The following is a 113,494-nucleotide window of genomic DNA, read 5'->3' as shown; positions in this document are numbered from 1 at the left end:
AGAGTATTGTCACAAGGTAGGCGATGGTGGGCCCTGGCCCCCTTGCTGAAATAGTCTTAGCCCACCTTTCTGCCCACCTACACAGGCGCAGGGGTGCCCTGATGGAGCTACAGCGCCCTCCGAAATTTTCAGAAAATTAGAATTTTCAAATGAAAGCAGACAAAAACACTGGAAAAACCGAAGTGGTAAATGCAACACTTCTTAAAATAACCCCTCGGTTTAGCACGTTCATATGATGGTGAGGGTAGCTACATTTGGCCTCCTCGTTTGTGTGTGGGGGGAGGTGGTAATGCGCGTGTTTGTAGGTAAGTGCAGTACACACACGTGCATATACTTGTGTGTATACATACATACATACCTAGGTATGAGATAATCACAATAATAAATCGTCACTCATTTATGAAAGCTATCGTGGTGGTGTAGTCATGAACGTCTGGCTGGCACATGGAATATCCGGGTTCGATTCCTAGGATAGTTGATCTCGGGTGAGAATCTCTCCCACACTGTCCCTGCAAAAAGCTGCTCTGGGGCTCACCCAGTCTCTAATCACTGCGTAATTTCAGGATAAAAGCGGCTGAAGGGTGGTGCTGATCACATCACTCATCCAGATCCGAGATCTCCAAACCGCAGTTCACGAGCTACCAGTAGCTGGCGAGAATATGTTCAGTGGTTTGTGCTTTGGTTGAATACACACTGAAGGTGCTGACAGAAATATTGAGAGAAACGTTGGCAACATAGAGTGTTCATGTTGTATCCTGGTATATTTCAAGACGTAATAATAACAATAATTATCCGAATCATTCTCAGTATTGTGTACCAATAAAAATAACAAAGAAAATATCCTAATGGGCCAATCGTGTCAGTCCCCAGTCAACAACGTTCAAAATTTTCAAAGGTAAGTTGAACTAAAGTTGTACTACAGTAGTGCGTGCGTTTACACACGGGACCAAGTATTACCCCACCCCAACCCCTCCCTTCCTCGCAGAAAGTAAAATAATTCTGCTTCTTTGGTTAGGATATGGTTCATCAAATCCTGCTACATTCTTGTGGCGTGTTACTTACGGAAAAATATTGTTTGACACGATTAATTTACCTGCCATTATCCTTCACAACTCCTTCCTGAAGTGGGGGACAACCAAAAGTTGTAATTGACTTCCTGATGAAGGCAAGACACGCAACGCTCCGTTCCAGTCGACAACAGGTACATCACGATTGCTGCCATTCAGAGTTTCTAGTCTGTGTTCAGTTGATTATTAATTCAATTTACTTTCAGGGAACAGCGTTGTAAGGATCGCAGAATTCGCTCCGTTCCCTGGAATAAGCCATAACCACAGCTCTGCATCTTCCGACCGTATTCACCGGACAACCGATGTCGGCAAATTGTTTTTCATGCAACAGTGACATAAAGCGTCGTAACTAAAACCAAGCGACTGTTTGTGTCACACTAGTAAACAGAAAACCAAAATGGAATGTTAAGTGGCCTAGATACGCCACTGATTCTATTAATAGGTGCCGAGTTGAGTTGAGCTTGTTTTTAAGTTCACTTTTTACACAGAAAAGATAATCGAGACTGGGCCTACAGTTTAAAGTGGAATCCGAACCACTATGTTCGTCCACCGTGTATCGAACCCGGGATCCCTTGTTTAGAAGGCGACGACGTTATACCACTGATACAACTACGCCATCGGAAAGGTCCTCATAGGTGCGGAATTCTGCGGAGGGGATGGGGCAAAGAACCTAATATTCACTCCCATTTAAAAAAAAAACGATAGAGAGAAATGCAGCATAAATGCTTTAAAAAAAGGGCAAGTTTTCTTTCTCTAGATCATCTATTCGTTTTGTAGATAATTTCAATGAGGATGAATAGAATAGAATAGGAGGCAGGCGATGTCACGTAAAGATATAACTAAACACAGCGGGCATTTTTAGAAATTTATTTTTACAATATTTTGTTGCTCGAAGCGGCCCCGGCGCCCACCCAGCGTCGAATAACATGGGTACCTGGGGGAAACCCTGGGGGGTAAAAGCGGTCAGGGGCGTGATGCTGATCACATCACCCCCACTCACGACCGGATCAAGAAAGTGTGGGGCGTTACCCCCACACCCCCTATACGCCTTCATGGCGTAGTGCTATGCACAGGGGAGCACTTTACCTTTTTTTTTTTTGTATTCCGCTCGTAGTGCTACGAAGAGGCGGGGCAAACGCTGATTGCTTAAATCTGTCAGAAGTTCTCATAGAATATTTCATGTATTTCTTGCTTTCCGCATGCTCTATGAAAAGATAATGTGTTTTCAAAATCTGAAGCCACGATTCCACTTAGAATGTTTTAGAGCTTCCTATTCGGTTGCGTTGAATCTCCGCCGAAGGGAGAGACAGGATTCTCTGTTCGCGTTTGCATCTCGTGTTTTTCTGTTTCACCTATATACAGGGTGCGTAAGGTATTTGAGGACATGTGCCTCCATTTCTTATTTTTTTGCAAACTAATTGCTGAACTCTTATCTTTTCTGAGCACTATGGTAGACTATCAGCTAACACAAGAGACGAAAAGGTACGTTGTGATCGTTGCGATATAACCGCAATAGCACAGCGTTGTTGCTGATTGGACGGTTTTTGAAAGTCGTCAGGTCATTCGTGCACAAAGTTCGGAAGGAGTTGGAAGCCCCGGCGGAGATGTGTCGCCTGGAGCCAAGTGGAAAAAGCACAGTGGCGATTCCTCCATGTAGGAAGTGAGGAACTTCCTACAGTTTCATTTATACTTATTTCAAGTTTTCTACTTTTTAAGAGTTTAATGAGCGTTATAAAATTTTGAGGGCAATCAAGGTTCGCTACTCGACTGTCAAGAGTCAATGTGCTAGCTTTCACCCGCTCGCTCCAGATCTGTTGCCCAAAGACGACCGTCTTTGACTTCCGCTGAGAAAGCTTTCTCGTCATCCTACAGGCAGATAGGTGAGGGGCAGTGCAAGGGAGGACGGGGGTACGCGGGGGGTTGCCAAGTTATATGGTCCGTGAGGAATCTCCCGTGGGGTCATCAACAGTGATGCCAACTCTAGCATAATGGTTCTAAACGTAGCAAAATTTGAACTTCATTGGCACCTAGCACTCTGTGTTTGGCATAACGGTAAAATCCAGCATCATCTCAAAAACGGGAAACAGAGAAATTGAATTCTAATGAAGATATTTTGAGGAAATATTTATTTTTTAAAAAAATCTCCAGATCTTGTTTGTATTTCTCCAGCGGACTTGTTTCAAACAAAAGGAAGTATGCCGACCAAGGGACTACCTTTTACAGACCCTGATCCATCCTCTTGTCTTCATCTTTTCTTTATCCTCCCCGATTTAACAAGCGAGGAACATTTCATAAAAGGAAATCGGTAGAAAGTTGGAGGTCACACGTAAAACAAACGGAAGCCGTTACCAGTCATGTAATTTTCTTCAACTTTTTTCAAGCACTATGCTAAACCCATTTGTTTTGAATGGTCGAAATTCCTAATATTGCTTAACTGTAATAAATAGTTATAACGCAGTTCACAACTCCAAAATAGCAAAATAAAATTGAACTTAAAACGACTACAGTCATCAGAAAATGATAATAATAAATTAATAATAATTGTATAATAATAATAATAATAACAATAATAAACCCTAGCATAATTTTATCACATTCTTGCGTAATTTAAGAGTTGAAACAGCACCTTTTCTTATCAGGAGGTTGGTATTGGCAAAGCTGTTCTCAACCCACACATGACAGCCAGGGAGGGCCTGCAGCTAACATTACAAATCCAATGGCTAATCCAAGGTACAAGCGATACATGTGACTATGTAATTGAACGCATTTTCGAAAACTTTCCTCGGTCTGTTTACCATAACTTCCTACACCCCAAAAAATCCACGAGTCTCCACTGAAAAAGCATTCAGAGATCTCTAAGTTTCCTATCGCACAATCCGCACTATGGTCATGAGGACAGTCGATATGAGTCGTGTGTGATGGAAAAAGGGCATTTCATGTCGCCACACACACACAACAACAACAACAGCTGCTCCGAGCAAAGCCATTACTGAACAAGGTGAAACATCCGGAAGAACCTGGCCTGTTCTGGTTTCTATCAGATGAAAAAAAATTCGCCTAGAATCAAAAGGTAAACAGGAGAAATGACAGGTGTATAGATTCTTCTGATGTCCCCTGTGTTATGCACACCAAGTTTCCCGCAACTGTACTGGTTTTAGGGGTGGTGAGTAGGAAAGAACATGTCATACCACCCCACTTCCTTCCACGGGGTTTTCGGATGGATGCTGCTGGCTAAACTGAGATGCTAGACCTGAACACAAAGCTGTGACGACCCAAGATTAAATGGTAACCAATCTTCACGACGACATCACACCAAACATGTGGCCACCTAATTCGTCAGACCTAAATCTCCTACGTGGGGCGTTGCTAAATGGGAGATTAATCGACATTCCCACGATACGACTAATTCACTAAAATCTGCCATTATCCGAGTAATGCCCAACATCAATAAGGACCATTTGATACGTGCATGTCAAGGCTTCCGGACCCGCATTGAAGCAATGGACATTTCCACTCAATTTTTTTTTCAACATTTTTAAAAACTACACCCTGGAAAAATGACCCCTGCAAGTTTTCGCGTTTCTCTGCGTCCAGTTTAAGGCAGAAACGAGACTTCCAAAGTTGCGAGGCTAGCGTTGCGCTGAAAACACGCCGCCGCCATGTTACTACGTCACTCCTTAGGGAGAGCTCGTTTGTCGTCTGCTTCGAGCGTCCAGTTCGTGATGGGTAGCCCACGGTGAGCGAACACGTGCAGCAGTTTTACAAATCTGTACCGATTTAAATAATGGAAGAAGGAGCGATAGGAGAAAGGAAAGCTATGCTCTGTAATGATCATTCTTCTATGAAATATCCGTGCTGCTCACGTGCAAGATAAATGAAAGGGTTCAGCTGCATGTGTGTTCTCAGGCCATGCGAAAAATATTGCTTATAAAATTGGTTGCTCACCAGACACTCAAAACTATTTTTTAAACTTATATTTATCGATATTTACCGTAACCTATGTAGTGCAAAATAGGAATTTTCACATTCTTCACTTTATTTATAAAGCCTATTTAACTTTCTTTTCCATAAAGCAATTTCAGTTTGTGTTCCATTTCTGTTGCGCAAATTATGATCAAATATTTTTGTGCAGATAAGAGAAAATACACTGAGAAGATTACATTAGTTGCACAGTACATATCTATACTTAGTTTATGTATAATTATTACAAGGAAATAATGAGTATAACCATGGGCTTATTTAAGTAGGATTCAACGGGTCCAACCCCCCTCTTTTTTTGGTTCACTAAAATTACCAGTTTCCTTGTTCTATCCGCTTGTTCATAAAAAATTCCTTCGGACTTATTTCATTCTCTTAAATTAGAGACGTATAGGACGGGATACGGATGGGGAGGAAATTTCGTAATTCCACACACCAGATGGGACTGCAGACCAATATCTGCAATTTCCTGATAGTTTCGGAATTTCTGCGATAAGAAACTGCATTGAGACTGTCAAATCAGTTATTTTTCCCCCTCGAATCATATTAAAGAAATTTGGTTCTTAAAAACGTAGTGACACAAGATGAACAGAAAAGTATCAATACTTCGTGACTACAAACACACAACTTTGTCGGGTCCAACATCCCCTCCCCCCATGCTCCCCAACTAGCTTCCGGCCAGCAGTGTCCTGGATTTTCACTTACGAAATAAAGCAACCCTAATCATACCAAAAGTTGATCCATCCCTCCCCCCCGTGAACTATATATACGCCCATGTGTATAACAATATCCCATACTGAAATGGTACAATATAATTATTTTGAATTTTGTACTGCGAAAAAAGCCGCCTCATCTCGTTACCCCGAACGCATTAATTGGTTGGTTCACAACTTCACCACTAAGGATCCTATCGAGACGAGACATGGCAGCCTTGGTCTCGTTCTCGTTGAGAGTTGTAAATGTCTGTCTCGTTTTTATTTGTAAATGTCTCATTGACAGTCTCGTCTCAATTTATAAACATCCGTCTCGGTTTGGGAGGGCAATTCTCGTTCTCGTCTCAAGTCTAGAAAAATATAGAATTAACAAAGTATGCAAAGGCTTATCATTATAAATACAAAAAAAAAAACCTTTCTTAATATATTTTTTTGACTCCTCGTTTCGACGGTACAGCCCTCGAAAACTAAATATTATCCTGCTTATATATGCAAACCAAACTGCAGATTCACAATTACCAGGAATGAACTTGCGTTGTAATTATTATACACAAAATTCATGATTTATCTGAGGAAGTCGCATGTTCCAGGTTTGACTCTCGACCTGGACATGACTGTTTCCTTGTGAGTGTCATTTCATTGAACTGGAAATTGTTACATGGGAGGATGTTTGCTCGAGACTTTGGGGACAGCTAGGGGGATGCTTCTATTGTTATTGTTAGTGTTGCTCACGAGACGAGGCATGTTCCGTCTCGTCTCATATAAGGAGATGGGACAAGTGAATGTTTTCGAAATGAGATGGGACAGAAGAAAAAGTTCGCCTCTTATCATGGCAGGTTGGGTGATACTTAGATTGTGCAGTTGGTGGTAGTGTGTGTGTGTTGGGGTGGGGGGTGTACTCCTGCACCCCGACTTCCAATACTGCTTGTAGTTCGCCAAGGGTCCCGGGTTCGAATCCCGGTCGGGCTTGGTTGTTTGTGAATGTCCATTCATCAATTTCATCATTTCATCACTCATCCCCATTTTCGCAAATTAGCCAAGAGGCACAAAACGCGAAGTAAAATAAACTAAATCAATCAATCAATACTGCTTGTAGTTATTGATCTTCATTGTAGCGATTAGCCAAAAGTGGGAAGAAATGTGATGTTAGAGATGATACATAATAAATTAACCATGCGTTCTCATCGTTGCGGTTAAGCAAAGTGAACGAAAAAGCGACGTAAAAGTAGGCTAAATACAAAAATTTGCAATATATATATTAACTGAAGAAAACTGTCATTTACTGCAGGAAATTTAAAAACTCACCGTACCCACACCCCCTATACGCCTTCATGGCGTGGTGCTAAGCACAGGGGAGCACTTTACCTTTTTTTTTTTTTTTTTTTACCTTTTACCTTTTTATACCGTATCACCTCTTATATTGCAGAAATTGGCGTGTAAACCAGTGTGTTCTAAAAGTATTATCTTAAAATTTGTGAAGAAAATATTATGACGAAAATAATTGTAATTCCAGAAAAGGCATTCCTATAACATTAAGTTCTTGCCAGTCAGAACAATGAACAAGGCTGTTCACGTGTTCAGCCATTGACTGTTACAAGGTTTGCTTTGTAACCCTAATGGGAAAACCCTCTACCGAGTGGCTGCATTATAGTAAATACTACTACAGTATACTGCTAGGGCATAATTCATCTCCAAGAAATGAAGCACAGATTTTTGCACTGGAAGTTACAAGATACTTGTTTTACACAGTAACAAGTGACTTTGCTGTCGCTTCCGCTGCTCATGCTAAGTTGAGGGGACGAGCAGAAGCCCCGCCTGCACGCATTTCTAAGTGATGACGTCAGAGGACCTCCTGTCTGTGGAGAGGACGTTTTCAAATCCGTGACGTAGTAGGTGAATTTCAGCGGTGTTCGAGAAGGCGTGTTTCTCGAGAACCGAAACAAATATCGCCGAGATATTTTGCACATCTCATGTTTGTGTCATTATCTGTAAAATGAATGGATTTAAAACGTTTTTCATGTCAAAGTGGAAATGTCCATTATTGCGGCTGTAGGCGGTTACATCGAAAAACAGTGTACTCCAACCATTACTGAAGCTGTGGATCAAGTTTTTCATCAATAAATTTCGTTGTTCGTCAGATATGGATGTTTTTCGTACTGCCTCTAATGTGTCCTCAAATACCTTGCGCAACCTGTATGTATAAACTTTTACAAAGTTCGACTGTTTCCGAAAAATTAGTCAATTGTTGTACATATATGAAGATTGTTACTGTATGTAGTCCGACAATCGTTAGCTGTTGCCTTGAAGAAGATGTAGTTTTGGCCAACCGTTGCAAAAATCATGAATTTGGCTTTGCTCACAGATCCCCGCCAGGTCCTGATCGAGAAGAAAGACGACGATGCGCGCGGGGGGTTTTCTCCAGAGCAGCTGTACAAGCCGCAGCACGTCCTCATAGGGAACTGGGTGGAGGAGAGGAGGAAGTATGTCCCCACGGTCTACAAGCACCAGTCCACGCACAAGGGGGAGTTTGCGCGATACCCGATTCCTCCAAAAGACGAAACGACAATCTGGAATTCCAACATTCTTAGCGAGGTAGAGTTGTAAAGGAGCTCCCGCGTAGCCAAATGGTGTCGACCTCTGTGGCGGAGTGGTTAGCACAGCCCGCTGCAATGCCAGAGGTCCCAGGTTCGAATCCCGGCTAGGGCTTGGATGTTTGTGTTCGTCTGTCCTGATAAGAATTGAGAATGTATGAATTGAATGTGTGGGGAAGGCTGCCGCGTAGGGGTGTTCTTTAAAAAAAAAAAAAAAAAATTGGGAAGGCGCTCTCGCCTTTGGTGCGAACGATCTCGGGTTCGATTCCTGGTGGGTGCCCCAAAAATGTCGGCGTTGGCCCAGCGTCGTGAGGGCAATTGGGAAGCTACTTCAAGAGGAGCCAGAAGAACAGTGGCGCCAATGAAACCGCTCTAGCAGGCCCTGCCCCTTCAAGGGCAGTTGCGCCACGGAGTTTAGTTTAGAGTTATAAGAGGGATACTGCAGTAATCTAACCGCATACCCAAAATTTCAACAACCCTAAAATTTTTCACAAAGGCACAATTTATGTTCATTTTGGCTCTAAATTTATGCTAACTCTCCCCCTCCAAATAAGAATTTACACTCCCCCGGGATAGAAAATTCTGGATAAACCCCTGGGCTACTGGACACTATAGAGGCAAAAGTGAATTTGCCTCCTGGGAGCCACCCAGTGATATCCTATACATCAATAACTATACCTTACATATGTACAGTGGTCAGAAGTAGCGACCTACTTGTAGCTTCGCTTCTGTAGCTATCTACAAAATTTGTAGCTGTAGCTGTAGCGACGCTACATTTTGAAAATTGTAGTTGTAGCGGTAGCGAAGCTACAAAATTCCTGTAGTTGTAGCGAAAATTTCGCTACAGCTACATTTTTTCTCGGCATTTTGAGGTGAATTTTGAACGTGGCAACAGCGTCAGAAAAAATCGACAATAACCCTTAATTTTGCAGGAGGTTCATAAAGACAGTCTATTAAATGGAGATACATATTATCTAGATTGTAGATTATAGATATCTGCGTAATTTATTAATTAGTATCTGAAGAATTCAGGTATCCAGATAACTAACTGACGTACATGAATATATTCCTGCTAACAGCTATGTTTTTTTAGCTGCATCGCTATTTTGCCTTGTTTGCTGGAAAAAAGTGCCTCGTTTGCATCACCCCCGGAACAAATCCTGTGGATATTTATGGTGTAAGAGACACCAAAATGTCATTAATTGCTGTGTAAGACACAACTTGCAGTGCAAAAACGAGCAATGGAATATCCACTGCACTGACAAGGGAATAGTGCCAGCAATAAATGGCTCGGTATGTTAACAGCATTGATCATCGTCAGTATATAGGACCTCACCAGCAATAAATTATTGTTACAAGAATGATAGAGTTTCCGGGATTACAATTATTTTTGCGATAGTATTTGTTCACAAATTTTAAAATTACAATACGTTTAGAACACTCAGGTTTATACGACAGTTTCCTCAATAATTTTATCATATTGCAAAAAGTATGTGAGTTATTGACTTTCCTGCAGAAATGACAATTTTCTTTAGTTAATATACATAGTTTTCAAATTTATGTATTTCTCCTACTTTTGCGTCACTTTTCTGTAACTTTTGCTAATCATAACATCATCATCCTTCGCTGTTTCCTGCCTCCGGCTGGGTCGGCATAGAAGTCAAGCCTCTCCATTTTTTCCTGGTCTTTCACAACTCCTCTCTTTTCAAGGTGTTCCAATCTTGTCCTCTTCTCCTAACACTCTCCACTATCTGCTCTTTCCACCGACATCTTGGTCTCCCCCTTGGCCTTATTCCCACTCCTTGTGCATTGTAAGCTCTTACTGGCAGTCTTTCTGCATCCATCCTCTTCATGTGTCCGAACCATCTCATCTGTGCCTGATCTATTCTGTCCTGAAGCTTCACTACACCCACTGTCTGTCGGATCTCCTAATTTCTTATCCTATCCCGTCTAGTCTTCCTCAAAAGACTCCTTAGAAATTTAATCTCCACTGCCTGCATCTTTTCTTTGTCTCTCTATGTCATTGTCCAAGTCTCTGCTCCATACGTAATTATTGGCACATAGTATGTTACATATTACCTTCTTGCATTTCATAGGTACATCCCTATTCCATATTATTCTTCGAACGCTTTGATATAGTCCACCACCATTCATTTGTCCTCTTCTGTTTACCTCCACATCTATTCTTCCACTTCTCTCAATCATGACAATGAGGATAAATGGTATATTTAATTATTCTCTTACCTATAGTCGCTTTCTACCACTTTCGGCTAATTGTGAGAACGAGGAAGAATGATGAATGATGAGCAGTGTGGGGAATGGAGGAGCAGGAGGACCTCATCCTCCCAACTTGGCATCTTTCCTAGTTTTTGTTTTGAGTCCATTTTATGCATAGATAAGCTGATCGAGACTGGATCCTAAGCACTATGTGCCTCCGCTGGGTATCAAACCTGGGGCCCTTTTGTAGTCAAAGGGCTCCAGGTACTTTTCATTCAAAATGCTGACTTCATATCAGTCTATAAAAAATTAAATATTTATTCTCAATAAAAATATATTGATGTGAACATAAATACGTAATCCTACCAAATTTTATTTGTGTATAGTTGTAATAATTAATTTGGGTAACACCCTAATTACAATATTCATATATCAAATTTCAATTGATATGCCACTTGCATAGGTATGGTATTCTCAAAAACTATTGTAAAAATAAGTAACTGAAGTAACATTGCTATCAAACTTATTGAATGACTGGAATCATGATAATAAATAACAGACTCTATTTACCAGTAGTAGGGGATTTTTTTAATACCCATATTGTTGTTTTCATTTTTTTTATGCAGAAGTAGCGCAAAAAGTAGCAAAGTAGCGAGTAGCGAACAGGAGTAGCGTAGCGAGCTACTTTTTGGTAAATGTAGCTGTAGCTGTAGCGAAGCTACATTTTGGGAGAGTAGCTGTAGCTGTAGCGAAGCTACTTTTAAAATGTAGCGTTCCGATCACTGCATATGTATTATCATTACTATGTACGTACTATTATAAGGACTCATCGCGTTTTGAAAAAAAAAAGCTCCATTTTCAATAAGTTGTTTAAGTACACTTTATGCAGAGAAGGCTAATCGGGACTGGACCTATAGTTTAAATTAGGATCTGAACCACTATGTGACTCCACCGGGTATCTAACCTGGGCTATTTTCAATAATATTAGTTTGTATGATTTCCAACAGGTGTGATTGATCAAATCTGAAAATATTTATTTGTTCATCATATGGATTATCCAAAAGTCAGAGATCTACCATCTGTATTTATTTACTGGGCATCCATAATTTTTCTACCAATTCTACGAATTACATTTTTGAATCAGAAATTGAACCAAGATGGCTTCCATGCATTCAGTACTTGCAAAATATTCACGCATTAATTGTAATTTATTTCTAGGGTTTAGGACACGAACTCCTCATTGAACATCATGGAAAGAGATATTACAACAATATGTCAACTATGTATGATTTACAATACCGCCTATTTCCAGAAATGATAAAAGCGAAAATGGCCAAAGATCCTGATTTTCCACCACAAAACTACTTCAGGGACATGAGTACAAATTTTGTAAGTACAATTATACTTAAATATATTCTATATTTACAACAACAAAGGTTGCTAATATATGAGAAAAACTGTAAACAATAAGTTACCATGCCGGCCCTTGTGGCAGAGTGGTTAGCACATCGTGCTATGATGCCAGTTGTTCCGGGTTCGAATCCTGGCCTGGGCATGTATGTTTGTGAGTGTCCATTCATCAATTTCATCATATCATCACTCATCCCCATCTTCGCATATTAGCCAAAAGTGGCACAAAAGGCGAAGTAAAATAAATCAAATCATTTTTTTTAAAAAAATAGTAATAAGTTACCACAGAAGTGGCCAACCCCCAGCCACTAGTGGCACATTGAAAGTTCCAATATATACGCTTTTAATCAGTATTTGGAAAGTTACTTTTTAAAAGTAAGTGAGTTACAGTTACTATCCTTGAGAAGTGGCCATATGTATAAGTAACTTTTCGAGTTTCTTTCTGTTGGAAATTTTCTTGTAAACAAATTACATGCAATCAATGATCCTTAATTTTAATAAAATAAATATATGAAGCTTGCATGTATTTAATTTGATTATGGTGCATTACACAGCATACACCTTTAGATATTTATATTATTACAAAAAAGTAATGATGAAACAAGGAGTCGACTTTGCTTGAATGACAATTCATTTTATTTTACTCACTCTGTATATGCATATACCTTAAACATTTTCTCTTCTTAAACAAGAAAGTTCATTCACTTATAAATTAATATTTTTTTAGTACAAAATTAAATAGTACATTCAATGCTTAAAGATAATTCAATTTCAAGCTCCATTCCTTGACCATGACTTCTTTCTAGCTCGACTACCACATTCGAAATGAATGCAGCAATCCACCCACAACACTGCAGTCTTCATGAGCAATTACAAATGACGAACAGCAATAAAGAATGTATATTCTAAATTTAGCATGCAAGAAGCCTAGCTTCCTTGCTTTAGGCAATTCCATGAAAATTATGTCACCTTAGCATTCAGAGAAGACACAGTTGGAAACAACAGTTGTCAAGTGTAGCTCTCCACCTCCCACCCCATTACATACATATTTTCAAGTTAATAATTTAAGTGTTGTAAACTAACTAAAATTTACTGTTAATAATGTTACTTTTATTGCAAAAAAAGTAACTGTTAAAGCTACTTACTTTTAAAAGTAACTAAGAATTTCTAAAAATAAAAAAACGTTACTTGTAATTGAATTACCTGTGCTACCTGTTATTTCCCATTGTGAAACACAGCTCTTCTTCAAACTATATATAGCACATGAGAGCATATGTCTCTATGCTATTGGAAACGGGGAGGATCCCAATGATCCTGAACAGAAATAAATAACTTACTCTTCTAACACATCTAAATGTATGTGATAGCAACTACATCTGAAACACCTTAGGAAAACTTCACTTTGTTATAAAGGTACAATAACCAAAAATCAAATGTCTGTTTGAAGTCAAAGATTCTTCCTTTCAGGGCAATCTGACTCACTATGGTCTCGTGGATAAAATACAGCACGAATGGAAGATGCAAAGAGACAATACTGTTCGGTCAATATATGAGAGCAGCTACAAGGATGACTCTCGTTTTTATGTGAAAGAGAGAATTGTCATTCCAAGGTAAGTACTTCTTGTACATAGGTATACATGCACTGCCATGTCATGTTAATGCCACATTGATTTATAATTTCAACAAGATAATTAATGCAACAAAAAATCAGTTTGTAACTTTCCCTTTGCTACGCATCTCTATGAATTTCTACATTACCTGTGGAATACACAAGTGAAGACTAATTTTAAAGACATTATTAGCAACTCATAAAAGATCTTACAGATCAGCTCCAGAAGATATAATGAGAAGCATATACAGTCGTCAAAAGGTATTTTGCAACAAAACCCAACTACTGAGAGAAGGTTCCGTTGCACTCAAGGCCCATAATACTCGCATCTAACAATTGATTGATTTCATTTATTTTACTTCGCATTTCTGCCAGTGGCGAAGCGTGCTGTCTCTGGAAGGGTAGGCACAGGACGGAGCAGGGTTTGGGGGGAGGGGAAGATGTGATTTTTTTTAACAGTAGTATGTTAAAATATAGCCCCTAGAAAATAAAAGATAACATATTGCCTGAATCTCATCTATTGCTGTTTGAAAAAGTCCAGATAGTGATCGTAAAGGATAATGTAGTGATTAACGCTCTCGCCTTATAATCAAGAAGTAGAAGGTTCGATTCCTCCTGGAGGCATTGGTTCAGATTCTACTTTAATCTAGTCTCGATTAGATATCTGAGAATAAAGGCGCTTCTGTCTCGAAGGTCAGAAAAAAGTGACAATGAGACTCGATGTTCTGACCATGCGTCACCCAATGAAAAAGCCGTTCTGTCAGGCCCTAGCCATCTTACATTTGTTAGATTAAAGCTGCTCGTAAAAATTATTTGCTACTTCAATAACAGTATTGTAAATGTTTCTCGCATTACAAAAATGGTTGGTTCACTTGATCGTCACTTAGCGTTTATTTCTTTTTAATGCTGACCTCCGCGGCAGATTGGTTATAACAGCGTGCTACAACAAGGGCCTCAGTTTCGAATTCCCACCTGGGCATAGGTGTTCTTCGTGAGTGTCCCATCGTCAATGTCATCATATTATCGCTCATTCTCATCTTCCCAATTAGCCAAAAATGGCAGAAAGCCAAGTAAAATAAACTAAATCTATCAATCAATTATTTCTTTTTAACTTTTTTATGCATACAATTCTTCTTCAACAGGCGACTTTTTCTTAAAAAAATATATAATATGATTTAGAAAATGATGAAATGCTAAATGAGAACACGGACTGTGTAACACACCGACCAGAAAATTTCAGTAACATGGATTTTCTCTATACGTTTGCATTGTACGTACTTTGCCCCATTTTAAAAGTAGCGCGTTTTCAGTTATGTCACTAATCATGAAAGGAAATTTCGTCTCAATATCCCTTTCCTCAAAGAAATAAAATACTTTCCCTCTCTGAATCGAGATTGGTGTGGGGCACATCCAGCAGCTAACACTTCGCGAAAAGCGGTTCCTCAAAAGAGCTGAAAGCACCAAACTTAACACTGGTAACCAACTTGCATGCATTATTTGCAGTTAGAATTCTAATAATGCCTACTTTGATAGGTTAGGAGGCCAGGCTTAGAGGTGTTAGCAACACATTTTCGCTACATGTTAGCAGCTGGGTGTGCTCCGCTCCCGGCACAGCTCTGAATCTTCCATGGAAACACTGCTTCAACAAGCTCTGTACGTCCACTGCCTGCTTCGTCACGCGCTCGTACACGATCGGCACACTTCGGAAGTCAGGGAGAGGGGGTGAGAGAGAGAAAAGAGGCCGGCCTCTCAGGTTACATTACAGGCGAACGCACCCCTGAAATTATGCTTTCCCTCACAAATTACATAGGTTGTTATGGGACCAGCTGAGGCACTCTCGGGCGGGCCTCGCTGAATACTGTTCCAGGCAGGGTTGCAAACTTGCAGTAATTATCGGAAGACCAAGAATTTCAGTTTTCTTTTATTAAGCGTCGTTTAATGAAATTTATAAGTAATAAAATAATCCGTTATAGACAAGTATATTAGGGTAGGCCCGGCCTCCGGGCCTCATAGGATGCTTCGCCACTGATTTCTGCCATTTTTGACTAATTGCGAAGATGAGGAAGACTAATGATATGATGAAGAGACACTCACAAAGAATACCCATGCCCAGATCTGGGATTCGAATCTCGGACCTCTGGTGTTATAGCAAGCTGTGATAACCACTCCACCATGGAGGCCAGCCCTCACCTAACAAAGGGAATGTTTCCGTTAAATTGCAGTTTGCAGATAACAAAATATTAGACCTTTCAGTGAACAATATATATACACCAAACACTATCCTGAGACTCAACAGCAGTATTACAAAGAAAGACCAAAACACACTGGGTAAATCTAAAACAAACTGACATCACATGAAAAACTTTTTCTGCTTACAATATATTGTCAGTTTGACTGGATGTTCAATACACAGACTTGCTAAATTACTGATGGCACACTTCCAAGCACTGACAGACAAATATAAAAAAGTTCATAGAATTTATCAATACTCTACAGCAGAGATTATCAAATTTTCCCACATTTACAAATGTATGGCAGGCTACCAAGGTAGATGGTTCATATATACTTTAAGCTTTACAGGATGAGTGGTGTAGCAGGTTCACCAGCATGTGTATTACATCAAGGCCAAGCGGTATACATTGCATACTAATTCCACATGGCAGCAATTAGCATGTCACTTCTTCAAATCTACACATAATATTTTAGCTTTCTTTATTGTTCATTTGTATATATATATATATATATATCTGAGGGTATGACCTACTCAAATCACAAAACGATATATTTATTGTTACTATTTTTAGCTAAAGCATTTTTTTTCAAATGTTGACTTTTCCCTCCAAAATTATGTTATGTAACGTATGAATGAGTATTTCATATCAATCATGTTTTACTTTTACATGTAATGATGAAAACAAAAATGCACATTGCTTTTCTGTCTCCTTAAGTTAACTTTGGTAACACGAATGGGTTGAAACTGAAGAAATTTGTGATAGATTCAACATGAAAAACTTTAATGTGTTGTTATAATTGGTTATGTAATGGCATTTCTGTAAAACTTTAGAAAGCTAATTCCGACAATCAAGATGAATAACATGATAGAAAATGCATATCCTGCAGGCAAAGTCATAAAATCCCAAAGACTCTAGCATCAAGTCATGCCATTGTAGTCAAAAATTAATTACCCGCAATTCCTAAAAATTCATCATGTTTGCCTACATCTCTGGTGGACCTTGATAAATCCACGAGTTTTCATTGACCAAATAATGAATGGAATTGCACTTGTAATGAAGTTATCAATGAAATAATGAATATGCAGATTGTCAAAAATTGATAGAAACACAAGAGCATGAGGTAAGCATCTCTGACAAGAAACAATGTGTTTAGGGTGGACAAAATCACCCTGGAAGAAATTAAAATTAACCCCTTTTCGATTATGCATATTTTGCTTAGCAATAGAAAATCACTGCCAACTCCCCGTTTATTGACACCTTGCATATAATGGAAGCTGAATCAATGATGAATTATGTATTCCAGTCAGTGGCAGATTCAGAAGTTACAGTCGGAAGGGTGAATTTCAGTAGTGTACCTCACTTCACCAAGAACCAATTCTAGCCTACTGAACTTTGATAATTTGCCTAGGGCTGTTGGGCACTCACACACACGTTTACTAAACTCCCATTGTCTCTGCCTTGTCCATCACCAAACTGTCTATCGCTAATATCACAAACTGTGTCTATGAAAGAACTGTTCATCGCAACTGTCTATCACAAACTCTCTCGCAACTGTCTATTAAAAAAGTCTCTCTTCCTCTCCCCCGACCGCACTATAGATTTCTTACCAATATCCTGTTGGTGGAAGTCGGGGGTCAGGCACCTTTAGTAAAATGCTGAGTTATCCCTAGACACGAAACGAACTCGACAGAACCGTGGCAGGCCATATACACCACACCACACTTGCACTCTTTTAAATAAACAATATACCATGCTGTAAACAGCAACCAAGTTGACTTCCATGTTCTAAAGATTTGAGTATTGTTTTGCAGAAATAGGGCGCCAGAGCTGGAAATGATTGTAATTATTGTACATTGTTATCACAATTGCTACCATTGCACAGTGATCCAGAATGCGAAAAAATTCGGCAAAAATAAAAATTTTGACTTTCCGGTAAAGGGATAAAGCATTACCACTTCTGAAAACAACTAAATGAGGTGTGAAACTGCCATAAATTTTTTCTCTAAATTTATTATTTGTTCTTGATTTTGGGCCTCAAAATGGTGGTTCGTGAAAAATGGAATTTTTGGACTATAGTTTGTACTTATTTTTAAAACTTGTTGTAGCAATTATTTTTTAACCGGACAAAATAATTGTGCTAGGTAGACTCATAACTTCTCAGTAATGCACAGAAAAAGAACACATATTTGAATTACAATAAAATATAATGTTTTTATTTTTGACTACAAAATTCAAAAGTTATCTTGAGTTAATATAGCTTTCGCCGCTATTTCCCACGACGATTTCTAAAGCAAAGGATACCTTAAAGTATTGTGAAAACGGCATGGGGAAAAAAGTTTTGCTTCTTTTTGCTATTTTTGACTAATTTAGCTTATTTGTGAACGTGTGCTCAGTTGTTAATGGGTCAACTGGCAACCCTGAATCAAACATGGTCATGTGTGCACACACTAGGGAAATAGGTCGTCTCTGATTTCGCTATCAGCTGATGCTTAATACATATAGAAGTAGTGTAGTGTAACATAAATTTATTCAAATGTCCCCAACAACCCCTAACACCTCCAAAAACCTTCATAAACATACTCCACAAAATTTTCCCCAAAGTCTCGGCTGTGTAAATATTACCCACAAGTAAAATAACTTCGTAAATCCAAGTTATAATTACATTAAAGCATTTGATTAACAATACCTTTATTGGTTATACTAATTGTATTAATTTTGAACATCTTTATTGTATTTCACAATTGATAAAAATGAGAGATAAGATTACGTTTAAATACCAAGCTGAAACGCATGAGTGCACGTGTGAGTGAAATTTACACACGCGATGTTTCTAAGGCCCTGTGAGGGGAACTAACAAAGCCTCATACCTGATTCAAAGTCATGACATTCGAAAGAGTTTACTGGAAAGGTACTGAGAAGGGTCGCCTCAGGCACACTCATTGGTAAAGATGAAAGATATATTTGAAAATCTTTTGGGTCATTTGTACCCTTTCACGTGTCCTTGCGGGTTAATGGTGATGGTGTGTCATACAAATCCACGAAACATTATTCCTGAAAAATCTGAAGAAGATACAAATTATCAGATTAATCATTTGTTTCATTCGTGTTAGATTCTATAAATTTAAAAATATCGCTTAAGATTGTGTTAAGACCTTTAGTGTTGATGTGTCGCGGTGCTGTAGCAAAGTATTTTAAGGATATGAAAACTGTTGCTGAAAAGAAGATAATTTTCTTAAAAATAATTTCAGTTGACTTTTTAAAAAATGTGGTGTTTGTATTTGCTTTTTCTTCACTCTATGCAATTTCAAAAGCATACTATCAGGTATGAAGAAAGTAGCGACATAAATAATAGGTAATAAACTGAAGAGCTTTGCCGGGAAAATACGTCTAAGGAACTCACATTCACCACCGAAGTACATTTAAAGGAAGAAGGAAAGATATCGGAACTAGTAAATAAATATTATTTAATGTCTTAAAAGATATTAGTTTATCTTTAAAGTGATTTGACAGGAAGTCTGGTTTCCTTGCTTTATTTATTTATTTATTGCACATAAATTCATTTTAACGATACTTCTCACATTTATTATTACTATTATTATTAACTAACTAACTAACTCCCTAGCCTTCTTAAACCCGAAGGTTCATGGCTGCAGCAACACAGGCCTTCCATCTTTCCCTATCTTGAGCAAGTTCTATATACTATTATTATTACTGTTATTATTTTAATACTATCATTATAATCCTTACTTTCATCATTTTTATTAAAAACACTAAGTTGCTGACCAAGGCAGTTTATTAAGATAAAAAAACACTTAACATGTAATGTTTCAACCCTGTATCAGGGTCTTCCTCAGACGAAGAACTTGGTGTTTTTAATATGGAAACAAGGGTTAATTATATTACTATTTTTATAATTATTTAATCTATTTCTGGAAATGTATTTCAGTTACCAAGTGTATTGTTTAGTTTTACTGTGGTTTCAAGTGTGTATTGAAATAGGTCAAAATTATACTTTTTATTTAAAAATCAAAATAATCAATCCCATGTAAATTCTGTAGACCCAAAGTGTGAATTATTCCTTAAAATTGCTAATCTTACATTTTTGTATTGATTTTGGGGTCAAATAGCGAGCTCCTGATTTTTGCCGATTTATTTCACATTCCGGATCACTGTTCATTGCCATGGTAAACTCTTATTCTCTCAAGGTGTCTCCAATTCGATTCCCTTTTGAGGCATATGCAGAGTGGTTCTGAACCAAATTTAAACTGTAGTTGCAGCTCCGATTTGTCTATCATGAGCATAAAGTGGACTTAAAAACGATTATAGAGCCTGTTAAACTTGGTGATAAAAGACAGAACATTTCAGTCTTCAAAATATTATGCATGATAATTTATCCAAAAGCTTGATTGCCCCTATCGCCCTCCCTGTGGACATGCATCTGATTCGAGTTTTGTTTTATAAAATGTATGAAAAAGTGATACTCTCTTTTCTTCCAGGACTATCACCAGGTTTCCCAAACCACTTATTAAACGATGAGAATGCTGCATTATGTAATACTATATACTCTGACAGGGCTTATCTCTAACAAAGTGTAAAGTTCTATGTAACTTATTCTAAATTTACATACAATAAAAAAATAACAAATCAAGTAAAATATTTAACAGATATTTTCAGCATATTGCAAATAAGAGTGATGTAAGAGTATATATTATAGTATTACATTATTGTTGATATCTTATTATTATTAGAGAATAAACATTGCATAGAACACACTAAAATGATTTTTCTTGTATGTACGCTATAGTGGAACCACAAGCAAAAAAACCTGCGCAGAAGCACATCGCGCTGGCGGGTGAGGGAAAGGGCAGGGGGAAACATCATTCGTGCTGGCTCACGTCAGCGTTGCCAGGCCTATTGATTTCTCGGGAGAATTCCTTAATAAACTATTGCTATGGAACCTCCAATGGCCAGCTTAAAAACACGTTTCTTGCTCATCTTACTTGAACATGGAGGGGAGATGTGGGGTGGAACCCCACTCAGCCGTGAAAAGTGCTGTTTGAACTGTGAAATTATGTCAAACGCTACTCAATTGTGCTAGGACATTATTTTATTACTTTTACTACATTACTATTTTTAGATGACTGTATTTTATCCCACCCTAAACTCTATTTCTATTTTAGTTATTTTACGTCGCTTTTGTGCCTCTACGGGTAAGTACGACAATATGGATGAATGAAAAACTGATGAAATGGTTGATGTGACACAAACACAGTGAAACGTCCTTGCCTTACGAGGTAGAAACACTGACTTCGTAGTGTGGGCAAATTATGTTATACATGTATGTGTTTGTGAGTGTATGTGTGTATTTCTAGCAGATGGGGAGGATGCGTGGCACCCTAGCATATGCGTTGCTACCTTGAATTATTAAGGAAGACATGCTGTCTAATTCACCAAATATATTTCACATAAGTAATGCATTAATATAGGTGAGGAAGCTGTTGACTTGCTGACTACTTTTAACTTGTCGGAAGAATCCAAGAGTAATTATGAACACGTTTTGCTGGCGTATGAAAACTACGCAAATCCGAGAAAAAATACTGTGGTGGAAAGGTATGTTTTCAACTCTCGTGTGCAGTGAAGGAGAGTGCTTCAATAATTGTGTAACTGATCTTAAAAACTGGTAAATTTTGGTGACCAAACAGATAGCGTTGTGCGAGATCGCATAGTGTTAGGTGTTAATGACAGAAGCCTACAAGAAAGAATGTTACGAGGGAGACTTTTCACTTGAAAAAGCCGTGGAAATGGGTCGTGCAGCCGAAAGAAGTATGCAACAAGAAACCACGATTCAAAATAAGAATCCAGTTATGAATGCTGTTATAGTCGTGAAAGCCCATAAGGAATGAGCTCATCCAGTAAGAGGTAAGGTGAATTCTAAAAAGTCGTACCAGAATAAGAGCAACAGGAATAAGAAAAATGAAGTAGTATATCAGTGCAAGAAGTGTGGTTATAAGCATAAAAAGGCATCATGCCCAGCATTGTAACAAATGTAGTGGGTATAATCATTTTGCAGTTGGATGTAAAGTGAAACAAGTAAAAAATGTGGAATTGCAAGATGATATGTCAGATAGTGGTGGTGAGGTGCTAAGTGTTACATCTGTGTTTGCAGCAAGTAGGAGTGCAAGTACCCACAATAAAGAAGAAAGTGGTAAGGAGTGGTTAGAAAAAATAAAGGTAAAAATGAGGAAATTCAATTCAAAGTATATACAGGTGCTGAAGTTAATCACTAAGAGTATTAAATAAAATCAAAAGTAAAAACAAACTAAGACCAACAAGGGTGGTCATAGAAAGCTAAGGAGGTGCAAAAATTCGTCCATTAGGTGTGGCAAAGTTAAACTGTGCAACACAATTGTTGGAAACAGAGTTAGAATTTGTAATAATTATGGACGAGTTCAGGCAACGTAAGCCAATATTAGGTGTAAATGCACGTGTCAGCCTAAATCTAGTAAAAAGGGTGAAGGTTAATCCAGTATCCGCAAGTGACAAAATTGAGTTCATTGAAAATAATAAAGATGTTTTTGGAGGAGTAAGTAAATGCTCAGATAAATTAATAATAGAAATAGATGAAAATGTAAAACCAGTCGCTAAGCCTCCACGAAGAGTACCTCATGAATTGAGACCTAAATTAAAACAAAACTTAGAAATTTTAAAAAAAAGGTATAATAATTAAAGAAGAGACTCATCAGGCTTGGGTTAGTAATTTAGTAATTATTGAAAACCCAAATGGCTCACTAAGGTTGTGCTTAGATCCCCAGGATTTGAATAAGGTAATTAAAAGGAACTTTGCGTTAATACCAACTGTGGAAGAGTTAAGTGCAAGACTAAGTAACAAATCAGTTTATCCTGTACTTAACTTAAAAGATGGATTTTACCATGTAGAGTTAGATGAAGATTCAAGTAAATTGTGTACGTTTAATACTCATTTTGGGTGCTACAGGTTTAGTAGATTGGCATTTGGTTTGTCAATAGCACCAGAAGTCTTTCAGAAAATCAATGAAAAGAATTTTGGTGATATTTCAGGTGTAAATGTATACTTTGGTGATTTATTAATTGCAGCAGAAAGTGAATCTGAACATGATAGAATATTGCAACAAGTGTTAGAAACAGCTAGAGAAATTGATTATAAAATTCAATCCAGTAAAAGTACAGTACAAGGTCAGTGAAGTGAAGTATTTGGGTCATGTGTTTTGTAAAGAAGGTATAAAAGCAGACCAAGAACAAGTGAAAGACATTATCAGCATTGATGAACCCAGAAGCAAGAAAGAATTACAAAGAATTCTAGGTATGGTGAAATATTTAAGTAAGTTTATATCAGATATGTCTACTGTAACAGCTCCATTAAGAGAACTTTTTAAAGATAAAGTTCATTGGCAATGGTTACCTCATCATAGTCAAGCATTACAGAGGTTAAAAGACAAAGTGTCCACAACTCGAGTGTTAGCTATGTTTGATGACAAAAAGAAAATTGCCATTCAGTGCGATGCCTCTAGTGAAGGGCTAGGTTGTTGCTTAATGCAAGAAGGTAGACCAGTAGTGTATGCTTCTCGTAGTCTAACAGAAACTGAAAAGTCATATGCTCAAATTGAAAAAGAAATGTTAGCAATTGTATTTGCAGTAGAAAAGTTTCATTGTTACGTTTATGGTAGGTACATTGAAATTCATTGAAATTCATAGTCAAATAGGTTACAAAGAATGAAAGTAAGATTATTAAAGTATATACTGAATGTGTACATTCCAGATGCAAATATGCACATTGCAGACTTGTTGACTAGATCTTTCATAAAGGACAACGTACAGAGTGATCCATTCTTAACAGAAGTTGTCCATAGTGTAACCAGGCCCGTAGCCAGGCAGGGGCCAGGGGGAGGGGGGCTGAGCATATGAACAGCACAGCAGCTATTACATTCGCTCATCTTGTTTATGAGCTGAAGTCTAAGTAGCTGCACGTATTTATAAGATTATGTAAACTTTGTAAGTTATTTCATAGGGGAGCTTCTTTATCTGTACCTTCACTCCCCCTGTTACAGCCTCCATTTATTCAGAAATCTGTGACTGTCATCATGCAAATTTCCTTCGCATCTGCATCGAAGGTTGAGCTCCCAAGTTTTGGGAATGAAGGGGTGTTTCATTGATTCAGCCGGGGATCGAATTTACTGTGATTGAATGTTGTACATTTCTTTGTGTGATATAAATATCTGAATCATCTAAAGCAGTATGGAGTGTGTAAGGGATGATTTTCAGTAATAGTCAATTAACACTTCAAGAGATATTTTAAAAGATGTAGAAAATGTAGTATTTGTGTGATATTTATAAATTTTATGTAACGTAATGACCCTTCCCCCACACACATAATTCACCTTCATTTAATACCTACATTTTTGAAAAATGAAATTGGTTTACAAAGCCCCCTGATAACCCATGAGCCCCCCCCCCCCCCCCCGATCAATTCTAGCTACGGGCCTGAGTGTAACTAAACATTTGCAAATAAGTGAGTCACAAAAACAAGAATTTTGTGAACATACCAAAAATGATCCAGTTCTTTGTAAAATAATGGAGTACCATAGAAGTGATTGGCCAGTGGAAAAGAAACATGTGCCAAATGATATAAAATTGTACTATAAATTACATAGTGATATTCATATAGAAAGTGGATTAGTATTTTTAGGACATAAATTAATTGTACCATTAAGCTTAAGAGAAAAGGTTCTAAAATTACTGCATGAAGGTCATTTTGGTATTGTTAAAACTAAATTGAAAGCAAGAAAAGTGGTATATTGGCCAGGGTTAGCAACAGATATTGAAAATTTAATCCTAAAATGTAGATTATGTGAAAAGTATCAGAGGTCAAATTGTAAACAACCATTAATCTCTCATACTATTCCAGAATTGCCATTTGAAAAGATAGGTGTAGATATTTTTGAGTATGGAGGTATATCTTATCTAGTAATTGTGGATTATTACTCTAAATGGTTGGAATTTATGTCACTAAAGTCTAAAACAGCTACAGAAGTAGTAACTAAACTGAAATCAGTATTTGTAACTCATGGGATTCCACAAATTGTAATTGGTAATAATATGCCATTTGGATCATTAGAGTGTAAAAAAAAATGCAAAGAAATGGGATTTTACTTTTGTAACCAGCAGTCCCAGGTATCCACAATCAAATGGACTTGCTGAAAAAGCTGTAGGAATTGCTAAGTCATTGATTAAAAAATGTAACGAAGAAAACAGTGATGTGTTGTTAGCTCTTTTAGATTATAGAAATTCTCCAGTATCAGGTTTGGATATAACACCAGCTCAGATTTTCATGAGTCGAAGAGTAAGAACTAAATTACCTATTCATAGAGAATTATTAAATCCTGAAGTACAGTTGAATGTAAAACAGGTACTAAAGAAAAAACAGGATAAATCTAGGAAATACTATAATAAGCAGCTTATGCAAGACCTAAGTTTAAGCCTGGTGAAAACTGTTTAATTCAGAGGGATAAGGTATGGGTACCAGGTTAAATAATTGCAAGTTATACATAGTTAGAGATGAAAGCAACCAATTGCTTAGAAGAAATAAGGTATATTTAAGAAAGTCTAACAATGTTCCAAATTTTAAATGTATATTAGAGGATGAGCCTTGTAATGTCAGAACATCTGTAGAATCTCCAAACTCTATAAAAAGTGAAACTGAGACTGAAACAAACAACAGTAAAAATATGTATGTAACAAGACCCCTGGTCGAACTGTAAAAAAGTCAGCCAAACTTCATGATTATGTTTCGTAACTTGTAATATAAGGGAATTATTGTAAAAGGGGAAGATGTAATATATGTGCACTGAACAATGCCTTCAGACAGAAGGAACTGGCATCACTGTCAATGGCAACATGGCCGACAGTGAACGGTCCTTGTAACCAAGATCGTTGCTTGTAACTTCTTGAGTTCTTGTTATACTTTGTGTTGTACAATAAAGTACGTTCTTAAGTAACGTTAGCCTTAATAATAATAGTAAGACGATGAGACAAGTTGTGCACTTTGAATAACACCATAAGGTATCCCTTCACATACTCCTCCCCCGTCAAGAGTTGTCATAGATCTATCCGTTACTACATTCAGTGATATGCCTTCAGCTCCCCAGTGCCCAACATCGACTCTGGAAGTAGTTCCAGGAACCACCAATCTTCTCACTGCCAGCTGTCTCCCATAAGGCAAACATTGCATACATTGCCACTTAACTTTTATCCTCATCCACAATGTATTTTCTACATTCTTGTGCATGGCAATTGCACAGCAATAACAAGTTTCAAAGAAAATTGAGAAGAGAACAAAAGGTCATATTTTGTCTTTGGCTGTTCCTTTATTCCATCTGAATGGAAAATGTCCAGTTTCAAAAGCAACTGACATGCCTTTGCAATGTCCACGGCAGCAATAAGCGTTTGCTATAAATAAACTCTGCTTTATATTGTTGCACAAATAAAGCTACTTATAAAAAATGCACATAAAAGCAAAGTTTGTCATATTGTATTATTAAAATATGAAGAGTTTCTGTTTAGTTTACAATTATTTTTGTTTCATTTGCGTAGAATAACTCACATCAGACACAAACATTCTGACACAAAAAATAAGGAAACACATGGCATTATGCACTTTCCAGATGAATTAAAGATCGACAGTGGACAGGCACGCCACACCTGGATCCCTTTATTACAGCATTTGGCACCCTAGGAACAGCAGATGACACCACATATGAGTAAGCAACAGCGCCCTAGCAGCATGCTGCAAAACAATAAACAAGTTCCTGAGAGGATAGTGGCAGTAGCCAGTGAAATTAATAGAACAGCATAAAAAACAGTTTCGTAGAGAAGTAAGTGCTTCATTTCAGTGTATAAAAAAATATTTGTTTGCGAAAACAACTATATTAGATTCCTGCCAATCACTGAACTTTTTACTTACAATTCAGACTCAATGAATATGAAGAATATTTTATTTACAAAATCATGATTATATCATATGCAACTTACATTATATCTCACTCTCATAAACACACAAAATGTACCACACACACACTATAATTACACTCCATTTGCTGCTACTGGAAGTCCTGACTGCACTTTCTGAATTTCACTTTTAAATTTGTTTATGGTTTCTTTTGCCAGTTTAAGTCTTTCTTTCAAGTCATTGATTTCTAACCGTATTTTGTTCTTAGAACTCATTATATTTTGAAGAGTCTTCTCTTTTTTCTCTTCAACTGAAAAGAAAGACAAAAATATTTCCAAATAAAAAAAATAAAAAGCAAGGAAAACAAAAAGTATACCGAAACTACAAAACCTGGGTACTTATAGTATGAAGTTCTATTATAAATATTAGAGAAAAGTACATTTGTGACAAATATTGAGCTGTATACATGTACAATACTTTACAATTAGGACTGGGCTGTTACCAATACTTGAGCACTGGTTTCAGTATTCGAAAGTATCACTCTTCCAGGCTCCGAGTATCTTGCAGTGTCAAAATTCCACCCAACCCCCTAAGGAAGTACCTGGAAATTATGCAAAAGGCATAAAAGTTAAGGTAACGTTATCTCCCCCGTGCATCCCCATTAAGGCCCATGGGGGTGGGGAGATATGGAAACCACACATTCTACATCTCAGGCATATTGGACGTGATAGGATCAGCATCAGGTTCTGGCCACATTTGCTATAGTTTGAAAAAAAAAGGGGGGGGCTTCTTTGGAAAGAACCCAACCCACATCAGTTTATAGGAGCTATATTGGATTTTTTTTGGGGGGGGAAGGGTGGGTGGAAAAAGGATACATATTTGTAGTAACCAAAAGGGCATTAAGAAATTTAACAACTTGAAGAAAAATACCTTGCTTTAAAAAAAATATCAATCAAATTTAACTACACTATGTTTTTGTCCACAAAATACAAATTTTAGACAATTTTTACAAATAATTCACAACTAGCTGTAACTACGTTAGCAAATCAGTGTCAAATCTAGATTTTCTTTTGAAAAAAAGATAAGGATAAACTTATCTGGACCTTTTAACTTTCATGAGCAACTTGTTTTCTAAAAAAAAAACTTACTAGAAATTTATAAAAAAAAGATAGATTGGATGACAAATCATTTTAGAGCATCTGAGAGAACATTTGTGTGAATAGCATGAGTGGTTAGAGGATTTTATTTGTAATACCCCAGAGATGGGTACCACAAAACGAAAATTTGTACCTTTCAAAAATGTCTTAGGTGCATGTTATAGTATGACATAACATTTTGTGTATATCTCAAAAGTGAAATATTACTTGCACATAAAAATTTGCATGTCATAGAAGGTAAAAACCAGAAAATAATAATTATGCCAACTTACAATCTGTTTCATGTTTCCACGGCCCAAGTGTCAGTTGGCGTGTTGTTGTCAACAAGTGCTGCATGAGAGCTGTTGGATCTTGAAACACTATTTCATCATAGAATTCTGAAACAATGGTCTTCTTCCCTAACATTACATCTGGACCAGTTTGGAATAGCTTCAGAACATGATACAAGGTCACCTAAACATAAAAGGAGCAATTGTAAATTTCAACTGCTTTGAAGCAAACAAAACTGCAGAACAATGGTTTTCCTGAAAAACCTATTAAAAATGTAATATTTCAAAAGGGAATCTCATCCAAGTTTAAACTTTTTGGCAAAAAAAATATAAGTACCAGCGGCGTGCATTCTGGGTACGCAAGGTACTCACTGCGTACCCACAACACCGTAAGAAAAAATAATAATTTTCCCCACCTTCTCGGAGCATGAAAATTCAACTATCGTCTCTCCGAAACCCCTTCCACTGCCAGAAATTCTATCTTCATTCCGAGAACGCTGCTGCCTTGCCCGAGTAGTCTGGCCCTCCAGGCAGTCCCGAACGTCTGCCCGAATGATCCCGATTGTGCCTTCGGTGTTGCCCGCACCCACCCCATCCACCGTGGCTTCTGCCGATTTCCACGAGCAAAAGCTGCTGCCTCTGTTGGGTACCCTAGGAATTCGGAGGGCAATCCCCATTGGCTCCGATCAACCCCCACCATATGTTTGGGTCTTCCCGCGCTCATCCCACGGTGCATTTTCCTGTTCAAAGCACATGGTTCTAAGAAGCCAGGGTACCCAAGATTTTGGAAGCGTCTGCAGTGTTGGTAGTAGTCAACATATATTTTTTCTCGAATGTTTAGTTTACTAACATTGGACAGACACGCTTAGATAAATTAATCCCTGTGATTTGGTTGCAATAAAAATGCGTTATAAAAATTGATTACTGACATACAAATCGGAGCGGAAGGCAAGAAAATGTTTATCGGGAGGTGAGGGAAATGGAGTGATCGACTGAGTATTGCGTTTAACCTGAAACACTTTTCGGCGTCATCATGTCAATGTGTCAGAGGGAAATTATGTGGACAATTTGCATGTTTCACACCATTCTCAGTATCTGTCTTTCTCATTCTAGAGATCAAAATTGTATCGTGTCACTTTGCATTTCAGCTTATGATAAGGATGGGTGTTGACTGTTGACCCGACGATATAAATGAACGAAAGAAAAAACATAAACACAATGCTTACTACGGGATTCGAATGTACCCCCGCTCCCTTACGTTGCAAAGTTATGTAAATGGACGTTACATTGTGCCCAACATAAGGGTGCAACATCATATTGGTGGTGGTGGGGTGGGGAGATATCTCAATCTACACACACGCGCGCATATATTACATATACACATAATATAATTATGATATACATATTTATAATGTCATTCCATATAAAAAAATAATGAATTTCTAAATATTTAAAAATGCATTATTAATGAATACATAGAAAGAAATCAATTTGTTACTTTTATATACATGAGATATTTATAAAGTAGCAAACAAATTCATTTACTAACGGGTTAAAGAATAAATTAATTATAATTAATTCAATAAATTACAAAAATAGTTGGAATCGTTTTATTATGCAATAGTTTTTCTATTAACATCATATTTATATTTGTCTTGCATTCTTGTTTTACTTCTACATATTTTGCTATTGGTGTAGATCTGTTAAATATCTCTTGAAGAGGTAGTGTATGTTTTCAATATTATCCTTCATCTTTCATTGTTATAACAAAAACTCTCCCCCCCCCCCCGGGGAAATTTTGGTGTGGGGATTTTTGTGGCCAATATTATTGGTGGGGGGAAATCCCTCCATTCCCCCTCAGGACTTCGAACCCTGCCCAACGTTTATTTGAGCTTTTGAAGTGTGTTGGGATTAATACCATTCTATTCTGATGCATTTTCTACGAGAGTCCGTAATTTCTTCATTCTACAAAATATCTCGTCGACTGACAACCCTGATCCATTCATCTACAAATGTGAGTGGCTATTTCGAGGAAGGAGACACTTGTTACCGCGAGAGATTGACGTTTTTTGTTTCTTCCGTCTTGCGTGTGAAATTTGCAGTGTTTCGTTCTTATTATTGTTTTGTCATTGCGGTGAAGAGGTGAAATAGAAATAATATGGAATCGGGAGTTGTCGATGACGTTCTGGAGAGGGGTTTTTCGTCATATAGTTATGAAAAGAAAGTGGAAATAATCCGAAATGGGAGGCCTGTTCCTGAATTGGAGGACTTGTCTCAGGCTGGAGTTACGAAGGATGGTAAGCAGTATGTTAGGCATTTTCAGGAAAAAACTTACTTATGTGTTTATTTCTTCCTCAACCCTTAATTAAGATATTACTTATTTAAACATTTGTCTGTTCTTTCGTTCCCGTTCAATGTGCATCGCGCTGCATGAAGAAACTAATCAAGGTTGAATTGTTGGGCTGCACGTTTCTTGAGAATATATTTGCGAAGCAAGAATATAAAATATCATACAAATGTTTTATCGTGTTACATCTGAATCTCTCCGGTAGCATTTTAAGGTTATGTCTTTATATTAAAAAATCCTGAATTAGATCCCATTTCAATTCAACTAACTTCAATCAGCTTTAGTGTGCATAAAGGAAGCTTAAATTCTGCTTCCTTTAACATAACAAAAAATGCGGCAGAAATATTTTTTTCTTTTTGTGTGCATATGAATGCATTTGATACAGCCACTAGTTTTGTTTTCAAAGTTTGGTAAATTATCCACTAAGGATTTCACTTACGTATTTCTCTTGCGTACCCTAGTCTAAACGTCACCGCACGCCACTGATAAGTACTGATATAATAATAGCTTCTATGTAGTATCTGTGAAGAACGAAATTGCTATTGTGGCAGTAGGAAAAAGTTGTTGTTACACTACAGTCCTGTTTAACCGAATTTGATGGGTTAAACTGGAATAGTTTCTTTTTGAATACAGTACGTACATTTTATTACGTACAGTATTTTGACATACAGTACATATGTATTTCAGCATGTAGGCATAAACAAAAAGCTTACAATAATAGTAGTCATTTAACTCAAGAACATGAATTACAGTAACATTAAGGTTTTGGTACAAAAAGCCGTACAACTAAAACAATAAAGTACAATTCAGCTTGTGAAAAAAAATTGATATTTTAATTTGCTTAAGATTAGATGAACGCTTCTTAGCAGCTTGATCTCTAAGATGTTTAATCAGACAAAAGTGCTTCGTCGGTGCTCCCACTTAAAACACGGTCGCGCACGAGTAACAGCCTTTTTAGCGATTCAGTTAACCTGGAAATTCAGTTAATCGGGATTCAGTTAAACAGGACTGTAGTGTAGTTGATTTAGGGTTTTAAGTGCACTTTATGCACAGTAAGGCTAATAGGGACTGGACCTACAGTTTAACCACTATGTGCCCTCACCAGATATCGAACCAGGGAGCCCTTGATTACAAGGTGATGACGCTACCACTACACCATCGGGGAGGCCCGCAGTAGGAAAAAGAAGTCAGTTAAAATACAATCAATTATATTATGCAATTCAACATTTCATATAATTCCAGAAATGAAGCCATTATTCAGTACTCTATGAATATCACTGAATAATTAAATATCAACATCTGGAGAATTGCTGGTAATAGCCTGCAACTGTGGGTGTGTAATTCAACTAATTTGTTACTTTTATGAATATAATAATGTCATTTATGTACCCTGCTCTTGTAAAATAAATTTCTGAATACACTGTTTTCCCGATCTTTTCTTCTTCTTCTTATTCCATCCAGAGGCTGGTTCAAGAAGAAAAGTCACATCTAGCAGCCACAGAAAAAGAAACACTCCACAAAATCTTTTTAATTATTGTTGAAAGTAATACTTACTGCTCTCTCATTTTGATCATGAAAGTAAATTTTGATTACAATCTCAAACTCTCCCCATCCAGTCTCAGTTACTTCATATGGAGGATTTGAAACTATTCTATTGGGATTTGCATAGCTCTCGTGTAGTTTGAAGTGAACCTTCTTGACATAGGCCGACATATCCTCATTGCGATATGGCTTCACATAAACAGTCCACTGATGAGTGTGGCCATCTTCTTCTCTTGTCTTCCCAAAATATCTTGCAATGTTTCCATAAACAATAGGTTTCACGATAGTCAAACCCTGTTTTAGAATAGAAAAAATAATCTTTTAAGGTAAAACTTTCCATGTATTCCGTTAAATATAAGTAGAGGCACATATTTTTGGTGAATAAAAAAGCAAAATTTCGGTATAAAAAGTGAGTCAATTTCAGGTTCAAAAGCAGTAAATAAAATAAAATATCGTTATAGCGGTGAATAATCGCATAAAAAATGCTACATAAAATGAAAATTTGGTTTTAAAATTGTGAATATAATCCTAAATTTGATTTAAAAACTACACTTATTCCACAGAATTAACATTTCACTTCTAATAGCCCATTTATGTAGTTATCCGAGTATTAAGTTTATTTCTGTGTAAAGGAGTCCATTTTTGTTTCTGCAATATTAACAGCAGAATTAATCAATTTTCCGGGAATTGCATAACTCTCAGGATAATTCAGACCTCAGAAGGTGCCACGTCGGTGAATAAACCCTAAATTTTGTGTTTAAGAGTTAATTTCGCTTTTTGCAGTTCATTTCGCATTATTTCGTGACAAAACATGGTTACAAAATGCATCTCACACCTTTCAAAAACATGAAAAATTAACACTACAATATGTTTTTTTCAAATTTCGTTTTTTCGTCAAAAACGAAATATGCATACCCCTAAATATTAGTCACACCTTTCCTTTTAGGTAATAATTTAATATACTTGACTGTTCATGTATTAGGTGACATGAATGTGGTACAGCATCATACTTCTTTAAATATTTTATCAAGTGTATCCGTTCATTCTTTAGGATTCTCCTTTTTTCAGTATCTTTTCTTGATGATTTCCTATCTATTCACACTGACTGTTACAGTTTTCTTTTAACTCAGAAGGTTGTATTTCTGGCCTAATCTGATAGCAGCTTTTTTGTCAACATTATTATGTGTTGAACCTATTCTCAAAGCAATGACTATTACTTTTGTTACACCCTGTATATAAACAGAATTGTTTCTCATATCCATGTTTAAAATATACAAAAAATAGCAAAGACAAAATTTCATTACAATGAATTATTGCTTTCAAATTAATCCTCATAAAAGAAAGAAATTTATGCTACATGCTTTATTCATAGTGCAAAATAAATTGTTTCATTAAGTAGGCATCACACAAGGAGCATATTATTAACCTGAAGTTGCTCATGTCTACAGTTGTCACACAGTGACTTAAGGGTTAGATAATTTTCTAACAAACTCATTTTTGTATTTATTAATTACATTTGCATAATAACCAATGGCGTAACAGCCCATGAGGTCCAGCAGCTGGCCTCACTCCCACCAAATGTGAGAGATCATCAAATCAGTTATGGGGGTTACATGTGGTCAGCAGGACGAGCCCCCAGTCGTTGTTGCAGGTTTTCTGTGACTGGGATATTTGCATAAACAGATATATTTAATATGCAGAGCACTTAAATCCAAACATGAAGTGGAATATCTTCGTGGTTTTTCATAAAGTAATATGATGATATGAACCAAATATAAAACAACATATGCTTTGAAAAAGCTTCTGAAAAAACTTTAGACACACTGATACAATGAAAATATCTTTATCACTGTGTCTTTTATCCTGAAGAACAAGCACAACTCTATGACAGCTGGAGACCTCGGCCAGCACAGCAGGATCTGTAATGCAAGAACTCGTGCAACTCAAACAATGAACACCACTTTGAATAACACCACTATAAACAGGCTTGTCTAAACTAGGAACACTTGTTTCAGTTATACATAACAAGGAGAGATGAGGTAGAAGGTATTGATTGCTACCATATCTCATCAAGAGATAACAATAACTTCAGGATTGTTAGATTTTATCTAACAGCAAGACTGGTATAAGTACTATACAATTACATTCTGGGATTAAAAAGAAGACAAGAAACCAACAGAATATTAGACTATTTATAAGACTTTTAATTGTTTCTGTGTTATATTCAGTGTATCATTTTTGAAAAGAAGAACTGGCATCCTATGATATCTAACACTTACTTTGACTCGTCCACCAGAATCTGGACCAAAATCAGCACTGCCTGCTCCTGCAGACATACTGAAGGTTATAAATGTTCTCTAGACCTAAAGTGAAAGGAAAATAGCATGCTCATTAACACATTACATTAAAAATGAATGTTAATAAAACAAACTATTGGAAAAGGAACATGTAATGGTTATTTTGGAGGTAACACTTTACTATACCAGAGACAGATTTCTTCAAATTTACAGGAGAAAGTACTTACGCAAATCATTTTCTGTAGTGTTGTTGATGTTCGGGAATGTAGTTTTGATCCATTTTAAAGCGAATGCATGTGGTTTTCTACGAAAATCTATATCCAACGTGCTATTGCTACTGCTACAAGCCGATGTTGTCCGTATATGCTAAATTGAACGAAAGGAGTGCTAATGGAACCTAACCTAACAGGCCTAACCTAGTAGACATACCTCATCCCAGTGATGGTTCGTGGGGCTATCGTGAATTTTTGGGCTAATGTCAGTGGTTTTTGGGGCTACCCGTGGATGGTTTGTGGGAAATAAGGAACAACAGTAAGTACTCGTTAATGTAAGAAATATACATTATTTTCGTTAGAAATTCATTATTTCACATAAAGAAATGTTCCGCCATGCAGAATAGTATGTTAGCAATGTAAAAAAGTACGAAATAAATCATTGATAGGTGTCTCCGATACAGTAAAGTAGTACCATTTTGGATTTGTGATGTTTCTATTAGTAAGGTATATATGTGCGAAACTATGTGCTCACTGAAATGTTCAACATTATACAGCCTGTAAGTTTTCATGAAACTTTCTCAAAAACTACACACACCTAACCTAAGCTAAAGTTTCACAATTTGTGAAAACTACTCAATGTCACAAGAAATTTATTTTCAACTAAGTAAATAGTATTGCACAGCTGTCACAACGCAAAAAGACCAATATCTTTATAGAATTTTCCGCTTGAAGAAGTGTTTGAGATGTTTCCATTAGCAGGAGTTAACTAGTCTTGACAAGATTGAATTCATTGGTGATAAGAACCACAATATGTATTCCACATGATTCTCATAAAGGTGGAAAAATAAACAGAAGTTAACTTGTTCATTTTGGTTATTTTATGTCACTTTTCTACATCTTGGGTTAACTGTGGTCATGAAGGATGAATTGATGAAATGAATACCCATGCCTCACCAGTGTTCAAACCTGCAACCTCTGCTTTGTAGTGGTTTCTGATGACCACTCTGCCATGAAGGTCAGCCTTGGTTATTCTTGTCAACATTATCTGGACAACAGCACTGTAGAATTTATTTCTTGTATTTTTTTCTTTTTCCATAATTCCACATATGAGTCATTCCATGCGAAATCAACACAGCCTTTGACCTGACCATCTCCGATTTTCATGAAATTTGGGGAGTTGAAACTATCCTTGGAACTTAGTAACTATGGAAATTTTTAGTTTCGTGCGTCTTGTAATTGTTAAATTATTCAAGGTCAAAGTTAGCATAAATTGCCCTTTTTTAGCCCGCTTAGCTATACTAAATCTGCTGTAACTCCGCCCCTATTTTGCCTAGGAAGCTCAAATAAAGCTTATTGTACAGGGAATTGAATAAGCTTTCCAGTGATATATAACAAGCATACCTTTGGATAAAAATATAATTTTGTCACGTGACCTTGACTTTTGACCTTGAATATCTCAAAACATGTCATCACCAAAAATCGTGAAAAAAAATATATTTGTTCCCTCATTCCATACTATAAAACATATCAAAAAATCATTCTGGGACTGCAATGGGATCAGAAGATACAAAATAATATGTGTAACTATGTGACTGATAAGAGCCCCATTACGTGAACTATGAAGAGTCAAATGTCCTTAACACTCCCTACAAAATGTGAAGGAGTTATCCTGGGTATATTGGTCATGAAAGAAATAGGTTAAGCACAGGGAGATCCCTAGCCGTGTGTGTCAAGTGCAGGTCCGGCATATTGTTGACCGCCATATTGAATTCAACGCAAACATTTCAAAGGAAAGGGGTGATGTGATATATCAAATGAGGCTAGAATTTCACGAGAAATGAAGTAACGAAGGATTTTCCAACGTATCTTACGCCAGCAAAAAGTTATACACATATCTTTCACTTACGATATATGCACATTATAATGTTGTCAACGTTCCTGTGAGCACACTCGTTGACGTCTCTCACACTCGCATAGAACATTTGGCAATGTAGCATGTGCAACAACATCGCAAGCAGCAACTATGCTTTCTCTCAGATGGTCAATATCAGGGACTTTTAGTGCATGCACCATTCTCTTCAAATGTTTCTGAAGGTAAAAGTCCTCCTAAGATGTTAGATCTGGGGAATGCGCAGGCCTTTTAATAGATCCCCGTGTGCCCATCAATCTACCTAGAAAATTACCATGAAGAAATTGCAAAAATGTCCACATAGTGTGGTCACACTCTGTCCTGTTTCAAAACTCCCGAAAAGTGCCATATCCCGTAAGCAAGGGTGAAAAAACCTGTTCACTTAACAAATCCAAGAAGCCCTCACCATTTAAGGTTCCGTTGTTGAATATGGACCAACCATTTCCGTTCGCCATACATTATACCACATAAGTAGCTTACCAGCAACAACCATTCGACTGAGCAAATCACAGGTATTGCATATTATTTTTATTTTATTAACTTCACCGTGAACATAAAAATTAGCCTAGTCACTGAAGAATTTTTCATTATTCTTCACTATTCAACTATTTGGTGAATGTAGCTGATTAAAATCATATGCAATGGTGCGTATACTGCTTTCTCTCCCAAGATGTCAGCATGATCTCGATGAGTTCCTAACACATTAGGAGCATTCCAATGCTTTGTTTTCAACACCTCGAAAAGGAGAAAATGGTTACAAGCATGCAGTAATAAATTTTTTCTGGTTAAATATATGTTGGATAAACCTTCGTCACTTCATTTCTCATGAAATTCTAGCCTCATTTGATATATCACATCACCCCTTTCCTTTGAAATTTTTGCGTTGAATTCAATATGGTGGTCAACAATATGTCGGATCTGCGCTTGACACACACGGCTAGGGATCTCCCTGTGCCTAACCTATTTCTTTTATGACCAATTATACCCAGGATAACTCCTTCACAGTTTCTAGGGAGTGTTAAGCAGTCACATAGTTACACATATTATTTTGTATCTTCTGATCCCATTGCAGTCCCAGAATAAATTTTTGATATGTTTTAGAGCATGGTATGAGGGACCAAATATATTTTTTTCACGATTTTTGGTGATGACATGTTTTGAGATATTCAAGGTCAAAAGTCAAGGTCACGTGACAAAATTATATTTTTATCCAAAGGTAGGCTTGTTAAATATCACTGGAAAGCTTATTCAATTCCCTGTACAATAAGCTTTATTTGAGCTTCCTAGGCAAAATAGTGGCGGAGTTATAGCAGATTTAGTATAGCTAAGCGGGCTTTGACCTTGAATAATTTAACAATTACAAGACGCACGAGACTAAAAATTTTCATATTTACTAAGTTCTATGCATAGTTTCAACTCCCCAAATTTCATGAAAATTGGAGATGGTCAGGTTAAAAATTGCACGTATCTGTGTTGATTTGGCATGGAATGACTCATATGAGGATCATTTTTATAAAAGTAATTACATGCTTATAACTGTCTACTTATATAAATTGTGGAGGGCCTCCCTGATGGCGCACTGGTAGCGCCATCGACTTGTAATCAAGGGGTCCCGGGTTCGATACCTGGTGGAGGCACAAGTGGTTCGGATCCCACTTCAAACTGTAGGTCCAGTCCAGATTAGCCTTACTGTGCATAAAGTGGACTTAAAAATCAATCAATCGATACCTGGTGGAGGCTCATAGTGGTTTGGATCCCACTATAAGCTGTAGGTCCAGTCCCAATTAGTCTTACTGTGCATAAAGTGGACTTAAAACACCAAATCAATCAATCAATAAAAAATTGTGTTGGACGAGGTTATTTATCCAAAATTTGCTTGGCATGATTTTTTTTTACGAAGGGCAAGGTACACCAAATGACAGAGGAATGTTTTTCACATTTTAGATTTAAATTTAGTTCACATTCTCATATAGTACTGATATAGATTATGTATTCCTAACCAACACAATATCATGTGTCTGAAATAAACACAATGTAGCAATACTAAGTATAGTACAATGCACAAGTATTTCATGGCAATTGTCCACGACTACTTTCATTACTTTTTCTCATGCATCATCATGACATGATTTTTATTGCGCACTGTGCATACAATGTATTTATGTTTGTCTTGTGTAGTATCAGTGATGTGTATGTATGTGTCTTGTGTTGTAGTTGTGCTGTTTAGTATGTTTATGTAGTAGTTGTGCTGTCTAATATGTTTGTTTTGTCTTGCGTAGTAGTTGTGCTGTCTAATTTGTTTGTGTTTGTCTTGTGGAGTAGTTGTGGTGTGTAGTTTGTTTATGTTTATATTGTGTAGTAGTTGTGGTGTGTTTGTGTTTATATTGTGTTATAGTTGTGATGTGTTTGTGTTCATCTTGTGTAGTAGTTGTGCTGTCTAATGTATTTGTGTTTGTCTTGTGTAGTAGTTCCTCCATTCATATTGGGGGTTAGGCGTAGAGCTGACAACTCTGCACTGTAAAAAAAAAATGTCAAGAAACAGCAATATAAGGCTATGGATGTTCCCAAGGTAAAATATTCCGGAGGTAAAATAGTCCCCCGTTCGGATCTCCGGGTGGGGACTACTTTGGGAGGTCCCTGGACTAAGGATAAAATCTACGTTAGGAAATAAGGATATTAAATTAGGCACCTGGAATCTTCTGAGCCTTTACCAGCCTGGGGCATTTCAGTGTACAGTTAATGAGATAGTTAAGTATAAATTAGATGTAGTAGTTGTCCAGGAAGTTAGGTGGCCAGGAGAAGGGAATTGTAAAATTAAAAATTATACTTTTTTCTATGGTGGTACTGAAAACCATAATTTTGGAACAGGCTTTTTCATAAATAATAGAATTATCTCGGCTCTTAAAACTGTAGAATTTATTAATGATAGGATATCATATGCAGTTTTACAGGGTAGGTGGTGTAAAATTATTTTAATAAACATACATGCACCAATGGAACATAAAGATGATAATACTAAAGATGATTTTTATACAGAGTTAGAACAGGTCTTTGATAAATTTTCTCAGTATGATATGAAAATTTTGTTAGGTGACTGTAATGCACAGATTGGCAAAGAAGAGACATTTAAACCCACAATTGGTAAAGAAAGTCTTCATGAATTAAGTAATGATAATGGTATAAGATTGATTACTTTTGCAACCTCAAAGAATTTAATTGTGAAAAATACCACTTTTAAACATAAAGATATCCATAAATATACCTGGTCTTCTCCAGATGGTAAAACTCATAATCAGATAGATCATATTCTCATTGATAAGAGAAGGCATACTAGTATAATTGACGTTCGTACACATAGAGGTGACTGTGCCAATGACCATTATTTAGTAATTGCTAAATTAAGAGAAAGACTCGCAGTGATAAATCATAAGCAACAAAATCTAAAAGTTATAAAATTTGATACAGGAAAGTTTACTGATGAAAGAATTAAGAAAGATTACCAAATTAAACTGTCAAATAGATTTGATGATTTGCAGGATTTAAATGATGATGAAAATATAAATGAAGCAGATGTAAATAAGAATTGGGAGCACATACGTAATGCAATAGAATCAGCAGCTAAAGAAAGTATAGGATACCATAAACCGAGAAAAAGTACGCCATGGTTTGATGATGAATGTCATAATCTAATAGAAATAAGAAATCAGGCTAGACTTAGGTGGTTAAATAACTCTGATGATACAAATCTAAACAATTATAATAGAATAAAGCGAGAAGTTAACCGCAAGTTTAGAAGTAAAAAAAGAGATTACTTGAAAAGCAAAATTAACGAAATTGCAACAAACAGCAAAAATAAAAATATCAGAGATTTATATAAAGGTGTAAATGAGTTTCGAAAGGGGTGGCAACCTAAAGTAAACTTGATAAAAGATAAAGACGGTGATTTTCTAGCTGACCCAAGCGATATTCTAAATAGATGGAAGAACTACTTTAATGACCTTTTAAATGTCCATGTAGGAGATAAATCAGAAACAAATGAAGTCCACACTGAAGTTCTGAACATTTAGTTCCAGAACCTAACTTGACTGAAGTTAAAGATGATATTAAAAGGCTAAAGAATAAGAAAGCACTTGGCATTGATTTAATACCAGCTGAGTTAATTAAATATGGTGGAAATTCATTAATATGTCAAATTTATAAATTAATTTGTTTAATATGGAATAAAGAAGAAATCCCTCAACAATGGAAAGAATCCATAATTGTTCCTGTGTTTAAAAAAGGTGATAAAATGAACTGCAATAATTACAGAGGAATTTCTCTACTCTCAACAACATAGAAAATATTATCTAACATTCTTTTAACAAGACTAACCCCATATGCTAATGAAATTATATGTGATTATAAATGTGGATTTAAACGTAACAGATCAACTACAGATCAAATTTTTCACATCAGACAGACACTTGAAAAAAAGTGGGAATATAATCAAAATGTCCATCACCTATTCATTGATTTAAAAAAAGCATATGATTCGGTCAAAAGAGATAAATTATATAATATATTAGTAGAGTTTGGAATACCTAAGAAGCTTGTTAGTATGATAAAAATATGCACCAGTGAAACAGAAAGTAAAATTCGTGTGGGTATTAATATGTCTGACAAATTTACAATTCATGATGGGTTAAAACAAGGAGATGCATTATCTTCATTGCTCTTTAATTTTGCCTTAGAATATGTTGTCAGGAAGGTAAAAGAAACTAAAGAAGGACTAAAATTAAATGGTGTGACTCAGTTGTTAGCATATGCAGATGATGTAGACTTACTGGGGGATGATGTGAATACAATTAAGAATAATGCTAAAATATTTTTCAAAACTGCTAAAGAGATAGGTTTGGAAGTTAACAAAGAGAAAACTAAATATATGCTTACAGGCCGAAACCAAGTGTTAGGTAATAATCAAAATCTAATTATTGATAACAACTCGTTTGAACCAGTTTCCAAATTCAAATACTTAGGAGTAATATTAACAAGTGAAAATTACATTAAAGAGGAAATAAAAAGTAGGCTTAATTCAGGAAATGCATGTTTTACTTCTCTCTTCATAAACTTTTGTCTTCTCGTTTAATATCTAAGAAACTAAAAGTTAAAATATACAAAACAGTAATTTTGCCTGTAGTATTATATGGATGTGAAACTTGGTCCCTTACATTGAAAGAGGAACATAAATTAAGAGTATTTGAAAATAAGATCCTTAGGAAAATCTTTGGACCTAAAAGGGATGAGGAGACAGGTGAATGGAGAAGGTTACATAATTTAGAACTACATAATTTGTATTCGTGTCCAGATATTATTAGAATAATTAAATCAACAAGACTTAGGTGGGCAGGCCATGTGGCACGAATGGGAGAGGAAAGAGGAGTTTACAGGATTCTTGTTGGGAAACCTGATGGTAAGAGACCTGTAGGAAGGCCAAGACGAAGATGGAGGGACAACGTTGAGATGGACCTAAGGGAAATCGGTAGGGATGGAAAAGAGTATACAGAACTTGCTCAAGATAGGGAAAGATGGAAGGCCTGTGTTGCTGCAGCCATGAACCTTCGGGTTTAAGAAGGCTAGGGAGTTAGTTTAGTTAGTTGGACGAGGTTACTGAATTCTTTCGTAATAGTCTCCGGGCAAGAGTAGCACATGTTACCAAGTGTCTGGCAATATTCTCACAACATCAGCGGAATTGTTTTTCTGTAACACTGAGAGACCACAAGACCTGCACTATGTTATCAATGGTCCTGAAGCAATGTCCTTGTAGAGGATTTTGTAGTTTCTGAAACAAGTCATAGTCATAAGAATTCATGTCCAGATTATAGGAGGGGTGCTTAACACTTGTCTCGCCAGAATTATTGGTCACTTCCAGCGAACAGATGAATGAAGGAGATTGTCCAGAAATTTACTTTAATGCTTACTGTTCATGGTAACTCTCTTCAGTGCTGTGCGACAAAGGAAAATGACTTCACCTTAATGTTCCTGGGTGCTTGTTGAAACTTTTGCAAACTTGGTGAATCAGTATGGTGTACCACTTAGCCTTGTTGGATACTGAAGTGCCTCAAGTTCAAAAGTTCTCTGTGACACTTAACAGCATTTCTTTCACATGCAACTTGAATTTTGATTAACGTAATTTGATATTTTCGTGAGAATATTGTTCTAGAGTGCACTACTTAATACGGCTGCAGTCGGCACAGTGCTGCTGCAACACGTCAATTTGTGAAACTATGACATGTCATGTGTAGAGGCAGGAATAAAACCATTATCTGAATCCAAGATTAATTGTGGACATATTGTTGCAAGCAATGGACATATTGTTGAATAATCACTTTTTAAAAAAATGATATTTGTATTTGATGAAAAGATTATCTCGGGCTATCGACCAGGTGAGTTGTATTTGTTTCACAGATCAGAAGTAATTCTTGCTTTCTTCTGCTTGCACTGAATTTAATTTGATTAGATTTGTAACACCAACAGTAACACCTGGAAGACCCAGGCTCGATTCCCAAGGATGATTATTTCAAGTGTGGCTTTTCAAGGAATGCCCCTGCATGGGACAGCTAAGAGGCCTAAAGATGGGACACTTAACTACAAATGTAATTAGGGACATTATTGCTTTCAACAGCTGATCACATGGTATGGTATCAAGGTTCAAGCACAATATCCTTTCAATTCGTGGCTGAAAATATTTCAGTTGTCCATGTCTAAGATGACAGTAAACTAGGAATGACTGCTTGCTAGGAAGCACAGATGCTTACAAAAATTACATTTTGCATCATATTCTCTCTAATAAATAGCATTTTACGAAGCTCTAAACTCAACTAATTATTTTCTTGAAGCTGGAAATTTAATTTCACAGTCATTACCAGTGTTCTATAAGACTTCCAAATGCTCCTATAAAACTTCTCATGAAGACTGTGTTAAATATGAACATTTCCAGTCATATTTCAGCTCTTGGAGATGTGTTATAGCAATGAATGACTTTATGTGGTACCATTTATCATGACATGACATAGTTTCTGACAACAATTCTATGTTTTTGTTAGGTTAGGATTATTATGCTTAATGCTGTCAGAACTTTCACATGTTTTTTTTTGGCTTTATTCATAGAATAAAAAATTGGTTTTGAAAAAGATGGTGAAAATGTGTCAAGATAAGGCAAGTTGGACTGATTTGTTTTATTTTACTTCATTTCCCTGTCACTTCTGGTTAATCGTGAAGATGGGAATGAAAATGGATTATGGGACAATACCACACATGCACAGGACATGGTAGCCTATAACACCCACAGGGGATTATACTGGCTGTAAGTCCAGGTGCAAGAGCGGGCCCCTTCATGCACTGTAATCCCTCAAGAATTACATTGATTTATCTAATTGGCAGATTTCGATGTTTTACGTAATATAAAATTGGTTCCAGCATGTGAAAAACACAAATAATGGAGATATTTGATCCCAAAGTAGTGGCTGCGGTGGCTCAGTCGGTAACGCGTCTGACTACCATGCTCAAGGTCCCGGGTTCGATCCCCAGCCAGTTCAAATCCGGGAACTTTTCTAACGATGGAAGCGGCCCCGGCACCCACCCAGTGTCGAATGACATGGAAACCCTGGGGGGTAAAGGCAGTCAGGGGCGTGATGCTGATCACATCACCCCCACTCATGACCGGATCAAGAAAGTGTGGGGCATTACCCCCAAACCCCCTATACGCCTTCATGGCGTGGTGCTAAGAACAGGGGAGCACTTTACCTTTACCTTTTAAAGCATGGCCTGCATAAGTAAAAAACCTGCCATCTCAGAGTACTTTCGCCAATTTTCATTGAAAGTAAAAAGTTTAGTAAAAAAAGGTTGTATGAAAATTCAAATAGCTAAAGAACACGTGAAAAAAGATCACACCATCAAACTTAGCACTCCTAACTGAACAAAAACCTCGCAAATTGCTATCAGCAGCAAGCCTAACCTAACAACGTAAAATTTAAAACACCAATAAATCTAACACTCCTAACAATAATTTCACTTCCTTTTTGGTTTCATAAGTTTTCAGTCCTTCGTGTTTGATTTACTTTATTTTGGGAGCAAATACAGAATACCGTGAGTATCTCCGATTGCTTTCAAATTCGGCATACTCACTAATTTTGGCATCCTAATCACGAATCTGCAGTTAAAAATTGGCAGTCACGTCTAGAAAATACGAAATAAGTAGAAATATGGGGGTCCATGAATGAAGTAAACACCCGTGATTTATGAAGGAAACAACATTTTTTTGCAATGATTAGTGTTCAAAAACTATGTTTATGAATACCCTGAATTTTAACTATGTTTGCCTAACCTAACCTAACCTTACGTGAATGGTTCGTGGGGCTACGTGAATGGTTCGTGCGGCAAGTATGTTTTCCACATTTACTAAAGATGCCATATTGTCACCAAGTAAAGCAACGCTCCATGGAACGGATAGCGAACTTCACTTGTTCACATAAGCAAACATGGCGACCATTAGTATCGACAATCATAGCAGTAATGTATGCACGGTATTTCGCATTCTAGACGTGACCGCCAATTTTAAACTGCAGATTCGTGATTTTGAGGTCAAAATTAGTGAGTATACCAAATTTGAAAGCAATCGGAGATACTCCCGGTATTCTGTAATTATACCTTATTTTGTAATACACTTATGAAATGGTAGGCAATGTCCCGTATACTGCTGTTGTGGAATGTTGTCCTGGGTGGGTGCTATCTTCACTTGCACAAACCTTTGGGCTATTCTGCTTTAAGATAAAGGTAACATACAAAATTTACTTCACAATAACATATTTCCGTGAGCTCAAAACAATGGAAAAATTTTGTAAACAACATAATCTTCAAAAACCATGAAACATATTTCAATTTCTCGAGAGGGTACAGAGGGTCAAATGTACCACCAGATCTTCATTAATTACCTGTTCGATCTCCGGTCAACACCTTTCACTCGTTTACATTGTCATTTTTAAAGTAGGTATTTTTCGGTGCAGAAGGTTGAAACACTGCATACCCACAACATGAGTCAAGATGTGCCCGCCATATTGTGTGTTCCGGAAGCGAAGAAAGGAATAAAAAAAAAAGCACACAGAATGTGAAAAATTGTGTTTGTTCTCATGTGTAAGAAGCATAATGGCACCTTGAACTATGTTCCGCAATACACAATTGGTTCTAAGTACGAACCATGCGAAACACAAAATATCCGAATTTAATGTGTCTCCGATCTATGAAACTGTTACCGTAGTTTCTTCTGTAAAAATGAAGAAATTCGTTGACCGGAGATCGAACAGTTACACTTCATTAATCTGCAAAATGCAGTCCAGGGTTACTACGTGGAAGAGAGTTTGACATTTAGGTGTCTTTAGAAATGGTTACTGCCATGACAAATTGGAAGAATGCTGTTCATATGTATATTGTCGCATTCACAAATACAAATTTTACTCCAGAAACTACGCAGTGGGAAATACGTATTCTTAAGGTAAGTGTGTTTACTTCTTGACAATGAATTTATTTTAAATGTAATTGGTTTTATTTGGTGAGAAGTGTCCTTTGTTATTATTATTAGTTGTGCACATACAACCGTATTTTCCTAAAAGTGAAACTGATCCAATAAATGATGAATGGGACGAGCGCTGGTTACACTTCAGAGCTGAATTTCCCGATCATTTGTGACTTCTGCATCTTGGAATGAAATTGATGGTATGTAAAGCATTGAAACCTATCAATTAAATTTTAAAAATAGAAATTTTTTGAAGGTGTAGTCACCAACCCTAATATTCGGAACTTTTAATCCATTTCTGAATACTTTATAAAGTCAAATTTCAATCACAAAAAAGATACCCTCTCCCCCCAAAATAAGAAAGTTCGGTGGACGCGTTATATTTTATACAACCGTGAAGCATTCCGTCTTTGACACAGGTATAGAGGCATGCATACACTAATAATGTGGTAAGTAAAACTACTTTCTGCTCACTTCGGTAATTTGAAATAAAAAAATACTATAATGTCTTTCCGAAAACATTTACGAAAGTCGTTTACTACAATTAACATAAACTTACCACAAAAACAAACCAACATTACTTTGTCCAAGGATGGTGGAATTTATCCTGGACCGCATCACATCACTATAATGATCATGCTAATTCGTTTATTTATGGGAAGTTAGTGTTTTATTTAGGTTCAGTGTCCTCTAGAGTAAAATTTATGTTTTTTTCTTCTTTCTAATCAGTAGTGCAGCAATCATTGGTTGTCTTGTCTGTGTCAATTGACAAATAAACATACAATTTAGAGGTTTGTTGAGGAATTGTCCACTTGCACGCCAAAATCGTACTTCCAAGCCAAGGTAATGTTGGAACAACTGAAGGAAAATAAGTAACCATAATTGAAATTCTCGAGCGTGAAACATCGGCGTATAATAATTCATCCACTTTATAAAAGATCAGAAAATGTTTAATATCCTTATTTTCCTTGTAATATACAAAGAGATGGACAAATCGGAGCATATTATGGCGCGTTGCATTGGTGCACACCCCCTGTGGGGTCTGCCCGTTCGCACTTCATTTCTGCAACCTTGTGTACTGACGTCAGATAGGAAATACCTAGGAGGTTATGTTAGGCCTGTTAGGTTAGATTCCATTAGCAAAAATACAATTAAAAATTATTATTTAGGCTCAGAGATCTAAACCTAGCTAGCCTAGCCTAACAATGTAGGCATGTATCGTAAATTTAAAAAGTATTATCCCGTGACGTCAGTACATAAGGTTGCTAAAGTGTTGTGCGATAAGTGAGACCCACACACAATCTGTGTGCCCACCATTACAAGTCCCCAGCGTTGCACATGTTGTATAAGACTATATAAGCATCTTAATTAGTGAACTAAGATCCATGAAGAATATCCAAATGTAGTATTCTTTTTAAATAGTAAGAAGTGATGTGCATTACCTGATCGACTAGGAGAAAATGTGAGATATATAACGAAATGGAAACGGCATTGTTTGTATTACCGGTTTTTGCTTGTGCTTCTGTAGTGGTTATAACCGGTATAAGTTTGTATCTCAAAATAAGGTAAGATATTAGCACATATTTTGTATTCTAAAATAGTAATAATGTACGATGATATAAGTGTTTTCCTAGTTTGACTGAAATTCTCATTACATCGGTTCTGGGTACAAAATGTTTTGTGTCCTTCGGACAACTATATCTTTTTCGTTTCGTCAATTTTTGACATTCGTACTTATCTATCTGCTTCGCGGAACATTCCACATGTTTTTTTTGGCTTTATTCATAGAATAAAAAATTGGTTTTGAAAAAGATGGTGAAAATGTGTCAAGATAAGGCAAATTGGACTGATTTGTTTTATTTTACTTCATTTCCCTGCCACTTCTGGTTAATCGTGATTACGGGACCAAAATTAGTGGAGAAATTCCCGGTATTGTAAAATCGCTCCAATGGTGGTTGTGGCTATCTGTCAATGGTTTTTGGGGCTCTCGTAAATGTTTCTTGGGGCTGTCTGTCAATGGTTCGTGGGGCTATCGTGAATGATTTTTGGAGCTATCCGTCAATGGTTCGTTGGGCTATCGTGAATAATTTTGGGGGTAAATATGCGATAACGCCCGGACACCTTTCACTCATTTATTTCCTTAATTTTATCACTGGTACTTACCTATTTTGCCTTGCGGAACATTCTTTAAGGTGAAGTTATGCCTTTTTCCATAAAATACTGTCAACTTTTCATATTACGATTGATTATTTATCTTACTTGTTCCGCTTCTCTAATAAGACAATATAGCGTGCACTCGTAATAGGTCATGATGCACCAGCTTGTGTTTTGTCGATTTTCAGTGCACAAGCAGTGTTTCAAATCTTCATGACGGAAAATTACGTACTATTTCGATTTTTTACCCATGTTTACCTCCACAAACCATGCACGTTAGCCCCAAAAACCATCCACGGGTAGCCCCACAAACCATTGACGTTAGCCCCAAAATCCATCCATGGGTAGCCCCACAAACCATTCACACAAGGTTAGGTTAGGTTCCATTAGCACTCATCTCACCCCTAAATTCATCGAAAAAAGAAAGCGTGGCGAACATAGTTAAAAATAGAAATTTTCGTAAAAAGAAGGCACGTTTAGAAACACTGCAGAGATCGCGTGACTTTCAACGCTCTCGCCATCTGCATGCACACAATGGAAACAACGCCGTAATGTGGCAGGCAATGTCGATTTCTTACGTAAAAAGTGATTGATTCTTGTTCGGCAGAATTAAACTACGAATTTTTTACTTTCTGTGAAAGAAAATACCTCCAAGAACATCCTTAATGCTAAAGAAACTCATTTCAGTAAGTACTTTCTCCTGTAAATTTGAAGAAATCCATCCGGGCAATATCGCATATTTACCATTTTTGGGGCTATCTGTCAATGGTTTGTGGGGCTAGTGTGAATGGTTTTTTGGGGCTATCCGTCAATGCTAAAATGAACAAAATAAACGAGTGAGAGGTGTTCGGGCGATATCGCATAATTACTGGAAATTTAAACTAAAAAATATTTTATTTTCAAATTTTTGAAATTTCCCACCAATCATTGTCTCACGAAATTTGAACCTTCCTTAACCCTCCGGCTGGCACGTGTGGGGGGGCACTTTGTCATCCCACAGCCACATTTTTTCTACACGTGACTGGCACCACCTTACCATCTGCCCTCGTATTCTTCAATTGGGGTTTCTGCTACCGATGGAGGAAGGTGCCATTCTTCTGTCTACCTTACTCTACATGCCAGAGGCATCTTTCCATGTCTTTGCATTCTTGGGGTGGAGTCACCCCTAGCCCCTTCTTGTGTAACTAAAATTTTAATTATTTTTGGCTTGCGTTTGTATCTATTACTAGTTTTATCACCGATCACTATTATAGCAACGAAGTTTGATTTTATTTAATATTTATATCAATTCATCATGCCGTTTATCGGATAAAGAACAACTTCTTATTGTATACGTGAAAATAAATAAAAAATGCACATTTATATACATTTGTAAACTCAAAGACACAAACATTGTGCATAAGAATCTTATTACTGTACAAGAGAAAATAAGCAAGTATAATTAAAATATTTAAACTAGAAGATACAAATATATTATATAAGAACAACAACTTATTATTGTATGAGTGCAAAGAAGCAAAGAAAATAAACATTTGTAAACTCAGACACAAATAATGTTTGCAATAATCTTATTGTTTTACATACGAAAATAAATAATCATCATAAATATATAAAAACTCAAAGATAATTATATACCGGGTGGGTCAAAAAAATGTATACACACTTTGAACTGTCATAGAAAATTTATTTTCCATCCTACGAGGTTAAATTTCTGGGAAAAGAAAGGCTACTGTCCGATTTGAAAAATAAGTGTACTTTCTGATCAAATTAAATCTTCCAAATGGTGTTTAAAGTAAATATTCAAAATGTTGGCCTTCAGCTTTGATACATTTCTGAGTATGAGTCACAACTGATTCCGTACTTTGGACTAAAGTGTCCAATGGGATTTCTGCACACACCACTTGAATCTCATCCCAAAGTGTGTCCAGGTTACGTGGTTTAAGACTGTACACCTCATCTTTTACTGTGCCCCATAAGAAGAAATCGAGCGGCGTAAGGTTTGGAGAGTGTGCAGGAAACTTATTTGGTCACCTGCATCCTATCCACTGGCCTGGTGCATTTTGATCCAGGTATGGTCACTCATCCCTATGATAGTGCAGCGGGGCGCCATCTTGTTGATAATAAACCTGTCATTACCGTACATTGCACGAATGGCAGGGAAGATGGAATCAGCAAGCATTGTTAGGTACTTTTCTCCAGTTCAAAACGGAAAGGACCAATGAGTCCCCTAGGAGACAAAACACACCACACATTTACACCAGGCAAATTCACAGCCTTTTTAACAGTAATGTGGGGATAATCTTCAGCCCAGTACACACAATTATGCCTATTGACAGTTCCATTAACCTTTTGGCGCCCAAGGCCATTTTCACATGTAAGTCTCTCGGTACCGAGCCGATTTTGAGCAAAATGCAGAGTTTCAATTAAATGAGTGTAGATCGGAGACTAATTGCCCTAGAGAGATGAGTGATATACCGTTGTATGCGGAATGAACCAGAGATTCAGACTATGAAATTTATGCAAATTCGGCGTATATGTGGCAGGGGGAGGGGGCTAACTCTCAAAATACCAAAATTTCGGGGGGAAAAAATTTGGTTCCCCCACCCTCCCCCCAAGAAAAAAGTACATGACAGTGTAGACATGCACATGGAAATGATCGCTGACATGTAAGGAACACAAAAATATTTGCATTATTATCATATGACCAATGTAACTTGAGTTGTGCTCCCAAAAGGAATGGTCGGCACGGCACGCCACTGATTCAAGCTTCAAAATGCAGCGGTACCTTGAAATGACTTTAGCTCAGAGACTATTTGCCCTGGAGATATGAACGATATACCGTTGTATGCAGAATGAATCACAGATTCAGACGATATATAATTTCTGCACATTCGGCGTATATATGGAGGGGGAAAGGGGGAAATCCCCTGAAAATACTTTTTCTTTTAAAAAAAATGGGGTTTAGCCCCCCACCCGAAAAAAAGGATATGAAAATTTCAAAATGCACATAGAAATTATCGCTGGAATGTAAGAAACAGAAAAATATTTGCATCATTGTCGTATGACCAATGTAACTTGAGTTGTACCCCCAAAAGGAATGGTGGGCACGCACTGATTCAAGCTTCAAAATGCAGCGGTACCTTGAAATGACTATAGCTCAGAAACTAAATGCCCTAGAGATATGAAAGATATACCGTTGTATGCAGAATGAATCACAGATTCAGACGATATATAATTTATGCACATTCGGCATACATATGGAGGGGGAAAGGGGGAAATCCCCTCAAAAATACTTTTCTTAAAAAAAATGGTCCCCCCACCCCCCGTAAAAAAGGTCAAATGCACAAACTGCAAGATTTATGCAAGTTTGGCGTATATATGGAGGGGGAAGGGAGAAAACCCCAAAAAATTATTTTAAAAAATTGTCACTTCACCCAAAAAATGTCCTCGCACTTGGGCACAAAACGACACCTACGCACAACATTCACGGACGAAAAGCTAGAACGCAGTGAAAAATGAGCAGCGATTCTTGCAGCTGCTTGAAATTCTATTTTTAGACAATGCAGGGTAACCCCTGTCGCAACTTGTGGACACTTGTGCTAAAAAAAAGAAGGTTTCCTTCAGCGTGCTTCGAAATTCCATTCTCACAATGCAGATTCAACAACCAGTCTTCCCGCACCCCCTGCATGCACCCTCACGGAAAACTTTCATTTTGACATCGGATACTGATAAACAAGTTTCCTTCAAATGCAGTTAACAGACGGGAATGAAAAGCATTGCTTTAGAACAACAAGGCCCATCTTCCTTTATCGGCAAAAATTTGACGTTGAAAAGAGCCGCAAAAGAGAAGTACCTTTTCCCGCATTTTCCCCTCCATTTTCATGAAGACAAAAAAAATGCAAAAAACCATTTCTGTTAAATACATGTGTTAGGAACAATATATAAAAATTAAATCGAAATTCTAGCCAAAAATAGAAAAGTTATAACGTAAAAACTTCGACCTTGACACAGCGTCTCGATCGAGACTCTTGGGACAGTGAGGGTTACATTTGGGTATCTCGTTCGAGATGCTTGGGCGGTAAAAGGTTAAGTTTGAATTATGCTTCATCGGACCAAACAATGCTACCCATAAATCCCGGTTCACGTGTAACCATCTCCTGAACCCATTTGCAAAATTGTACCCTGCGATCTGGGTTGTTGTCACTTAGCTGTTGCACCAGCCTTGGAATGTACACACTCAACTTGCCTTTCTTCAGAATGCGTAGCAAACTTCTAGCACTTAAACCACTCTCACGTGACCCTTGCTCAGAAATGTATCGAAGCTGAAGGCCAACATTTTGAACATTTACTTCAACCACCATTTGGAACATTCAGATTGAGCAGAAAGTACACTTATTTTTCAAATTGGACTGTAGCCCTTTTTTTTTCCAGAAATTTAACCTTGTAGGTTGGAAAATAAATTTTATATGACAGTTCAAAGTGTGTATACATTTTTTAACGCACCCAGTATTATGTGAGAACAACAAGTTTTCATTGTATTAGTGAAAGTAAATAAAAACTAAATATTTGTGCATTCAAGGATACAAATAAATAACGTAAGAAGATGTCTAAGTTATTCAACTATAAATGTAAACAAACAAATTTTTAAACTAGAAACAGCTAACTACTCTCTAGCCTTCCGAAACCCTAAGGTTCATGGCTGCAGCAACACAGGCCTTCCATCTGTCCCTATCCTGAGCAAGATCTATATACTCTTTTCCATCCCTACCGATTTCATTTAGGTCCATCTCAACGTTGTCCCTCCATCTTCGTCTTGGCCTTCCTACAGGTCTCTTACCATCAGGTTTCCAAACAAGAATCCTGTAAACTCCTCTTTCCTCTCCCATTCGTGCCCATTCTAATAATATCTGGACATGAATACAAATTATGTAGTTCTAAATTATGTAACCTTCTCCACTCACCTGTCTCCTCATCCCTTTTAGGTCCAAATATTTTCCTAAGGATCTTATTTTCAAAAACTCTCAATTACGTTCCTCTTTCAGTGTAAGGGATCCAAGTTTCACACTACAGGCAAAATTACTGTTTTGTATATTTTAACTTTTCGTTTCTTAGATATTAAACGAGAAGACAAAAGTTTATGAATAGAAAAGTAACATGCATTTCCTGTACTTTTTATTTCCTTATTTGTATTTGAATTTGGAAACTGGTTCAAATGAGTTGTTATCAATAATTAGATTTTTATTATTACCTAACACTTGGTTTCGACCTGTAAGCATATATTTAGTTTTCTCTTTGCTAACTTCCAAACCTATCTCTTTAGCAGTTGTGAAATATATTGTAACATTATTCTTAATTGTAATTATAAAATCCCCTAATAAGTCTACATCATCTACATATACTAACAATTGAGTCACACTGTTTAATTTTAGTCCTTCGTTAGTTCCTAACAGCATATTCTAAGGCAAAATTAAAGAGCAATGGAGATAATGCATCTCCTTGTTTTAACCCATCATGAATTGTAAATGTGTCCGACACATTAATACCCACACAAATTTTACTTTCTGTTTCACTGGTGCATACTTTTATCATATTAACAAGCTTAGGTATTCCAAACTCGACTAATATATTATATAATTTATCTCTTTTGACCGAATCATATTCTTTTTTTGAAATCAATGAATAGGTGATGGACATTTTGATTATATTCCCACTTTTTCTCAAGTGTCTGTCTGATGTGAAAAATTTGGTGTGTAGTTGATCTGTTACGTTTAAATCCACATTGATAATCACCTATAATTTCATTAGCATATGGGGTTAGTCTTGTTAAAAGAATGTTAGATAATATTTTATATGTTGTTGAGAGTAGAGAAATTCCTCGGTAATTATTGCAGTTCATTTTATCACCTTTTTTAAACACAGGAACAATTATGGATTCTTTCCACTTTTGAGGGATTTCTTCTTTATTCCATATTAAACAAAATAATTTATGAATTTCACATATTACCGAATTTCCACCATATTTAATTAACTCAGCTGGTATTAAATCAATGCCAAGTGCTTTGTTATTCTTTAGCCTTTTAATAGCATCTTTAACTTCAGTCAAGTTAGGTTCTGGAACTAAAGGTTCTGCTGTGTGTACTTCATTTACTTCTGATTTATCTCCTACATGGACATTTAAAAGGTCATAAAAGTAGCTCTTCTATCTATTTAAAATATCACTTGGGTCAGCCAAAAAATCACAGGCTTTTATCAAGTTTACTTTAGGTTGCCACCCCTTTCTAAATTCATTTACACCTTTATATAAATCTCTGATATTTTTGTTTTTGCTGTTTGTTTCATTTGTGTTAATTTTGCTTTTCAAGTAATATCTCTTTTTACTTCTAAACACATGGTTATTTACTCCCTTTATTCTATTATAATTGCTTAGATTTGTATCATCAGAATTATTTAATCACCCAAGTCTAGCCTGATTTCTTATTTCTATTAGATTATGACATTCATTATCAAACCATGGCTTACTTTTTCTGGGTTTATGGTATCCTATACTTTCTTTAGCTGCTGATTCCATTGCATTACGTATGTCATCCCAATTCTTATTTACGTCTTTTTCATTTATATTTTCATCATCATTTAAATCCTGCAAAACATCAAATCTATTTGACAATTTAATTTGGTAATCTTTCTTAATTCTTTCATCAGCAATTTTTCCTGTATTAAATTTTATAACTTTTAGATTTTGTTGCTTATGATTTATCACTGAGAGTCTTTCTCTTAATTTAGCAATTACTAAATAATGGTCACTGGCACAGTCAGCACCTCTATGTGAACTTCTCTTATCAATGAGAATATGATCTATCTGATTATGAGTTTTACCATCTGGAGAAGACCAGGTATATTTATGGATATCTGTATGTTTGAATGTGGTACTTTTCACAATTAAATTCTTTGAGGTTGCAAAAGTAATCAATCTTATACCATTATTAGAGGCACATATTTTTGGTAAATAAAAAAGCAAAATTTCGGTACAAAAACTGAGTCAATTTCGGGTTCAAAAGCGGTAAATAAAATAAAATATCGGTGTTATAGCGGTGAAAAAAATGGATGAAAAGTGGTATATAAAAATACATATTGGTTTTAAAATTGTGAATATAATCCTAAATTTGATTTAAAAACTACTTATTCCACAGAATTAACATATCACTTCTAATAGCATATTTATGTAGTTATCAGAGTATTAAGTTTATTTCTGTGTAAAGGAGTCCATTTTTGCTTCTCCAATATTAACAGCAGAATTAATCAATTTTCCGGGAATTGCATAACTCTCAGGATAATTCAGACCTCGGAAGGTGTCGCGTCGGTGAATAAACCCTAAATTTCGTGTTTAAAAGTTAATTTTGCTTTTTGCAGTTCATTTCGCATTATTTCGTGACAAAATATGGTCACAAAATGCACCTCACATCTTTCAAAGACATGAAAAATTAACACTACAATGTGTTTTTTCAAATTTCGTTTTTTCGTCAAAAACGAAATATACATGCCCCTAACCATTATCATTTACTTAATTCATGAAAACTTTCTTTACCAATCGTGGGTTTAAATGTATTTTCTTTGCCAATCTGTCCATTACAGTCACCTAACAGAATTTTCATATCATACTGAGAAAATTTATCAAAGATCTGTTCTAACCCTGCATAAAAATCATCTTTATCTTCCGTTGGTGTATGTATGTTTATTAATATAATTTTACACCACCTACCCTGTAAAACTGCATATGATATCCTATCATTAATAAATTCTACTGTTTTAAGGGCTGAGATCATTCTATTATTTATACCACCATAAAAAAAATATAATTTTTAGTTTTACAATTCTCTTCTCCTGGCCACCTAACTTCCTGGACAACTACTACATCTAGTTTATACTTAACTATCTCATTAACTGAACACTGAAATGCCCCAGGCCGGTAATGGCTCAGAACATTCCAGGTGCCTAATTTAATATCCTTATTCTTAATGTAGATCTTATCCTTAGTCCAGACACTTTCCAAAGTAGTCCCTGCCTGGAAATCTGAATGGAAGACTATTTTACCTTGGGAACATCCATGGCCGCATATTGCTGATTCTTGACATGTGTTTTTTACATTGCCGAGTTGTCAGCTCTACGCCTAACCCCCAATATGAATGGAGGATGCACCTGTCGTTGGTCAGCGGATCCCTCGGATCTAGCTGGGAGGATCACATTGTAGTCCACCAACCATACCCCACTTCTGCCAATTGTGGGACGCTCATAGAGCCATGACAGGACAGCTCTGTAGATCCCAACAGAGCAAAATGTTGACCATTTCACTCTGTTGGTTGACTAACTGCAGTGAACAAGTCACTTGGCGATGAGATCGTCACATCCCTACGCCCTAATGAAATTGTCTGATATTCACCATAAGGCAATTATTTTTTTATTTATTGAGAGAATTTCAGATACAGCACGTAGCCATTTTATACTGAAATCATCAACAATGGAAAAAAGTATTGTGCAAACTGGGTATTTGGTTTAGGGACTTCAGAAGCAGTTTATTTTCGTTCAATTTTTATTATAGGAAGATAATGATTGAACGACACAGGAAAATATGTTTGTGAATTACAGAAAGAGATAGGTCGAAACATTATTATGGAATAGAAAGTAGTACTTAGTAGGAAAGAGTCGTCCAAATCGGGGACGGCGAGTCAAATTGGAAGTTCAGTTTCTCACTGATTAATGCTGCTAACTGGGACCCAACACGGTATTACCATTCCTGGCTGTCTATATGCCAGTTTGGATTGAGTCCTGGACGTGGCAGACCAACCTTCTTTTTCTACGAAGTTTTCAAGCTTTCGTGAAAAGGGTTTGATTTTGCCTCGTTACTGTGTTGGGTCTTTTCAAGTCACCTTTGAAATTCAAATTGATTGTTCCAGTTTTAAGTTAGAGGTAAGTTGTTGGTTAACAGCAAGGTGACATTTGCTATCAATTAAATTCGGAGCCCCTGTTGTCTCCCGGGGTGTGTGATCCAATGTGGGAATTTTTTTGACCTTGTCCTGCCAGAAAGTGGCTTTGGGGCTCACCAAGCTTCAAATGAGTACCTGGGGCAATCCTGGGATGTAAAGATGGCCCGGCCCACTGATTATTTCCAAAATGGCTGAGATCGAGAGAATGTGTGGGGCTCAACCCTCACATTCCCTATATTTGAGAGGCAGTCAAATGAAAACCGAACACCCGCTACAAAGTGACAATAGAGTTTGTTTTATTCAAAAGTAATTGCCACAAGTGTTAAGACATTTATCCCACTGGGAGACGAGACGATCAATTCCAGTCTTGTAGAAAGAGGTAGGTCGCTGACGGATCCACAACCTCACCCACTGTTGCACTTCCTCATCCGAATGAAACAGACGTCTTTCTTCAGGTCACCACAAATGTGGAAGTCACAAGGGGAAAGATTGGGCCTGTACGGAGGATGTTCAAGCATTTCCCAGCCAAATATCTGAAGCTTATCCCTCACCAGATTGGCAGTATGGGGACGGGCGTTATCATGCAAGAGGATGATTCCGTCCGACAGCATTCCAGGGTGTTTCGACTTTATGGCGTGTTGCAGTTTCTGCAACGTGTCTGCATAGCGCTGCTCATTGATTGTGGCTCCACGCTCTAGGAAGTCGACAAGCATAGGGCCTTTGCAGTCGAAGACGAAGCTCAGCATGACCTTACTGGAACTAGTATGAACAGCCTTGAATTTCTTTGGTGGGGGAGAATCGACGTGTTTCTATTGTTGGCTTTGCCATTTGCTCTCGGGCTCAAAATGGTGGCACCATGTTTCGTCCTCTGTGACGAAACGTGACAGAAACTCATACTCTTCCTCGTGGTACCGCTGCAAATTACTCAAACGTGCAGTCATTCTATCAATCTTTTGTCCCTCCGTCAGTTGATGCGGAACCCACTGCATGCAAATTTTTCGGAACTGCAGGTGATCTTTGATTATAGCATGCACAGAGCCATGACTAATGCCAACCCGAACACGAATTTCTTCCTCTGTGATTCATCGGTCTTCCCGGATCAGACCATCGATCCTCGCAATTACATCCCGGGCGCAGATTGTCTTGCAGTGATGTGCATCCTTCGCGGAATCTCTTCTGCCACTCGTGCACATTTGTCAGGGACATGCAGTGTTCACCATACACTGCAGACATGTGACTGATGAATTTCGCGTGTTCCAGCACCCTCAGCCACCAAGAAACGAACCACACCTTCTCTGCTCTTCTTTGCTTGCTTCCATTTCCAATGCTGGACGAACATACTTTTCACTACGCTCACCTCCTGAGCAATGACGAAGCAACTGTGTAGACCTGTGCATTTTCACTCTGCATTTCTCCTACCCTACAGATGGCAGTATCGATACGTAACAACAGTGTTGCCAACTTTTGCGAGAAATGTGTTTTACGGTGGGTGTTCGGTTTTCATTTGACTGCCCCTCATATATGCCTCATGGCATGGTGCAAAGTAAAACGAGTTAGTGTTTCGGGTGGGCATGGTGGGCATGACCATGCCAGCATGGAAGGGTAGTGGTGGGATTATTATGCGTGAGTTTTCTGTTGCGGGCGGGTGCTGGGTAGGGGAGCTGGGCATGCAAGGGAAGGAGGATGGTGGGGATTACGGACGAAATTGTTCGCATTCCTCAGGGTGGGTGTGAATTGAGCAGCGGGGTGTCACTTATAGCACAATTCCCGATAACCTTTTGAGTCAAGCCCCGTGCTTCTTCTTCTGGTGTAAGCGCAGATTGCTTTCGTTAGTAGGTTATACATGTTAGGTTTTTGGGGCTTGATCAACAGGTATTTATGCTCAAGAGACCTAAACCTAACATGTGTAACATAGCAATGAAATCAATCTGCACCTACATCAGAACACGAGGGGTGTTCGAGAATTGTGTGATAAGCGAGACCCAGTAGAGCAGCATAGGGCATGCAGAATTGGGATTGTGGGTGGGTGATGTGCAGACATTTCCCTGGCAAGGAAGGGGAGAGGTGGGACTTACAATAAGATAAAATCAAGAAGCTGTAACTCTTAACAGATGCATTTTTACAGTTAATTTAAGTAAATGGAATCTGCTTCAGTAAGTTGTCTAGGGGGTAGAAGTCTATTCGGTTGATAGCTTCAGAATAAGGAGTCTTTGTTTGATTTGTGATAGCAATAGAGAGTACTTTGTTGCTGATTTTCTGCAGTGGTAAGTGGCTTCTGCAGGCAAACAAATATCCGTAAATGAACATGAATTCAAATCTTAAATTATTTCAATTTTCTTTTTAAGGTTACGTCCAAACAAAATTGCATAGTATATATTTATTGGCATGTTTAAAAGGATTATCGGGCTTGAGAGCCTCTGAAATGCTTTCGCATTCAAAAATATTTGTGGTTAGCACTTATTGAACCTGCATTTTAGTGCAGGGACGCAGCTAGTTTGATCAGTTTGTGGAGGCCCAAATGTCAGAATTTTTTCTATCAAGCCATAAGAAAACTGACAACAAACAACGTCATGTGTATATGTATACATAATGAAGTGATCAGAATGATACATTTTAGGAGTAGCTTTGCTACAGCTACTCTTCCAAAAATGTAGCTTCGCTATAGCTACAGATACATTTAACGAAAAGTAGCTCGCTACGCCATTCCTGTTCGCTACTTTTGTGCTACTTTCTCATTAAAAAAATATGGGTATTCAAAAGAAGCCCCTAGTAGCTGTTCTTACTTTTAAATAGATTCCGTTATTTATTATCATGATACCCATCATTTGATCATTTTCATAGTGTTGCCTGAGTGACCCATTCTTACTATAGTGTTTGAGAATGATGTGTGCACAATATATCTCAAATTTGACATAGTTTTCAATTATACGGCGAACGCTTTTAGAAGGAACATGAGTTCGGCCAATACCCAGCCAGTGCTACTGCGCTGTTGCCAAACTAACTGCTAGCGCAAGGGAAGGACAGAAAATTTGCGGTGTCCATTATTTTTGATAATGCATGCACGGTATATATGAGTACAGTGAAATAATATAGTGAATATTTCTACACAGGATTATAATATCATATCACTGTAGCATATACGAGAAACCCATACCTGAAAGAAACTTGAAGGTATTTATTTATTCATCACCGCTCTCGTCGTCTTCCTCGGTCTTCGCATGGACTTTTTCCAGGGAGGGGCAAGGAAGGCGCTTTTTTCCAGGGGGCAAACAAGACACATTTTTCTCCACAATAGTGTTGTTCCCTCAAAAACATTGCTTAAATTTGAATATCATCAACACATATTATTGTGGCTGTAATGAAATTATATGTGAAAATATATAATTTTTGGTTGACTTTCATTTTCCAGGGGGGGTGGCATGGCCCCCCTTGCCCCCCTCCCGGATGCCCATTGGTCTCCGTGTCACTGATTTCACTCATTTCCGAATCACTCTACTGGAGGTTAATGATTAGATTTTGCACCCTTGGTGCCTGTACTACTGGTGCTAAGTTTTGAAAGTGACATTATTTAAAATAAAAAGAACACACGGAACACACATTATCGCACGAAAGTGCTGTATTTAATCTTTTCACAAACTGTTCTTTGTGGCGCTCGAGTGAACGATAAGCGAATAATTTTACACCGGCCTTGCTACGAAAATGCTGAACTCAAACTGACCCAGGCTTTCAATGTTCGAGAATGCCCAGAACAATGAAGGCTCATTGTTTATATCAAGGCGAATTTAATACCCACAGTTTTGCCTAGACACAACAACTCAGCTGCGTCAACACGGTGGCAACGAAAAAAAAACAGGCTGAAGGAAATGAAAGGTGTTTCCCTTGTTTCTTCAAGGAACGATAACTCTGGCTGTAGGCGACGGAAATTCATGGGATTTGGACAATCAGGTTCAAAATGTTTTTTCCCATCTTATGATGAACCTTAACACTGTAACGACGGACGGGTCTTTTAGGCCCGGTTTCAATTTTTATACCTGTTTAATTTTTTAATGCTGCAAATGAATGTGTTCTTCCGTGACTTTCCGTCAATTTCGAAAACCTTTGAAATCATATATTGTAATCTTTGATTATTTTTTAAGTTTGGTCAGAAAATGTATTACTCGCGTTGCAGACGGACGGGTCCTTTAGGCCCAGTTTTTATTTTTAAATACATAGGCCTATTTTTTTCTACTGCAGAAATATCCCTCTTCACCTCTGTGACTTTTCAAGGATAGTCACAGAGATAGCGTATTCCTGGACCCCGTGGCTGAGTGGTTAGCACATAGCACTGCCACGTCAATGGTCCTGGGTTCGAATCTCCCTCGGGCATAGTTCTTTGCAAATGTCCATTCATCAATTTCATCACTGATCCCCATCTTCAAATTAGCCAAGAGACACAAACCGCGAAGTAAAATAAAACAAATCAATCAATTGAAATCTTATACAGTACCCTTTTCCTGTTCAGTTTACCCAGGAAAAACAAATATCCTAAGTTGCAGACGGATACTACAGAAAAGGATTTTTTTTTTTGTTTGTCGACAATATTCTTCATAACCATTCTTGGTTATTTCAGTTTGTTGGTTTCAAAGCACAGGTGCTGTAAATTTCCGGAACTTTCTGAACGAATTTGCATGCACACTTTGTTTGGTGCAAAGCATCTGTGTAGTTTGGACGACGAATTTGTTCGTTCTCACGAGTTTTTGTGTATAATTGAAGAAATACAATGGCTCGCGTAACAAATACACGAAAGCTTAGGTCTCGTGTCTCGTCTCCAGGTAAGCTCGAACCTATAAGAGATGTATTCGAAACTTGGACTGTTTACCTCCGAGAAGCGTACATTCCTGATTGCATCATGACTGTATACGAACAACTGGTCAACTTTAGAGGGCGATGCACTTTTATACAGTACATGCCGTCGAAATCTGGTAAATACGGAATCAAGCTGTGGCTGATTTGTGATTCTCAAACAGCTTCCTCGGTGCTTCTTTGTTTTTTCCGCTTTGTTCACGTTCGCACCCGTGGGAAAGCATTATATTTTGAAGGCTAAAATCTACAAAGGAAAGGAAGCTTGAGTTACTAGGGAGAAAAATCAAGTAGAGAAAGTAGTGAAGGACTTAGTGAAGGAAATCGAAGGTAGTGGAAGAAACATCACGTGCTATAATTTCTTCACGAGTGTATCTCTTGCAAGGGATCTACTTGCCAAGAAACTTACTCTATTCGGCAAGTTGCGAATGAACAAAGGAGAGGTGCCGCCAGAGTTTACTGCCAGAAAACAGCGAGTGTGTTGCTCCACGTTGATTGGATTTCAAGATGAACTAATCATAGCATGATATTGCCTTAAGAAGAACAAGGTTGTGATTTTACTTTCTACATTCCGTGAACAGCCGAAAATCGACGCTTCCACAGAACAGCTAATAACACAAAATGGTATGAAACTATAGTGCGAAACGAAAAGCTCGGAGAAGGCCATGGGTTATATTTCATGACATGATCGACTTCAGTGCACTAAATGCATTTGTTTTGTACCAAACAGTACATCCGTAAGAATTGGGAGCCAAATCGGGTAGACGTAGAAGGTTCTTGCAGTACCTGGGAAAAGAGCTCATGGCAAACTAGTAATGGACGAGCAAACCAACGGGTGTTCAAATGAAGAGCAAGGTGTACAGAAGCAATCCAGAAGGAGGTGTCATATTTGTCCATCAAAAATCGATCGGAAAACAAGAACAGTGCACTCGAAATGTATGCAAACGTTTGTACTCAGCATTTACGTATTCTATGTAACACATGTTAATCGATGTTGTAAGTTATTTTTGACAAAAAGTAGATAATAAAAATATGTAAATTCTTAAAAATAATTAATGATAACTGGACGTATGATAAAAATGTTTCAAATGTAAAAAACTATTATATTCAAAACTCAAGGGTTTCTTTATGACACATGTTATTCAATGTTAAAAGTTCTTTTGTAAAACATGTTACATATTACAAACATGTAAATGGTTAAATGTCATTAATAAATAACCTGAAACATTATTTTCAGTCATTGATATAAATTAGAAAATTTGAACGTATGAAAAAAAGTATAATATTTCCCCGGGTCCAATAGACCCGATCCGACAATAACGCATAGTCATTGTAGCCATCGTTTTAGTGTTAAAGTGGCGAGTTTTATGAAAACTTCTTGCGCGCAAGAACAATACAGAACACTGCTTTTAACTTCCGCGCCAAAGTCTCCTAACTGTACAACGTTGCACTCCTGCCATTGGTTGATCGCCACGCACACCCTCTGTGTGGCCCCACCCGATATCGCTTCTAAAAGCGTGCGTCGTATAACATATTTTTATTTCTGTTTTTAGATCAACATATTTCTCTTAAGGTCTGTAGCCATTGGCTGGATTATATTGATACATGTAATTTGGTTATCTGAATATCAAAATTATTCATATACTAATAAAATAAATTATGTGGATATTTATAACCTGCGATATCAGTACATTTATCATCTAGATAATCCGTATTGCCTTTATTTTGCAATAGACGTACCTACACAAGAACGCTTTGTCGAATTTTTTGACCCTGTTGCCGCACATAAAATTTATCTCGAAATGCCTAGAGGATATGCAGCTGAAGGGAAATTTTCGCTAGAGCCACAGCAGGAATTTTGTAGCTTCGCTACAGTTACAATTTTTAAAATGTAGCGCCACTACAGTATACCGAAAATGGATCCTGGTATCTGCTGCTCGATAATGCACGCCCCCATACTGCCATAACTGTGCAGCAGTTCCTGACAGGTAAGGGGATTGTTGTACTCCATAACTTCCCTTATTCACCAGATGTGGCCCCTGTCGATTATTTCCTTTTCCCTCGCTTGAAGAAACACTTAAAAGGACAACGGTTTTCGGACATTGCCGACATCCAACGCAATGTGAAAGCTGAACTCAACCACATCCCACAGGCTGCCTTCGCCCAAAGTATGCGAGACCTCTACACACGTTCTCAGAAGTGCATTACCATTGGAGGCGATTATTTTGAAGGACAATAAGCTGTATTCCTGCCTTTCCTGCAAATAAATTATGAAATCAATCTTTCACCGTATTTATTGATCAAAGGTTGTAGTATTGCAAGCTAGGGAGAATTACTCTCCTTTAATGTTGTAATATTAAACTAGGTAAAAATAACAAAACTGATTTCATAAAATAATTTATTTTTGCCCTTGCACACTTTCTCTTCCTTTCCCCTCTTGCTCATAGCATCGGGGTTGACCCTACCACTCCTTCCATCTCTCCCGTTCCTGTACCATCCTCTTCAATTCTCCTATTCCTTTTCCTTTCTTTTGTCCTATTTCTCTTTCGAATGTCTTCCGCGGTCTACCTCTTGCTCTCCTTCCCTCTGTTCTAGCTTTCATAAATTGTTTGCTTTTCTATCTCCATCCATGGGGTGACAAAGTCCTCCCGTACACCTTCTAACGTTATAAAAAATAGCACCCCTGCCAGAGTGTTAAAGTAATAAGCAATGTTTGGATTCGAAAAAAGTTATTTGTGTTGAAAAAATAGACTTAAAAATTACCTTACGCAAGCATGCGTGCTTCCCATGAACAAGGTATTCTCCGTTGACAAGTGACATTAAGTATCTTAGACTAGTGGGGATGAATGTAGAAGTAAATCGGAACCTTAGTAGAATGCATTTAAGGACTTTATTTTGATGCTTAGAGAAACAAACCTGACCTGCCTAACTTAACCAGCAGTACGTGTTAACAGAAGTAATAAAGTAAATCCTAGTTTCATTTTTGAATACTAATCTATTGATACCTTTTTTTTTTACGCAAGTCTGAATGTTTGTCCCTTTGACTACAGGACAAAAGGCATAACTGTCGAGGTTTTCCACTAACAGAGCAGACAACAGTATGGTGCCGTATCTGTGAAAACAAGCTGTATCAACAAACCAGCCACTACTGTTGCCAAAGCTTCTTTCACCTCTGTTGAGAGGGTCGACAGCCAACATGGAAAATTTGTTTGTAGCTGTGTTTGTTGTTGTTAGCGTTACGTGAGTAACATTCACACACAATATATGTTTTTTTCATCAGCAACAGCATTCACATGATTCACCATGGGTTGGTGACAGTAACCAGTACAGTTATGCTTTTTTATCCTATAGTGTTCATGTATGTGATTGTAAAGTGTCGCTTATATTGGAAGCATGAGAGCTTCTTGAATAATATTTAACTATGTTTGCTTTTTTCCACCTTTTTTGTGTGATGCGTAACCTTTTTTATGAACCTCTTTTCTTAATTTTTTAGGCCAAAGTTTCCAGCACGAGTTAACTGCTGGTTCTGCAGCACATTCACAGATGTGCCATATGGGAATAGAAACTGCTGGGATTGCCCCAATTGTGAGCAGTACAACGGCTTCTTGCCCGTGAGTAGAAATCGTGGAAAATTGTGCATTATTAACAGAGTTTGAACTTAAATATTGGGTATTGTTTTATGATAATTTTTTTTTTCAAATTATCCTAGCAGGAAGACTAATTATCGTAGAAATTTGGCAATCATTGTCACATGAAATTTGAACCTTTCTTAACGTAATCCGCACTGTTTGGATAAAAATTACCTTGCACGAACATGCTCACTTCCGTGGATAATGTATTTTTTGTTGACAAACAACTGTAAGTATCGTAGACTAGTAGGAATTAAAGTAGAAGTAAATCGGGAAGCTTAAAGTAGAATGCATTTAGGGACTAGTTTAATCAAGGTGGATTACAAGATTTGTCGTTTTTTTTTAAAAAAAAATCTTTGATTTAAATCACCTCAAATAAATAATTTATACATTAATGTACGTAAGGATTTTGTAGATATCTTAATCAGTTTTTTTGAAAGTACATTAATCTTGTAATCATTTAATGGTGTTTATATATATGAAATGAAATGTGTCTGCAAACTGTAAACACACTTAAATTTATCTTGATTTAAGATTCAATTTTTTTTCTATAGGAAAAAATAGTAAATATTTGGGTAGAAAAATATACAAAATACTAATCATGTTAAACCGTAAATAGTGTCATTATCATTAAACTGAAAATAAACATGGCAGCTGATATTTTGCAAACTATCATTTAAAAAATAGCCAAAATTCAGCTACAAAGACTATAAAAAATATTTTAAGCTACAATTATATAGTACATCCAGAATGTTTTATTTTCACTGTAAGAAAAGTTACTGAAATGAGTATAGTTTTATTAACACACACAACAAATATTTCCATAGGTTCATATGCACAGTATAAGAAGCAGCCAAATGTATATTTACATATAATTTTTGATTTGCTTTAATCAAACTGTTCAAATATTTTACAGGACTGTTTACTAGAAAAAGCCTTTCTGTAAAAAAACATGTATGGTGCCAGAAACCACACAACCAATTTTAAGCTTGTTCTTTAAAAAAAATTTAAAAAATCAGGTTTAAATAAATAAGATCATCAAAAATGATTTTTTTATATAATAACCGTAATTTTTATCCACCCTGAGTTTAATGGGAAGAGAACCAAACCTCGCCCACCTAACCTAATTACGAAAGCATATATTGAACAAAATATCTTAAGTAATCGCTAAAACTCCTTAGTACTGTATGTGTTAACAAGTAAATCGAAATCGAACCATGTAAAAATTGCATTCATAGCATGATGAAATTGCAATAAAATTTGGGCCAAGTATTGTCCATAGCATGGGAATTCCATATTCCATGGAATGAAGAGGATGAGTCATTCCCTTACAAAATAGAAAACACACTAATTTATTAACTATGCTTATGTGGTCAAATTATTTTTACAGTTTTATTCAAACTATTCGTACGTAGTCGCTTGCTAGTCAGCAGATGGAATCAGCATGTCAGGAACACTTGGTCTACTTTGTGACACTTCGGGAAGAGGAGCACGTGATGTGCTTTGTAGATTTTTGTCAAAGGGAATGCATCTGCCCTACTCATTCTACGGACTCATATCTCAAGCCAAATCTGCCTAAAAAGTTTATAATGTAAAGTTTTCTTAATTTAGAAGTAGTTTTTTGCTGTGAATTATTCCAGTGAATTTTATTTGTGTTTTGTGGAATTTGTATCAAACAATTATATTTAACAGTTGACTAAATTACTGTGGTCCAATTGACTCGAAGGGAATGAATCCACAGAACTCATTCCCAGGGGGAAAACTCGCTGGAACAAAAGTTCGAGAAGTTTTGAAGAGAAGAGGGAGATTATTCTGGTGGTAGACCACTGCTTGATTACCGGGTGCAAAAAAAATTAACCAAAAAATGTGTTCGTCATTTTAATTCAGACCAACACACAGTGATCCAGAATGCCGAAAACAATTGTAAAAAATCTGGAGCTTTCCATTTGATCTCCAAATCCATATAAATGTGTAAGATTAGAAATTTAATGGATAAATAGACACTTTAGATCCACAGAATTGATGCAAGGTTTATTTAGATTTTTGTATTAAAAAGTATAGTTAATGACCTATTTTACTAAACACTCGGGAGTACAGTAATACTAAGCAAGACTCTTGAAGACTGAAGAACATTGATAGAAAGAAATTAAGTAATAATAATGCTGATGATAATACCGTAACAGTGAAAAAGTGTCTTTAAACCAGCCTCTGTGGCAGAGTGGTTAGCACACAGCTGTGATGACAAGGGTCCTTGTTTTGAATTCTGACCTGGGCATGGTGTGTACCTTCATCAATTTCATCATACCATCACTCATCCTCATCTTCGCAATTAGCCAAAAGTGGCGGAAAAGCGAACTAAAATTAATCAAAGTATCGGTAAAATGCATTTATGCACAATAAATGTCGAAGAATAGCTGTTTTGGCAACTGCTTTTTATGAATTGTTCAAGGTAGCATGTTGGTTTCAACGATTCCATTGCCTAGTACTAGCGCTGAATTTACAGTTGCTGCAAAAAAACAAGGGACAGCAAAGACCCTCGTACTTGTCAGTGCTATTGAGAAGCTGCTGAAACTGAAATGGGTGGGAAATGTACATGAATTCTACAATCTAGTGATAGAAGAATTCATAAAGGAGAGGCGGATGCAATTAACTTTCAAATAAGACCGGATATTAATATTATGTGCTTTCATTTCTTGTGGCATGTGCTTTCCTTGCTGTAGAATGCACAGACTGCCACTGGTTCGTGGTACAACCGACGTAAACTGCACTTGTCCCAGTAGCAGCTAAACATTTTAATGGTCATTGTACTTTTAATATTTCACATGTGAATTGTGTCAGAACATTAGGTATGAATTTGAATTGTCATATCAAGTTGCCTGTGTCATATTCACCAGTTGTCCATATCCATTAAGTGCATTTTTTATAAAAAAATAACAATATTGTAGCATTTTAATTGTGCATGCTAAAGCCCTCGCCTCAAAAACAGTCCTGTCAAGCTCACGCCACCCACCTACAGTGTTTCCAATAAGCAACAATTTCAAATTTCAATAATAATTCCAAAAAAAAATGTTACTAAAGAACATTACGAGGTGTTTTTTTACACTGAAATACTTTCTTGGTCGTTCAGAAAAAAATAAAAACAGGTTTCCATGAAATTCACGAGGAAATATTTTTTTTTACTTCAAACTTTAAAAAATAATGGAAGCAGTGACACAAGAGGGTTGGAAAAAATAGAGAAACATTATTAAGGTACATAGATGCCTACAGTATATAGTTCATGCACAAAATGTATAAGCATGTGAAGTAAAAAAGATTTGCAAAACTTTTCGGGTTATGTAATGTGAAATATTGTCGCTGGCTAACTCGCATTCTCTTTGATCACGTAAAAACTTTCAGTGAGAAAGTTTGTAGTAAGACATTGAAATTAATTGTAAGAACACGTACGGCATCTTTAGAGGGATATGTCAGCTATATTTTATGTTTTATTTGAACAAATTTTGTTGTGCATCGATCTTCTGCTCATTTGAGCGCTGCCTGTGATGTGTGCCTGGCTACATTTACTTACTAGGGTAACAAAATATTTCTCGTAAGACCATATATTTGTACTTCTTCCACAGTAAGAATCATCACTATCTCTCACTATGACAGTGGCAGGGCCAGGATTAATCATCTAGGGCTGCTGGGGGAATGCAGAATCAAATTAAGGGGTTGCGATGTTGAAGATTAAGAAAACATGAGACAAACATACGTATACTTACGTTAATACCAAACAACTTTTAGTAGGTTTCCATAAAAACATGCTATTGAAAGTGATTCTACTGTAGCAATTGCCTTAATTCTTGTGTATTTGTGTTATTGAGCACCGATTTTCTGACAACTTTGATCAATTGCGATGATGAGGATGACATTGATGAATGGACACTCACAAAGAACACAAAGCTGGTACTCTAACCAGTGAACTTCAGTGGCTAGAGCAAAATTTGACCACTTATTGAACTGTGCCACCAAGACAATGTTACATTTTTTGCAAGATTTTACCACAGCCAACAAACCCATATTTTGTAATTTGAAATGAACAAGGTTTGTTCAAGGAAGGCCAATGGCATACTATATTATGTTTACACTTCAATAAAGTTTATATAAAATGTAAACCGAAAATGACAAATGGGCCGGCTGAATAAACAAAACTAGAAACAATTCTTAACAAGAATGCTGGCAAAAGAGAGACAGCAGCCACTGATCTTTGTAAGGCCTGCTGCTACTACATCAAAGCAAGTGCAGCTTCATTCTCAAATTAAGATCAATGGCTACTCTGCTGTATGCAAAAATAGCGGTGACACTTCAATTCATCCAGTTCAGTGTTTTTGCTTTCCCATTTGTAACTCTTTCTTGGTGATTCGAAGACAACGTTCACACCTCGAGCCTCTGCTGAAGTTAAAGTACTGCTGATACGTTGTACAGACTTTCCAGAAATCCCACAAGCTTCCGCCGTCAGTTTTTGTACTTGTGCAAAGTTGACTCGTTCCTTGCTTTTTCGTTATATGCAAGATTTCTGAAAAACTTGTAAATGTTTTCAATGATTACCTTACTGTGTTTTTTAATGTCCGTTCGCCAGGCACGTACATCACCATCACTTCCACCTGCTATTGTACCGCACGTAGGATGCTGCTCCTCAATGTCATTCACAATGAATGCAAAACCAAATAATTTGTACACAATACACCAGTGAAGACTCAATCAACCGCATATGTACAAAGTGCAAGTGTCGACTGAGCAACTTAGAAGAAGTGTGCCAACCCTGGAGGGCCAGGGGTGTGGTGGAGTCAAGGGGAAGTTTGTCCCTTGAGTGGTCTGTTTTCGTGGGGAGAGCTATAGTATTGTAATACCAGTTTCAGCAACTCAAAGTGAAACTTCTGCTTCTGTCCCTCCGCACAATAATGTAGCAATGATTCCCACTGAATTTGTATGCTATATTGTTTGCACTTGTAAGGTTGATGGCTGTAAGTTTTTTGGGACAGGAGATTTTCATACACGTGCTTTTAAAATATGTAGTGATGTACAAAAAATTGTACGTAAGGTTCTTCCATTTTACATTTAAATATTGTTGGATCTATGTGTGCATGTATATCCTGGACATGCATTTAATTTCCCTCACCATATGCAGAGTTGAGGGCAAACAGCAAAAAATTGAAAAATATATATTTCAGGAAATTTTAGTTTTATTTTCTGTTGTTTAAAATTCTGATAAAGGTATAATTTTTTCAAAGGAGTGGTCTTTTATTGTACTAAAATTAGGTGTATACTTTACATAACCACTTTGCTACAACTGATGCTTGAGGAATTGGTAATTGGTAACAGTACCAAAGTGGTATTGGCTCAGCAGTGGCATATCTAAGGTGGCGGGGGGGGGGGGGTGGAAAGTTATAACATAACCCCCCCCCCCCTTTGGTCCAGTATTCCTGAAAGAAAAAGTATGTATAACACCTCCCTTTCAAAAATCCTGGGCACGCCACTGCAGCTCAGTCCAGTTTTTGAGCAGTTCACGTGGGTAGGGGGGATGGATATACTGCTCGTAAAAATGTTATATGAATGTTTTGTTTCCAGGATGGTGATTATAACAAACCAATTCCTGCACAGCATGATGAACTTTTGAACCATCCCATAACATGTGCTACATCGTTCAAGAAGTCGCTTCTGCATACAGCCTCAAATAAATTTTGTAGGAATTGCAATTTAAACCAAGAGCTGAAAGTACAACAGTTAGCAACTTTTGTGCCTACAGATCAGTCTAGGTTTGATGAAGAAGTTGAGCAGTACAGGTAGTGTATGCCTCCGTCTTCATTTATATGACACAAATTACTATTTTCAACATCCTCTCTACACTATGACTGTTCTAGATAAATAACTACATTTAATATTCCTTGTAATACCTAGACTCAGGATTTTTATGCACTAAAAATAAGGAGTATGTCCTGTAAAAAAATGTCATTTAATTCAACCATTAAATGGGAATCTCCAATGAATCCACAAAGAGGGGGGGGGGGGGCAGAACATGTAAGGAAAGCTCTAGTAAATATTTTTTACAATTGCATGATTAGAGAAGTTTGTGAAATCAACATCATAAAGAAAATATCAATTGTAGTGCATCATTTTTAAATTCAAATAAGAATCTTCCTGTTTTGAAGAATAGAGGGTCATTCAAAATGAATGGTACATATGTGTTACTGCTTTAATGAATTTAATTCACAGTTATTGATATAACATGATAGTTTACCTTTCCAGGTTTCATCTAGCAACACTAAAACAAAACAAGCTCGTCATTCAAAATGGCAGCATCAGCGAAAGAAAAAGCTTACTGTGTGCTTGAATGCACAAAGACTTCATTGGTAACTGTTGTTCAGAGACATTTCCGGCCGAAGGACCCTTGTTAATATCCATAGAAATGTGTAGTTTGTGTACAAAGTAACTTGATGAGTTGACCTTTCATGTTATATCAATAATTGTGAATTACATTTTTTACAGCAGTCACAGGTATGGTTTCTTTGTGTACCATTAATTTTGTTTTACACTATTTACAGTGCTTTTATATCTTCTGTGTCAATAGTGATGACTAGAATTAGTGATGAAGTGGTGGTGGCACGTTCACCAACCTGACCAGGGTTTAAACCTGGGATCTGTGGCTTAGTAGTTAATAAAGCAGTCCACCATGGAAATTGGTATTTTGGACTGACTTATTTGTCCACTTTCATTTTTGTGGCAAAATGCTTTTATACATGATAGATTTCCAGATGTAATTATCATTTACCTTACAATCCTGTGTAATTATCATTTACCTTACAACCCTGTACTTCAGACATTTTCCCAGATCTCAACTTGAAGTAGTGTTGCTTTTTCAATGCAAAAAACTGAATTTGGATAAAGAATTTCTTACAAGTTTGCACTACATTTTTTACATTTAATTTAAAATTAATGTTGTCATATTCTAGATGAAACTAATAAGAAGTACTAACTAGCAGTGATGATTCATATTTGAAAACATTCATGTAAGAAATTGTTTTGTTCATTATTTTTCTTGTTTTACCTGCTACTATGAAATTATCCACCATAATCATGGAAAGTAGTATGTATTTTTAACTATATGTTTTCTCTTTGCTAACAGACAGCAACTTGAACAAGCTTACAGATTATGTCAGCAGTGTGAAAATATTTTACAAGACACTCTGAGGAGGAAGAAAGCTTGGCTTCTGGAATTGAATATAAAATACCAAAGAACTTCAGAAAAATATGTAAGTTGACATTAGCTTCGAAAAGTGAAACTCTACAATCTCTTTAATATGCACCCAGGTCATAAATGATTGAGTATATCTCTGATGATTTATAAAAGATTCAAAGTACAACCCAAACAGTTCTTGACGTAGACAGTGTTTTAAAACAATTCAACATGAGCTCTATTTATGGCATGTGCAATATTCAGTTCCTTGTGTTTCTTAGCATTTGGAATGTTATTGTTTCAGCAATTTCTGTTATTTATTGCTTAAGTTACTGTAGCACCAAGATATCTGTGCCCACAGAACTACAGGCTTGATTACTAATTAGGAGTTTTAGTTCATTGTTGTGCCGAAAAATAAAAATGTACTTCATGGCAGGGCATTTCAATACACCCTAGCCCTGTAGTTCTCAACCTTCATTAGATCGTGGCCCAGTAACTTCCTTTTTTAAAAAAGTATTCCACAATCCCAAATTTTAATTTTACTCATAAGTATCTTTACAGTTTTTTAACTTTATACATTATTTAATATGTACTCTTGAAATTAAATATTAATAAATAAATGAGAATGACATAGAGATTTGTACAATATACTACGATGCCATGCATTCCAGGTTCGATCCCCAACCTGGTCATGGATGTTCTTTGTGAGTGAACCTTCATCAATTTCATCATACCATTGTCATAGCCTAAAGTTGCAGATATGGGACACTAAATAACAACAAAGCAATAATAATAAATGAAGGTATAATGGTAAAGAGTAATATTTCAAATATGTTCACAAATAAAAATTACATTTAAATTACTTGTTAACCACTGGATAATGAAATATTGTAGTTTTCTCTGACCAACACCATTAACACTTCGTCAGTCACATCTGGGAAAGTAATTCATAATTGGGAAAAGAGACGCGGTAGTATATATATATGGAGAATCTAGTACTCACTTTATCCGCGAAACTGTTTTCTTCTTCTTTGTTCTATTAACCTCTTGTGTCCGAAGCGTCTCAATCGAGATACCCAAATGTAACCCTCACGTTCCCAAGCATCTCGATCGAGATGCTGTGTCAAGGTCGTAGTTTTTACGTTATAACTATTCGATTTTTGGCTGGAATTTTGATATTTTTTTTATATTGTTCCTAACACATGTATTTAACAGAAATGTTTTTTGCATTTTTTTTTTGTCTTCATGAAAATGGAGGGGGAAAGGCGGGAAAAGGGTCTTCTCTTTTGCATCTCTTTTCAAGGTCAAATTTTTGCCGACAAAGGAAGACCGGCTTTGTTGTTCTAAAGCAATGCTTTTCACTCCCTCCTGCTAAGTGCATTCGAAGGAAGCTTGTTTATCAGTATCCGATGTCAAATTGAAAGTTTTCCCTGAGGGTGCAAGCAGGGGGTGGTGGGTGAGGGAGGAGGAAGACTGGTTGTTGAATCTGCGTTGTGAGAATGGAATTTCGAAGCGCACTGAAGGAAACCTTTGTTTTTTTTAGCACAAGTGTCCACAAATTGCAACAGAGGTTACCCTGCATTGTCTAAAAATAGAATTTCAAGCAGCTGCAAGAATTGGCGATCATTTTTCACTGCGTTCTAGCTTTTCGTCCGTGAATGTTGTGCGTAGGTGTCATTTTGTGCCCAAGTGCAAGGACATTTTTTGGGTGAAGTGACAATTTTTTAAAATAATTTTGGGGTTTTCTCCCTTCCCCCTCCATATATACACCAAATTTGCATAAATTTTGCATTTTGACATTTTTTTCGAGGGGGTGGGGAAACCATTTTTTTTTTTTAAGAAAAGTATTTTTGAGGGGATTTCCCCCCTTTCCTACTCCATATGTACACCGAATGTGCATAAATTATATATCGTCTGAATCTGTGATTCATTCTGCGTACAACAGTATATCTTTCATATCTCTAGGGCATTTAGTTTCTGAGCTATAGTCATTTCAATGTAACTGCATTTTGAAGCTTGAATCAGTGGCGTGCTGACCATTCCTTTTGGGGTACAACTCAAGTTACATTGGTCATATGATAATAATGCAAATATTTTTGTGTTCCTTACATGTCAGCGATAATTTCTATGTGCATTTTGAACTTTTCATATCCTTTTTTTCGGTGGGGGGGAGAAACCCCATTTTTTTTAAAAAAAAAAGTATTTTCAGGGGATTTCCCCCCTTTCCCCCTCCATATATATGCCGAATGTGCATAAATTATATATCTTCTGAATCTGTGATTCATTCTGCGTACAACAGTATATCTTTCATATCTCTAGGGCATTTAGTTTCTGTTCTATAGTCATTTCAATGTAACTCTGCATTTTGAAGCTTGAATCAGTGGCGTGCTGACCATTCCTTTTGGGTGTACAACTCAAGTTACATTGGTCATATGATAATAATGCAAATATTTTTGTGTTCCTTACATGTCAGCGATAATTTCTATGTGCATTTTGAAATTTTCATATCCTTTTTTTCGGGGGGGAGAAACCCCATTTTTTTTTTAAAAAAAAAGTATTTTCAGGGGATTTCCCCCCTTTCCCCCTCCATATATACGCCGAATGTGCATAAATTATATATCTTCTGAATCTGTGATTCATTCTGCGTACAACAGTATATCGTTCATATCTCCAGGGCAAATAGTCTCTGAGCTAAAGTCATTTCAAGGTACCGCTTCATTTTGAAGCTTGAATCAGTGGCATGCCGACCATTCCTTTTGGGGGTACAACTCAAGTTACATTGGTCATATGATGATAATGCAAATATTTTTGGGTTCCTTACATGTTAGCGATCATTTCCATGTGCATGTCGACACTGTCATGTACTTTTTTCTTGAGGGGAGGGTGGGGGAACCAAATTTTTTTTCCCGAAATTTTGGAATTTTGAGAGTTAGCCCCCTCCCCACCGCCACATATACTCCGAATTTGCATAAATTTCATATAGTCTGAATCTCTGGTTCATTCCGCGTACAACGGTATATCACTCATCTCTCTAGGGCAATTAGTCTCCGATCTACACTCATTTAATTGAAACTCTGCATTTTGCTCAAATTCGGCTTGGGCACCAAGGGGGTTGCATGTGAAAATGGCCTTGGGTTCCAAAAGCTTAATTTCAGTGGCCACTGCCACAATCCTCATTGAAACTCGCTGTACTGTTGCTTGGTGTGCGTCTTTTGTTCGTAGTTCTCCGGCCACCGCTAGGTGCGCTGTTGTTAAATGTACGTCTGCGCCTGTGTTGTCATCTGCTATTTCCCGGTGTTAACTGTTGTAGTAGGAGAATCCAAGTGTGGTGTGTTTGTCCGCTATCGATGTTCAGCTTTAAGGCATGTGTTTCCTTGATTTTGGTGTCTACGAGTGTGTGGGCAGTGTGTTTGACTTATACTTTTTGAATTTTATGGCTATGGTATTTGATGTTTTTGGCAAGACCAGTAGTGGGTTGGGCTTACTTTGCATTCGTTAGGTGCTGTTGGATTCTTTCATTGACAGATCTGCCAATGTAATGTGCCTCGCATTCGCACTCTGCATCGTATACACCTGGGTTATTAAGGGGGAAGAGGAAATACCGTTTGTGTTTGTTTAGTTTATCAGCTATTTTGGAATTGGTTTTGTGTGCTACTTTGATGCCATATCTTTGGATATGTGGTTGGATGTGGTGGGATGGTAGGGGAAGGCAAACCATTTATATTGGTTGTTGATTGGGGTTGGGTTGCTTGTGTGTGGTATTGATTGTGGCTGGTTAGGGTGTATTTCTGCTTTACTGTACCAAGTAGAAAGTTGTGCTTCTGTGTAGCCATGTTTCAGGACTATTTCAGTGGTGGTGGCTATCTCTTCTCGTAGATATCTGTGGCGTCTCCTGATCCTGAACTTAAGGCGTTGGCAAAGAAGGAATTTAACCCCTCCCCCTCCCATTTCTTTGAACCAATATTACAAATTTTCTCCGAACATTTTTGGTGTAAATTTAGAAATATTTAGAAAAACATTAAATTACATAAATTATTTTAAATGAAGTAAATACTTCATTTAAAATATTAATATATTTGAAGGGTAAGGAGAAGCAAGGACTGTTTAAACGAGAAAATTAATGTTCAATACTTCGCCATACAATTAATTTTTAAAGCACGATTTTGAAACCAGCGGGGTTCGTGGAACACCCATCACCCCTACAGTTCAGTTATTTTATTACTGCAATACAAAATATCAACATTTTTAGACAGCAATATACTGAATAATACGTCTGAAAAGGCAAGCAAGTTGGATAAAGCCTTTATTAAAAATATATTTTCGAAATCCTTCAGGAAGCTAGAAAATCCTCTTGAAGTCAATACAGTCAAATGATCGAAGTCTCCACTTTCACTAACATGTTCAAAAAGCATAAGCAGTGCTTCTCTGTTGTCATTGACTGTCCACACTAGCCTAGAGGTGAAATTCCATTTGGTAGGAGCTAATGACGGGAGCTTTCTGGACATGAAAGCAGAAAGTTCGTGTAACCTCTTTGGAGAATGAGAGAAAAACGTAGAGACCTCAAAAGAACACCTTAAGCTCTTTGTAACATTCTAAACGTAACACGGTTGATACCTGAGACTTATTGCTAACGTCTGATATTTCATCGACCTATGAAAGCCAAAAAGGTTGTGTTTAGAATTTCATTGTAGATTTCATATCTCAGAACATCTGAAACTGAATGTATTAAATCATTTTGAATGCCTGCGGAAGTACCGCGAAAAACTGTAGAATTTAATAAACGTTCTTTTAATGAGGGATCAAACTCGGCACTTGCAATAAGGAATTCCATGTAATTGCCCGTATTGAGAGATGCTGCATTTTCCTCATGGCCTCGTAATGGCAGTTCTTGCTTTGCTAAATAACAGACGGCGTTAATGAACCTCTTTATTATTTTCCTGTTCTTTTTTACTTTTTCATTGTGTAGATCTATTTCAGCTTTTCGTTGAGTATCCAAAAAAACGTCAATTCTAGTAGGGGTGGCAACAAAACTACTAAATTTAAAGAAACTAGAAAGATGCAATTCAGACTCGCTGTGTTTTTTCACTGAAGTATTGGATGATTCCAAACACCTTTCTTAGTCGAGAATAATAAACATGTCCAACAGTAAAATTTATTCACGTCACACCCGCAAAGCCAGTCTGAAATTTCATAGAGTTCTTTTCGAAAATGTCTCTCAAAACCTTTTCCAGCACCACGTTTCCTTTAACACATGTTGACATCGTGAGATTCGGACATGGTCGACCATTGTCAATCACTTGTTTCTTCTCTGAATACGAAAGCGAAGAAAAGGAATTATTTAAATACTTTTGCACAACACTTTCACTATTCTCCATCTTAAAATAATCACATCACTTCACCAACACATTTAAAAAATTATGCACAACAATCATGAGCAAAACAACGTGGAACGCGGGGTGAATGAAAGCCAAATCGTTGGGAACAAATACAACGCCTTGAGAAGGTAACCATGCTGGTGGGTGGCAGGGTGCGCATGCGCGGTCATCCTATGTTTTAGCAGTGGTAAGATGTTGTATTTCCTCTCCAACGCCCTGGCAGTACGGGACCGATCTGCCTGCCTGACAACCACTGCGCGCTGCGCCGCGTTCGAAAACTACCGGCCTCTCGAAACTGACAATTAAAGATAAACGCTCAAAATCATAATTTATAAAAGTACAGATACTTTCTTCTTTATTTCATTTTCCTTTGCCCGTTGACACACGACTTACACACCCAGAGAAATCGCCACTGGTAGATATACTCTTCTCTGCAGCAGTAGGAGAAGGCTCTTCGATAAAAGTTCAGCCACACATTGGCTTTTGGTTTGGGGGAATGGCTAGAGAGAGCATGTATGTACTGGTTGTCTGCATTTGGTTTTCTGTAGACTGTAGTTATGAGTTTTAAGTGCACGGCTGATTGTGCTGTCCAGGAAGTTGATCTTACCATGTTCCTCTTGTTCTACGGTGAAGTTGAGCCTGGGATGGATGCTATTTAGTTTGTTCACTAGAAGGTTGAGTTCTTCTGCCTTCTTGTAAATGACTATTGTGCCATCTGCGTACCTTCCATATCGGATGTATTGCAGTTCTGGAGTGTGAAGTATCTCTTTTTCAGCAAGGTGCATGACAATGTTGGCTAAAGGAGCTGACAGCGGATTGCCCATTGCAAGGCCCTCGGGCTGTTTGTAGAATTTATCCTCAAACTGAAAGTAGTTGTGTTTTAAACAAACTTCCAACAGCCTGGTTGTTTCTTGTACCTCTAGAGCAGGGATTCTGTTTATTGTCAGCCATCTTTCAACTGAATGCAGAGCTAGGTATATGGGGATTGAATTGTACATATCTACTATGTGAATGCTGGCTAATTTTGCACTGTCAGCTTGTACTATTGAGGTTATGAGATTTTTGGCATTGGCACTGTTGCGGAACACATATGTTAGTTTGTGGTTGAACTGAGATATTCTGTTTTTAAGCCAGTTGGTTAGGTGGACTGTGGGGTGATTGTAAGGCGCATGGGGATTCCAGGTTTATGAGTTTTGGGAATGCCATAGGCAATGGCAGGTGAAGAGTGGGGGTTGAGAAGGAATTTGTGGCCTTGTTCACGTAGTATAAAACTGGATTTCACTTCATATTTTACAATTCTATTGTACCTCTCCCCCCTTAATAACCCAGGTGTATACGATGCAGAGTGCGAATGCAAGGCACATTACATTGGCAGATCCATCAGATCTGTCAATGAAAGAATCCAACAGCACCTAAGGTATGCAAAAAAATGCCCAACCCACTACTGGTCTTGCCAAACACATCAAATACCATAGCCATAAAATGCAAAAAGGTACAAGTCAAACACACTGCCCACACACTCGTAGACACCGAAAATGATGGAAAAATAACTTGATTTGGCGCACTGTATCTGTGAGATACAAGTAGTTTTACTAATATTTTCATGGTTACTTTTTAATTTTCACTTTATATCATTTTAGTCATTCTTGTAATGAATGATATTTATTGTGACCTTACAAATATATATGTCACTCTGCTGTTCACTGTACATTCCAATTCAGTCTTTGAATCACTGTCTCTTTGCTCTTTGGCCGGACCCTGCGGCCGAGTGGTTAGCACATCGCGCTGCAATGCCAAGGGTCCCGGTTCGATTCCTGCTTGGGCTTGGTTGTTTGTAAATGTCCATTCATAAATTTCATCATTTCATCACTCATCCCCGTGTTCGCGAATTAGCCAAGAGGCACAAAACGCGAAGTAAAATAAAACAATCAATCAATCAATCTTTGCTCTTTACTTTTATCACAATCACTGACAGATACTTCATAACTGATATCATTTTCTACACTACATTCACCATCAGTGCTGTGGAGCATGGAACGAATGAGTTCGGTGTATTTTCCATAAACAAACTGTTCCATTATGCAAGCGGCTGTGCTACCACTAACCTGAATTAAATCTATACATAAACAGCTTACTAAGCCCAGACCCGAGGGGACACCAGGTGGAGACTACTGTGGTCTTGTGGATTCAGGCAGAGAAAAACAGCTCTGGAGGAGCTTAGAACTGTATATTTAATCGCTTCAGAGAAAAAATTTAGCTACATATATCTCACAGATACGTCGTGACTGATGTAGGGGTAAATTCATTTGGCAAGTGCTGATGTTCTCTGGCATGTTGCATTTTGAATACAGAGAAATTTTAATTGATACTAATCGGGAAATGGATTATTATATATTATACTCGGAAAACTAAAAACTATATTATTAATTTGATATTAATGATGTTGGCTGAAGAGAAACTATTCCAGGAGAACCTCTTGCATCCCAGTATAATTGGTGCCAGTTCCAAGTACCATGGCCTGCCAACTGAGAAACACTGCTCTAGTCACCAGAACAATAGTGGATTCCCAGTTTTACGTTCTTCAGGGAAGAATTTAAAAAGATTTAAAAAACTTACGATGCTGGCCAATTTTTCATTATTCTCTGTTAGGACCATGAGAGATTGAATGTATAATGTAAAATTGGGATTCCACTGTATTCATAGAATCTGACAATCAGAGTTAAAACTCAATTTGACATTTTTGAGGGGAACAAGGTGGAAAAAGGATTATAAAATCTTGTTCTGTTGCAACCATGAGGGTTGAAATCTGGGGTTTACTTGAATAATACTTAATAAAGTAGAACCCTAACTTTATGTTTCTGGATTTTACATTTTTCCACATTTATCCCCATAAAGCAATAGCTTATAAACTTTTTCATATTTTACTTTTTTTTACTATAGTCCTCTGAGTAACATAAAATTGAGTGTCCACTGCGTTATGATCATTGTTTCTTTATAATATTGTGGAATTCTTAACACTCCACATGTTACAAATTTTAAAAATATTGTTACTTATCATTTCAGAATTCAGTAAGAAAGAAGAGTGTGTTGAAATGGCCTTTCGGAATATTCACTTTGCATTGTATTGTCGTCATTCTAGCAGCAGTGCTTACTACAGATCCTTTGCAAGAACTGTGCAAAGATTTTCTTAAGGATGTGGACATACACTGGCTTCTTGGTACAGATGTGACTTTATCTAAGGACCACTACACTTGGATAACTGTGTGTTCTTTAACTTTGTTGATTTGTTGTGCAGTTTTGTCAAAGAAAAGATTTTTGTGGAACTGTGAACTATTCTGTGGATTTGCTTGGATTATTTTCCTAGCATGTAGTTTGCTTGAAGGTGGAGATTACTTAAAGAACAATAGTGGCATTCTTAATGCTTACTTCAAGAACTATGGTGACACTATTCTTAAAGCCAAGGTATGTACAGTATGTATATTTGCATGACCTTTCTTTTTAGAACAATTAACTCCTTCACATTTCCCTATCTTGGACAAGATCAATCCACCTTAACTGCCCTTACCAGTTTCTTTCAGGCCCATTTTAATATTGTCATTCCAACTTCATCTTCCACTTCATACAGTTCTCTTACCACTGGGTTTCGCAACAAGGATCTTGAAAAGAAAAGTTTTAATTAATTTATTTACTTTAATCCTTTGCATGCTACATGGCTTACCTATCAAAGTCGTCCTGATATTAATTTTTAGAACGTAACTTGTTCATTAACGAGTGAATGTATAGGAACTAGTGATGGCCAAATCTGATAAAATTTTATCCGTATATTCAGACCATCTGATATGTCTGGATATCCAAATGTGTGCATGATACGGGCAGTTTTATTGTTAATCCATTTTACGGGCTATACACACATTATTTTATTCATCGTGTTCATATTTCACATTTTTACAAATCCTTCATCAAATCTGTACTAGCTATCTGGATATCCAAATTATCCAGATTATCTGTTTCTACCCCTGATATAGGCTTACACAGTGAAGAAATGAGCTTCTAGATATTGGTTGGGGGAAGATGCTATTTAAAGAAAGAAAAAATATATATAAAATGGCATTTCGGTGCTAAAATGATTAATATAATCCTAAATTTCATTTATAACGACACATACTAACCAGAATATGAAGTTTATTTCTGTGTAAAGGAGTGCATTTTTGCTTAAATTTTTACAAAAGAATTCATTCATTTTGCATAACTTGCATGATCATTCAAACTTCAGGAAGTGTGTCCGTAATTAAACCCTCAGATTTGTGTTTAAGAGTTTATTTTGTATTTTGCATTACATTTCACAATATTTTGAACAAAACATGGTAGGACATTGTACTTCACACATTTCAGAAACCTAAAAAATGAACATTACAGCATATTATTTCATATTTCAAGTTTCCGTCAATTACAAGATATGCATGCATCTCTCTACCAATAAGCTATTGATCCATTCCTGACTATACCATGTTTCTTCAGTACATCATCTGTGCATGACAATCCAGGAGCAGTTGGTGGCTCTGAATTAGTTGGAAGGGCTAGTAGGAAAAAAATAAATGGGTTAACAGACAATATTTATATGCAGTGGCTTTATTATTAAACTATTTATATAGACATTTTAATTGAACTTGTTATATTTTGTAACTATTGACTATTTATCTTTCAAGGTGCTGTTATCTCTGTTTACACTTGGATGCAGTATTTGGAGTGCCATAAAATATTTGAAACTTTCAAGTAACATGGAGTATGTTCCAGCAGATAAAAGGTAGGACAGTTATTGGTTCACACTTCTCAGCTCTCTTCGGCATCTTCATTTCTTCCTGTGCAGCCTGTACGATATTTCTTTACTGCTTGTTTTCACTAAACACAACTTTAGTAATTTATTATGAGAGAGAAGTATGCAAAGCTGATATGGGCATTAACACTTCTTTTGAGTAAAAATTGTACCAATGTGAAATTAACATTTATCAGATTTTTCTTCTAAATTCAATTATATAATTATGTTGATGGCCCCTTTATAAATGTACATATGACGTGTCTTTGCTATGCCATGGCATTTCTCTATCAACTGAGCTACCAATCCAGCCCTCGTTTCAATTAATTTTTCATTTACTCCATTTTACCTGTGTGGGGATGCTGGAGCCTGGGTTTCAGTGATTCTTAGGCCTGCATTTTTCACTTAAATCGTACGTAGGACATCCCTTGTGTGTGTCAAAACATAAGACTTTAGACAATATAATTTGTGTTTATTTTCCATGCTTTTTGAGCAGAGGTCTGTGGAAATAAATAAAATGAAATTGCTAAGTAGGATGATAACAGAATACAGTTTTGCTTGTTATATTTGAATATCTTTTTTTTTCATCCTAGACTTCAAATAGCATAGTCAGTTTTTTTTTAATGTGTAATACATACAGTTTTCAAGTAGTACTTATATAGAGTTGTTATATTTATGCTTTTGATCATGAACTTAACAAATAAAAAATTTGAAATGATATTCAATTTCCATCATACTTTGCAATGTTCCTTTGCTTATCACACTGTACACATATTATTGGATAACAGGACAATTTACCAAGTCTCCCAACAACCACATATGAGTTTTTCTTGTATGTACGCATTGCTTGCATGATAGAATTATTTTCCTGTAGTTTACGGTTATTACAAAGAAAAAACTGTTTTCTTATGCTTGTAATAACCGTAAACTACAGGAAAATAACCACATATGAGGTTGACACAAATCGTTTATCCAGAAATGCCCACGCCTTCCATTCTCATTCACAAACACATGCTGGACCCGGTGGCTGAGTGGTTAGCACATCGTGCTGCAATGTCAGGGGTCCCGGGTTCGAATCCTGCTCGGGCATGGTTGTTTGTAAATGTCCATTCATCAATTTCATCACTCATCCCCATCTTCGCAAATTAGCCAAGAGGCACAAGCCACGAAGTAAAATCAAATCAATCAATCAACATTCACAAACACAAATTTGCAGTACAATTAGATCTCTTAAACCATATGAAACTATCTTTCATTCTCTGTTTAATTCTCCTTGCAGCTGCTAAGCAATTTTTTCTGAGTACCAGCAACAGCTAAGTGTAATATTATGTTGTAGAGTCTGAATTTATGCAGTTGGAAAATTACTTGAACAGGTATAGAAAGAAGTTAAAATCAGTGGAGAGATTCAACAGTGGCCAAACTTCTTCAAGTGAAAATTGGCAGCTTATTTTTTAACTGACTATTGCAGAGTTTAGGTGAGTTTTAGTCTGCAAGGACAACACAGTTGGATCTAGGATCCTGAAAAATTCCACAGTACATTTTATTTCCGATTTGAATATACGTACTCTGTGTTTTTTGAGTTTTGTTTCTATTATTTCATAGATTGACTGCCAGTGTTAAGCTACAAGAATGCAAGGATTCATACAGAGGTGAGTGGTCATCATCAAAGGCCACTTTGAGTGAATCACTGCCAAGACAACGAAGCGAACATACAAGTGTCACAAAAACGAAAACATTTTCCAACGAGACAGTGATGCCAAGTTCCAAGCCACGTGACGATTCAGGTCTCTTCGAACTTGAAAATTTAAGCATTGGCTCTTCGTCGAAAGGAAGCGGAAGAAGTTCGCCATTTGGAAGGAAGCTTTACAGGGCCGACAGTTCCGGCAACTTGTTTACAAACAGTCCAAATGGATTAGTGCATAGAAGGCCCGTTATTAGTCCTCCTCGCCTGAGACGGAATATAACTCAGTCATCGTGGGTGGCAGGAGGATATTGGCAGACCCCATTGCATTCACCAACACCACCGGCAGCAGTGTATCCACCCATGTACCCTGGCATGGAAGGGGCAATGGGCTTTCCATTGTCCAGGTCATCTAGTCGTAGTTCAGGTTTTGTGTCACAGTCAGGCCAATCTCTTCTTTATGGACCTGGCAGTAATCCAAGCTCCAGGACAGGATCTCAGTGTGGAGATTATGATAAACTTTCTATGTACTCTGAACCTCCCTACCACCCTCTTGCTGCACCTTATTTTAGTCCATATGGGTTTTATGGACCACCCCTTCCAATGTATATGAATTTCAATTCTGGATATCCACCTTATGCCATATCAAGAAATCAGCCTATCTATGGGAATAGACATTGGTGTTTGCCGAAACCTAGGAATGGAGTGTTTGATGGATATCAGCCATCAGCAAACTTTTCGCTTCCAAATGGTGGTGTTCATAATTTGAGTTCAGGCTCAAACCATTCAGTCAAATCTTACGAAAGTGAAGTAAGATCTTTCAAAGATGTTCCTGGAAAATTTGCTATACCTCAAAGTCAGACCATTTTCTCAGCTGCCAAAGAGCATTTGTTTTTAAGTATTTTGTTTTGTAGTAGTTTAGTGTTCAATGCATTGGTATTGTTTTGCATTGCTATGGGAAAAGGAAATATTTTTCTTATATGATGCTGAATTTTTTTTTTTACATATGACCTTACTGGTAAATAAATACAATCAGCCATCCTGTGAAATGATGGACTTTCAAAAATTCATTTTTGTGATCACTTCCAGTAAACTTGTGTTCATCTTATAATGTACTTCAAGATGTTCAATTTCTCACTTTTCCTACTGAAAAGGAAGGAATGCCATATCACCACTGCCATGTAACGGACCGATATTCCTACTGCAATTTACAAGGTTTTTTTTTTTTTTAAATTTTGATTACGATTACAGTTATTTTAAAAATAATGTAGACTGCCATAGTGTAAGGAGTATTTTGTGTATGTTATTGCTAGATATTGTAATAAAGAAAAGAAAATACGAAAGTGTTAATTTATTTTGTATTCACTATTTCCTATAAAAGTGTATGACACTACATAAGTTACATATTATTTGCTTTATTTTGGGTTAAGTTCTTTTATATTATGCATTTTACATGAATTACTTTTTTATTTTTTTTATTTGAGCTTTTATATTTATACTAGTCTCACATTTATTTCCATCGTGCCAGCCTCTGTGTGGGTAGTCAGACTTCCATGGTAGAGGTACAGAGTACCTTGGGTCAAATCCTTGGTAAGGCATGGGAATTATAATTGTTTATCCCATCATCCATTTCACCAGTTGAACATTGTCTCATCACGATTAACCCCTTAAGCGGGGAGCCCGAGTTGAGCTCGGGCATTTGGATTTGGCGGCTTTTTGTGCATTTCAGATCCAGTCAATGTTCCCGTAGCGGGGAATTATTTTATTTAAATGGATATACAGTAGTACATACATAGATACATTTCGTTTTGTACAGTTTTGTACAGTTTGCTTGAATATCTGTGTGTTTATTCACCTTTCTCTCATTTACAAGACGTGTAATGTTATAATGTTGTCCAAAGCCATGTGCCTTCTTGTACAGGGGCAGACTAGGGGCTCGCTGAACTGGGGTCTAAGATTCAACATACGATTTACTTTAAATTATGTGAGCAGTAGTTTCAATTCAAATTTAGGTTTAAGTTTCTCTCTCCCCCCCTCCCTCCCAAAAACAACTGCGCATCGGATTCCGCATTGTACACAACAATACCCGAGAACAATTTGCATTACCCGATCTGAAGTTGGAATAAACTTTCCTGCCCGAACCTAGCTCAGACAACCTGCTTAACGTTACACATTGCAACCCCGAACACAGCTCGGGTAACCTGCTTCTAACACAATTTATAAAATCGAAACACCCACTTAAGGGGTTAACTCAAGAAGTAGAAGAGAACATAAAATAACCAAAGTTGATTTCCAGTATGCAAAAGAATATCAAATTAATAACCTTATTCGGCTGACAATTTGAAGTGCCCAACGTCACCTGTAATAAGATCCTAGCATAAGGGCTAAAGACATCATATGTTAATATGTCAGGGTGATTATCAACTGCTGAGGATGAATAGTGAGGCTCTTGTCAATGATATGTTCATTGTTGTTTTATTAGGTTCAGCACAGTTTCTAGTTTTTTGTAGTTCTAGTAAGCAGTTACATGTTGAGTTCAGGCACTTTTCACACAAGGATATAACCTTAAATATTGCTTCGAGAATGTTTGATTTTCTAAACATATTTAATCAGGTCTGTATCAAATTCATGTAGAATAATCTGGGAAGATATTCAGATTCAATTTCTTATTGCCTACAGGGTGTTCCAGATGTCTTGTTACCACAGTACTTTGTATATTTACATCTCATTTAAGAACAAGATATTCTGAAATTCATGACTCTTTCCATAAATTGTAGAGATGGGCTGATACCAATATATAAATTTACCGATAATCGATATTCTACCAGAATTTTTCACTAAATTATAAGATATATATAGATATGTCAGATCAGTAATTATACCAATACACCAATATGCCTATATTGGCCAATATGGATAGTGTGCCGATTAATCTGTCCCATCCCTAATAAATTACATGAAGATGAACCAGAGGACTTAATTTTTATCTAGATGTTTGTCACTGGTTGAACTATGTTCTTCCCCTTTGATAAATCAGGCAGGTTAATCATGAGAACTTTCTGTCTGTGATGTGCCTTGTCCCACAATCTAACCCCTTGTGACTACTTCATTTGTTATGTAAAGGACATAGTCAGTGAATGCAATAACCTCAGCACTTGTCATAGCATTTAATTGTGGGCAAATCTTTAAAGCATGCCACATCGCACACAAATGCATAAATTCAATACGACAAAGGAATTTAGCTATTTTAACCCTCAAGTACTTGTACTACATCTCGTAACAGGGATACAGTGATGGTGACAGTTGTCACTCATAAGGTATTTTATTTATTTCGAAAAGACTAATTATAGTATGCTGGATTTTTTTGTTTTGTTATATTTACAATCTATTCTAGTGACAAAGTACTATTTTTTTTAATTATTTTTATATCAAACCGGTGTTGTAAAGAAAAATGTTCTTTAACAACATTTTTCATGGAAAAAATATCTTAAACTTTAGGCTACCATAACTTTTTTAATGCAGGGTAACATTGTAAAACTCCTTGCTCATCTGAAAGACCGGAATTTTACATATAGAAAGAGTCACAACAATGTTTGTTACTCGTAATATTTTTTTACGCATATTGTAGGTTGAAAATTTCAATGTAATAACTAGGCCTATAATGGCCTTATTTTGTTTCACATTTTGGATATCAAGATTGAAATGAATGTTTAACTACAGAAATACATTTGTACATAAGTATACAAAGAAGTCAGCAATATTTTACAGTTGCAATGGTTGTATTACCTTAGTCCCATTCCAAGCATTCAGTACAAACAATTCATGAAGGATCACTACAGATATGACGTCCGCATTTTTCACAATGTTTTCTGGTTGTTTTGTCTCTCACCCTCCCACACAGATAGCAGCGACCTCTACTGTTACCTTGTTGTCTGCGCTCAGGCTGGAGAGTTTCTTCAATTACAAGAAGGGCCTTTCCTCTTCTCTTCAGATGTACAGGAATGAAAGGAAGCTGGATTAGACTCTCAATCAGAGTTTTTATGAGTTCCAATGCCAAACTTTTCAGGAATTCTCGTCTTGCAGGTGGTTTAGCTGCAGCATTGTTGAACTTTTAAATGATTGAGGCGTTGAGCACAAGATTTGCCCTACAAGTTCTAGGACTTCTCTGATAGGCGCAATCCGATCAATTTCTCTTCGCTGCTGACATCTCTGATGTCATCAAAATGAAATATACTCTCACTCATGGCAATATAACAGACTTCCACACCAGTCCCTGCAGAGTTGTTCCACACCTGCTTAGTTGTTTTTCTGTTACTGCCCAAACAGCCAGTTAGTAGCAAAATTCCTATGAAAGCACGAATTTCAACAACATTCGTGTGTTTGGGGTGCCTGTCTCGGCTAGAATGCTCCTTTATATGGTCAATATAAATGTTGTTTGATGTAACTATAGTTCCAATAACGTTAAAAAGTACAAAGCAATCAAGTGCACTGCATGCTTTCCTACCCTGTCCAGTTGGTCCTGGGAGCCGCAAAATAATGTCAGCTCTGGTTCGTACATTTCTGGGCTGAAGGGATAGTTTTTCCAATTCATTACATTTTTAAACTAGTCTCTTACCATGTATAAATTTGCAAATGGGATGTCCTCTTCATCACTGGATTCTTCTTCCACATTTGGCATCAGGTCATTTTCGGCATTTTTCACTTGGTCCTTTTGTGGCTCATCTGCTTCTTCGGTGTCAAAGAGATAGTCCTGGACATCTAAATGGTCATTTACACCATTGTCACTATCATTCTCCACAACATCATCCTCATCGGAACTCTCACCAAGCAATACATCCAAAATAAGAGAATTATTAGAGTCGTGGACGCTTTGGTGCATTCATAACGCAGTTAATCACGCGGTGGACAAGTGTCACCCAACTGACTTTCAAGTGCAATAACACGTGCCACTCCTCACTACAACATACAAACGCACACTAGTCAGGAAGCTGGAAATGTAGGCGGAAGGTACTGAAGCCCCTACCACTCCCCTCCACCACACTGTTTGGCGGTAACGAAAACAAAGGGGCTGGTTGACAATGGTCACCTCCGCGAGTACTGGAGGGTTAATTGAAGTGATCATTTGGCACAAAACCTAAATTTTGGTTATCTCCACCTATGTTTGTAAAACCCAGAATCCTCTATGACGTTTCACTTCAAAACTTCAACTTACTTGATTTGCATCCAACATTATTTATATTTTTTGGAAATGAGAGATGGGGTAGCAAATAATTACAGAGAGACTTAGTACTCATTTAGAATTAGAATACGTACGCGAGTACTAAAAAGATTTCCGTGGAACTTACTTGTAACTGTTCGATTAATTTTTAGTACTCGCGTACGTATTCTAATTATCTACCACATTTTTTATTCCCTTTAACATGAATTAGTACTAATTGTTCTGCAAAACTGTTTTTAGTTTCTGCTATGAATTTCGGTGGCCGCTGCCACCATTCTCGTTGAAAATTTACAGAACAAACTAAAACCAGCATTATGGTAGATAATATACAAGATTAGTCCTCATCATAAATCAAAAGGAAGAAATGAATGGAAAAAAGATCATTATTTTCTGTATTACTATTTTTACTATTAACGGCATGCAGTATTAATTAAATGATAGTTACATACAAAAATGTAACAAAACTATATGACATGAATTATATAAATTACATTTTAACATTTACCTTGTTTATCAGAGAAGACACTTATTTTACTTCATTTAAGTGATAGGGCAGAAACACACTGGGCTCATCAACGGCACTTTCCTCACTTTTTTTCCTGATTACATTTCTGTATAAAAAAAGAACTGATTTTCGGAACCGTCTTCAGAAATTCTTCCTGCTTTTCATCTTTCTCCGCTTTTCTCTTTTTGTATTGTGACCCACTGAGTCTTACTCTTTGATCACTCGTTATGAGCATAATGAGGTTTTAAACTTACCCCAACAAACACACGTCGAACACTTGACACACGCGAGATGCCACACACCACCTACTTCTTGAATAATATTCTTGAGCAAATAACAGAATAGTACAAATGCGAAACCCCTTTAATAATGCTGGCGCCGACAGTTTAATTCTCAACAATTCAACGTGAATCACATGCTTTTGATATGTGGCCAATGCCAACAGTAACAAGGAACGGCGTTCCTAGAACGCAGCCAAGCCGGTGTTGTATTTCAAATGCAAGTGGCAGGCTCCACGTTCTTGCCGCAATCGCCAACCAGGCTCGGCACAATACTGTACATTCGAAACAACAACGCCGGTAATTAAAGCAACAAATTAGTAAACTAGTCCCGAGCCCTGCTAGCCTATCTCTCTCAAGAAATATTCTTCGATAACTTATATTTACAATACAACTACATTAAGTCATTCCATTCGTGTGTCCGGAGAAGTAAAGAAGCTATCCGAGAATTAGGTATTCCTTATAAATTTAAAACAAACAATCATGCCGCTGTAGGCCCGGGCCTGGATATGTGCTGTGTAACCAATGGTGCACATATCACAAACTTGTAGAGTTACTTTCTCAATGTTGTTTTTAGTTTATTTCACTTTGCTTTTCTGCCACTTCTTGGATGAATGGTGATGAGATGATGATACACTAGCTGTGAGTCCAGATGCCAGAGCCTCGCTTGTCTGCAAAATGCAGTCCAAGGTGTACTACGTGGGAGGGATGTTGACATTATGTGTTGATCCTTACTCTCCAGTTACTCTCATTTATTTTTATATATATATATATATATATATATATATATATATATATATATATATAAAATACTCTTAAATCAACCTCAAGACTCTCCGTCAGTTTGGGACACCACAGTGATAGGGATCATTTCCTACACCATTTAGTATTAGAAAAATGGAGGTGATCAACTCCAACCTGCGACCGAGGTGGGGCAGAGGGAACAAAAAAATTGAAAAGGAACCTCGCTCTCTCTTCTGAAGGGGTGGGGACAGAGAGAGAAAGAGAAAGCACTAAATTTAGGGGAAAAGTTAATTTGTCGTGGTTTCCAGGAAAATATGAATCACTTGTTCATATCAGATTGCATGATATGGTTCAGGGTGCAACTTATTGAATCCAATGGACTGCATAAAATTTGTAAATGAATAAAAGTAACTTCATATATATTTGTTACACCATTGTAGAAAGGCCGAAAATCATCAAAATTTTGAAAAAAGAAGGAGGGGAGTTGGTGGTGGTCATAACCCCACTTTGACCCAGTATTCCTAAAAAAACAGGATCAACAGCAGGAAGAAGGGAAGGTAAAATGAGGACTGACTAGAAAATCCTGGGCACGCCACTGTTGGGATTTAGATCAATTTTTTCACTATCACTGGCGTAGATTCTATACTGTTCAAGGTGTAAAAAAAAATGAAAATTTTCATCCGAGTCGTGAACATCGCTTGGAAGAACTTGAGAAAGATTTTCCTTCTTCCCCCTTCAAATGGCATAGCAATGTTCGAGAATCCGTTGCAGGGACAAACCAAAGGCTCGGCTGGACCTTTGACCGTCGTCAGGGCTGCTGTTTTCGAATTTTCCCCTCCTTTTGAAAAACCGCTAGGATATTCCAAAAACTGAAAAATGAAAAATTACATCTGCTTAGAATTCCCATTCACGTAAATCTTCGTGTGGTTTGCTTTCGCTGTTACCTAGATATTCTCAGTTTCGTGACAAAGTAAGTTTATTAAACTACTGATAATATCTGGATAACAGCGAAAGCAAACCACGAAGATTCATATGAATGCTCTAGACCAGTGGTTCTCAACCTTTTTCAGTCCGGGCCGGGGCCCACCTTCAAGAATATTACACTTCATGGGACCCATAAGCAAGGCCGCCGGCAGAATTGCTTGTAGGGGTGTGCATGCAGTTTGTAATCATATTTCTACTAACATCGAGTACTTGAAGAAGCCATCTTTTACGCTTGCCCAAACAAATTGCACATAGCTACGTCATTCTAGAAAAGTAAATATGTAATTTAAAAGACTAATTTACTCCAGTTTAACATATAACTAAACCCGGGCCTCCCCGATGGCGCAGTGGTAGCGTCGTCGCCTTGTAATCAAGGCGTCCCGGGTTCGATACCCGGTGGAGGCACAAGTGGTTCGGATCTCACTTTAAACTGTAGGTCCAGTCCCGATTAGCCTAACTGTGCATAAAGTGGACTTAAAACAACATATCAATCAATATAACTAAACCCACATGACGAAACTGAGAGATGCCGGTAAAAAGCAATGGTAGAGGGCAAATAATAGAAACGTAGAGTTTAGACTACGTACAACACGGGTTGAATTTAAATTGTTGGAACAATATATCTTAGTAATTTAAATATGAAATGTTTTTAAGACTCTGTAAATAAATTTTCGAGCCCGACTTCGCGACCCCACCAAACGACCCCTTGGGACCCAGCAGTGGGTGGCACCCCATAGGTTAAGAAACGATGCTGCCCGCGAAGCCAGTTTGCAAAATACATTAATTTTATGTATTTTTATTAAAATACATTCTATTTTTACTGAAGGAACGAAAGCTCTGTGAAGAAGGACAATATCACAGGTAGAATTGATTTTGCAGTCAATAATGATCGTCAGAAGCAGGCGCGTCGCCTGATAATGTTCGCATGAGCACGTGAACACTCATGTATATGTTCTAAATTAAGTACATATTAAATGCACACACATATATTTCTTCGAAATAATACTTTTTTGATGTTCGAGTATACGCACACAATTTAGTCTGATACGACGTCTTCCACGTCTGATAACTTTTTTAGATAGTTGGTAACACTGACTCCCATTGTGTTCCACGGTTTGCGATGAACACAATGGCTGTGTTGTGTGTTGTACTGGCAGCTAAGGGGCTGTTGGTCACTATACCCCGAAAATGTTCACTGCCCTGTGCGAACATTGTGGTGCGAACCCTAATCCAAGCGGCAATACTTCTAACATTCGGCACCAGGGCGCAGCATATACGTACAGTCACGGACACGTCTGGGTTATAACACTCCCATTAACTTTCAATGCAATCATTACAACCCAGTAGTGTCCATGACTGTACAAGGCACTTCTAGGAGGACTCGAAAAGATCGGCGCTACATAGTTGCAAACTTTAGTGAGAAGTCGCTAAACCTGGCGGATTTTAAATTCCAGTGGCCGCTAAAATTCACGGACTAGTGACGAGCGACTTTTCTTTAGAAACTAGCCTGCAGGAGTTATAAACTTTGAAAGATATTATGTATGATTTGCGCATGTGCGTCTAAGGGCAATTTAGACTGTGCAACTTCCTTTAGTAATCGACGTTTTTCATGCCAAGGAAATAACTCTCGCCAACTTAAATTGCAAGGGAAAGTACCGACTACATTTACATCAATTCAACGCGCATTTTTCTGGTAACTATACTCAGAATAGTTTGGGGTCGTATGGACTAAATAGTTGTTACCGAAAAAAGTTATCAAGTGATATTAGTAGATCATTTTTACTATTCTCTACGTTATTAGAATATGCTTATTGTAAAGAACAAAATATAACTTTCAGAAAACTAGATCTGTATTTTTGCTACACATATATTTTATTTTTTGAAGTTAGAAAGTTGAAATAATTAGTGTTGTCCACGGGACGAGACGGGACAGGCTTTTAAAAATTCGAGACGAGACGAGATTGACCATGTGACATGAGACAAACGAATATTTTCGAGACGAGACAGCATTTCCATGAGACTTCCACGAGACGAGACAGGCCAAAGTCTCGTCTCGTGGGCAACACTAGAAATAATATATGCATTTAGATGATCACAATTGAAATTAAATGCATTTTTAATGTGCACATACATTCAATAAACCTGGTGTAAGTTGTTCCGCACAGCATTTTTTTAAAATACATTTTGTATTTTTCACCAGCAAATTTGATTCAGCGAATTTTAATTAGCGCATGTTGAAGATTTAGAAACTTCTGCGTTTCAATTGTTGGCAACACTGCTGCTGTGGAAGAACTGCAAGGGAGTACGTTTGTTTTGGAAAGTTGAAGTACCGTTAGTTTTTCGGGGCAACAAAAAAGCCTATGCTCTTTGGCGGCAACGGGTAAAAGACGGCTAGTGTCGATGTCGAGAGCAAGATATCTATTGACAAGCGGTTGGGTGAATTATGTGCACGTGCGTGTGTATGTAGTGTAGTGTAGTGTTGTGTTGTGTTTTGTACACTATGAATACTGTTAGGAGTTTGAAAGAAAAGTAATTTTCGCGATTGAGCGAAACGGTACGAACTCAAGTAAAAAGGATGGGCCCTCACCAGCCGACCTCTTGTACATTGTACAAGAGGTAAGTACTCCCAAAAGCGTTATTAAAAGAACATTAAAAAATTACTGGTACACGAAGTACAATTGGTTATGTGGGTGCAACGTTGTGAACGCGCAATTTTGTTTTCCTTGTTTATTGTTTGGAGGCAGCAATTCATGGACAAACACAGGACACATCCTGGGCGTTTGTTACCATTTGCACATGCGACTCGCTTAAAAGAGACTGCATCTGAATTGGAACGATTCGTTTCGTGCAATGTATAAGATCAAGGATGGTAAATATGTTTGATTGATTGATTTGGTGCTTTAAGTCCACTTTATGCACAGTAAGGCTAATCGGGACTGGACATACAGTTTTAAGTGGGATCCGAACCACTGTGTGCCTCCACCGGGTTTCGAACCGGAACCCCTCGATTACAAGGAGACGACGAGTAAATATGTTAATGACATACGACGAACAGATGTTACTATACGCTTTAAATTGGTGGTTCCCAAAGAGTGTGCCGCGGCGCCCTGGGGCACCGTGATTAGCTTACAGGGGCGCAACGAAATGTTCCGATATTGTCACTGAATCGTTAGTCAATGCTATGAATGTTTCAAATATCTGCTTATTTAGTACTTTTTTTTACATTTAAAATGTTTCTGAATTTGAAATACGTGTTTAATTTTTAACTTAAGACAAGCAATCTTATAAGTAACTGAGCGTTGCAAGTTTTAGAGGGGGCTACATTCTGGGCACCGCGGTAAAGTCTTTGAAAAAAACTAAGGGAGCCGTGAAGCAAACAAGTTTGGGAATCCTTTCTTTAAATGGTCGAAAATCAATCTCTCTCTGAACCATGGCTAGGAGGAAAAATACGAAACACTAGGAAAGAAGGAATACAAGCCATGTCACATGACTGATACTTCAATCACAACCGAGTTATTGTGGGCGGGGCGAGGGGACATTCTGTACAATACCCAAATATCTTATACTATATACATTTTTTTTCTGGACTGGACGCGTTCTCCTCTCTGTCCCGCTAACGATGCACGTTCTTTCAATGCTGAATGAATGTCGTTGGTTAACATATGGTCGCTGTAATAGAAAGTAGATTGCGAAGTATGATAATCTTGCGTTGTACATACCTGAGATTGCATGTTATACGAATTAGTTTGCACTAGCCATCACTAATTGTAAATAACGTAATTAAAAGGGTGTTAATTGAATAAAAAAAGTATTGTATTACTTCAGATATAGCGTGATTTTGGGGGGAAATTGTTGAAAATAAGTTGAACTGTTATTCTTACTTGTTCAATATTGAAGATGAAGTTACAAGGGAGAGTAGTAAATCTCCAATGAGTATAAAAAAAATATTGTGAACACCCGTATGTGAACAGCACGCGACGCCACTGATCAGAATAATCTAAAATAACGCAACTTTCTTTTCACACCACGCATTCCACCCCTTCGCTATGCGGAATATACTCGCCCGCTTCACACCTCTTCGCTGGAATACAACTGGAACAGTTTCAGAGTATGGACTTCCTTAAGCAACTGGCGTTTCTAACAGATATCACAGGTCATCTGAACGAACTGAACATGAAACTGCAGGGAAGAAACCAGCTGGTGTCAGATTTAATGGGAAACATAAATGGGTTTCGTAATAAACTGAAGATTTTCAACGTTACTTTGGAGAGGAATAATCTGGTCCATTTTCCAAGCTGTCGGCGGCTAGCAGAAGATGAAGAAACACTGGATGACTGGACTTTTCAGTGCCTTCAAACTAGGCAAGAAACGAAGCCAGAGTTTTTCAAATACCTCTCAAAGGAACGCTTTCCAAACCTTCGTAGTTTTGGGCAAAGAATGACATCGACGTTCGGCAGCACATACACGTGTGAAAGTGTTTTTTCTTCAATGAAATTCATCAAGAACCGCTACAGAATCCGTGGCAGATTCTTCACTGCTTCACCTTCTGAGACTTTCAAATACAGAAATTGACGTGGACATTCCAACTTTAATAAAAGAAGTAGATCGGCCTTAATTTTCACATTGAACACTTACTATGAAGGGTTCTTATTTGTATGGTGTGTTTTTCATTTCTTTCAATTCATCCATAAGTATTGGGTTTTTGTGAAATAAATTGTAATTATACAATTTGATTTGTGATTCCATTGTTTTTATTGCCTCATTTTAGAAATTTAGGTCCTGCGAAAGTAGTACATTTTCAGTTCAGTACTTAACAATTTTTGTAATTTTTAATCCCCCCCCCCCCAAAAAAAATACGGCCCACCAAAAAACTGCTGGATATAATTTTGGCCCTCGGACCTTTTGAAGTTGGAAACCACTGCTCTAGACTGAATTCTAAGCAGATGTGATTTTTCAGATTTTTTAATATCGTGGCGGTTTTCGAAAGGACGTGAAAATTCGAAAAGAGCTGCCCTGGTGTCGGCCAAAGGTCCAGCCGAGCCTTTCGTGTACTCTTAACCTTGTTTTAATTATTTATTTGTTTGTTCGGTGTGGCTTCGGATGCGTGTCATTTTCCTATGTTTAATTTTTAATTGCTGCGGAGACTTTAGAAGACACATCTACGTCAGCACATGACAAATTCATCCCCGCACAATGCTATTTCCATACATGTTCCGGACATCATCGAGCGGAGAAAAGTTCCACAGCGCAAGCTCCTGTTTTGATGTCACCGATTGTGTCGCGTGTCGTTGTGTTTTTATGTTGCTAGGCGCCGGGAACTGTTGGCAACATTCGATTATCAGTCAAGGACAAGTTCGCTTCCTGCAATCTGCGTCTTTAGCAGTTTGCGTTCGGTTCCGCGCACGAAATGTGCATCTCTCCTATTACGGAGCCCAACGATTCTTGTCGCAAAGCGAGTTTGTGAAACGTTCCGCCAACCATGTGAGTACGGTATGTACGAGCGCAACTTCGGAGGGTCACAGAATGAGTTACGGCGTCGGTCTTCCCTTGACTCCTTGCCTCTGAGGAAAACCAAGTCGGAGGGAGGAGTCAGGCCTGTGCGCCGGGCCCCCACTCAGGATGACATCTCTACGTTCCTGAACAGGCACGACGTTTCCCGCCCTTCGTCGGGACTGTCACCTTACGTTCCTCTCCCTGCCATCGGGGACACCAAACCACGACTTTCCCGACAGAAGACGTACAACGTTCTGGATCCCAAGTATGTCCGAGCGCCGCGCGAGAAAAAAGCCAAATCAGCGGACGCTGCAGGAAAAGAAGGTGAAATGACCGGTTTGTTCGGACCCAGACTTTTATGTGAGGGTCCCAAAAACGAGACGACGACGGACCCCCACGTGGAAATGCCTCCCACCAGTGATCGGGATCTTCCAGCGATAAAGGAGAAAGCACGCAGATACAAAAATCCTTTCTTCAAATGGCTTTGACCCCACACAGAGAGTTATTATTTTTAAAGTGCTACCATGATAAGAACTTGATTGAACTATAAGCCTCGGCTAGGGGTTACACGAAGCATTCGCAGTCTGTTTGTTACTTGATGATGAAATATGAATTTAGTGATCTCTAGTGTCACGCAGATACAAAAATCCTTTCTTCAAATGGTTTTGAACCCACACAAAGAGTTATTTTTGTAAAGTGCAACCATGATAAGAACTTAAGTTAACTACAGCCTCACATTCGCAGTCAGATTTTGCTTGATGTTGAAATCTGATAGTAGTGATCTCTAGTGTTCCCTGTAGCAACTTCCACGCCATAGTGAAATCTAGTTTCTGTAGCAGTGTTATAGTTATCCAATAACATGCCATTAACGACAATAACAGTTACTTTAAAGAAGATTATCCATCATAAATTAGTTGTAAAATGTTCCTAAGTTCCTGAAAAATAATAAACAAAAAATCAGTAGGAAATAGATATGGTTTGTATTTCCCATTTCAAGAAAATGTCTTCTTATGCTGCTAATAGAATCCAGTTAATAGTCGAAATGAAACTATGTCCGGTTTACCAAATATGTGTAAACAGGCCTACAGATCGTGTTATAAATGATTAAAGGAAAGTTAAATGTTATTTCTTTCAATTGTGCTGTCCGAAAACGCAGGGAAAAACGAAATTCAAATCATGGAAATTTGTGATGCTCTCGATAAAGGAAATTTCTAAGCAAAAACTTACAATATCCTCGACAGTTACACAGAAGTAAAGTACATTGACATCAACGGCTGATCTTCAGGCAGGGTGAAGGGGGAGATCGTCCCCTTTTAACTGCCCAGATCCGGTTTATCCGCCGTACACAATGATCCAAAATAGTATATTATTATTGTTGTTCTTGGCGATCCAAGAGTTTCGACGCGTATTCTTACATTATCCAAATTTAACAGAAACGATGTAATCTTCGAGAATATGTTATTGTCTTGCTTCCCAATGTGGGGTATTTATGATTCCCTCTCTGGGAGTTGTGTTTTATTTAACTTTACGAAATAATAATATGTTTAAAACCAAGAGTAATGATAACCATTTTTTTGTTCGAGAACGTTTCAGCTGGACTCAATTCAGATATGCCATTGCCTCTAAGCTCATAATAAGATAGGTTGAGGTTAATAACCATCGTTGCCTTGTGCGGGATTCGAAATTGGGACCCTATTTTGTCGGTGTCACTTGACCACGGAACTGATACTAACTTGGTTCCTGTTTAACGATAGAGAACTTGATTTATTGTTTATTGCTTTACTGTCACTTTTGGCTAATTGCGAAGATGGTATAGAGAAGCAGTGGCGTGCCCAGGATTTTCGAAAGGGAGGAGTTATATATACTTTTTCTTGGTAATCAGCCCTCATTTTGTCATATTCTCCTACCGTTGACATTCTTTTTTTAGGAAAGCTGGGCGAAAGGGGGGGTTATAATCCCCATCAACCCTTGGGCACGCCACTGTAGAGAAGTATAGAGAACTAATTAATATGTAATATATATATGTATAAAGGCCTACATGCTGTAATGCAATTATAATTGCAATGCAAACATGTACAATATATATTTCACACGGGTAAATTATTCGACTGAAAATCGTCGCTCCCTAATAATAATATTCCAGATCGGCCACTGATTAGGCAAATACATCTTTTTGGAAATCTCTGTAGTTCTTGCAGGAGACTGATTTATTAAGAAAAACAGGTAAAAACAAAGGAGAAACAATGTTGTACAGATAAATCGTTAAAGTTTCGTTCGAGTCAGCAAATAATTTTGAAGTTACTAAAATTGTTTATGTGGGTGTGTACGTGGTCGAAACTTAAAATTCTGTTTCATATCTTCCTGTTAACTTTTGCATTATGGTCATTTATTGAGCGACAGATATTTGTCGTTTTTTATCGATATAACTACATTCTGTGATTTGGTTTTTAAAATTTGAACATGCATAACAACCAAAAGAGAAAAGTGCTGTCCTCAACCATGCTGTAGAAATTGAAGAAGCAAATAGAAGTCGGAACACATACAAAACACATAGCCTACACGCTCGCCCTCGCTCCGTAGATCCGTATCTGCAAACACCTTTCTTAGTATTAAATGTTTTTGTGCATATCGCTGGCTGAATGCTGTTTTGTCGTATCTCCACTTTTCGTCGAAAATGAGATAATCGTGTTCTGTACATGTTAATGCATCACATTCCGAAGCTACGTATCTGGGTGTCATGTGGAGTGAAATATCAACAATAATAGAATAGTATTTGCATAAATCTTGTAGTGTATTCAAAATCCATACACGTCAAACTTCGATCGGCTTTCCTGAAGAGTTAGTGCAGATGGACATACGAAAAAAATAGTATTCAGCCGGTCATATATTAATGCTAATAAGACGTTGGTGCCTTGTGGTTGTGAAGGTCCTTGCAAGTGCCTTCACCTGAAGAGGGATCAATGGATTGCCTATTTGTTTACATTGTCTCCAGAGCTACTGCTTGGCTAGATCGATTGCTCGCAAGAGAAGAGGCCGTTCCATCCAATCGATACTTACTGGGTATGCCAACACATCATTAATTGCGTGCTTCTGCATTATTCACAGGAAGAACGTCGGCGCTGCATGACAATGACACACCCAGTAATTTCATGGCTCTTCTTTTAATGGTCTTCCATTAGCCTACTTTGCTTCCTATCTTTTCGCGAAACAAGCGGCCTTAAAGTAGGGGGAAGGACGTGCGCATCAAGATGTCACGCAACTACGAACACGCCCTCTCCAAATGTTTATCTACACCCAGGCATGTAGCCAGGGGGGAGGGCTAAGGGGGCTGAAGCCCCCCCGGAATCCTACAAATATCTAATTTAAATAGTGTATAGCCTTAATTAATTTTATTTCCTTAGCAGGATTAAAGATTAGATCGAAAAAAAGTTTAATGTACAGGGTGGCTCAATAAGTCACTTAACACCCTCAGTACAAGGCCACTGCAGCGCGCAACATGGAAATGGTGATGACCAATCGTTATCAGGCCAAGGGGGAACCACATTGACGACACCCACACGGTCGGCGGCCATCTTGATGTACGCCATCTTGAATTCAACTTCAGAATTTTAAATGGGAAGGGGGTCGTGCGACATATCAAAATGGGCTAGAATTTCACGAGAAATGCAATGGTGAAGGTTTTTTCGACGTATCTTTAACCAGTAAAACGTTATGACTGAATTCTTGTACCAATTTGCTCCTTTTGGAGGTGTTAGAAAAATGCCTTAAAATTTGTTTAGCGCATCGGTAATGCATCGAGATCAAAGTGACGTCTAGGGAGAGACGTTCGCATGCCATTGCACATTATTTTAATCGGATACATCCATGAAGAGCTGTTCATTATGAATGGTTGTCGCGAACAATTTACAGTGTGACGCTTCCCTTGAATTAAAAGTCCTTCACAGTGACAAGGCTAATGTTTATGTTCAGAAGGAAGTTCATAAACAGAATATGTCACCCTTGTCATCTGATAACTAACTTTGGACAAAAACTGGTTCATAACGTTCCCATAAGTGTTCTGGTGTTCTTCCCTATGGAAAAAACTCTGTAAAAAGTACCTTCTTCCATAAGCAAGCAAGGATTTAACAAATCCAAGTAGCCCTAAGCATTTAAGGTTCCGTTGATGGAAAATTGACTAACCAATCGTGTTCCACACAGCACGTCAGACCATTAACTTACCAACACTAACCATTCAGCTTTGATCTGTCAAAAATGGGTTATCAGATAAAAAGCATCGAATATTCTGTTTATGAACTTCCTTCTGAACATAAACATTAGCCTTGTCACTGTGAAGGACTTTTAATTCAATGGAAGCGTCACACTGTAAATTGTTCACGACAACCATTCATAATGAGTAGCTCTTCATGGATGTATCCGATTAAAATAATGTGCAATGGCATGCGAACGTCTCTCCCTAGACGTCACTTTGATCTCGATGCATTACCGATGCGCTAAACAAATTTTAAGGCATTTTTCTAACACCTCGAAAAGGAGCTAATTGGTACAAGAATTCAGTCATAACTTTTTACTGGTTAAAGATACGTCGAAAAAACCTTCACCATTGCATTTCTCGTGAAATTCTAGCCCATTTTGATATGTCGCACGACCCCCTTCCCATTTAAAATTCTGAAGTTGAATTCAAGATGGCGGACATCAAGATGGCCGCCGACCGTGTGGGTGGCGTCAATGTGGTTCCCCCTTGGCCTGATAAATATTGGTCATCACCATTTCCATGTTGCGCGCTGCAGTGGCCTTGTACTGAGGGTGTTAAGTGACTTATTGAGCCACCCTGTATAATATGTAACCAGGTTATACTGTATATTCTAATATTATACCGGTAGCATTTTGGAACGTGTGGGTCCATTCATTCTTTGAATACCAATACCACTATACACTGTTAAAATTAGATATTGAAGTTTACCTTGTGAGAGGCCACACAATATTAACTTCATGAGTAAAATTTGGCTCTAACTTTTAAAGCCTTTTTTTAACGGAATGTGTAAAAGTTAATTACAAAATACAATATCTATGTATTTAAGTACACTAACTGCACAAAATGTAAGAAAATAATGGACAATAGTTGTGTTGGATATTATCGAGTAGCAAACAATAATAACAAAAAAAATTGGATTAAAATTGGTTTATTTTTAATAACTTACAATAGTTAAATATTGTAAAATAACAATCATAACCATAGTAATAATAATTATTGTCATTATTATTTCTACTAATCAAATTTTATCAGTGGCCTACCCCCTCTACAAATATTTCTGGCGTCGCCTGTGCTGATAAGGGATGAGGTCCCCCCGAAATAAAATCCTGGCTACCCGACCCCTAAAATTTTGTTCACATGTTCATTTCGGTGCTAAATTTACCTTTTAGACGCGCCTAAAATCGACCCGAACATCCAAGTTTCATCCTGGCCAAGGATGACTTTTACCCCCCCCCATCCCCTCATCCCAAGTAAAAAAAATCACAAATGTGAACAACTTGTTCATAAAGGAAGAATCATTTCGTACGAAGCACAGCCATTGACAACAGAACCAAGTATTGTGAAATTGGTCCAGCTTTCAATCAATGCATTCTGAACAAAATTTAAGTGCTTGTTATTGTTGGCTAGAAACAGAGTAATATATTTAATGCAAGGAGTACATTTCAAGACTTTTCATGGCGTCATTTAATTCTTACATTAAATCCTGCTGCAGTCGTGGACGCACGTGTTTTGTATCAATGTGATCACTAAACCTCGGACTTTAGGTTCTAAAAAGTGTGCTTTTAGTTTCCTAAAATAGGCTTTAAAAATCCTAAAATAGGTTCTAAAAATCCTAAAATAGGTCCGAAAAATCTTAAGTTAGGCTCGAAAAATCTTGAAGTAGGTTCAAAGGTTCAAGTAGTTCAAAATTCCTGAAAAATGCTAATTTGGTATAGTCACAGGCAATGTTAATAGGACACCTATATCCTGAAAAATGCACTATCTTACATAACGTTCTGTGTGTTGCCTAACCCTACGGCGATGGCAGAACTTACCATTAGAAATTTGCTATTAAAATCCACTCTTCTCCGTATTGTTAGGCAAAAATCTTCTATCATGTTATCCACAGTCCAACTCCGCAATTTTGTCTGTGAGGATCATCTTCCTGTATATGCTGAAAATAATCGTTCAACAAAATCATAGTCAGTGGTGCAAACTTCAATGCTGAAATGTTAGTTTGCAAGGCGTGAATGCCACAAAGCACGGATGCAGGCGCGGTTGGCCCTATAGCGCACAGGATCAGTGAACCCCCAGTAATATACGATAATCACCTCGAGAATGAACAATGAACAATGTCTTTAAATTTTCACATTATTTCGCTAAAAATTCTACACAATAAGTCATGTATTTGTGCCCGTAACACGGCGAACTCTCTTGCTGAGAAGAAGAAACCGCGAATCGGCCGCCCTGATACAGACCCTCAGTTGAACCCCCACAGGACAGCTCGTGCCATTGTGAAAGCTTCGTGCGGGAGCAGAAGCGCGAGGAGGGTATAGGACAAAATACATGGGCGATGAGATTTGCAGAACCTATGTTCAACCCAACGGTCATGCGCAGTTCGTTCTCTCGCAGAAGGCGCGGGACAAGGCTCCTTTCTCGCTGCTTCCTCCCTTCCAGTGTTGCTGCGTGCGGTTCAAGTTTGAAGCGCACACATTACATATTCAATCTTCTCTTGTATCATTTTTGCACCGAACTTCTTGGAATAAATGCAAGATTGTGTCAGAGATGGATGAGTGGAAACAAATAGAAGCTGGAATTAGATGCGATGAATTAAAATAAAGGAGATACATTACCAAAATACCTTGTGCATGCATTCAGAGGTTTTTCCTTAAAGGTGGAAACACTTCGGGTTCGCGAAAGAGAAAGAATGGCGCGAAGACGTGACTCGCTGTCGCTCGGTGTCAAAGTCTCAAGTTTTTTAGTTTTTGAAGTGCTTGGATACTTGTTGGAAAGTATTAAGTGATGCTGCGAGTGAAACGAGGGATGGACTTTACCTAGGTTATGTCATTTGATGCAGTGTAGGCGTTGCTGTCCGCGCAGGTAAGAAATGACCGATAGAAATGCACATAATTAACGTAAACAAACTTCCTTGTCCACTGAAAAAAAGCGTGTGCTGGTCGACCAGCCCCAAATTTGAACAAACCTGTCGCGTATAAATGAAAGGGTCTCAGGTTCGATTTCTAGTATGCGCATGCCATTAGTTGCCATTTCCCTTTAACAAATGTAGGACCAGTTCTGATTAGTCAGCATGGACGTCCGGAAGGGGAAAAGGGGGCCGCGCCCCCCATGGAAATTGAATGTAAACCAAAAATTATATATTACACGCATATAATTTAATTTCAGTCACAGTAATTTTTGGTAATTATTATAAAAGCGTTGCAGTAACTTCAGACTCAAGGAGTGTTTTTTGCTCCTCGTGGGGAAAAAATATATTACTTGCCCCTAATTGAGGATGTCCATGATATTCCAACAAAACTCAACTTTTTTCATAAAGGCACAATTTATTGTAGTTTCAGCCCTAAATTTATTCGCACACCCCTACAACAAAACCTTATACTCCCAGATAAAAAGAATTCTTGACAAAGCTTTTAAACCCTCCCCCATCCTTTTGTTGGGCGAAGGAAGTATATTTTGCGGAAAGTGAATATATGTCACATCACTTCAGTGAACCCCCGGGTAAATAATGCACGAGCCGCGCCTGCACGGATGTGACGCGAAAGTGAGCAAGACCACACAGATCAGACCACTTTGAATTGTACAGGTAACAGTGGCACCAGACATTTTGCTTTGTTTAGAGCTTTGAAAAAATGCCATGGACTTGGAGGAAGGGAAATGTACAGAGAGTGCGTTTCAAACACGTTCGTCATTGAATTTCCAAATTAAGCAAATGCCTCTGTGTGACATAAAAATCCTGTAAAACCTTTAAAAATATATACAAACCTAAAAAAAAGGCTTGATTTAAGCGCATAAACCTAAAATAGGTTTTGGTTCTAACAAGCAAAATAGTTTTTTTTAGGCACTATAAAACTTCATCAGTCGTTGCATTTTTTAAGGAAACGCTGACATAACTTATTATTTCTTACATATCTGCAAAGGAAAAAATTGGTTAAAAACCTGAAATCCGAGGTCTAGTGATCACTACGATCCAGGAGCCGACCTCCGTGGTGGAGTGGTTAGCACAGCGAGCTACTGGACGCCAGGGGGATCGGGTTCGAATCCCAGCCTAAGCATGGGTGTTCTTTGTGAGTTACTCATTCTTATCTTCACTATTAGCCAAAAGTGGCAGAAAAGCAAAGGAATATAAACTAAATCAATCAACAATGAGGTGCTTTCATCAACATTATCCCAAAGATGACAACGGCCACTGTGTTCTGTAATAAGAAAGGGATCCTCTGTATCAATTATCCGAAAACTGGTCGTTCCATCTATGCAGATCGTTGCTCATGTCCAGCCCCGGCCCTAGGAATTTTGCCGCCCCGTGCAATTTTACTTCTTGCCGCCCCCACCCCAAAATACGTACAAAGAAAACGCAATGTATGAACAACTAAGCTTGTTATCCGTGGCAATTTCAAATGGTGTAACCAATTTTTAACATAATAAAATGAAAGAATACATAATGTGAGAAGATAAGTTATTCATAAATAAAAAAAATAATATATATTTAAGCCTAATAATAATAAAATATCTGTTGCATTTACTCCCCATAGTTTCTGCCGACGTGCAGAACTCTCAGCTCTAGTGTTTTGTTTCACTATTTCTTCACGACTATTTATGCTGTACATAATTATGTACATTTTCCAGAACGTTGTACGTACAGTCATGGAAAAAAGTTCTTCCCCATAAGGCTTTAATAGGAGCAAGTAATGCAGGAGGGTAGGCAACACATATTGCACCCTTCGATGATCGGGTGATTTTGCCTGTCTTAACACCGAGAAATGTGTTCCACGCGAAGGTCAACATGACAGGAAAGCAAAGAGGGTCACGTGACTATTGGTTACGTGGAGTGTTGTGCTTCTCCACGTCCCCAGTTCTTGATCCACATTGCAGAAAAAGTAGAGCTGCATGCAATATATGAAAATAGGTTGTTTTCAACTACACGCTTAATTATGATTTTCCCAATTGTAAATCTATCAGACGTGTCTCCCGATTTAGTCGGGACAGTCTTTTACTTTGAATTCCTGTTTGTCATAGGCGTAACTTGACGGGAGCAGAAAGGGCATTTGTAACCCCCCCCCCAAATCAGGTTTCTTAAAGCTGCTAAAACAGGAATTAAATACTATCATTTGACGCGTCCAAAAAAAGTATTATATTGAAAGATTGTTCCCAAATACGTAGATAGCAATTTAATACTTTGAAAGTGTCTCAGATTTGTTTATTATGTCACATCTTAGTGTGGCACAGGTCTACTACAAAAGTGGAATTTCGTAACAGAAATATGAACCCACTCCTTTTATTTCGTAGCCGATTTCATCTTGAAACTGAAATTAAGAATATTAGTTAACAATGTCATTGGTAAAAAATAAAAAAATGTGTTAGACCCAATTATTTAATACCTTATCATAATCTTTATCGTAAGTTTAAATTTTGTTGTAAGTCCACTTTATGCAAAAAAATAAAAGGTAAAGTTCTCACCTGTGCTTAGCGCTATGCCATGAAGGCGTATAAAGGGGTGTGGGGGTAACGCCCCACACTTTCTTGATTCGTTCGTGAGTGGGGGTGATGTGATCAGCATCACGCCCCTGACCGCCTTTACCCCCAGGGTTTCCCCCAGGTACCCATGTCATTCGACGCTTGGTGGGTGCCGGGGCCGCTTCCAACGTTAGAAAAGTTCCCGGGCTTGAACCGGCCGGGGATCGAACCCGGGACCTATAGCATCGTAGTCAGACGCATTACCGACTGAGTCACCGGCACAGATAGACTAATCTGAACTGCATACAGTTTAAAGTGGGATCCGAACCACTATGTGCGATCACCTGGTATCGTACCCGAGACCCCTTGATTATAAGGCCTTACACTACGCCATCAGTGAGGCGCACACAATCTTTGTATTTTGACCTTTTGAAACCTATATGTATCATATAAGAGGTTGTTTAACGTTGCTATGCCTCTATGGATTATATTTAGCCAGTATTCGAGCACATAGCGTCAGGTTTCGTAGAATATAAGCTTCTCTTCCATGTTTATGGTTTTCTGTCTGCAGTAGAAAAACTGGCAGGTTCCCATAGCTTTTCTTTCAATAGTCTTCCAATGGTTGCATATCATATCACTCAAATTTGATTCATTCGTTTTGAACACAATCCCCGATGGCGCAGTGGGATTGTGGGCGCCTTGTAATTAAGGGATCCCGGGTTCGATACTCGGTGGAGGAACATAGTGGTTCGGATCCCCCTTTAAACTGTAGGTCCATTCACGATTAGCCTAACAGGACATAAAGTGGACTTAAGACACCAAATCAAGCAACCAACACAATCCCGTTATTGTCCAGATTATCGAATCCAGAACCTTCGTCGCGAATAACATAAGCAGGAAGACAACGTGAAATAACCGAACACAAACAGAACCTAAAACCTACATCGGATAGATTGGATTAAGTCGACGATACAGCACGGGTTCTGAAATGAAAAAGAATACGAAAGTTGAAGGACCTCTATACGCACCCACTTTTCCTCCACTCAATGGGAAAGATATCCTTCTAGCTGAGAAACCTTTACGTAGGAGTGCCCCGAGGGAACTTCAAGGCCACGACGATAAAGTGTTCTACCTGCAATGACGGGACCAAAATATACGTCAGATAGCTGTGTTCCTCCTTATTTCGTACGCCATTGATAACTTGAACACGTGACCTCGTCTTTAATGGAGCAGACACCTGCTTGCTTGCCACCATCCTTTACTTCAGTGACCTTCACCCGTAGTCAGCAAGAGTGAATGACTCACCATATACTTGTCTGTGAGGCTACACAAGAATAGATATTTCGTTAGTGGCTGTAAGTATTGTTTCATCTGCAGTTATATCAGTTACCATTTCAATAGTTTCCTTCCTAATGGTTACGTTAGTGATAAACATGTAAATTAGTTCTCGAGAGTGAACGTTTTATCTATTTGAACGGGGGATTTTTATACAGCCTGCATGTATTATTTTTTCCTGAAACAAGAAGAAATTCGTTCACGCAAAAAGAGTCGTATAAGAGTAGTTAACAAAAGGAAAAAAGAAGAAGAAAACGAAAATGTAAATGCTGAAATAAATTATGGTAGAGATCGAGTGCACAACATTTTGTCACGGAGCCTCCTCGATGGCGTAGTGATAACGTCGTCGCCTTGTAATCAGTGGATCCCGGGTTTGATATACGGTGGATGCACATAGTGGTTAGTATCCCACTTTAAACTGAAGGTCCAGTCCAGATTAGCTTATCTGTGCACCAAACCAAAACTAAGAAAGAAATTGTCACAGTGTAAGAAAATTTAATGTTCAACCAGATACGAAACAAAAGGGAATAATATATTGCAGGTTGGAGTTCACATCTGTAGCATCTAACCAGCACAATTATGAATCGCAACATATCGTATCATATCCATTTTTATTATACATGTATGATAATATAAGAGAAGTAGAGGAAAGAGAAAACCAAGCGAAACACGGACGCCTTCTCCAGAATTTCAAATCTCGTTACATAAGGTTCTGGGTTGGAGTCCCGAACAGGCATGACTTTCTTGTTCTTGCCCTTTTATCTGCTTCATTTCATCATAATTCATCGTTATGTTTTACCTGCAGGGGAAGAATAATGACAATAATTGCTAATACAAAGCCAATGACAAACAGAACAACTCGATTACGGAGGTGCCAAGAAGAAACGAGACTTGACAGTGTCTCCGTCTCTCGGTTTGTCGAATTGAAAATTGCTCTCCCGTTCTCGGTCTCGATTAGTTAAATATAGAAATCGAAAATGTATGTGAATGAATATACATGTATTTTATATATTCCGGTTTTGTAGGAGATTTCGTGAGAGATGAAATAAGTACTCTTCCATCGTATTTATTTTTATAATTTTTATTCCCTGTTCGATGATCGCGACGATAAGGACCAGTGACCATTACATGAAATTGATGACGAAATAGTCAAACACCCCCGACAAGGACGGTACTCAAACCCGGGATCTTTGGCGACGATATCGAATGTCAATCACTTAATGAACTTGACCATCGAGCCTGCTTAATGTTGTTTCTGTCAGGTAATTCGTAATAACTATCATTTGCTTCATAATTTATCTTATTGTTGTGATTAACCTGAATTCAAGGAATTAGTTGAAAGGCAAAAATGCAAGATTGAATGTCTCTGATGTTACTTCGTGCCGAATAATATGACGTGGTATTATGATATGAATTTATTAATCATATAATATGCCTATTCATTCGATTGATTGATCCCAATTGAGCACACAAAATATGCTATAATGTCCACTCCATGGAGGAGTGGTTAGCACAGCGCGCTACGATGCCATGGGTCCTTGGTTAGAATCTCGACTTGGGCGTGGGTGTCCTTGGTAAGTGTCCCTTCATCAATTTCATCATAGCATCACTCATCTTCATCGTCGCTATTTGCCAAAAGTGAAAGAATAGCAAATCTAAATAACAAACATCCAATCAAATCGAACATCTCCACCGATTTAATTCTATACGGTACCGAATTCCCACTTTATTACTGCATAAGTCATTTTACAGCATCTCAATTGTTTTCCGATTCGAAAACATTTGGAATGTTGTTTTGTGCAGTTGATTGTGCATTGTTTCGTTGTTTGGATTGTTTAATTAACGTCGCATTAATTAGTTTTAGACCAATCGTGACGGGGCAAGCAAGAGCACAAAGAAAGCGAAAAAGACAAGGAAGAGACCACGGCTTTCTTTAAAGATGGCATCGCGTGAATACAACTCAAGTGACTGCAGAATATTATGAATAAAATTTATTTCGCTTTTTCCTTTTATTTCTGTTTCAGTTATTTTACTTCGCTTTTCTTCTACCAATCGCGTTACTCGTGTCGGTGAGGAAGAATTATAAACTCGTGAAATGGACGATGGTACAAAAAAATATATGCCTCTCCCACGGTTCGAAACTGTCAGTACAAAATATTGTCTTATTTTTAAAATTTACGGGCAAATATGGTTTGTCACGTAGCAATTTTCGCTTATCTCTTTCTCAAGGGGTTCCATTGCCTCTCTGATGTCGTAGTGGTAACGTCTTCGCCATGTAATGAAACACTTCCGAATTCAATACCAAATAGAGAGGCATTTGGTTCGGATCCCATTTTAATCTGTAGGTCCAGTGCATGAACTGGACTTAAACAATTAACGTGTGGCATGTGGTCTGTGATGAGAACCATCATTTCAGCGAACCTTCTTGACAATGACTCTAATATCACTTGAAAGAATAGTATTTCCTTACGAGTAGCTCTTGTCAAGAAACCAGTTCCTGAAATTTTCTTCTGGAGGCATCGTAGCACCCAGCTGTTTGTTGTGGCTGGGGCACGAGTCATGTGACTCATGCTATCAAAGCTCAATCCTTCCCGAGAACTCAGAATCACCAGGCAAACTTAAGCGAATATTTTGTTATTTGGGTTGCATAAACAACAGGCTTTAAGACGTTACGAAATTCTACGTCCCGTGGCCCAGGTATTTTTTTCTAAGACTGTACATGAAGTTTAACTCAAATCTCAATAACAGGGGGCGGGGCGGAGGATTGGCGGACTGGCGCGTGATCAAACAATAGATAGCGTTGTAACTTGGCACCGCACACGCACAGTAGACGCTGCTTACGATTTTCACAAACAAAACAATAATAGCTGCTTTTGTAAGAGGACAACTAATATAAACTTTCGGCACCGCTTTCTTTCGCAGTTACTCTTTGCTTTTCTTATAGACTGGGACAATTTTTGAAAATTCTGACTGTAGGAAGCATTTTTGATGAAAAGCGGGCAAACAACATTTTCTGAATGTATTTGATGTGCTGATTACGAATATTTTGTTTGCCACTCTCGATTTTGGTGTTATATGCTTCAAATCGCTAAAAAACAAAATGGCGGCCATACGAAATGAGTTCCTATTAACTTTTGAAGGAGCAGAAACAAAATAGTGACCTTGGTGTCAAACATTATATTTTTGGGTATGCTGAGTCCAAATATTATGTTTTGTAATCTGAAGCTATTTGCTCCAAATCGCTAAAAAAACAAAATGGCGGCAATACGAAATGAGGTCCTAATAACTTTTGAAGGAGCAGAAAGAAAATAGTGATCTTGGTATCAAATATTATGTTTTTGGGTATGCTAAATCCAAATATTATGTTTTCTAATCTAAAATTTTAAGCTATGTGCTCCAAATCGCTAAAAAAAAACCAAATGACGGAAATACGAAATGAGGTCCTAATAACTTCTGAAGGAGCAGAATTAAAATAGTGATCTTGGTGTCAAACATTATGTTTTTGGGTATGCTGAATCCAATTATTATGTTTTCTAATCTGAAATTTTTAGCTGTTTGTTCCAAATCGCTAAAAAACAAAATGGCGGCTACGTGCATCCATGCAATGTTTCGTATCCATACTTTTGAACTAGGAATAAAACAGTGTAACAGTAGGTTTTTAATACAGAAAAAAGTATAGAACATTTCTGAAGTAAAGATGCAAAATAATAATATTATTCAAAGCATAAGACCATATTGAAATATTAACAGTACCAGTGTATGATAAATCCGCACGTTATCCTTATTCAACCTTATTTTGCCTACAAAAATAGTATAACATTTTTCTAGTCACGGATATTCATGCACTCCTTAGTGCCAGTATCTGCACATTTGCAAGCTGCAGTACATACAAGCTGGCCTTTCCTGTAGGAACATGTAGCGGATATACAACCACCCAAACATCCACAGGTGACAATGTCGTATCGGGGTTGTGGAATTGGTGGCAGCGATTGAAGTTTTGGAACTAGCTGTCCATCAACCATTTTTCATCCCAAGATAGTAGGTGGTGGTAACACAGGTTTTGATATGACCGACTGCCTCTAAACCATGGCTTGATAGTGGACCCGTTGTACGTACATGTAACCGTAGAACATCAGTAGTGGGGAGGGGGGGGGGGGTAAGTGCTTGTGGTGTTTTTCCTTTGCTGAACAGCTTTACTCTGGCTTCATCATAGCTGCTTGCATCCAGTACACCATACAACTTGCATATGAACTTCTCTGCCTTGTATGCTGTTTCTTGTTTCAATTCGTCAACACCAAGATTTAGTAGATCATTATTATTAGTGTTAAATATTTTCCATGCTGTCTTCTTACTGATCCCAGCAATGTAGGGTACTGTGTCGCATCCTGTTATGGCGTGGAATGGGATGAGAGTTTCGAAGACAGGATCCGTAAATGAAAGCTTCTGCCTGTACTGGATTTTTTTTTCCTGCTCGC

The 113,494-nt window shown here is 37.5% G+C and overlaps 3 protein-coding genes across 5 annotated transcripts; 2 read left to right on the top strand and 1 right to left on the bottom strand.

Annotated features, from left to right (window-relative positions):
* Positions 1-8,059: 8,059 nt before the first annotated feature.
* On the top strand, positions 8,060-20,442 carry LOC145987204 (cilia- and flagella-associated protein 107-like). Its single transcript, XM_083121723.1, has 4 exons — positions 8,060-8,350; positions 11,785-11,955; positions 13,444-13,586; positions 20,316-20,442. The coding sequence occupies exons 1-4, from the start codon at positions 8,099-8,101 to the stop codon at positions 20,353-20,355; spliced, it is 606 nt and encodes a 201-aa protein (XP_082977849.1). The 5' UTR covers positions 8,060-8,098; the 3' UTR covers positions 20,356-20,442.
* Positions 20,443-26,828: 6,386 nt separating this feature from the next.
* On the bottom strand, positions 26,829-46,783 carry Gas41 (YEATS domain-containing protein 4 Gas41). Of its 3 annotated transcripts, none has more exons than XM_083121721.1 (5): positions 46,643-46,783; positions 34,395-34,478; positions 32,128-32,409; positions 28,230-28,410; positions 26,829-27,110 (listed from the first exon to the last, which is right to left on the bottom strand). In XM_083121721.1, the coding sequence occupies exons 2-5, from the start codon at positions 34,449-34,451 to the stop codon at positions 26,935-26,937; spliced, it is 696 nt and encodes a 231-aa protein (XP_082977847.1). In that variant the 5' UTR covers positions 34,452-34,478; positions 46,643-46,783; the 3' UTR covers positions 26,829-26,934. The 3 variants fall into 3 exon arrangements, with proteins under 3 accessions (XP_082977847.1, XP_082977846.1, XP_082977848.1); XM_083121720.1 differs by lacking the exon at positions 46,643-46,783 and adding an exon at positions 46,558-46,632; XM_083121722.1 differs by lacking the exon at positions 46,643-46,783 and adding an exon at positions 35,582-35,600.
* A 616-nt stretch (positions 46,784-47,399) lies between these two features.
* LOC145986584 (uncharacterized) lies at positions 47,400-86,105 on the top strand. Its single transcript, XM_083120755.1, has 7 exons — positions 47,400-47,648; positions 65,548-65,665; positions 71,288-71,502; positions 72,843-72,969; positions 81,332-81,730; positions 82,975-83,072; positions 84,684-86,105. The coding sequence occupies exons 1-7, from the start codon at positions 47,563-47,565 to the stop codon at positions 85,744-85,746; spliced, it is 2,106 nt and encodes a 701-aa protein (XP_082976881.1). The 5' UTR covers positions 47,400-47,562; the 3' UTR covers positions 85,747-86,105.
* Positions 86,106-113,494: the final 27,389 nt, after the last annotated feature.

Source organism: Lepisma saccharinum, chromosome 4 (genome assembly GCF_977018435.1).
Source record: "Lepisma saccharinum chromosome 4, izLepSacc3.1, whole genome shotgun sequence".
Lineage (NCBI taxonomy): Eukaryota > Metazoa > Arthropoda > Insecta > Zygentoma > Lepismatidae > Lepisma > Lepisma saccharinum.
Note: the sequence above shows the minus strand (reverse complement) of the source record. Positions and strands in the feature narration are given on the sequence as shown.

Excerpts from the sequence above, each read along its gene's own strand:
- LOC145987204 (XM_083121723.1), top strand. The coding sequence starts at position 8,099 with ATGAATTTGGCTTTGCTCACAGATCCCCGCCAGGTCCTGATCGAGAAG. Across the intron at positions 8,351-11,784 it reads ATTCCAACATTCTTAGCGAG|GGTTTAGGACACGAACTCCT; the intron begins GTAGAGTTGTAA and ends ATTTATTTCTAG. Across the intron at positions 11,956-13,443 it reads GGGACATGAGTACAAATTTT|GGCAATCTGACTCACTATGG; the intron begins GTAAGTACAATT and ends TCTTCCTTTCAG.
- Gas41 (XM_083121721.1), bottom strand. The coding sequence starts at position 34,451 with ATGTCTGCAGGAGCAGGCAGTGCTGATTTTGGTCCAGATTCTGGTGGA. Across the intron at positions 32,410-34,394 it reads ATTCTGGTGGACGAGTCAAA|GGTTTGACTATCGTGAAACC; the intron begins GTAAGTGTTAGA and ends ATTCTAAAACAG. Across the intron at positions 27,111-28,229 it reads GTGGAAACATGAAACAGATT|TTGAAGAGAAAAAAGAGAAG; the intron begins GTAAGTTGGCAT and ends CTTTCTTTTCAG.
- LOC145986584 (XM_083120755.1), top strand. The coding sequence starts at position 47,563 with ATGGAAACGGCATTGTTTGTATTACCGGTTTTTGCTTGTGCTTCTGTA. Across the intron at positions 72,970-81,331 it reads AAAGAACTTCAGAAAAATAT|AATTCAGTAAGAAAGAAGAG; the intron begins GTAAGTTGACAT and ends TTATCATTTCAG. Across the intron at positions 81,731-82,974 it reads ACACTATTCTTAAAGCCAAG|GTGCTGTTATCTCTGTTTAC; the intron begins GTATGTACAGTA and ends TTATCTTTCAAG.